The sequence below is a fragment of the Convolutriloba macropyga genome, chromosome 7 (assembly GCF_964194025.1).
Source record: "Convolutriloba macropyga chromosome 7, txConMacr16.3, whole genome shotgun sequence".
NCBI lineage: Eukaryota > Metazoa > Xenacoelomorpha > Acoela > Convolutidae > Convolutriloba > Convolutriloba macropyga.
This window is the reverse complement of record NC_134474.1, coordinates 65,527,135-65,671,313: the sequence shown is the minus strand read 5'-3', so window position 1 is coordinate 65,671,313 and position 144,179 is coordinate 65,527,135. Positions and strand designations below refer to the sequence as shown.

Sequence of the window (144,179 nt, the reverse complement as noted above, 5' to 3'; positions counted from 1 at the left end):
TTCAGAAAACGAAACTTTTAAAAAATTGCTTGAGTCTTGTTCTGTTGAAGAATCGCCGAAAAGTCAATATCAATTGCTTCGTGTTCTTACGAAGGAGTCACGTTTTGTTAGTCCTGAGGATCTTTTTTTTTGGCACACAGTTCGAAATTAAGAATGTTAATGGTGTTCCTCGCTATAAAGAAGTTGAACGTTGCGGTCAGTTTATTTCAATAACAGAGGTGTTAAAAAATGTCGTGCTAGTTCACGATGAAATTTTCAACGTTTGTTTAGCTTACGACCAGTTTCTCCACACTCTCAGTAAGTCTGGCACCCTTTTTGATGGTATGCAAACAAAAGGTAAACTGGAAACAAATAGCACAGCAATAGCAGATGTTGATACGTTTGCCCGCGGTAACGATGGTGAAATAGTTTTCCGTATATCTTTGCAGCTTTACTTTGATGAAATTGAGCCCGTGAACCCCATTGGATCGAGAACTACTATTCATAAAATTGGTTGCTTTTACTAGAATTTGAAAAATTTACCACCCTGGATTTTGTCTGATATGAAATTCACTTTTGTAGTTGCTTTGGTACCCTACCTTGATGTAAAATCTTTCGGTTTTAAAAACGTGCTTAGTAAAATAAGGAATGACCTGAGAAAGTTGGAGACAGGTATTAACGTAACTACAAACGCTGGACATGAACTGAAGCTTATGGGGAAAAACATGAACTTTGTTGCTGATAATCTTGCCTATCATGCTGTTTTTGGATTTGTCGAAAGCTTTTCTAAGGGTTCGTGTTGCGAAAAGTGTACTACGCTGCAGTCTGATTTTGCCTCGGTTTTCGAAGAGAATGTTGCAAAACTTAGAACACCTGAGTCATGCCGAAATGATGTTGCTGTAAAAGGTTCGGGGGTAAAAAATTTATGCAGTCTAGAAACAAGTTTTTTTGACCCCTATAAAAATTTTACGGCCGATTTGCACCATGATATTTTCCAGGGTGGCCTAATGCACACTGTTAAAATTGTTTTACAAAACCTAATTTTTGTTTCCGGTTTCTCCACATTAGAGGAATTAAATGAACGATTAAACAATTTCGACTATGGCCGCGACGTGGACGGTAAACCATCGGAGTTTACCGAAGAGAGGTTAATTGTTTTCTTTTAATAAATGTTAGGTAATCTTTTTCTGAGATTTTTTTGATATTTTTTTAGAATCAAAGAGAAAACAGCAAAGACTCTGAAAGAAAAATACGACCAGATGTTTACACTTTACCGCTTCTTGCCGTTGCTTGTCCACGACCTCGTTCCATGTGGGAATGACATCTGGATTTTTTTGCTTGAATACTTCGACTTGGTTGCGTACCTTCTGAGCCCATCTTTCAGCGAAGCAGACTACAGCATTCTTGCTGTTCTTATCCGTTGGTGTTTTTCATTTCCCCGATTTTTTTTACACTGCTTACCTTACGAACACCCTTCTGTTTTAGATGAACACTTATCGTTGTTCGTGGAGCTGTTTCCTGATTCAAGTGTAGTCTTCAAACAACATCGCCTCATACACTACCCAAATGTTTTACGCGCTTCCGGTCCTTTTGTTTATCAGAGTGTGCTTCGTTATGAGAGAAAACATCAATTTTTTAAAAGATTGACCCATAATATATGTAATTTTAAAAATATATGTAAGAGTTTAAGTTTGCGACATCAAATTTGCCAGTTTAATGATTGGCGTCATTCACCACCTTTCAAAAAACATGATTTTCCAGGCTCTTCAGTAAAACATCTTTCAACTGTTTTTGACTCTGATTTTGATTACAAAAATTTTTTTGGTTGCGACGAAGCGTTAGTTTCGAAACACGCTGTGATAAGGGGGACAAGGTATAGTACGAATGATGTCCTAATAAGTTCTGTATCATCTGATAGCATGCCTATATTCGAGTTGGTAATTTTTATTGTCGTCAATCGAAGTCAAGTTTATTTCATATGTGAGCGGATTGTTGTCAAAAATTTTGACTCAAGTTCAAGATCCTATACTATTAGCAAACAAAATTTGCCAGGTAAAACCGTTGTTCCTTACCGCGACCTCTTTGACTTTCATCCACTTTCTCGACACTCTTGTTTTGTCCCTGGTTGTTCTTTTTTGCATATTTGTTTGCGGCATAAACTGCGTTTCAATAACTTTGCAGAAATGTTTGACTCAATGGTGTCTGAGTAAAACGTTAAATACGTGGTATGTTTTTTTCAGGTCGGACTTTTTTGTTATTTTTCGCTCTTTTCAAAAAAAAATTTTCGTTCTTTTGTTTTTTTATGCGCTTGTTTTTTTTGACATTTTTGGGATGGATTTTGAAATTTCTCAGCTCTTGCTTTTTTTATATACTTTTTATTGATTTTTTTGTTTGTTTCGAGGAATGGACCCGGACTTCAGATGTGGTATCATGAGAACAGACGAAACGACTTTAGACTACAGTATACGTCTTGCGCAACAAATTGACAATGGAATGGAGCTAAACCAGAAAATTTGTTTCATTGGTGACTCAAATATGCGCGATTGTTTCAAAAGCTGCAGTCATTATGAAATTTTGAAACCGTACGCGCATCTTTTTGAGCTTCATGTAAAAGGAGGTGCTAAGATATCTCACCTTAGAGAAATATTCCACAAATTTGCTCATTTTCGTTTCATAATAGTTGGCTTAGGTGGTAATGATCTAAATTCAACTGCAGAAGATGACATGTTAAAAAACTTAAAAAACTTCCTATCGCATTTGCCCGCTAAAAGACCACAGCAAGTTGTGTTCTTTTTGCAGTTGTTCCCCAGGGGTGACCATTTGAAAAAGGATAATGGTGCTAAATTAGTCAAGTTTAATGATATGCTGAGATCTAATTTTCCGAATGAATATCATTCGACTTCATCCTGGGTCTCGAGGTGTCACTTTAGGAGAGACTCTGCAATCTATCATTTTGATAAAAAATATCTTGGTCTGTTCGCTAAAGTGCTGTGTAAGTGTTGTGATCACATCATTCGCAAGGCATGTGTTATTGACTACAGCAGTAATCCTAATGATCCATATTTTAACTTCTAAATTGTTACGTCAAAAGAAAACATCCGAAAAACTTCTCATATTGTTTCTTCAATAAATTTAGCGCTTGAATTAGTATGCTTTTATTTAATTTAAACGGATCTTCTCAACTAGTCTTCCACTATTATTCTATCCGATCAATTGCTTTTGTGCTGTTGTTAAACAACTCTTATTAATCAGATTTTATCTTTTTAGAAAAGTTCTGAAAAAATCAAAAAATATCTTGTATTTAATTTAGCTTATGCATGTCCTCATTGATTTGCTCTTGTGCTATTGCTAAACAACTCTTAGTAATCGGACTTGCTTATCTGCTTTAGAAACAAATGTGTGCTTGTGTCATAATGTGCTTCAATAACAGATGTTTATAGTGTGTTCTCTGATTATGAATTAATAATTTGCTTTAGAAAATAAAAAAGCACAAAAAAATCTTGATTTTATTCAAGCTTATGCCTTTTAGCTCAAACAGCGGTTATAACATGTCTTATCTTCACGTTACGTTCTGTTTAACTAATTAGAAATTAATAATTTGCTTTAGAAAATTAAAAAAAAACAAAAAAAATCTTGTTCACTTTAATTTAGCTTAACTTTATTTCGCTTCTTAGCTTAGACATTTAGTTTTTCATGTCTTTAATTGATGTTGATCATGGTGTTGCGTTGTGTTAACTTTATTTGTGCGTTGTTCATTTTATTTACTGCTAACAATAATACTGTTTCTCTAAATTTAACGCTTGATTTATTATGCTTTTACTTTAACAAAGCTTCTTAACAAATCTTCAGCTTTTAATATTCTCTCCAATCATTTACTTTTGTGCTGTCGCTTAACAAACAATAATAATTGCATCTTTTTATCTATTATAGAAACAGTGGTCTGCTCATCTCATAGTTTGCTTCAATAACAGATGTTTATAGTCTGTTCTCTCACGTTTGTTTTAAACTGTCTCACCCCTAATCTTTGTTTACATTCTTTGTTTACATTCTTTTATATTCTTGTTTACATTCTAGAAGTATTTCTGATTCGCTTTTATATTTTTTCATAATTACTCTCCCTTGCTTTGATTGATAAATCAAAGCAAGTAAGGTCTTTCTGAAAAAAAATTAACTATTTTTAGTTGCTTGATTGCATTTAAATATTTCACTGCAAAGTGGATTTCATTTTTGCCTAATTTAGTTAACAGGTCACAGATCACTTCATCTTTGCGTACTAACCAGATTGCATTATCTTTGTGTTACTTGCTATCCATCCGCAGCTCACCATTTTAAAATAAGCGTCATGTGCATTTTTGTCATCTACATACTGCTTTCCTCCTTTCAATTTACTAAGTAATTGCTTTGATTGTCATTTAACTTAACTCGCTTTACTACTTTTACTACCTGTCCAGTGCTTATCTCATAAAGAACCCTAACGTATTCGAAAATATTTAACGATTAAGTGTCGAGTTTATTCTTTGGTTCTTTGCTACATTTATTGGTGAACATTTATCAAGTATTTTTAATTAATGTTGGTCACCCCTGGGTTTTTTGAGCTGCAGGAATATTGATATCCGGGCCGTTTTGCTGCACAGCATGGTCTTTTAATTAGATTAATCATTGCAAACAGTGTTTTGCTCTACAGCATACTGTTTGTTGTCAATGGGTGTTTTGCTTTTCAGCATACCCGTTATTGGTGAAGTTCCTTTATTCCTGCAACCAAATTAACTATACTCTATCTTTATTAGCATTGTCCTCTCCATGAACCGCTTTGTTCCTTTAACCATACCGCATTTATTACTCACATTCATTTAACTTCATTTTCATTCTTCTGTTTGCTTTGTTCAATAGATGTGCTATATATAAAACATTCGTTATCAAAATGAACTCTATTTGATTATAGTAACATTTGTGTGTCAATTAGTTGTAGGAATTTTAGTTCCTTAAGCCATTATTTTGTTTCATAGTTCGAAAATTCGTCATGTCAAACGGTGTTTTGCTCTACAGCATACCGTTTTATTGCGAATTGGGATTTCATTTTGGGCTTAACCACTTTCGGCTGAATGTTAGTTCCTACAACAATTTGACAATTTGCTCTTCTAAAAACATTTTATTTGTTCATATTACTTCATTTTGATTTTATTTGCTTCAAAAGCTGGGACCACTTTCTCATGCAAACTTCATTTATCATTTAATTTACTTCTATTTCCTACTTGTTCCTGTCAGATTAGGGGTGAGACGAGGTACGAGCTCTCAGACATTTGAATGTGTTCTGGTTTGCTCAAATCCTCAAATAAAATACATTGATTGAATTCAAGACACTATTTTCTTGTTTTTTGTTGTTATTATCTCTTTTTCAATGTTCTTTGGAAGTGCTGCAATGAAAATGAGTTTTTTGTAGCGCTTACAGTGGTTTGTTCATTGTCCTCAGTTCTTTCTGTTGTTCCATAGGAGCGCATTGGTGATCATTGGTTTTTCATAGCTCTTATTGAATTTAAATCTGTCTCGATTTGATTGTTCGGCTTGCTTGATTTGTGTTACTCACATCTTTGTGTCCTAATGAGTCGTTTCTGGTCATTTTTGTTGTTGTTTGTTTGTCGATTTTTTGCTTGTCTTTTAGCCTAAAATAGTTAGGTTCTCCTTTGTTGTTATTCTTTGTCATCCTTTTTTGTATTTTCATAGAAGCGCTGTGATGAAAACATTGAGGTTTTTTGAGCGCGCACAGTTGTGTTTCTTCTCTAAATTCTTTTTCTAACCCAAAGAAGCGCTGTGAAGAAAACATGTCGTTTTTCTGAGCGCTTACAGTGCTTTGTTCTTTGCCCTCAGTTGTCGCTGTTGTTGCATAGAAGCGCATTGATGATCATTGGTTTTTTAGGCCTTTTTGATTTTACATCTGTCTCGATTTGATTGTTCGGCTCGCTTGATTTGTCATTTTTATTGTTGTTTGTCAATTTTGTCTTGTCTTTTAGCCTAAAATAGTAACGTTTCTCTTTGTTGTCGTCATTTGTTCTTTGTCCATAGAAGCGCTGTGATAAAAAACATTGAGGTTTTTTGAGCGCGCACAGTTGTGTTTCTTCTCTAATTTTTTTTTCTAATCCAAAAAAGCGCTGTGAAGAAAATATTGCGTTTTTCTGAGCGCTTACAGTGGTTTGTTCGTTGTCGTCAGTTCTTTCTGTTGTCCCATAGAAGCGCATTGATGATCATGGGTTTTTAGCCCGCATTGATTTTATATCTGTCTCGATATGGTTGTTCCGCTTGCTTGATTTGTCTTTCTCACATTTATTGTGTCCTAATGAGCTTTTGGTCTCATTTTTATTCTTGTTTATTTGTCGATGTTGTCTCGTCTTTTAGACTAAATTAGTTAGGTTTTTCATTTGTTGTTGTTCTTTGTCATCCTTTGTTGTTTGTCCATAGAAGCGCTGTGATGAAAACGTTGACGTTTTTTGAGCGCGCACAGTTATACTTCTTTTCTAAACTTTTTTTCTAATCCATAGAAGCGCTGTGAAGAAAATTTGATGTTTTTCTGAGCGCTTACAGTGGTATGTTGGTTGTCCTCAGTTCTTTTTGATGTACCATAGAAGAGTATTGACGATCATTTGTTTTTTTAGTCCTTATTGAATTTAAATCTGTCTTGATTTGATTGTTCGGCCTGCTTGACTTGTCTTTCTCACAACTTATGTGTCCTTATGAGCTTTTTTCTCAAGTCATTTTTATTGTTTGTCAATTTTGTCTTGTCTTTCAGCCTAAAATAGTAAGGTTCCTCTTTGTTGTTATTCCTTGTCACCCCTTGTTGTTTGTACATAGAAGCGCTGTGATAAAAACATTGAGGTTTTTTGAGCGCGCATAGTTGTGTTTCTTCTTTAATTTTTTTTTCTAATCCAAAAAAGCGCTGTGAAGAAAATATGGCGTTTTTCTGAGCGCTTACAGTGGTTTATTTATTGTCAGTTCTTTCTGTTGTCCCATGGAAGCGCATTGATGATCATGGGTTTTTTAGCCCTCATTGATTTTATATCTGTCTCGATATGGTTGTTCCGCTTGCTTGATTTGTCTTTCTCACATTTATTGTGTCCTAATGAGCTTTTTCTTTTTCTCGTTTTATTCTTGTTTATTTGTCGATTTTGTCTCGTCTTTTAGCCTAAAATAATTAGGTTTTTCGTTTGTTGTTGTTCTTTGTCATCCTTTGTTGTTTGTCCATAGAAGCGCTGTGATGAAAACGTTGACGTTTTTTGAGCGCGCACAGTTATACTTCTTTTCTAATTTTTTTCTAATCCATAGAAGCGCTGTGAAGAAAATATGATGTTTTTCTGAGCGCTTACAGTGGTATGTTTGTTGTCCTCAGTTGTCGCTGTTGTTGCATAGAAGCGCATTGATGATCATTGGTTTTTTTAGGCCTTATTGATTTTACATATGTCTCGATTTGATTGTTCGGCTCGCTTGATTTGTCTTTCTCATATCTTTTGTGTCCCTATGGGCCTTTTTCTAAGGTCATTTTTATTGTCGTTTGTCAATTTTGTCTTGTCTTTCAGCCTAAAATAGTAAGGTTTCTCTTTGTTGTTATTCCTTGTCATCCCTTGTTGTTTGTACATAGAAGCGCTGTGATAAAAACATTGAGGTTTTTTGAGCGCGCATAGTTGTGTTTCTTCTCTAAATTTTTTTTCTAATCCAAGAAAGCGCTGTGAAGAAAATATGGCGTTTTTCTGAGCGCTTACAGTGGTTTATTTATTGTCGTCAGTTCTTTCTGTTGTCCCATAGAAGCGCATTGATGATCATGGGTTTTTTTCTGGCCCTCATTGATTTTATATATGTCTCGATATGGTTGTTCTGCTTGCTTGATTTGTCTTTCTCACATTTATTGTGTCCTAATGAGCTTTTTCTTTTTCTCATTTTTGTTCTGTTTTAATTGTCGATTTTGTCTCGTCTTTTAGCCTAAAATAATTAGGTTTTTCATTTGTTGTTGTTCTTTGTCATCCTTTGTTGTTTGTCCATAGAAGCGCTGTGATGAAAACGTTGACGTTTTTTGAGCGCGCACAGTTATACTTCTTTTCAAATTATTCTTAATCCATAAAAGCGCTGTGAAGAAAATATGATGTTTTTCTGAGCACTTACAGTGGTATGTACGTTGTCCTCAGTTCTTTTTGATGTACCATAGAAGAGTATTGACGATCATTGGTTTTTTAGTCCTTATTGAATTTAAATCTGTCTCGTTTTGGTTGGTCCGCTTGCTTGTTTTGTCTTTCTCACTTCTATTGAGCGCTTACAGTGGTTTGTTCATTCTCCCCAATTCTTTCTGTTGTTCCATACGAACGCATTGGTTCTCTTTTGATTAATTTGGTCCTTGTTTTTGTAAATTTTTTGGCTTGCATTTTCTACTTTGCACGAAGCTAAAACTACAACTTTTCTGTCTCTCGCGCGATTTCAATTTTTTTAACCATATTTTCCCCTCTTTTGCTTTTCTGGCTGGTTTTTGTTTGCTGGGTTTGTCTTCGTTGTTTTTTGTCGCCTCTGCGTTTTTGATTTTGTTTTTGTGCTTTTTTTTTTAACTTTTTTGAGTTTTTATCAGGTATTTTTGTGCTCTGCTCTTTACCGTTTTTTTTCTCTGCGTTTCCCACCCCACCTTGTGCCTCCCCTTTATCTGCCCTTTTCCTCTTGCGCATTACCCCACCCTTTTGTGTACTCACCTTTTGCCCAACCCCGCGCCTTGTTCCCACTTATTCCTATTATTGAGCATTTTGGATGCCCCGTGTCTTAGCAGTTTTCGGGTCTCTGTTTTTTTCCCTGTCTGATAGAGTCTGGTGAACTCCTTCTGGAGATCAATGCACCGTCTCTGTTGGTCAGGGAAGCTCAAGAGGCCCATGCAAAAGCTGAGACAATTTTGCATCCTTCCCTGCTCAAACCCTGTTCCTCCCACGACAAAACGTGCAGGTAAATTTACCTAAAAATGCAGGTAAATTTACCTGCACGTTTTTTAGAGTGTATAATCAATGACGAATATATATATATATATATATATATATATATATATATATATAAAACAATGGTTTTTGTCTCTGTAAACCTTGTGTCCCAGGACGATGGTATAAACTGCGGGGTTAAAAACCCAGCGCAACCTTATCAAAAAAAATTATAATTAATTATAAAATAATAAACTCAGCCGCGCTACTCTAATGCTCAGTTTTCCATCTGTTTGAGACCTAAATTTTTTTTGGTAAGTGTTTGTATGTGGAGATGGGCGTTGACATGCCGCCTCCACGTCAACCTACAGTAAAGAGACAATAACCTCCAGTGACAGGTTGTCACATCCGCAATAAATCATAACCTCAAACGACAGGTTGTAACTATCCAAAAAATATATTTCTCCTTTTTTAAAAAACACAATTGACGATGAGTAGATCCTGCAGCATATTTTTCAGTTTGCATTTTTTGTTATCCTTGAGTTTAGGTGCAGATGAACAACTTCAAGCCAATATGGATGCCAAGGTAGTTTCAGAGAAGTGTTCTAGGTATCTCCGGAACAATCTACCTTGATCCCAGAGCTACGAACTCTTGTGTTCACTCATACAGAAAAGCTACCTTAAATTAACCCTTCATCTCGCTTTAACTCTCTCAAGAGCTGAAAGCTGTTGTTGTTAATTCAGATTTCAATAGTCGTAAAAAAATTCCACTAATAAGCTCGCTAATGACTGGCAGTGTCTGCCGGATTTATTATACATCAACCTTAACTGTATTGTTTCTAACACTGTTCTGTCTTCTAATCCACCTCACAAAAACAAGGAGCCGAACATCTTTAATCATAATTTAACATTTCTTGTGTTTAAGTTCTTTCCTAATGTTTTAAGTGTTAAAGATCGTCATTTTTTGACATCATATTTTTTGTAAAGATGTTGTTCGTTATCATATTATGGTAATCAGTCATTCGCAATATTGTTAAATTTTTCAACCTATACCCTTGCTTCTTTCTAAATTTTCCGGCTTTCCTCCGCAATGTCCTTGGAATACAAGCCTGATACTTGAAGTGAAAAATTCAAAGATCAGACAAAGTGTAGTGCATACCGGACGCAGCTTCGAAACGGCATTATATGAAACTCTTGCCTTCACGTATGCTGTGACAGTCTGAGTCGTGGGGTAGACCACCTTTTGGGGCCGTTTTCCACGTTGTCAATCTCCGCGTCACTCAAACGAGCAAAACGGCCCCATGCACATTTTTTTTCGCTCTCGAACGAAACAGGCGGGGATCGTGTTGAATAACCTGACATTGCAACCAATAACTGTACTGAAGAACCCGACTCAGTCAACAACACGGTTCCACAAAACACCTCGCCGAGCTATGAAGCCTTATATGGAATGTGGAATTTCTTCCCCAACATCGAAGATCAGATAAAACAATTTTGTTCAGAAGTTTGTCATTAAAGAGTAGACATCATTGTGCTCAGAAAAAACTAAGCGATGCACAAATTAGTCTGTTTCCTTGACACAATTTTGAAACCCCTTGGGAAAAAGGCAAAAATTGCAAGACTATTATTTAACAATGCAGCATTCTTTGGCACTGAAGTCTCCCATTTGCAAAAATGTAAACGATGGGCCTGTGACCAAAACTCTAACTATCTAAGTGGCTTCAAGAGTGTAGTATAGAACATCTTGACAAACTTTTGAAGCCAAAGCCATGCTAATCAAATTTTGAGTGAAGCTCAAGAAGAAAAAAGGATGACCAGAAACAATTCAACAAATTCATGGAAACAGCCAAAATATCGATCGTAATAAAAAGATCAACGAAAGAACGCTCTTCTGGGATTCTCTTTATCAAGGATACCATTTTTGGCAAAAATTCTACCTGAGCTACTTCAGAAAAATACCCACAACCCTTTCAAGCCAATCGAAGTTTCTTGCAGATCCTCAAGCATTCAGATATATTCCATAAAAACTCTCTTCATGTGAAAAGATCAGCGCAAGCGCAAATAAAAGACCGGCCATTAAACCCATGGTAGGTAGCCACGGTCCGTCAGTTTTAGATGCAAACAAATGGAAACTAAATTGTATTTTCGTAAAAGTGAACTTGGTTTAAGTTGCGGAAACGCTATCTAAAATGCCATCAGGTTAGCCGGCGACAAAATTCTTGACAAACTTTTGGCAGCAAACAAAGCATGACGTCTCAAACAACTGAAAAAAACTGCACAGATGAATCGAGATTTGAGAAGTTTTGCTCCGTATTAATCAGAAGTGTATCCTAAAGCTGACAGAAAGTTACTGCTGTTTTGCGGAGGCTATAACCCGCTCTGCCTTGGCCTTAAGTTTGGGACTGAATTTGACATATATTCAATTCCGTCTGTTTATTAGGTTTTGAACACAAATCAGTATTAAAAATGAGTTCAACTGCAAAAATCAGCACTTACCTCTTGATATTATAAAAAAAAGTAGTGGCCTGCTTTAAGCAGTGTTTCCCAGCGCTCATACAAGGCCACATCAGACATTATTGTGGTGAACACTAGTCTGCAGTTCCAAGAAGTCATCACCCATGGAGTTCCTATTGCCTTGGAAATTTTCGAGCAGCTATACTCCCATTGACAATCCTTACGCAATACTCGAGTATAACGCAAGAAAATCTATGCAGAAGATGTCAGAGCGGTATGAAGCTCGAACAGCCTGCTGCCTTGTTCAAGGACTTATCCAGTTTTGATCAACATTTTGGATACATAGGGATGCTCCAAAGTGCCAATTAGTGTAATGGAGACCGAAAAATCCAAAGCTCGACAAAATTTTGGAGAAATTGATGTTAAAATTGAAAAAGGTTGCCGTGTCCTGGGATCTGTCTTTGGCGGTGAAGGTTTACGTGAGCATTCTCAGCAGCAAAATCGCAAAAGTTTTCCACCTACTTCAGACAAATGAAAAAAATGCAAGAACATCCCCCCAACCCTCTATTCAAGTAAGTCTCATGATAGGTATTCATAAAAAAGTTTGTTTTCCTGCTCAAACAACTCCTAGCACTCGAACAACTCGTAAATTGAGCGCAGAGAAAAATATTCAAAAATTGTTGTTGCCATCTTCCTTTGACTCACCCGTCACCAACGACGCAGGTCAATTGTATTTGGTACTGACCTGCAAGATGGACTCATCATCAGGTAGCCAATGGAGTAAAGGGCTGTTTTCAAAAAATCGCTTGCTGCTGTCGTGTCTCTGAGAAATAAAGACCACATGAACACTCACCTGAAACAAAATAAAGTTACGAAAGAACGCTTGGAATAAGAAGACTGAAATAAGCAAAAAAGATATTCTCAGCACGTTACTTGAGGACAAACGTCAACCGAACTCAAATTTATCAAAGACTAAGACCAAACAGCCCAGTTTTATGCCATAGCAAAATTACACAAATAAATCACACCTCTTGGAATTTTTCTTTCAATTCCTGGTGAAGTTAAGTAAACTTTATTTTCAAAACCGTTTCTCCAAAAACTAGCAAACGCAAAAAACCAAGAAACAGTTTGCAAGAAAAGTTTTACATACATTATCTTTTGATGATGACCAGCAAATATTATCTCATGACAAAAGAATGTGTATACCAATCTGGCGGTTGCAGAGGCTGGTAAACGTACACTGGCTTCTGAGATCCCATGTTCTTGAACAAAAAATTTGAAACAGCTAGGGGTCAAAAATTCTCATCTTTAAGGTAACTGAGTCTGGTATGCACAATCACATGGTCTAGATACGGATGCATAACTGGCCGCGTTATTAGCAATTGTCTGAATGAATGGTTTTGATGCGTCACTCCAAAAATAAGAGCTCAGTGGGAACTTTTATAAAAGTGATCAAATTGGAATTGTATAGAATGCAACTGGAGAGTGACTTTCCTAGGAATAGGAGCAGAATATGATTTATGCAAAGACTGCTTTCATGCAAATGGCCTACAACTTAAAAAAGAGGAATATGGCAATAACCAAAAGTTGTTTGGACTTGTTTCCACTGCAGCAACCGACAAAGAGTGGCGGACGTTGAAGGAGAACTGTACAAAAAGTTCATATATGACCTTATTTCCAGTGCTGGTGGTGACCAGGACAAGTATTTAACATCTTCAATTTCTAGGTACAAAAAATTGCAAATCACTTTTGAAAAAGTGAACGCAGAAGGAAACTTCGCGTTTTAAATATCAATCTATTCGTGAGCAATGATAAAAACCAATAAATGTTGTAATAACACTAAATTTTTGCAGCTTTGCACCGCTTCAGCTCAAAAATGAAATTCAGGGGGCAGATGACATTGTTTTCAATGCAACAAAAGTTTGACTAGCTTTCGATCAGGTTCTCCAAAAGAAGAAGACATGCTGGACTAATAACCGGTATCCAGATAAACGGTCTTCAAAAACAGTGAAGTAAATTTTAGATCATATAATGACGGGAAAGAAAGATTAATTGACACCAAAACAAAAAACAACATCAAAAAGCAATTAAAGCTCTCACGGAAAACCAAATTTTTTCTGCAATACAGAAAAAATATTACACAAACTTTCTCCAGTAATAAGAAAAAAGCATGTGACTTTCAAATTTTATTGACAACGCAAAAATTAAGATCGTGCCTCCCCAAGATGAAATGATCCTTTGATATAATCTTGAGATCTTACATGTTATATACAAAAAATAAATGATAGATGCGAATCCATCTATAATGGGCAGACAAACCAGCGTGCTTCCACTAGGTAAATAGAACATCAAAAGAAGGACTCAACACCTTGGGTTCAGGGTAGAGAAGGATATCTTGGTTTCAACAACTTTGTTTCAACCCAGTTAATGTCACAAGATTACAACTTCTTAGTTTTAACAAATGGATAAAGAAGGATTGAGAAGTCAACACCCTTCTGAAAGTTGTGCCTTCACTGGTAGCATTGGATGGAAAAAACTGGACGGTTGTTGCACATTGGAAATACTCAGGGCCATCGAAGCTATGTTTATCAAAAAGTTCAAGTCAGTGTTAAACAAACGCGACAAACTTTTCAGGCAGGAGCTCACGCTAAAACGTTTGATAAAACAAAAATATTGACTGAATTATAAAAGAAGAGGAAAAATACTTTTTAGCTGGCAGAAAAAAAATATATATAGAGTACGCACAAGAAGGACGCTTAGGTTTAGGTCATCGTTCTAATTACCCTAAAAATATCGAAAACATGGAAAAACAGAAAGATTTGGAAACGCAAATTTTTAATCGAAAAGATTACAAATGTAAATATGGAGTTGTAAATGAGCTAAAAATTATGAATAGACAATATTTTTCAATGATTGATTAAATTGTGGTCTCAGACAAATGTACACACATTTACTTTTTTTCCCTTAACAATTTGTGTAACAATTTTAACCTGACGATTTACATAAAGTTTGAACTCGTTTGTTTCAGAAATTGTAATTTTAATAACTTGAAAGATCAGTTACCTCTGCAAGCGTCAAATAATAATGTTGGCGAGGCATGGAAAAAAGGAGCCCCGATTACGTTTTCTGCGTTGCCACTAAAAACCTACGGTTTTACGTTGTAAAATTTGGAATTCCGCAAAGGTTCGTCCATTCGGTTCAATTTTGAAGCCAATCAAAAGCCTCTCGACTGTACTTGTGGACGAAAATGCACTCTATCTCATACTCTCCACTGTGCAAATTAGGGTTATACCCACATAGAGCACAAAAAAATTAGAGACACACATTTTTGAAGATAATTAATGGCGTATTTTTGACGTCCAAGTTGCTGTTGTTGCTGTTGTTGCAGTGCACTTGCAACCAACACTACTGGGTGTTGCTCCCAGTTCGTCTTCTAAAACAATATCCACCTGTTTCAGCACCAGCCGTAATCACGTGCTTTATGCAAAGTGCAGTTGTTGTTTTTTCTGAAACCTTCACGTTGACAAACCTCCAAGTGATCAACAACCAAAGTCGGATCTTTAGCTTGGAACCAACCAGGTTGGAGAAATCCACCTGCATGAATGAAAATTCTCATCAAAAATGTCGGTTCCGTTCTTAGGCAATTCAAGTAGTTCGCAACTTCTGCTTTGACCCTCAAATTTTGAAGGCATCAGCGTTCCAAATTGTTCTTATTTCAGGAATTTTGTTGCAAGAAGTACATCAAAAAGCTGTAGAAACTTAGGAAGAGACAAAATGTTAATTATCGGGAGCTAATGTAGATAAGATTTCGTTTTCTTTTCAGTTGTCCACAAGCCACCTTTTTTTTGAAATCTTTCAAGCCATCATTTCAGTTGCTAAGAGTTGAAATCGATCAACACTGAAAGGTAATGAAAGGTATTAGCACTGATGACAACGCTTGACAACGTCAAAGCAAAACGCTTGTGGGGGTATAGATTCAGCTGAACTTTTTTGACTTAGGATTTTTAATCTGTTGGCCAAATCGTCCTCAAGACGCCAATGAAATATACTTTTTTTGCTGCAATTCAAGATCTAAAAGATGGTCAGGCCATATCAGGGATTTTAGTTGTAGGAATAGGGATATTGGTTGTGCACTGAGTTGATCAGGGATATTGGTTGTGCACTGCGTTGCCACTGAAAAACTACGGTTTAACGTTGACAAGTTTGAAATTCCGCGAAGCTTTGTCTTTTCGGTTCAATCATGAAGCCAAAAAAACCTGTCGACTGCACTTGTGGAGGAAAATTCACTCTATCTCAAGCTCTCCCCTGTGCAATTTAGCGTTATACACACATGGAGCACAAAAAAAATAGAGACACATTATCGAAGATAACTAATGGCGTATTTTGTGACCTACAAGTTGTTGTTGTTGCTGTTGTTGCAGTGCAGTTTTAGCCAACACTTCTGGGTGTTGCTCCCAAATTGTCTTCTAAAACAATATCCACCTGTTTCAGCAGCAGCCGGAATCACATGCTTTTTGCAATATGCAATTGTTTTTTCTTAAATCTTCTTGTTAACAAATCTCCAAATCTCCAACTCATCAACAAAAGAAGTCGCCTTTTAGCTTGGAACCAATCAGGTAATAAAAGTCCACCTACTTGCTCAAACACTACAACTTTCCGCTTGTTATGAAATAAAATTGTCCACAAAAATGTCGGTACCATTCTTAGGCAATTCAAGTAGTTCGCAACTTCTGCGCTGACCCTCGGACTCTGAAGGCGTCAGCATTCTAAACTGTTCATCTTTCAGGAAGTGTGGTGCAAGAAGTAGATCAACAAGCTATAGAGACATAGGCAGAGGCATTATGTTAATTATACAGAGTTGATATGCTTAAGAATCTGCTTTTTTTTTCAGTTGTTAACAGACCATCTTTTCTGAAATCATTCGAGCCATCATTTCAGATGGTAAAAGGTGAAAACGATTAGCACTGAAAAGTATTGAAAGGTATTAGCGCTGATAACAACGCTTTACAACCGAAGCAAAACGCTTGTTGGGGTCCAGATTCAGCTGAACTTTATTCGAGGTGAAGGTTTTTAATCTGTTGGCCAAATCGCACACAAGACGCCAGTGAAATCTACATTTTTTTTGCGGCAATTAAAGATCTAAAAGATGGTCAGGCCAGATTGGAATTCCGCGAAGGTTTGTCCATTCGGTTCAATCTTGAAGCGAAAAAATCAACCTTTCGGCTGTACTTGTGGAAGAAAATTCACTCTATCCGTACTCTCCGCTGTGCAAATTAGAGTTATACCCACAAGGAGCACAAAAAAATTAGAGACACATTTTTTAAGATAACTAATGGCGTATGTTGTGACGTTCAAGTTGTTGTTGTTGCTGTTGTGGCAGTGCACTTGCAGTCAACTCTACTGGGTGTTGCTCCCAGTTCGTCTTCTAAAATATTAACCACCTGTTTCAACACCAGCCGTAATCATGGGCTTTATGCAAAGTGCAATTCTTGTTTTTTTCTGAAACCTTCACGTTGACAAACCTCCAAGTCGTCAACAACAGAAGTCGGATCTCTAGCTTGGAACCAACCAGGTTGGAGAAATCCACCTGCTTGCTCAAATTTTTCAAGTTTCCGCTTGTTATGAATGAAAATTCGCCAAAAAAATGTCGGTTCCGTGCTTAGGGAATTGAAGTAGTTCGCAATTTCTGCTCAGACCTTCGTATTCTGAAGGCATGAGCGTTCCAAATTTTTCATATTTTAGGACTTTTGTTGCAGGAAGTAGATCAAAATGCTCTAGAAACATAGACAGAGACAAAATGTTAATTATCCGGAGCTGATGTACATAAGATTTTGTTTTTTTTTCCAGTTGTCCACAGGCCACCTTTTTTGAAACCTTTCCAGACATAATTTCAATTGCTAAGAGGTGAAATCGATTAGCACTGAAAAGTTTTGAAAGGTACTAGCACTGATGACGACAGCGTATTAGCACTGTCGGACATGCGTACAGAATTTTCCATTCAATGTCATTCGTGGCGCCACGACATTCAACCAGCTGCTGACCCACCTGTGAATCCTTCTTTTGATGTTCTGTTATCCGTGTGGTAACGTGGCGGCTTGTTTGCCAACATAGATGGATCCACATCCATTACATTTAATCTCATATGCCACGTGAGATTTCAGGTCTCTATCGAAAGATGATTTCAGGGTGGGGAGGCAGGATCTTAATTTCCGCTATGTAAAAAGCACTTGCATTTCGCATAATTCCTTCAATTTGCTTGCAAAGTGTTGAGTAAGGTTGCCTCTGTATTGTAGAAAAATAGTTGGCTTATCATAAGATCTAGTCTTGCTTCTTTGATGCTCTTTTGGTGTTGTTCTCAGTTGGTCTTTACCGACTTTATTATCTCTTCTAGTAGAGTCTGGTTCACTATTTTTGAAGACCATTCCTCTGAATATTGCTTTTTGGTCCAGCAAGTTTTGTTCTTTTCAAGAGCCTGATCGAAGGCCAACCAATTAGGTGTTGCATTAAAAACCGTATGAACCGTCCCTTGAATCAAATTCTTCTTATGCTGAAACGGTGCACAGCTGCGAAAATTCAGTATTATTCCAGTGTCAGTTGGTTTTTGATACCAATGGCAGGCGATATTACTTTTGCTGCTCACATTTACGTTAATGTCAAGAAAAGCCGAATCCCCTTCCATGTTAACTTTTTCTAAGATAAATTGCAGTTTGTTGTGTAATGAATTTGCAAACTTCAAAAACTCGTCCGGGTCACCACGAACAGTGCATTAATATCATCCACATACCTTTTAAACAATTCCATCTACTCATAACGCCCAACTGTCTGTTGGTTGCTGCAATAAGTACAAATTCAAACAACATCCTGCATGTTGGCGTATTCCTCATTCGATATCTTTTGGCATCTTGCATGAAAACAGTTTTTGCATGACTCACATTCTATTCCGCGGAAGGTCACTCCCCGTTACAGTCTTTGTTTTCCCCGTTTTGGTCGGATCTGAAAATATATTCACCGAGCTATGGTTTTGGCAGTGATGCCTCAAACGATTTCATCCACACGTTTGCTAGTATTACAGCCAGTGATGCACCCATAGCCAGACGATCTGATTGTACATACCAAATCCCATTACATTTGAAATGAACAATCGTAACTGCAAGCTTTAGCAAACTTTTTATGGCGGTTCTTAGGATATCTGGAGCTAAGTTGCTTAAATAGAGTTCTCTTAGAGAAATTTCTATAGCCTCTCCAACGTTGGTGTACAAACTTTTTACGTCAAGAGATACTATCTGCCCGTCATCTTCAAGAATGAGAGACTCTAAGACCTTTCTAGCATCTTGCATGTTGGTTTCAATGTTTGCGCCCGGTAGTTTCTGGAAAAATGGTGTCAGAAATCTGTTTTCGTAGCTGCTACCACGTATCGAAGGAACAGGTCGGAGAGGTGTACCTTTTTTATGTACCTTTGCCAGGCCATAAAGCCCCACTGGTTGTGAACCTGTTGACCTGAGTCTTTGATACATTTTGTCACTAATTTTCCCTTGCCTAAATAATTGTTGCAGGCTGTTATTGATCTGTTTTTCATTTTTTTATCACAATATCATCTGTTTTTAATCTGTTTTTAATCTGTTTTTTTTCTGTTTTTGATGTTTTAATCCGTTCATAATCTGTTTGTAATCTGTTGGCCAAATTGCCCAAAAGACGCCAATGAAACCTACAAATTTCTTGCGTTGATCAAAGATCTAAAATATGGTCTGGCCAGATCTGGGATATTGGTTGTAGGTGACAGCCTCTTTGACCAGCTCGTTGGTAATTTTTTGTTTTCCGTTTACGAATTGTTGGCCTCTTAATGTCTCATTATCCAGAGTTTGACCCAATTTGCTTTGAATACGCTAAATTGCTTGCTCCTCACTACAACATTTGGCAGACTGTTCCGTTCTTTATACAATCTCACAATGAAAGAGTTCCGTCTGATTTCCAGTCTGCTTTTTGGAGGTTTAATTGTCAAATTGTGCGTTCGTTCTCTCTCGGAGACTGCCCACGGCCTATTTTGTTTCACTGCCTGCTTGACAAACCTTATGTGGAATACCTTCTAAAGGTGGAAGGATTTTAGAGACAGGTGTTTTTGTATGAAATGAGATACCACTTAACGAAAACATCAGAAAGTGATACAATAATTACTGGTGACTCACAACTGAAACACCTTGACTTCCCCAACGTAAATATTCTATTGCTCCCGGGTGCAGGTATCAAGGTCGTAGTCAATTTTATCCCAGAGCCAGGTAAATTCAAAACCATTGTTCTATTTATTGGTGGCAACGATCTCTTTGACGGATACCTTCCCTCCTCCACCCCTATCGAAGAAGTTGCCGTGGAGCTCACCTGCCTAGCAGACAGCCTACTCGACGTTGCGAGGAGAGTATTTAAAATTGGCATACCACCACGCATCTTCCCGGAATCGGAGCTTGAACGTCTTAAAATGACTTTGGAGTACCACGAATTAACCAGAGACCGAGCTGTGAACAGAACCCTACAAAGACGGTCGCTTGAATCGTTGTGGGGTTATCGGGGACTGTCGGAACGGACTTTTTCAAGGACACACTTAGCAGATTGAGACAGTGTTCACCTAAACGATTTTGGTCTCAGCCAAATTAAACTTATCCTTCGAACAAAACTCCTGTACAAAAATTACTCAGCTGAACGAACTGTACACCCGAACGTGTTTGAGTGCGCGAAGCAAAGCGGCTGTGATTGTGGTCTTCTCAGAGCATAAACCATACGTTCCTTTCGTCAGGATTCACGGTCTTGAAACATATAACACGATTTATATTTTTATCACAACAATCTCTTGTTTAAGTTAACTAAAAAAAAAACAAAAAGCAAAATCATGAGTGGTGATCAAAAACTAACTAACAAACGCTGTAAAACTTGCTCAACAAATATTGAAGCAAAATCGGCCATTTTCCATTGCGTAGCATGTGTTGAACGCATGCACCTTACAAAAAAGTATACTGGCATGTCCCAAGACGCTATTAATGGCATCAGTGGTATTATGCAAAATGTTCTCTTAATACGACAAAAGTGCCTAGAGCTGAAAAAGAAGGACAAGATACTTGATGTAATTGTTAGCTCAAGGACTGACGAAACCATCAGAGAGCTAAAACAGGAAGTTGTAGAAATAAAAGGGGAAGCAAAATTAATTGGGAACCAACTTAAAGAAAATAAAAGTGATATTGGAATTAAAAGTGTACAACCCTCGCCAGCAGAACCAAAACCCGTAGATGTTCCTCAAACACAAAGAAAAATTTTGAAAAAGGAATACTGTGACGGTATTCGATTCAGAGGCATCCCTGAACTAGTCTCCACTAATAGTAGAGACAGATACGAACACGATTTCAAAGAGGTGAAAGCAGTCGCAAAACATCTCAGAGTCACATGCAATGTCACAGATCTAAAGAGACTAGGCAAATATCAGGAACGAAAAAGTCGAAGCTTGGTCGCTAAAATATACAGTGACTATGCAAAAGGGCTTATTCTACTCTCTCTTGCAAAAATTAAAGATTACGGCAAACCAGTTTTTATAAGTAAAAAACTCAACCCAAGCCAACAAGCAAACAAAAACGAGATTCTCCAGACAAGGAGAGAAATGATCAAAACGGGGAAAAATCCTTAAAAATTTAGAATTCGAAATCTCGTACTCCAGATAGAAGGCAACAGAAAATGGACAAATCTCCAAATAAATGAAAATGTCACAAATTCAAAGGAATGACTATTACACTCAGAATTGAAGATCTTAACCTACAATGTACGAAGCCTAAATGACCTAAAACGGCGAAGTAAGTTTGCAAACTGTGTGTCATATGAAAACGATCTCGACATCATTTGCTTAACAGAAACCTGGCTCACTAGCGATGTCACGGACGACGCCCTTTTCCTTGAAGACTATACGAGTCATAGGAGAGACAGAAAAAGCAAACCGTACAAAACTAAACGGGTTGGAGTCCTCATTGCCGTACGTAACATACCTCATGAGAGGGTTACTTTGAATTCTGAAAATGAATACGTTGTTATCCATGTTAAGCCAAAAGATGTCTCAATGTTGATTTGCTGCTTATACAACCCTCCTAAAACAGTCCATACAGATGGTCGTCAAAATCATTGCTCTCTTTAACAAATGAATTGAGTCAATTTGCTAAAAGAGGAAAACTGCCACTCCATAATCATCACAGGGGACATTTGACAACACAATCTGGGAAACTTTAATTTCAAGAAAATCTTGAGCCAAAAAGTAGAAAATCAAGTATATATTTTCCTCATTAATAATCCCGGCAACATAATTAACCGTTCAGAAGTAAATGAATTTAACAGATCATTCAACTCAGATCTTAAAGGTTGTAAAATAGTTCTACATCTAATACAGGAAAAAATTCTTAGATGTAAAAAACACAAAATATGCCTCCAATAAACTCGGCTGGAACAAGCGAAACGCAATCATAGCTGAGTATCTTTTTAACACTTACTGCTAAAGTAACGTAGACGCACTTGGAAGCAGTGGCACAAATGGCTGGCAACTATTTTGGCAAAAAAAGCGTTCCAAAACAACTAAACACAGGGCAAGTCTCCCGCCCTGTGTTAAAAAAGAAACATCACACTTAATGAAATCAATCGCTACACTAAAGAGGAAATTTTCGAAGAAATCAATTCTGGCGAAACTTTTAAAACTGAAGAGAAAAGAAAATCTACTACGAAAAAACTTAGTCGAAGACGAAGCTGAGTTTGAAGAAAAAATTTTTCAGATCTACAAAAATACTTGCGATCCATCCATTAAAGTAGTAGATTTCCCGAGACAATGAAATACAAAGATGAAAAGTCGAATGACGATGTACAGAAAAGTAAGTTTTTCAGCGACTTATTTGCGAGTGTTTTCCTAAAAAGTAATCAAGTTGACCAAAATCGAACCTTCGCGAAAATGACTTATAACCATGTAAAAGTAAGTGAAACAAAAATTTTGGAAATCCTGTCAAAACTTGAAACTAGTAAAGCTTGTGGCCCGGACATCATAGGTAATCTTGTGCTCAAAAACCTGCCTGCCCTCTCGAAATCCTTACTGATAGTGTTTAAGGCTGCGCTATCAAAAGGTTAATTTCCATCAATTTGGAAAATAAGTAAAGTTATTCCCGTCTTTAAAGACGAAAACATGAGCAGACGTGAAGCAATACAGACCTATAAGCCTTCTCTGCAGCACATCAAATGTTTTCAAAAAGGGTATATTTAACGGACTATATGACATTGTAAAAATGACAATAGACAATGCACAACATGGTTTTCGAAGACACAGGTCGGTGGTAACACAGATGTTGCTATTCCTAAATCATCTTTACAACAATTTTGATGGCAATGAAGAAGAACTTTTGGTTTTGTACCTGGAATTCAAAAAAAAAGCCTTTGATAGCGTTTCACATGACATCCTGCTACAGAAAATTTAATGCTAGGCATTGGCGGTAACTTCTTGAAAATTATTGCCAGCTACTTAAGTAAAAGAAAACAATATTTACAGCTTAATGACTTTAACTCTGAAACAGTGCAAGTAGCAAGTGGTGTTTCAAAAGGATCACTACTAGGTCCACTTCGATTCATCATTTTTGTTAACGACCTTCCTCTACAAGTAACTAAGTGTGAAGCCTTTGCTTATGCGGACGACTTAAAACCTGTAGCAACGAAAAGTGAAAACATGCATAACGATATAAAACAAATAGAAGAATGGTGTTTAAACAAAAAAATGACAATAATTGAAAATAAGTGTTATATCTTGCCAATCGAAAGTCAAGACCAACCCACGTTAAGTTTAAACAACAAAACTTTACTTTACCAGAGCGAGCAAAAACATCTAGGAATTACAATGGCACCAAAGCTGAACTAAAAACCTAATGTCGAAAAAAGGTGCTCAAAGGCACTGAAAGAGCTCTACTTCTTAAAAAGATACAATTCAACGTTGTTGTTGTTGTTGTTGTTGTTGTTGTTGGGGATTTTCTTTACGGATGAAATTTCTCCAGATCAAAACAATTATAGAAAATTAGTCCACAGGTCTGCCACGAAACTAAGCGCAAAACTCAAGGCGTAAGCAGGATATGTCGTACCAATTCTTACATATTCAACTCAAGCCTGGTTCGCTAACAAAACGGAGACGAAAAAGGTTGAGCGCGTTCAGAAGAAAGTTACCAGTTGGATCTTAAACAACTGGGAACTCAATTACAAGAAGAGGCTTGGAAAGATCAATTTTCTTCCTCTCCCTTATACATAGAACTACACGATCTACTTTTCTTTATTGCTTTTCTCTCAGGAAATAACAATATCAAATTTATGATCACTAGAAACCAAAGCTGTGATATTCAACCAAATAGCAGACAATTTGAGCTAATAAACATAAATCAAACAAGAACAAAAAAAGCAGATGAAAATTTCTGGAGGCCTTCTGGTCAACTTTTAGATATTACTTGTAAAATCACAAATTTAGCTATTGAAAGCTTAAGCAAAAAACGATTAACCGAATTATACGAATTATTTCTCTAGACATTACTCTGAAGCCAATTCTTGTACGTGGACCTTTTTGTGCAACTGCAACAACTGCAATACAGTACAGAAGGTCAAATTAGCCAACCAATTAAGGGATGTCAACCCTAGTGCCACGACACTGAAGCCTAAACTACTACTACTACTAATGTCCGGTGTAGCCCTTTTGTCTTAGATGCCGTTTATGATCTTATAAGTGTCTATCATGGCTCCCCTTATGAATAACAAATTTTGGAAATTGAAAAAAGAAGTTTGGTTCCGCTCATGTTTTCCCGCATGGGAGCTGCAGGGCGCTCTGCAAGACGCACTATGAAGCAACTGGCAACAAAAATCTCTGAATAAAAGACCACACATAATCGGACGCAGCAATAACATTCGGACGAAGATCAGTTTCGCACTCAGCGCAATAATCTGTCTCAGAGGCTGCCGTGGCGCTGAACGTGTAACTGAGGTTGATAATACGCATATATCTTTTATGACCCCCGGGCGCACGTGCTATTTTCTTACATAGTAACGTGCTATATAACAACAGATAACTTGTAACGGGGGGTCATAAAAATACCGGGGGGGGGGGGGGTTTGAATAGATCCGATAATACCTATAGTGTTGTGCAGGAGGGAAGGCTAGACTCCTAATTAGTGTAGTGTTATTTCAGTCTTCGGACGTGGCGCCTAGGGCCTCGCATATCGATGTAAGGTTAAAATACAAAATGTTTTGCGGTAAATTTAAATACGCTGCTGTGTTTCATAGAGCGGGCTCATTGTTCCATCCCGTCCATTTTGTGGATCATACCCCCTTTTTAAAGATGGATGAAAGACAGCCTACCCGACTACCTTTCTAGATTGAGGTGCTATCATCCTCATTGACAGTTCAAAAAACACTGGTTCTGTCAATTTTACTACTTGTTCATACCCTTTTACTACTTGTGATTCACCTGAGCCTAAATAGTTACATTTATCTGCCAAACTGTCTCTAAAGTGAAAGAGTCCAACCAGGGATTTTAAAAAATAATTAGTCAGAGCGAATTTTTTTAAATTAACACAAGTGGACAAAAATGCTTGTTTATTATTAGAGAACATTAACGCCAGTTGAACGGCTCGTTCGGTATTTATAACTCCCGCAATCTGCAGCTTAGTGAGTGAATTCTTAATGTTTGCAAACCAATGAATACGTGCCAAAATAACCAGGAACATTTCACTGCTCAATAACTCAAGTTCTGTGTTGCGGCCATAACGAAAAATATGGAGATTTAAAAATCTGGCGGAGGAAAATTTAGGGCTCTTTGTCATTGTACCCCCTCTCCTCCCCCAGATTAGTGTTCAGATAACACATAGACCCCACAATCACGATAATTATACCATAATGGGGGCTATATATTCGTGGGTTTGGGAAAGAACCGAATTTAGATTCTAAAATAAGTTTCAAAAGAATAGAAAAAAATGTTCAAAAGAATAGTAAAAATATTGCTAAAAATGAAGTCTGATCATTTCAGAATGTCGTATGCATATCTCTTCAAGTACATTATCATCGGAGATACAGGTTTGACATCTCGTTCAATTAAAGAGCTATGTTAGAGCAATATCTGAATTCACTCCAACTTCATTTCAGGCGTTGGAAAGTCATGTCTGTTGCTACAGTTCACGGATAAGCGCTTCCAACCAGTTCATGATCTCACAATAGGTTAGTAGGTCTAGAGTGTATAAGTGACTGACTGGTATAAAATGTTTCTGAACTTCATTTTAAAAGTATTATATGCAAGTTAAACGGATCGTTGCCCATTTTATTGCTTTTTCAGTAGTTTGATATGTCCTAAGACATAAATTGATAATTTAACCAAGAGTTTAAATACTCATGAATACGAATTTCATTGAAAGAGTAAAATTTCAGGATTATTTTGGCTGATCACTGTCATGTATAAAATGAACTTGACTGGTAACTACTGTCAGCTTCTGATGTACTCTCAACCTGATGTGGCATAATTTTTTAAACTGGAAGTAGTAATTTCTAACGTGTTTCATAATATCAGAAAACGTTTTTCTCAATTCTATTTTTATATCTGGTGGAGGTTCTGAGTTCTACGTGATAGGCGATGGCTTAGATCTGTATGACTTGGACGTTCTTGTTCATATTTGAGCGCATGGTTTCTGCTTCAACGTAATTTTGTCACCAATGCTTCATCAAAATTAATTGTCAAGTAAAAGTAGTAATCTTGCTCATGAAAGATCATCTTGATAATTATGCTGTTAACCAAATTGATTTGCTAATGTGATTCTTTTTTGTCGATCACTACTTTGAACAACTCGATATCACTGAAAAGTTTTCAAAAATGGTGTGAGATTGATTTTTACGGCTCATAAAAGTTCTAATTAATTCTGCATTTAACAATAATACTGTTCGATTTAAAGAGGTCGGTTCAGATTTTTTAACCACAAAGTCACTGCTTAATTTGATTTTCGATCTTTAGTTTAGACTAATTTTATTGTGCATGATAACCTCAATTAAAGCAAATATAGAAATTTTGAGAATAAAAACATTTTGGGCGCGTTATGTTATGGCTTCAGTTTTTGTTATTGTGGTCGCGTGTCTTAGGCAAAATTTCTAGAATGCGCTTTGTGGTTTGAATTTTTGAGCGACTTCTTGCTTCTTTCTTGTTTGACTTTTGTATAGCCGCTGTCAGCTTCTCAAGGGCGATTATTTAGGCGCTGACTTTTTTTTTTATAAAATTCGAAGAATTCGACTTGTATTTCGGGCTCTGTCTTGGGCTCGTTGATTTTTGAAGTCAAATCGAAATGATGATTTGGGCACGCCGAAACAGGAAATGGAACAAAAATTTTGTATTAATATTTTAAAATAGAGCGAGAAAAGGGCGTTTGAGCAAAAATTCGCTTTCAGGCTCATGGTTTTTGTCCACATGCGGCAATTTGACTTAAGTTTTTACTATTTTTTTTATTTTTATGATCGGATTTTTTTCTAAATGATTTTCCTAATCCATTCATAGTTTTTTTCTTGGTTTAGTTTTTGTCAAGTCAATGAAAATTTTTTGAATTGTAGGTCAGGACTTGTCCTGCTGTTTTTTACTTCGTTGAATAAAAATTTGTGCCACTTGACCTTAGTTCACAGCTTGTTCAACATTTTTCTGTTGATCATTCTGAAAATAGGTTTGACGTCTTTAGCCTATTTTCACTTCTCTCATTCTGCTCAAAGTGGTTTTAAACAGCACTTGAACAGCAGAATAATCTGGAATCAACGGAGTCGGTATCGAAAAACGAAATCTAAAAAACAAACTGGATGAACCCGTAAAGCCCGACCGGTAGCGTAAACAATTCTTCCTTGTGGGATAAACCTTCCAGCCGCTGACTTGCCAACAAGACACAAACTATAAGAAGCAATTAAATTGCAAAGAATTAAAAAAAATGCGCTCAAAAGTATCCACCGACGCACGGTCCATACTCAGTTGAACAAAGACAACAAGCAACTAGGTACACCTCCACCAAAGATCTCAGAAGAACAAACGCTCCCACGAATAGCAAATTTACGACTAGCAGACCTCAGAACTGGATAGTGCCCCCTGGTAAACTCTTACTTGAGTAGGGTCTGCAACAATGTTGATAATCGCTGTCCCAAATGTGAAGTAGCACCACATGACGTAAACCACATTTTCAACTGCAGTAAGAACACCACGGACCTGACAGTGCTTGACCTGTGGAAAGACCAGTTGAGGTAGCCAAGTAGCTGGACTCAGTACAATCAATCCAACACGACCACCTTGCACAGAATAATCCGCCTTACTTGCCCCTTTCCCTGGATGTTGACGATGCCCCTCCTGACCCCCTAACATGGGGGATCGCATGTCAATCACCATTGCGTAGATGCAGAAAGTTTGGCGCACCACAAGCAAGTTGTGGATAGGCAGTCACTCTACTACTAATATATCTATTTTTATTATGATACAAATGCAACTCAGCTACTAGTTAAAAACGGCAGTAAGCGCCGGTATCCCGCCAAAATTACCTGCATGTTGCAGCTCTGTACGACAGCTACAACGACACCACTCCTCCACCATGCTCAAAGCTAGCTACTGACGGGCTTGAAGTTTCTGAGTAGCTTTTGCAGTCTCGATGTGATATCGAAAAACTTGATTCGTTGGCGTTTATACATACTTTTTAATTTGTCTTCTAGATCCTGTTCTCATGCTTATAGATCTAATTGGGAGTGCGAAAAAACTTGATCTTTGGTTTAACTTTATTGGAAAACCGAATTGATTTTTGCTATTTGTACTTGTGCTGTAAATCTATCTACATGAGCCCTTATGTTTGCGAGGACGATATTTGCCTAGAAGAATTGGGCAATGTTTCTCTGCCGTTGTTTCAAGTCATACAGCAGTATTTGGCGGTTAATATACACGGCAATTTAGCTCTGTCGCTGCTGTGGTTATCGCGTGGTTTAGTTTAGCTGAAATTTTTTAGAAATTGACGTTCACGAATAGTCATCTTTCTCATTAACTTGTTTTTTGGGCGAGTTTTCGTTTTCTTTAGCATCATTGAGAGGTTATACTACAGGATGCAAAACCCATGAAAAATGTTCTCATTTTTCCAATAATATTATTAATATTTTAGTGGGCTTCAATTATTGTTTTTGCTTGTTCAGTGTCGCGACATATCTAAGTTCTGAGAATATCTCCAATACCTCTGTCCACTGCTGAAGACATGTCTATTATATTTAATCCGGAGATTTAGTCTTTATGAATACAAACGAAACACTTTCATTTATTGTTTGAATTCTCTTTGACATAACAATTGCTTGAATTATGTGCGCTAGACAGTTACTGTTTTAGAATAATGTGACATGCTTCATTCTATGAGCTATTTCATGACATGTTCTGTCATTGATAGAATTTTGAAACTGGAATTTTTTTAAAAAGAAACAATAGCTTTTGACCTTGTCATGTAACATATTTTGACTTGTTATATGGAAGCTGGAAATTGAAATGATTCTTTTTGCATGAATATTTCAGCGTTCAAGTTTTTAACATTTGAAATATATCATTTTCAACAGAAAAGCATTTACAGAATTTTGCTATGAATTTTCAGCAGAAGCAAACGTTTAGAGCATTCCAAACACTTTTTCAAATCGAAATTTTCCGACATTTTTAGTCTGCGTTTTGGTATGCTTTTTTGTTAAATTGGCTTCCCGACTCTGTAGTTGCCATTCTCATTTATTAGGTGGTCAGTAACTTCATATTTCTCCTCTTTTCCATTAAATCCAGGATTAGATTATCAGTCATTGAACCGTCTGCAATATTAGCTGCTGCTTCGTTGTTGAAAAAGAGCAGTTTACGATAACAAAATTGTGCTAAGTTGTAAAACACATGCGAAAAGGGGTCACAAATGATATTTAGCACGAGAGAGAAAAGAAAATATAGAAAAAGCGAAAACTTTGCTTGAGCAGTAGTGAAAATTTAAAGTTAAAAAGAGTTTTAGTCCGTGTGACGCCAAGCAAATTCGAGTTAAAATTTATTTAACATGTTTTCACTTGCAAATAGTGAACAGCTCAGTCACCTAATTGACTGCTAACAAATTTTGCTTGAATAATTGATTATTAATTTTTCATGGTCAAGAGCATGCTTAGACCATTGAAAGCAAATTGAATGATAAACTTCTACGCCCAAAAAAGTTGCAGAGGACCTGCGTAATGTTTTTTGTTGATTTTTGAAACAGAAAATGGTGCTTGATAAGCGGAAAGATATTATTTGAGAGCTTTTGAAATGTTGCATCTAAAAGTTATTCATAAATTGCTAATGTAACGAAGACGAAAGCAATGAAAATGTATATTCGGTAAAAATGGTTGTGTTTAAAATGGGTAAATGAACAAGCAATAAAAATGCAGTAAAGATGTTTGACCAAATTAGAGCTAATTCTTTGCTTCTTGTTTGATTTAATCCCGCAAAGTTTTCACCCCAAAAGCTTTCCACAAACCCTTCATATCCCTAATTGTGAATGTTATTTGTATCGCTCATGTAAAGAATTATAATCTGGGTTAATTGATAAGGGGTGAAGAGGCCACACATTCCAAAATTAGTGGTTGTGAAAACAGTCAGTTCGAAAGATTGTATCTTTGATCATGCTTTGTTGAGATTTTTCACACTGATCTGTTACTGCTCTACTGTAACCTAATCAGCAGCGACCCGTTCGGGTTCTTCATATCTAAATGGAAGTATCATTAGCATATTCAACATATTAAAATATGTAACTGTTGATTGCGTTTTATGCAATCATGTTATGTTTTTTTCAGGTGTGGAATTTGGTGCTCGAATGATTAGCATCGATGGAAAACAGATCAAGCTCCAAATTTGGGATACTGTGAGTGTTTCTCTGCTATACATTAACCCGGTCCACTCTTTTCAGTATGATTATTTTAATAATATCTGTGAATATCTGATATTTATGCAATATGTAGGTAGAGATGATATAGAGGTATTCACTAAGACGCTAGAGCTTTTGTGCTTCCGCGCAGCTAATTCCGACATCTTTTAGTTAGAGCTGGAACGTTATTGTCAAAAACTGGCATTAAATCCAACAGCTAAATGGACTAATAGTTAAAAATGCTGTCGATCAAGGGCAAGGGATCGAGTCTTTAAAATGCAAAAAATAGGAAAGTCAGCGCGTTTGAAAAATGCATTAAAAAAATCTCCAAAAGTTTTGCTATTTGTTCATAAATTTCATTACTGGAAAAAAAACGAGAAAGAAAATGAAGGTGAACTTGTTCTTGACCTGAAGTTACTTAAAAACTGAAAACAGGAAAATTGTTTTTGAAACATTTTTTCTGAAAAACGATTTTACTAATAGCGGCGAAGCAATAGCTCTAACTATCAAAGATGTTAGAACTTTTATTGCGTCGTCTGCCTCACAAGTTTTGGCAACCTCCCTTTAGCATGGGCTTCTCGGTGACTGTTTTTAATAGGTGCAATAGTGATAGCTGAGCCCTTATTATTGGGCTTCTCTTGGTTTATTTTGTTACGCCAAGATTTTTGTTACGAACATAAGAAGTTACGCTCACTCCAAATCGGCTTTCATCGATGCATTCATGGAATTTCTACTTAATTGTGTTTCTGAAATCACTTTTCACTCTTAATCGAGTGATTTTTTTTTGTTCGACCGCGTGATTAATTCAGTGACTCTCAAAAATAATGGTTTTCATAAACCTTTTGGAGACTTTTTCCCTCTAATTGAAGTAGATAAGGTCAGTTGAGTGTATTTCACTCTAAATGAAGGGTTTTTGATGGCAGCTAATAAAAACAACACTTTTCTTCTTAAACAAAATACGATATCTCAAGAATTAGTTTCAAATTTCTATGCTTAGGTTTTTTCTTTGTATTTTTTGAGTACTAAGCTATTGCAGCCATTTTCTGTTATTAGCCAGCTAGGTTTGAATTTTATTTGAGGGCTCGTTTTCGGAAACAATTAATTAGAAACATATTTCAAGGGACGAATCACACCATTTTTCCTTAGTTATGATTATTTTGATTTTTTTCTCTTATTATTTTGGCCTGATTTCTGCCCTTACAGCTCTAAGCAATCTCAGCTGTTTTTGGGCTGATATTTGGCCTGACTACAGCTCTATTAAGCAGTCTCGGTATGTTATGATTTTTTGACATAATAGCAATTTTGATGTTAATAAGTTCTTTATTCAAAAATGATAGTTAGAAGATGGTAGTTGTAAGCAATAGTAACAGGGGAATTCAGAAAATGTTTTAGATTAATTATCATCAGCAATAAGATCCTACTGATGTAGCAAAGCTGTACAACTCAGTGATTAATTTTTTCCAGATTAAATATTTCAACAGTTTGAGCTATACATTTTTTGGAACGTTTTTTTTGTCTTTTCCCTCGAATGTAAGGGAACGCAGATTGCACTGGAAAGCGCAGTTTTTTGGAAACATAAAACGAGGATCTAAGGAATTACAATTTTGCATTTTAAAGTTTCGTAATCGATCACAAAAAACTTTGTTGTTGAGAAGTTTAGTCAAGCAAGTTAAAAATTTACGGTTACGAAACTCAATACTGGTATAACTTGTGCATTGAAACTGTAATTAAAGTTCACTGTGTTAGCAGAAAGCTCCGTCGATACTTACAACGCAAACCGAGAACCTTTTCTTGAAACGTAATAGATGGCAAATTTTTAACCACGGTGTTTTACGGGGTAATTCAAATGCCAACAATTATTAGATATTATTAGGCAATGCTTTCAAATGAAAGTTTGTTTCACTAATATCTTTGTCCTTTAAAGTTGAATAAATTTCCTTCATTTCCAAGTCATATTTAAAAATTTACGAGAATCTTATTTGGTTTTTTGAAGATGGAAATAGGATTGAAAGTTGATAATTTATCCAAAGTTGTCCTTTTAGCCTTTTTAGTTCATCTTTTGTTTTCTGTTTTTTTTTTTGGTATATTATGAATAGGTAGATAATGCAGGCACTATATAATATACTCAATACAGAAAATACGTGCGTTATGAAAGGGTGTGTACTCCTCAATATTTGGAATGTATACACATGAAATGCTAATTATATTTCATCGTTTCAAAAAGCAGTGCAAAATTTTTTGATGCGCTTAAGGAATAAAGCTAAACTTCTATTGTAAAAAAGTAAGATTTTCGGTCAATTATTTCTCTGCTGTAGCACTAAGACAAGATGAGTTGATTTAATGCTAGGAGAAGGGGGGGAGGGGTTGAGGAGAGTAGAGAGTTTAATGATAACTATCGATTAAATAGATGTAACCGCGGCAGCTGTACTTTTCTTTCATTACATGTTATATTATGTAGCTAACTAAAAATAACCAACTCCCCTCCATATTATTTCCAACTCCCTAAAATTTTTAATCCCTCTTCTGGCGTGGATAAACTGTGTGAAAAAAGGGAGCTATATAATAAGTACTACAAGGCCATACATACATATGTACATGCATTAATATACCACTTGTCGTCTATGTTCAAATGTGTGAAACGAACATACATAAAAAGTAATTTTCAATATAGAATTAATGGATGGATTCATTAAAGCGTTACAACTTACTACTACTAGTACTATATTCTCTCCATATATAGGTCTTTCTATTTCATGGATATGGCTAGCTAAGATATTAGTGACTGACTTGAAGTTGAAAAAACTTAGCAGCAGTGGTTCTTTTCAAAGTGATTGTGAATCACACAAGCATTGGTTGCAACATGTTTTACCATGCAGATAAAAAAGACACTGTAACAATTATGATCGAAAGCAAATTGCATGCTGAAATAAACTAAATTGATAAAGAGGTCGCTAACTATAACTAACGACAAACAAAAAAATAAAATGTATTAACCGAAATGTCTTAAACACTGATATCTAGCTAATCAAAGCTGGTTATGAATGGCCTAAAATGTGCCCATTCGGTTTTAAGGTTTAGCTGCTTAATACTACAAAATGATCAGATTAGTTTCGAGCTCAGCCACAACGAGAATTTGCAAGAATCTTGCGCGATAATTTTCCTGGTTGCAAGATCCTGTGAGACCATTTTGTGCAAGAATATTATAAGATAAAAGTTCTGTTCTCGACTAAGGCAATCTATATTCATAAAGATTTACATTGTACCATAACTCCAATCAATAAATAAGATTAATAAATTATCGTTTCAGAACATTTATTAAGCTTGGAAGTTTTGATTTAGATTTTAAGCATAATAGAAATACGGTTGTAGATTATAAAACCTTTTTAAACGCTCATTTACTTGAGGTTATACACAGAAAAAAGTGAAGCTAATAAAAAAGTTTGTCCAAAAAATGATTTTTCAGGTAAATTAAATTGTTTTTTACTACTTAAGTTCATTTATTGCACTATTAATGCTTACTGTTCAATTTTGCAGGCACTGCTACAGTAAAGAATTAAGAATTCCGCTTTTTCCGTGGCTTTAATGCTTTTAAGTGATCATGTTTTCTTGAAATACAAAAATTTGAGCTAATTTTATGATCATGATCTAACTTGAAGTAAACAAATAATGCTAATTTTGTTGTAAACACTCGGTATATTATACTTTGAGCTCAGTTTATGATAATGACTCAAACTGGCATTTCTCATAATTGATCATGATTCATGGAAATGGGAATTTGTATAATAAATGGCGGAAGTTCACTGGAAGTGTGTTTATTTGTATTGTAGGCTGGCCAAGAGAGCTTTCGCTCCATAACCCGCTCTTACTACCGAGGGGCTGCGGGGGCTCTGCTAGTGTATGATATAACTAGGTAATAGTTATAATAGCATTGTTATAATAAACAGAGAAGGGAACTATCAATCTTGCTTTCTATCTCAAGGGGCTGAAAAGCTGGGATTTGTCACCTTAAATTCTGCTGTACCTTCTTTCAAAACTTTCCCTTCGTGTTTGAACGAACTCATACTGCGTAAATGTGCCATTTATATTAAAAAATGCAAAATTAATATTTTATGACACTGTTACGCAACTATTACGCAATCGAAATAGGAGAATTCGGTAAAGCGTTGACAGAATTTCTTTACGAATCGAAAATGATGAGAGCCGATGAGTCCCTCAAGATGAGTTAGAGATTAATTTATAACTGAGGTATCACTAAAAATTACCCAATAGCAAAGTAGCCAAGAATCAACTGGTTGCAACATCTATTTTTATTTGTATAATCGGATTTTTCAACGCCAAGATAAACGAGGATGGGTTCTACTAATGCCAAAATTGTTATGGGTATTTTATATTGGTTAATTTGATATTGGGTACAATGACGTGTAACCGATGTTCGCCTATTTTCTGTAAATAGACCGACTGAATAACCACTTTTAAATTGTGGATCAAATATAAAGCTCATGAATTGTTGGTTAAGGGTACAGACAATTAATTCTCTGCTTCATGTGAATCCTAGATTGAACAATAGTGGTGTATGTGCTATCTTCCAGGTGATTGTATCTATCTATCTATGATTGTATATTTGTGTACATGTGGGTGTTGTTGTTGTTAATAGGCCGGCCAAGAAGCTTTCCGGTCGATCACCCGTTCCTACTACAGAGGTGCAGCGGGTGCTCTCCTTGTATACGACATCACCAGGTGTGGGAATCTCTCTGTCTCTGTCTTTCTTAACTCCTTTCTCACCTTTTTACTTATCCTTTCATAGACCTTCCTACTTATATCCCCCCATATCATTCATGCTCGGAACTGTTTCTTTTTCCCCGTGAAGACACCTTTTGGCTTCAATGAATGAACTAATAGCGTTTTTGCAATAATAAAGATATGCGCGTTGCATTTCCTAATTTGGGACTATAAATTCAATTGGGACTATGTATGCATGCCAGGGTAAAGGTGGAAAAATATGAATTATGAAGGGGCAAAATCTACCGGGGAGGGAGTGAAAAAAATTGTAATGTTTTTGCATTTGTTCATCTTAATTGATTTATGCCAGTTAATTGGTTCATATTGAGCTTTTTACTCATATTTCAGAAAAGACTTTTAATGGCAAATATTAACTGTACCTTCAGCCTGAAAAAGCTAAAATCGAGAGCGTATTAGTTGGATTGAAGTAATTAAATTAAAAGTCCACCAAATCAAGTTTTTTTGCTAAATTTTAAATCGACTGAATAGCATACCAATTTCCTGAAATCTGTCTCCATTATAAACTTGCATTGGTCTTAGTTTAGGCGAAGGCTTCTTAAAACGAATTTTGTTCACTCGGGGTCAATTTAAGAGCAAAGCGTTTTATAGCAAAGAAATTTTTGTCCGAGTTCGTGACATTTCAAAATTGTTACAACCTGCTCGGTGATAGCTTCCTGATCGAAGCAATGTTCTTTTCTTTCTTTCGAAGGTTTTTAGCTCGCAGATAAACTATTGTCTACCATTTGGTTTTTAATTTTGTAGACATTAACATAAGATAAATTTGTAAAAATGCTTCTCTTGACATGTTCTGTTATCTCCATCGTGTGCTGTCTTTTTTTTGCAGCTACTATTTTTCTAATTGCTCTCAAACGAAGGTTGTGGCATTTATATTAGTCCTGTGGTCCTTTAATGCGATTTTTTTCCTTGACAAATTTTTCGTCTGGCCCTTTTGACTTTTCGTCCTCAAAAACGGGATAAACAGGTGAAACCCGGAGGGCATCAAGTTATTTCAGAGCCTTACATCTTCCTAGTCTCTAAGCATGTGATTCACCAAAACTGTTTTGAGACAATTTCATGGTGCGAAGGGCTGTTCTTAATCTTAAAAGCTTGAACCTCCTTCGGTATTTTTTCATTTGCTGGAAGTATTTGCAAAAGCTTTCAAAGACTATACTAATTAAAATAGTTCTCCAATTTATTAAAATTTATTTTTTAAAGAAATGTTGAATTTGATATTGATATTAGGCTTCTGGAGACAAAAATCATTCTTTTGACTAACCTCCTTTGCTTCCGAATGAATTACAACTTTGTTATTTTGAAGTCAAAATAACCAAAAAAAAATGTTTTTCCGGTACTTTCTTCTTAGGGATCCCCATGTAGTGTCTTCAGTCTGCATTCGGTTCGAATTGGTTTTCTGGAGAAAGGAGGGTTACCTCATTAAAGACAATGCTGAGAAAGGCATTTTAAATGAGATGAATTACTTTAACAACTTGCGCGAGGATTTGACTTTTGCACATGTTCTAGTGTTATTTTCATCTCTCCAGTAGTTCATATCTCCTGCTATGATTTTTTTACTTCATGTAAAAGTTTATTTGTCTTTAACCAATGTTTCCGTGTTGGCAACTTTTTATATAAAATCTTGATGTTGTTTTAGCCTGTCTGGGCTGTTTTAACGCTGTTATTTTTTCAGTCATGTTTGAAACACAAAATCAGAAATGGAAGTGAAATTTGATTTTTAAACGAAAGTTTTTAAATAGCAGGATTACGCTTAACTCGTTGCAACATCGACCGGGGTCATGGAAATCAGTTATGTTGCTTAGAAGTCATATTGCTTTTTACTTTTTTTTCACGAATCTAGGCTTTGCTTTAATGAAGTCCTAGGTCATGTTTAATTGCTCTCGAACGAAATTCGTAGCAATTATTGTAAACAAGTTGGTCTTCTTTTATGCATTTTGTTCGCTTGTCCATTTTGCGCTTTTGTTCTAGAACATTCTTTGACTTCTCAAGTGACTTTTTCGCGCTTTCGTTCTTCATTTTTGAGTGATCTCTAGTGCTCTCACTCCGTAGTAAAGCTTGTTGCTAAAAAAAATCGATTGGAGCAAAGCAACAAGAAGGGCCTGATAGCTGAGGTGGCAGTGCTTCTGGTGAGGGAGAGGGAGGTTCATGGTTCAAATCCCGGCGTGCTCAACAATTTATGCGCCCATAAAGAAAAATTTATCTAGGCTACAGCCCCTGAATAAATTGCATCGCCTGTCGTTCGAGAGCAATTCTTCCGACATTAGTCGGTTTGTTTTTAATGCGATATCTGGCCGATTTGATGTTTCATTGTTCATCAAGCTAGCCTATGACGGTAAACTGTTGTTAATTCCTTCATTAATTCCTACCCGTCATTTGTTATTAATTTTTTCTGACTTAATTGGCGTGTTTTTAAGAATGAAATTAGAAATTTCTGCGTTATATAAAGCTGTAAATACATTGTAGAAATATAACTATAATTTCTTGCCGGCCTGCTTGGTGTATTGGAAGAAATTATTACAGAAAAAGTGTCTGAAATAGCCACTTTAGAACCCTTCCATAAACTTCAAATTTCATCTCAAACAACGACTGAGACCCCGTTCATGTATTTAATTTCAACTTCCCCTTCAAATTTTGAACATCCTTTCTTTTCCTCTTTTCCCAAAAATGATGCCCATGTACTGTAAGCCACATTGTTTGTACACTTTCTTAAATTAATTGCTTCCCCCTTTGCTTCATTTTTTACTCTCGTTTGAAAGTTTAAACAGGAGAAAGGCAGGCCAGTTCTGTTTGTAAAATGGCGAACTATGCAAAAAGCAGAATGATCGCTTCGGCAAACGAGTGAAGGAATATGTTAAACCCAGGCAATCAAATAAGTTTCAAATGACAATCAAATTAATTGATGAATTTAGCTTGATTTTTAACGTGATTGATTTTATAAGGTTTTGGAAAATATTATACAGTTAATTGTTTACCGGCGCACAGCACTGTATTCAAAGTGCTGTGTGGATGATAGCCGACAGGGGGTTAGCCGACAAACGAAAAGAGTAATATTTTAATCAATTAGATTTGTCGACCACTCCAAGTTGTAGGCTAATTTCATATTTTTTCGTTTCGGCTGAACTCACTGTCGGTCTATATTCCTTGCACCGATTGGTGTCAATAAGATAGAAAATTGATGCTGTTCTGCTTAATGGAATCAGAGCGATATTTCGGCTATCTGCAACTTCTAACTTGAAAAAAGGCAATGTACGTCTCATGCTTTGATCAGCTTTATTTGATGCTTGCGTGGCTATACCTAGGCAAATTTGACCATACACCCGAGCTGACATATACTTATACTCGCTCTGTATGGGGTGGATATTTTTATTTTAAATTTTTGATCAACCAGTTTGTTTGTTTGTGTTGTTTGTCTGTTGTAGGAGGGACACATTCAACCATTTGACCCAGTGGCTCGACGACCTCAGACAACACACTAGCTCCAACATGGTCATCATGCTCATCGGCAATAAAAGGTACTCTATCACTTCAAAAAAATGGACACAATTTCATCTAATCAGACCAGGGATTTTGATAGTAGTCACACACACACACACTTAATTTCTTTAGTATTGCGCAGTATGTGTTTTACTTAATGAATGTGTACAAGATTCGGTATTTAAAAACAACCACTATTATCAGTACACAAGATAACAGTGATGGTTTTCGATTAGACTTCATCTTAATAACAAAAAGAGACAATTGCGCAATTTTTATGTAAGCAAAATTTGCGAGATAGTATCCAAAGTAAATCTTTCAATTTTTCTACGGCTTTGTGCTTGAGTGCACCTTTGGTCTGGTACAAAAGTTTGGTCTGACTTTCGTGCCAGAACAAACAATGTCTGTGACTTGGGCATTATAGAGATGATAAATTAAGTTAATGAGGGTGTCCTTGTGATAGAAGCTGAATATCTCATTGCTCTGAGAAGACTTCAGAATAACAAACTCACAAGATTTAACTAGAACAGTCTGTCGTTCTTATGGATAAGCTTATCACATAGCGATGGCGGTAAGTGCATTGCCATGACGGTTCCTCATAGCCAATTCGCTAAGCAGCAGTGAAATAATATAACGCTGTGATAAAAAAATTGGTTCTCAAATTTGAGGACTTATTGAGAAATGAACACATCAATTAGATTTGACAGGTCAGCATTATGATTCAAAAAACCTGGTACGGTCAAAGATCATCCCTTCTATTGGTCTAACCATCGAAATAAATTTGAGCTGTAGTGGAAAGTACTGACCATCTTTTGTATCATTCTTTTCACCTGAAAAAGTATTTACAGTTCGAATTGAACAGTGTTTGTATTTGTAATACCTATTAATCCCGTTCACAACACTCAAAGAATATTTTAAGCTATGCCCAGTATTCAAAATGTCCAGTCATGTAAAGGCACTATTTGTAAAATCCTTTTTATAGCTGCGAAGCTGTAAGCGGAGCGAAGCTATATTGCGGTGCTCTTGGTTTTTTACAATTCAAAAAATTTGAATTGTATTGGGGCGCTGTTTTTTTTTAAGATCCCGTTCTTTCAAAACGGGATAAACAGGTAAAGCCCAGCGGGCATTAAGTTTCATTAGAGCCCCAACGTGGGCTTTAGTAGTCCTTCAAGTGCTTAGAATGGTGAAGCTGCTGGGATGGCCTTAATTGAAGGTTTAAAGGTCGTTTTTAGGAGTTTTTGGACTCAAAATGCTGCAATTTTTCATTTTTTTTTTGCGATTTTTTGAGTTTTTGTTTGATTAGTCTTAGGTTGAAGTTTTTAAAAGTTGACGAAGGCCTTTTTCGAGACAAATTTTCTTTTTATGACTATTTTATGAGCAATATGTTTTGGTACTACAAACACAAACTGGCAAAATGATACTAATTTTTGCAATTTTTTTCAAGTTTTTTGAAAATTTTTGTCATTTTTTGAGTTTTTCGATCTTCAGGGGCCAAGGAATCTCCTTTGAGGTTTGATAATAGGGCACTGCATAGTTTCTAGTAACAACGGATTGGTTTTCAACATTTTAATGTCTCAAATTTTAGCACATTTTTGATAAAATTTGCAATTTTTTTCAATGTTTTCTAAAGTTTTTGTCAGTTTTTCGTATTTGTCCATTCTCAAGTACCAAAAAACCTATTCCACGGTCTGATGAAAGTTACTGCATGGTTGTTAGTTTCAATGGATTTGTTTTCAACAAATTAACCTTTCGAATGTTAGAAATTTCTTGATAAAATTTTCAATTTTTTTAAGTTTTTCCGAAACATTTGTCTTTTAGTCAGTTTTTCTCACCTCAGTAGCCAGCTAACCTCATCCAAATCTTGATAGTATGTTATTAAATAGTTGCTGGGGCAAGTGAATGGTTTTCTATATTTTATTTGAAAGAATTTTTATTTTTTGAAATTTAAAATTTTTTCTGAAAATTTTTGCCTATCGGTCTTTGAACCCATGAATTTTTGAAGGCTTGGAATTGGGTTACCGGATGGCGTCTAATAGCCTCTAGATACACAGAAAAGATTCTGAAGATTTTAATATGATGGTTTTCCGTAACATTTCATTAAAATTTGCAATTGATTTCTTTTTTTTTGAATTTTTCAGTCATTTTCGAGTTAATCGACCTTCAAGTGCCTATGAATTTCTTTCAGTTATTGCAGATATATTAGAGGACCGATTTTTGGTTTTGAACATATTTTAGAAATAGGTATAATTAAAGAGATCAAATTTTGCCTTAGGGGTAAAAGCTTTAGAGAGTTTTAGCAATGAGTGTATTTTTGTTCAGTTTTTTATTGTTTTAATTTCTCAGTGTTTGGGAGATGATTTTGTTTCTGTTTTTGCTGGCATTGTTCACGTGATCGGCTGGTCAGGTAGAGTACTTCTAAGTTCTTCATTCAATTCTTTGAATTGTATTTCAGGACTTGTCCTGCTATGTTTTTTTGTTTCGTCGTCTGACGCTCTTTTTCGTTTTACATTTGTTCACGCAGCAAAGCTGCAAAAGTCAAATTTCCCGAATGACTTCTTCCTCTCACTAACGGCATTTGCGCGCGTGACGTCATTTCTCACCCGCTTTAGCAGAAGTTTTTAGGTTAATTGCGTGATTAGATTTTGATCATACGTGACTTACCTCACTCAATAAAATGACTTTGCACTTTAAAACTTAAGTTTAATTTGAATTTGTTTACGGTCAAAGGAACTCATTTGTGCAGTAAAGGTCCCTAATAAGAGGCTTCTGAGGAATGAATTTTAATAAGCTTTATTAATTTATCGCTGAATGTTTTTTAACTAGTTTTTTTGAGCGGCGTTTTTTTTTTCAATTTAGATCTGTATCCGTTTCTATCTCTATTATATGGCACGCAGGTCTACTCTTTCGCAGCTATTCCGGCAATCTGCCGGCTATGTTTATAGCTACGAAGCCGTAAGCTGAGCAAATTACACTGAAAAGCAACAGTTAGATTAAACGCCCGCTATTTTTACGAAGTAAAAATCTAATTTTGAGGCAGCATTACTCCAACTTTAAATCACATTTTGAATACAATTTTCACATCATTGATCAGATAAGCCGCAATGCTCGCTTTTTTTCTTACATTTGTTTACATAGCAAAGCTGAGAAAGTCAAATTTTCTGAATGGCTCCCTCTAACTAACGGCATTTGAGCGCATGACGTCATTTTTCTCTCTAGCAAAAAATTCTTAGGTCACTTGTTTGAGTCGATTTTGATCATACGTGACTGGCCTCACTCAATAAAAATGACTTTTGTTCTTTTAAACTTAAGTTAATTTGAATTAGTGTAAGGTCAAAGGAACTAATATGAGTAAAAGGTCCACAATAAAAAGGCTTTCGTGGAATGAATTTTAACAAGCTTTATTAATTTATCGCTGATTGTTTTTTAAATAGCTTTCTGAGGGGCACCAATAACTTTTCAACTTGTATCTGTATCTCGTCCTATCTATTTTAGTCTATTTCGCAGCTATTACGGCAATATGGCGGCTATGTTATTAATAGAAGCTAGTTTAAAATTTGCTCGTTTGGTTGAATCTAGATTGTATTGGTAGTAATAAAAAACTTCAATTACTTTTGACGGATTGAAACAAAATAAGCATAAGGCAGTAAATAAATCCTCACTCATAATATAAACGCGATTAATACGGGGAAAACTCCTAATACACTAATGTTAAAAGTGCAGGGGATACTTTGACCATAGTTGCTGTTTCTCAGTGTTATATGCTCAGTTGAAAAGCTCGGCGCGATAGAGAGATTTTTCAATGTATTTCCTCATAGTCCGCGTGAGTTTAATTTCTCCGTCTGCCACTAGTCTTTCGAGAGCAATTCTTTCGACATTTAGTCGCTTATGTTTCTACTAGACCATTTTCCGAGAATATGTGATTGAGGGTGCATGGAATCATTTCTTAATGCCCTTACGCACTTCACCTCTGTGCTATGGAGCTTGAGGAAAGTCTAATGAGCCTGCGAGTTTATCACTGAACCACTGTAAGCTTAAAAAAGTCGGCTGTATTAAGTGAAGCGCAGGACAACGCAGAAAAGAATTGATTAGATTCTAAAGAGAAGCTGAACATAAACGATATTCGGATGACTGAATTTTTTTTTCAGTCAAGGGCTAACCAAATTAAATACCCGATTCGTCGAAGTGGAGCAGGCACTACTATATATTAAATTCCAAGAATGTGCTTTTTAATAAGGTTATCCCAAATTTTTTACTGTAAACCGTGAAATCTACGCCTATCGCTAATTTTTGATACAGCATACTTAAATGCATGAGTTTTTAAAATACGCATTTTCATAAACGCCACCGTGTGCAATCTAAATGAAACGTTGTTCGTTAAAAATAATAAGAAAATTTCTCCATTTTAAGACCTGGACACATAGGATGTCATTACAAAGCTTATCGGACATAATTGCTAAATCTGAATTTAATTAAGGCTCATAATCGAAATGACCTCATAAAGTGTGGCAACGCGTGAATATCTGATCTATAGGTCTTGAATTTCGTAATAGAATATAAGGAATGCAATGGCCAATATACAACTCACTGAACAACGGAAGTAATCTTCAGCATCTATTCAACTGCTCTCGTGCCTTGATCAAAGTAGCATTTTTGTTAGACATTCGTGCTAGAAAGTAGCTGCTTTCTAATAGCCGCGAAGCGATGGCTGAGGCTAATATTGGCTTTTTCTTGGTCTTTAATTAATAGCCGCCCTCATCTTCTCAGCCGGCTATTATTGCGCTCGTATTTTTTTTTTTACAATTCAAAGAATTTGAATTGTATTGGGGCGCTGTCTTTTTTTTTAAGATCTGTTCACACAAACGAAGTTTGTAGCAATTATTAATAGCCGCCCTCATCTTCTCAGCCGGCTATTATAGCGCTCCTATTTTTTTTTTACTTCGTCGAATAAAAAAATGTTTCGCTTTACCTCATTTTGCCGCTTTTTCAACATTTTGCGTGATATCTTTTTGACTTCTCTAGGCTAGTTTCTCTCTTCTCTCATTCTGCTAAAAGTGATTTTGAACATCAGTTGCTCAGCAAAGCAATTCAAAATGAACAGAGTCAGTATAAAAAATTGAAGTCAGAAGTAGAAACGGGATAAACCCATAAAGCCCAATTTTAGATGCCCGCTATTTGAACGTCGTTCCTTTAAGTCTTAGTTACCATCTCTAATGCTTATTGGTATTGATAGTAGCCCCTGTAGCCTCTCTCTAAGAAACAGAAGTACGTTATGTTCAACTACGAAATGCCATCAAAATAAATCGGACTTAAAAAATGTTTTTGTACAAAAATCTTTTTTTTTCAATATCTTCTATTCTTTCAATCCCAATCATGCTTATTGGAATCAATGGCGGCTATTTTCCGGCAATCTGCCGGGTATGTTATTAGTCCTGTCGGTCTTTTTTTATGCGATTTTTCGCTTGACCAATTTTTCGTCTGACGCTTTTGACTTTTCGTCCTCAAAAACGGGATAAACAGGTAGCGCCCAGCGGGCATTATGTGCTCTTAGAGCCTTTCAGGTCTGTTTCAGCTCAAACTGTCTTGGAGACGATACTTATACTTATGGTGTGAGGGGCGGTTCTTAGAGGTTGACCCCCCCCCCCCTTTGTTGACCCCCCACCCCCACTATTGGCTCCACCCCCCCCCCCACCGCGCTTTTGCCCCCCCACCCAGTGCTGCCCCGGTGCACCCCCCGTGGCTAGCTACTGACCAAGCCAACAGCTCGCCGGTCGTTTGAGAGCAATTCGCCCGCCGTTAGTCGGTTATGTTTTTTACTGTTTTGTTTTCGATTATTTGGATAGGATTTTTTTTCTAAATGCTTTTCCCAATCCATTCATAGTCCACTCTGGGTCTAGTGTTTTGTTTGAACTAGTGTTTTTTTCTCGCTAGTGTTTTTTGTTCATTTTAACATTGATTTTCTGTTTTTTTTTCATTTTTTATGATTTTTTAAGAAATTATCTTCCCAATTCACTCATAGTGCGTTCTAGGTCTAGGTTTTCGTTTAATCCATTCATAATTCATTCTAGGTCTTGTTTTTATTTGCTCTTGAACGAAGTTCATAGCAATTATTGTAAACGTGTGTCTTTTTTATGCAAAAGTTTCGCTTTACATTTTTGCGCTTCTCTTCTAGAACATTCTTTGACCTCTCAGGTGACTTTTTCACGTTTTCGATCATCAAATTTGAGTGATCTCTAGTGCTCCGAAGTAAAGCTTGTTGCTAATATAAAATCGGTTGCAGCATAGCTAAATTAAGTGACTCGTAGCGCAGTGGGGTGAAAGTTCTTTGCACCAATAAACAGAAATTGATCTAGACTAAAAGACCATGAATTAAATTGCCTCGCCTGTCGTTTGAGAGCAATTCTTCCGACATCTGTCGGTATGTTTTTTTGAACTAGTGTTTTTTTCTCGCTAGGGTTTTTTGTTCATTTTGACATTGATTTTTATAGCTGCGAAGCTGTAAGCTGAGCGGAGCTATATTGCGGTGCTCTTGGTTTTACAATTCAGAGTTTGAATTGTATTGGGGCGCTGTTTTTTTAAGAACTGTTCACACTTTTTCATGATTTTTGAAGTCAAATTGGAGTAGTGATTTTGGTCACGCCGAAACAGGAAGTGGAGCCAAAAAACGAGGGGTCTTGCGGCGTGAATTTTTTTTGCTCTATTTTTAAAGTAGAGTGAGAAAGCGATGTTTGAACAAAAATTCGCTTTCTCGCTAGTGGTTTTGTTCAAATGCGGCAATTTCACTTTAATTTTTTACTGTTTTTTCGATTTTTTGGATCGAGTTTTTTTGTAAATGGTTTTCCCAATCCATTCTTAGTCCGTTCTAGGTCTAGTTTTCTGTTTAGTCAGTGAAAATGCTTTGAATTGGACGTCAGGACTTGTCCTGCTATGTTTTTTGTTTCGTCGTCTGACGCTCTTTTTTCGTTTTACTTTTGTTCATACCTCAAAGCTGAAAAGTCAAATTTTTTTGAATGACTTCTTCCTCTCACTAACCGCTTTTGCGCGCGTGACGTCTTTTCTCACTCTCTATCAAAAGCTGTTTGCGTGATTAGATTTTGATCATAAGCGACTTACATCACTCAATAAAATGACTTTTGCACTTTATAGTTTAAGTTTATGTTGAATTAGTTTAAGGTCAAAGGAACTCATATGTGTAATAAGGGTTCTTAACCAAAAGGCTTCTGCGCAATGAGTTTTAACAAGCTTTATTAATTTATGGTTTAATTTTTTTATAGCTTTTTGAGCGGCGTCGATAACTTTTTCAATTTATGTCTCTTTTTCTATCTCTATCATACGGCACGCAAGTCTATTCTTTCGCAGCTTTTCCGGCAATCTGCCGGCTTTGTTCTGTTTTTTTTCATATACGATTTTTTAGAAATGATGTTACCAATTCACTCGTGATCCGTTCTAGGTCTAGGTTTTCGTCTAGTCAGTTAAAATTCTGAGCTTTTCCCTTTGTCGCCCCAGTACTTTATGCGCCCCCTATTTACAGAGCACGTGCCATTACATAGTAAATCATTATGCAAAAATATGCATCCACTAAGCTGGGGGGCACTAATGGAATATATCAAAAATTCTTTGAATTGTACGTCAGGACTTGTCCTGCTATGTTTATTTCGTCAAGATTTTTGTTACGACCATATGACGTCACAATCACTTTAAATCTGCTTTTTGTTAATTCATTGTACAATTTCAACTGAGTTGCGTGCGTGACGTCATTTTTCGTGCGTGACGTGGAGCGAGTTTTTTGTTCATTCGCGTGATTAAATTTTTGTTAACGTGACTTACCTCACTCTCAAAAATGACTTCATCATTTTGAAATTGACTTTTATTTACTTTAATTCAAAGAGGTAAAGTCAAGCGAATGTGTGTCACTCTTACTGAAGGTTAGAGAGCAGAAGGTTAGGTTTGAGAGCAGCTAATAGAGGAATCAATAATTTAAACAGCTTCTTAATCAAAATATAACATCTCAGCCCTTAATGAAAACAATAAATTTTTACTAAGCTATTGCGGCTTTTTTCTGGCAATCTCCCAGCTGTGTTCTTAATTGCTCTTCAACGAACATTGAAGTAATAATTTTAAACGTCTGTGTTTTCGTGCGAAAATTTTGCTTGAACGTTTCCTAAAACAGTTTTCTCGGGTGTCTTTTTCGCGCTTATTATCTTAGTGATTTGTGAGTGATTTGAATTGCGCTCATTCAGAAATTAAGTCTTTTTCTAAAAGAGAATCGATTGTGAAAGATGACCGTACATAGCCCGTTTAGTTTAGTGGTAAGTGTTGACGACTCTCATCCGGGAGGTCGCGGGTGTGAACCCCTCCCTAATCAGAAGTTTTTGGATCATAAAAGTTTCTCCCCCTACTAAATTGTTTGCCTGGCTATTCTTTCGAGAGCCGTTCGTCCAAAATTAGTTGGTTTGTTTTTTTGTTAACAGTGGTTTCTTTAGGCCAAGCGTTCGTATGGCTGCTATTCTGCTCGTATTTTCAAAGCTGTCATTTTTTTCGGTGAAGGCACTTTGCAGCTGTTTTATTGCTTTCATAGTATACGTCAAAACTGTTTGTCTTCAGAGTGTTAACTGAAGCAATGCAGTTCGTTCTGATTTTGTTATTTTAAATTATGACTGTTTGCTCGAAATGTACAATTCGGTGATTGGCGATGGATCGAAAGGACCGTAGATTGAAAATAGTAAATTTTTGGGACAGTAGATCGAAAGACTTGATGATATGAAACGATCACGACCAAACATATATCTCGACCGAATATAATGTACGCTGCATTTTGTAAGTGAGTGCTTAAACCCGATTGGCAAAAACGTTGCAACTTGCATAATTTCATTTTCGATCTATTGTCGCAGTTTACGCTTTCGATCTGTTGTCTTGGCACAGTCGAATTCGCCTCTTGTATACAATGCTCTAAAGTTCTGATCTGTTAGATGTGACGTATTCGTAAATCAGACTTCAATTGTGCAGAACTCGCATTCTAAGATAAGCGATGAGTTTTTGTTCTTTTGATAAGTCAACGCAATAATCTATTATTTGAGGCTCCTGTTTGTTAGTTACAAACAATACTGCCTTTTATGGATGTGGTTTACAATATTCGATTATGCAAGCAATGCTGTTGCGTGCTAGCTTCCTCTTTACCAATAGCAGCCTTTTTATTCGAGTGGGCTTTTCTCTTGAAAGGAAAGAATATGGTTATTCTAAAAGCATGCCAAGGAGTAAATTGGTACGATAAATTTGTTCACTGACGGCCCATTAAGTGAGGCGTGCTTTTAAATCTTTTCAATGCATTCAAAGAGAGCTAAGGATGAAGGCTCCTTGTTATAAACCGTGAACAGACAAAACAGACTTTTTCGTCCGGACATATTATAAACATGTTAAAAAAACTAAGCCCTAGAAATTTGATAACGCATTTTTCCACGCTGTTTTGAGTTATGTAACGAATTTTCAACGCTCATAATTTAAATCTTCAACGGAAGATGTCTTAACGTGAAATCGACCTCTATTATGTCTATAATTAGCTCTCCGTTGTCTTTTAATTGCTCTTAAACGAAGTTTGCAGCATTTGTTAGTCTTAGGGTGTTTTTTGCTTGATTGGGATATTTGCTTGACACATAACACCCCAGTTCCCCCCGCACCACACCGCGCCAATACAGCGTTTTTATTGCGCTCTAAAAAACTGGATTGCTAAGAAACGCGATAAAATAAGAATGCGATTCATCGAAACTGTTGAGAAAAATTCATGGTGTGAAGGGCCGTTCTTAAGCTTAGAGTTCGACCCCCCTAAGTCACCCTCTCCCACCTCCAAAACCAGACCTCGTGCACACTCCTCCACCTTGCGATTTGGACCTCCCGCCCTCCCAATTCCACTTACTCTCCCCTCGTCCACCTGCCCTCCCAACTCGTCCCCCCTTCATCCAGTCTCTCTCTTTCTGTCGTCGCCTTGCATGCATGCTTCTTGACCCCCCATTCCGCTAAGCCCCAGCTGGCTACTACCAAAAGCCACCGCTCGTCGGTCTTTTGAAAGCAATTCGCCTGACGTTGGTTGTTTGTATGTATGTTTCTGTGCGTGCGTGTCGAGCTAAAGAAAGGGGGTTTCTTTTTAGCGTGCAGTGTTTCGTTTTTTTTTGTGGTTGCGATGTGGTGCTCTGTGCTTGTGTGGTTTATTTCTATGTGGATTTGTGTGAGTTTGGGACTTTTTTCAAACACATGATAGTTCGCACGAGGTTTTGAACGATAGATTTAATTGAATCTAACTAAAGGCTTTGAAACCAGTGCTTCTCTTTAGTTTAACATTTTGTTGAAAAGTATTGATGAGTTTTTGATTTATCGCTGCATTTTTTATTAAAAGCCGCACAGCGATAGCTGGGGCTATTATTGGCCTGCTCTTGGTTTTTTTACAATTCAAAGAATTTGAATTGTATTGGTGCGCTGTTTTTTTTTAAGATGTGTTCATACATTTTTTTCAATTACTTTGATCTTTCAAAACGGGATAAACAGGTAAAGCCCAGCGGGCATTAAGTTTCATTAGAGGCCCAAAGTGGGCTTTAGTAGTCCTTCAAGTGCTTATAGTGGTGCAGCTGCTGGGATGGCGTTAATTTAAGGTTAAAAGGTCATTTTTAGGAGTTTTTGGCCTCAAAATTGTGCAATTTTTCCTGGTTTTTCTGATTTTTTTGAGTTTTTTTGTTTGATTAGTCTTAGGCTGAAGTTTTTTAAAAATGATCAAGGCATTTTGCAAGACAAAATTGCTTGTTATGACACTTTTATGAGCTATATGTTTTGGTACTACATACAAGCACGCAAAATGATACTAATTTTGGCAATTTTTTTCAGGTTTTTTGAAAAGTTTTGTCTTTTTTGAGGTTTTTAGCCCTAGGTGTCAAGAAAACTCCTCCAGGGTTTGATAAGGGGTTTGATGATAGATTACTGCTTAGTTTCTTGTGGTATTGGAATGGCTTTCAACTTTTTGTCATCAAGAATTTTAGCATTTTTTGACAGAACTTGCAATTTTTTTCATATTTTTTGATATTTATTGTCATTATTCAAGTTGTTTGAGTCCCAGGGGCCAGAAAACCTCATCAGAGGTTGAATAATATGTTACTGAAAAATTTTTAGTTGCCATGGAATAGGCTTCAATTTTTGATTATCACAAGTTTTAGAAATTTTTTTGACTAAATTAGCATTTTTTCAGGTTTTTGAAAATTTTCGTCAGTTTTTTCAGCTTCGGGGACCAGCAAGCTCCTTTGTGGTTTGTTAAAAGGGAATTGCATAACTTCTAGTAACAATGGAATGGTTTTAAACATTTTAATGTTTCGAATTTTAGCATTTTTTTGATAAAATCTGCAATTTTTTTTAATGTTTCCTATAGTTTTTGTCGGTTTTTGATATTCGTCGATTCTCAAGTGCGAGAAAACATATTCCACGTTCTGATAATACGTTACTGCATGGTTTTTAGTTTCAATGGATTTGTTTTAAACAAATTAACCTTTCGGCTTTTGGAAGTTTTTTGATAAAATTTGCAATTTTTTTCAAAACATTTGTATTTGTAATTTTTTCTTGCCTCAGTAGCCAGGTAACCTCATCCAGGGTTTGATAGTATGTTATTAAATAGTTGCTAGGGGCAATTGAATGGCTTTCAAGATTTTAATAGAAAGAATTTCTATTTTTTGAAGTTTGAAATTTTTTCTAAAAATTATTGTCTATCGGTCTGAGCCAATGAGTTTTTTTAATGCTTGGAATTGGGTTACCTGATAGACTCTAGAGAAACAGAAATGATTCTGTAGATATTTATATCACGATTTTCAGCAACATTCCCTTACAATTTGCAATTGATTTCTTTTTTTTCTTAAATTTTGTGGTCATTTTGAGTTAATCGATCTTCAAGGGCCAATGACTATTTTTCAGGTCTTGCAGATAAAAAACTGAAACGATTTCAGAAACAAAATTCGGTTTTAAACAAATTTTTGAAATAGATTTTTTTAAATGGGAAAATTTTGCCTTAGGTTTAAAAGCTTCAAGAGTTTTAGCAATGAGTATATTTTTGTTTAGTTTTGATTCTTCTAGTTTTTCAATTTTTTGATGATTTTGTTTGTGTTCTGGCTGGCATTGTTCAATTGATCTGCTGGTCAGGTAGAGTACGTCTGAGTTTTTCTTTCAGTTCTTTGAATTGTATTTCAGGACTTGTCCTGCTATGTTTTTTTATTTCGTCGTCATGATTTTTGTTACGACCATATGACGTCACAGCACTTTTTTGTTCATTCGTTCATGCAATTTCAACTGAATTGCATGTGTGACGTCATTTTTCGCTCTTAGTGGAGCGAGTTTTTTTGTTCATGCGCTTGATTAAATTTTTGGTCACACTTGACTTACCTCATCTTAAAAATGACTTCCTCAATTTGAAATTGACTTTTATTTAAATTCAAAGAGATAAGGTCAAATGGGTGTGTCACTCTAAATGAAGGTTATTTGAGATCAGCTAATAGAGGCAGCAATAACTTATACAGATTTTTAATCAAAATATAACAGATCAGCCTTCAATGGAAATACGATTTTTTTTGGTCTGTCTTTTTTACTGTTTTTTTAGACTGCCAATTTACGAATCTATTGCGGCTATTTTCTGGCAATCTGCCAGCTATGTTTTAAATGGTTAGTGTTCCCCTGATCTAATCACCTCAGAGCGACAATTTGATCTGGCTGATTTTTTTTTTGGTATGCAGCAAATGAATTTATGAACTTTGACGTCATATTTTTCAAAGAATAGAATGTTTTTATTTTTCTGATTTTTTGGTTTGTTGAATATTTTCTATGCGCGTTATGGAATGGGCGTAGGGTTTTATAGTGATCTTAAATCCAATTCGATTTAAGTAACTATGTAGCTAATAGTTTAACTGACCTCTTCATCATTTGTTCTCAAAAGTCTAAGATTGAATCTTGAGTTTGAGATATTAATAGCCGCAGTTACTCTCACCGGCTATTATTTAGGCGCTCTCCTTTTTTACAATCCAAGGATCTGGATTATATGCGCTGTCAATTAATCATTTGAGTAATGAATTCTTTAAGTATTTTGTAAAAGTGGAGTGAGAAAAGGGTATTTCAACAGATTTTCGGTTTTTGACAGCGATTTTTTTTTCACATTCGGCATTTTGACTCCTATTTTTGCTGTTGTCCTTATATTTTAACTAAGCGTCATGCATGTTGAGGATCATTTATGTGCTCTAATAATGGATAGTTTTTTATATTAATTCGTCAAAGGGTTTATATGACTTAGACGCTCCTTCTTTCAATAAAATATCGGTGATTTTCTGTTTGGCCCTTTTTTGTAGTTCTTTTTGTTGACTGTTTCTTTTTTTTATTCATGACTTTTGGTCTCATTGGCTCTCTTACTCAATAGAATCTATGAAATAGTTTTAATTGATTTCTAAAGGTTTTAACTTTTTTTCACAACTTGTTTTCAAAAATTATCAGTGGTTTTTGAATCTTGCGAAGTTTTGATGTTTTTGTTGTCTTATCACTTAAATCCATTAGTGGCAATTCTCATTCTTTGCTATTGAAGTAATAGTTAATGCTTTGAATTAATAGATAGTGCTTCTCATGAATTATTTTTCGAAAACTCTTATCGGATTTTTGCATTCTGCGTGTTTGTTATATCACTCAATCTGATTAATTAACGTATCAATCATTGGTAGCTGCAAGCTAAATAATCGGATAAAATGTCTCAATTTATAGCTAATGCTTTCTATGACTTTGAATCAATTTGTTTTCAGAATAATTTTAGCGAATTTTTCAGTTTTTGCGCACTTAGTCACATTATTGGCAATCGTCATCGGCTGCGTTTGAGGCGTGGATGATTTAATTAATGTTAGTTATTATGAATTAGACCATCTGTTTTCAAATTTGTTTCGTCCATTTTCGAGTTTTGCCTGCTTTTATTGTGCTCTTGTTGTTTAGTCTAAAGAAACTTCTCATCGGCCTTATGGTGGGGCGCAATTGTCAATTTATTGGCTCAATTTAATTTTCGCTTTTTTTTTTACTTAGGTACCACTTGTATGAAAGGTTTTTAATGAAATTTTGAATCTTGCTTTCATGTGGCGTTCTTTTTGTCTCTTCTTCACCTAACGGGACTGCTAACGATTAATTTATGATTGTATGTTATGTTGTAATTAAGGATTCTTGTTTGTTGTTCGTGTTTTTTCTCTTTGACGCCTCTAATTTTCAATAACTTTTCGATTATGGCTAAATTTCTTAGTTTTAGTCCGTTATGCAGTGTCTATTATCCATTTCCACAAGTTTCTTGTATTGTGTACTCATTTTAAGGACAATTGTTAAGTGTCAATGTTTATCATGTGTAATTTTAAATTTTTTTCTAAAGCTAGCTTTTGAAAAAAAATGTATTTCTAAGATATTTTGTTTTTTTATGCATTTAGAATCATGTGCTTTTGGACTGTCATAGTTGGATGTTGCTAGAAAAATGTTGATTGTCAGATGCCTAGTAAATTTAATGTATTTGATTGTAATTTGCGTTATTTAATTACATTGTTTTACATATTAACGACTCTCACTTTCGACTCTGACTTACCTCACTCCCTTTTTCAACTTAAACGGATTTCAATTTCTTTCACTCATTGAATTAGGCAATGTCGTTAAAAAGGTCAATGTCCAATGTCAAAAGAAAATGGATAAACCAATAATGCCCCATCATTGAATCATAGTGCATTAGGTTTTCAATTATTATCAGAGCGGTGTCTAGCTGGCATTACTATTAAGATTTATAGCCTTGAGTTCAGAAGCAAAGTCTAATACTTTTTAGAGTCTGGTTCAAATTTCACTCGCAATTAGAACACTTTTGGGCACTTACTCTTTTTCTATCTTTTTTTTTCAATCCCGATTTGCGTCAAGGGGGTCAACGTCGGCTATTTTCAAAAACTGTTTCAAAGTTTTTCTGTTTGTTAGGCCAGATTTGGCGGTGTTTTCCAAAAACAATGCTCCGAATTAGCTTGAATGCTGGAATTTTTGGGGGGTTCCCTGACTTGCTCTTTTTGAAATTTTATTGGGGTCAATGCTAATTCGCGTCAATATTAAACATACTTTATTCCAATTTAGAGACTAATTTGTGCATATCTATATTCTAATGGAACGGCGGCCAAATTGGAATACTTTTACAGAAATGAATAGGTTAGAACAATTGTGATAACGCTTGTCTGTACGTGTGTTGTTTATAGTGACCTGGAGTCCCGCCGAGACGTGAAGAAAGAGGAGGGAGAGAGCTTCGCGAGGGAACACGGACTGGTATTCATGGAGACATCGGCCAAGACTGCAGCCAATGTGGAGGAGGCATTCATCAACACAGCCAAGGAGATCTACCAGAAGATTCAGGAGGGCGTGTTCGACATCAACAATGAGGTACACTCCTCAACCCCCCCCCCCCCCAAATCTACCACTCAATCTTGTCAGCGACAGTCTAAAGACGAAATTTTGAGTTCAAAATTTAAAAAATGTATAATTAGCAGCCGTGCACTTCGCGACCCTCTAAACTACGCGACCCTCTATAACTTGATACACAAAAAACGGAAGTTTTATACAACTAAAATTGACGGATCGTTTGGTTCAGCTGCTGTTGTCGAGAGGGCAATTTTGTTGAAATAGCTGAGACCCAAATTTTTTGCTTCTAATGATGGAAGTTTAAGAAAATGTAAGTGATAACTGAACTTTTATAATTTGTGAGCGAGACTTACCTAGCCATGATCTTTGAATAATAGCCACAAAACGATAGCGAGGCTATTATGTCTTCGGGTTTTTTACGATTCGAAGAGGAGTAACGGTGATCTTTTCTTTTAAAAAAATGTCTGTTAGGTGTCTCTGACACAAGATGTTAATTTAACGACGCACGTAAAAACAAGTGTTCAGGTCAACATGCTGAACAAAATTCAAAATAAGAAAAAAAGCGGTTTTTGGATGGATGGATGGAGAGTGTGAATATTACTTCGATCGGTTCCGGTGTTTTTAATTGCTCTCGAACAAAGTTTGAAGCAATTATTATAAACGTGGTGTGGAGGTCTTTTTTTCTTGAACATTTTTGCGATTTGTTCTAGAACATTCTGTGACTTCTCAACTGACTTTTCCAAGCTTCACATCATTTTGAGTAATTTTAGTTGCTCTTATTAGAAAATGGATTTTATTGCTAATATAAAAGTGATTGTTAGCGGTTCAGTAATAACGTGACTGTAGCCTAGTGGTTAAGATGTCTGACTGCTATCCTGGAAGTCGCGGATGCGAACCCCTATCAGAACCGAGTTTTTGCACCTAAAAATTCTAAGCTACACGCCTAAACTAAATTGAGGCCCGCCTGTCGCTCGAGAGCAATTCATCCGACGTTAGTCTGTTGTGTTTGTCTCGTTGTCGTCCTTATTTTTGTTAGGACCATTTGAGAACGCGCCAAGACTTTTTCATTAACTTCTCTCGTTCAGAAGCTGAATTTGTGCTCAGGGCGTTATTTACTAATAGCCGCACAGCGATAGCTGGGGCTATTATTGGCCTTCTCTTGGTTTTTACAATTCAAAGAATTTGAATTGTATTGGGGCGCTGTCTTTTTTTAAGATCTGTTCACACATTTTCATGATTTTTGAAGTCAAATTGGAGTAGTGATTTTGGTCACGCCGAAACAGGAAATGGAGCGAAAAAGCGAGTGGTTTTGCGGCGTGAATTTTTTTTTTGCTCTAATTTTAAAGTAGAGTGAGAAAACGAAGTTTGAACAAAAATTCGGTTTCTCGGTAGTGGTTTTTTGTTCACATGCGGCAGTTTCACTCTGATTTTTACTGTTTTTTTCGATTTTTTGGATCGGATTTTTTTTCTAACTGGTTTTCCCATTCCATTCACAGCTCATTCTAGGCCTAGTTTTTTGTTTGAATTAAATTTTTATTTCTCGCTAGGGTTTTTTTTGTTCACATGTGGCATTTTGATATTGATTTTCTGTTTTTTTTTTAGTTTTTTGTTCTGATTTTTTTAAAATGGTTTTCTGAATTCACTCATAGTCCGTTCTAGGTCTAGTTTTTCTGTTTAGTCAATGAAAAAAATGGGTGTGTGTCAATAGGTCTGAATGAAGGTTATTTGAGATCAGCTAATAGAGGCAGCAATAACTTATACAGATTTTTAATCAAAATATAAGATCAACCTTCAATCAAAAGACGAATTTTTTTGGTCTGTCTTTTTACTGTTTTTTTAGGCTGCCGATCTACGAATCTATTGCGGCTATTTTCTGGCAATCTGCCAGCTACGTTTACTGTTGATAGAAGTTTTTAGATCAAGCGTACAGTAAATTTTGGATCGTACATTATTCACCTTGCTAACGAAAATGATACTAAAATTTAAACTCTATTAAATACTCTTTTTATATACTTTTAAATATAATTTAGAATATAAACTAAGTGAATTTCATTGGTGATCACCCAAACTAGGTTGCCATAAAAGTGTATTGATTGCAGGACAGCCTTAATTCCATTTTTAATTGTTCTCGAACGAAGTTCGCAGCAATTACTGTAAGCGTCCTGGTCTTTTTCAGGCAAATTTTTTGCTTCACCGTTTTGCACTTTTCTTCTAGAACAGTCTTTGATTTCTCAAGCGAGTTTTTCACGCTTTCGTTCTTCATTTTTGAGTAAGCTCTATTGTTCGCACTCTGAATTAAAGCTTGTTGCTAATGTAAAATCGATTGCAGCATAGCAAAAAGAATGACCTGATAGTCTAGTGGGCAGTGCATGTGGTGAGGGATCGGCAGGTCCATTGTTCGAATCGCGGCGTGGTCAACTGTTTTTTACCCACAAGGAAAAGTTTATCTAGGCTACAGCCCCTGAATTAAATTGCCTCGCCTGTCGTTCGATAGCAATTCTTCCGACATTTGTCGGTTTATGTTTAATTCCTCTCAAACAAAGTTTTTCTCAATTATTTTAGTTCTGTGATCCTTTTTGTGCAATTTTTTGCTTGGCCTATTTTTTCTCTAACGCTTTTGTCGTTTCTCCCACAGGTAACGCGCAGAGGTTGTTAAGTTCTCGTTTCAACTTACTAGACTCTAAGTATGTGATTCACCGAAACTGTTTTGGAGACAAATTCTTTGTCTGAAGAGTGATTCATTGTTTGAACCCCGAATCTTCACCCCTTGCACGTCGTTTCACCCGTAACCTAAAGTCGACCCCCCCCCCCCACACACACACACACACGTCGCGCTCACATCACGCCCCTTCAATTAAGCTGAAGCTAGCATCCCTGAACCGTAGCTAGCTACTGACTAAGCCAACCGTTGGGCAGTCGTTTGAGAGCAATTCGCCCGACGTTAGTCGGTTATAAATAATTGTCGCCATCAGCCTCTCAATGGCTATTATTTAGGCGCTCTTTTTTAACGACTCGAAGAGGCGTATTGGAGTCCTTTTTTAGTCAATTTTATTGGAATGAATTTGAAGCGGGAAATGAAACACGTGAAAAAATTTGGAGTGATTTTGTTGCTGAACAAAATGAAGAGTAGAGCGAAAAGAGAGTAGTTTTTTGTTCATATCGCTGGTTTTTAGAGAGCGAGAATTTGAGGTGTGAAAAAAATTATGTGAGCGAGCGAAATTTTTTGTTCACGTGCGGCATTTTAAAGCATTTTTTGGTTTAAAGGTTTGGTTATGATTTTGTTTTAATTTTAGGCTGGTTTTGGTAGTGGGTTGAAGGTTTCTGGGAATTCACCTGAATTTCGCAGGTTTTTCACGTATTTTGCTGATTTTTGGGCTAGTTTTTTATGATTGTTTCGTTTTACTGGCTCAAATGGGTATTGAAAGCAATTTTAAGATAACAATTGGTTAAAGTTTTGTGGATATTAATCATTTTTTGTTGACAAATTTGACAAAAGACGGCGAAAATTAGAACCATTTTTCTTAATTTTTTTCAATTTTCGTTTTTCTGTTTATTAGACAAGTTTCTCAGCCTATTATGACTTGCCTATTGTTTTGCGAGCATCAGGATATCCTTTTGGCTGAAATGAATTTTTCTCTGGATTTATATGCTTTCATAATGTTAAAAAATTTATTAACCAGTTTTTTTTAGTGCAGGTTGTTCGTAAGAGCTTTTTTTCATAATTTAGCTTCAAGTATTTTTTTCAAAACTTCACATAAGTGGTTTTAGTATGTATTAGTTGTTTTGATGAAGTAATTTTGGCTGAGACAGTTATTTCGGAATCTCAATTTATGACAAAGTTTGATCAGATTTTTTATCATATTTTAACAGATTTGATTTTCTTGTTTTTACTTTTTTTGGGTTTGTTTCAAGATAATCACTATTAGTTTGACAAGGCACGTTTTGTCTGGTGTGTAGTTAGATGGCGTTTAAATGGATTTCCACTTCGAGTCGTTTCGGGAATTCTTCCGGCTATGTTTTTTAATTCGCTTCACCTTTTGATCACGTTTTTCGTTTTACATTAGTCACGATTTTCACGCCCGACTTACCTCACTCACTGTTTTAACTGAATGGGTTTTAAATCTGCCGGCTATGTCTTAATATTTGGTTTGAGTTAGCAGTTTTCTGTCTACGGTCGTAGCAGTATTTTTTAGACTAAGGGTCTCAGCGGTCTTTTCGCGGCTGTTTTCCGGCAATATGGTGCCCGGCTATTTTTGTACGTGTTGTTTGTCTAGGGTACTTGTGAAAAGAATTATTCATCAAAAAGAGAGAATGGCTATTAATTTGGAAATTTATATTGTAGCAATCAAACTAGCTTTTATCTTGGAATGCAAGATGTGTGGTGTTAAAATGAAATGTGAGCATTCCGTTTGTCGCCTTTCTAGGCCAATGGAATTAAGATGGGACCCCAATTGAACCCCAACCCAGGCGCCAACCCCAACAGGCCTGCCTCAAGTGGATGCTGCTAGAGATATAGATAGATCAATCAATCAACTCACACTCCAAACAACACCACTTCGTAGCTTAACTGCTAAGCCCAATCCTCATTTTTCAATATAAATCTCCGACCAGTACCACCCAAACCCGCTTCCTCCAAATATACAGTCAAAATTTTGGATGACTCGTCACGAACAATCAATCTGAAAAACGCCGAAGCCAGGAACCCCGAACGTCCACTGCTAAAGGTCAGCCCCAGTGATAACTCAAACAAATGACGTAATAGTAATCGGACCCTCTGGAACCCCCTGAAAATTGCCTGCCCCGCCCCTTCTACAGCCCCACCTCCATTACACTCCAAAATAGATCAAATACTCAATTGTTAACTCACTTATTGCTTTCAATTTCATCAGACTGGGCTTACAATGTTATGGTATATTTTATTATTAATCTTAGCAAGTTCCTTCTCTTCAAACTATTTTCAATTGTTCTCTTGTTAAGTTTTCAATTTTGGTTTTGCTGCACTAATGCTGCTTGAGGTCTTTCAAATGTTACTTAGTCGAAATTTCAAACATCCAAACTCAATTTCAGGGGTTTTTGCCAATTTTTCCCAATTAAACTAAGAAATATGAACTTTGTCAGATTGATGGAAGACCGCAAGTTTGTTATGTAGACCATCAAAAATTTCACGCTTGAATTCAATTCGCAATTTTCTCCTTTTGCTCAAGCCCCCAACATGAAACATACCTAACGGTTACTGCCAACGGGCGTTTGGGGGGTTATACCATCACGGAAAGGCCCAATTTTTACTTTATTTACAATTTTAGCGTGAAGTTGAAAGATTCTTATCAATTTTGATAGTTGCTTGGCTTATTTTCATATCAAGTAGGATGATACAGGATTCTCTTCAACCAAATTATTCAACCAACTGAAAAACATTTGATCGAATAGCTCAGTTTCTTCGAATTGTAGACCGAATTGTAAGCTGTGAATAACTGATTTGTTCTATTTATAAATGTGAACACAAAATGCAGCTCTTACGTCATGAATGAAGGTGGTCAAATCGTTCATGAGGTAATGAAAGTTTGTTTGACAATTAGAAGAAAGAGCGACACATTGTTTCACTACAGAGCGAGAGAACCTTCAGTTATAGAATGAGTGAATTAACGAATGCATGATCACTGTAGCCCAAATTCAGGGTTGTAATTTGATGCTAAAAGGTGCGAGAGAACGTATTTACACTATTTTGTGCAGCTTTATTGACGCTTAATGGGTATGCGGGTTTCTAAATCAGCTGATTGGTTCACGCCAGCTTCACTAAATAAAATTTTCCCTACCGGTTATCAAAATATTTTTCTTGAATGTAGCAAAATGCGATATAGAATTTTCCTACGTTCTACAAGAAATAAAATCTTTTCTTTCTTGGAATGTGGAGAGACGAATGTTCAAAATTACTCTATGGCTTTTCATAGCCTTTATCATTTCGTAGAGATCTCAACGAGTCTTGATAAGAACAGGGGAAAACTATGAAAAAGTTGATTGTTTTTTTTGCTGGCGTGGAATATTTCACCTGACGTATTGGCTGATTTGTTGAAGATGAAATAATTTCGTGAAATGTGACTTTAAAATTTGTGCTGTGATTTTAATTGTTGTCAATAAGCGCTAATGATTTATTTGTCAATAATTCAGGTATTGAATCGCTGTGCCTGCATGTGTAATATATGTAGCTCTAATTGACTATCCATAAATTTATATTGTAAGACAGAAGTGAGAAACAGACAAACGACAGAAAGATTGATTGTTCATTATTATATTATTTTCTAGCGTAACCATCTTAAATTGTTATTATATCGGTGGCATATATGTATATGAAAGTTGATTTTATTTAAATTTCATCTATTTAAAAGTTCTCATTTTTCCTGAGATTTTAACTCGCTCTCTAATCATGCCGAGTACTATGGGCATTTTTCGTGTAACTGTATATAGGACGCGGTGAAAATTTTAATCAGTTTTTTAACATAAAATTGCAATTATTAACCTTAGTGAATTAATTAAGATCCTCCAGGAGAACTGATATCCTATCCAAATCTTCCAGAAATCAACGAACTTTGAACTCACAGCGATTCAATAGAACAAGACGATATTCTCTTCCAAGTCCCGCTCTAATATAGGGTTTGTATCAATTCTTTAAAAAACGTATCTCCTATTCGGACGAAGCGATAGTTAAACTCTTTTCAATCGATTTTTTAAATTCTAAAAATAACATAGGTGCACAGCATAGACAGCTTATTGCAAATTTGTGAGACGGTCTATAATGTCATAGAAATGAAAAGTATTCTAAATGTGGTGTATATTAAAGAGACCGCCTACCCCAAGACGGCATGCGTGCAACAGAGGAACGGAATAATTAAAGGCCAGCAGTTATTGTGGATTATAATACCCTTGTTAGGGCAACCTGACTAAATGGAGGGAAAAGAATTCAATTTCCAGCAGCAATGTATGCGTCTGTTTTCGCCCAACGGTCTGCCATGTATGTACTATGTGATGTGTATAAGATAAAGACACTTGAAGGGGGAATGATCCTTAATGCAACAGATAAAAACTGTTGGAAGCTAGAAAATTTTGTTATTTTTAATAGCCGCCGGCTATTATTAAGCTCCTAAATTTTACGACTCGAAGAGGAGTAATGGTGATCTATATTTACGACTCGAGGAGTTAGGGTTTTCTGTTTTTTGGTAGGTGAGCGTGCAAAGAAACCGCAAGTTCAGGGAGTTGTTATAGTTTGAAAAATGTGTTTTGCTGAACAATTTCGAAGAGTGGAAAAAAGAGTGCTTTTTTGTTCGTGCCTGCTATTGAAACAGAACGAGAAATGTAGGTATGAAAAAAATTTATAAACATTGGCTAGGGGAACAAAATTTTTAGTTATCTTGTGGCTTCTGCTTGCTGTTTTTTGCATTTTAAAGAATTTGAATTGTATTGCGGTGCTGACCAAGATCTGTTCACACATTTTCAATTTTTGAAGTCAAATTTGAGTGATGATTTTGCAAAAAAGGCTTTGTTGAAGAGAAGCGTAGTCAAGCAAGTTAAAAATTTTAAATCGTTACGAGATTCAATACTGATATAACTTGCATAATGAAACTGTAATTAGAAGTTACTGTGCTAGTAGAAAGCTCTGTCGATACTTCCAACGCAAACGAAGAACCTATAAGAAAACGAAACGAAGAACCTATCTTTGAAACCTATAAAAAGTCAAATGTTTACCAACTTTGTTTATGGGGTACTTCAAATGCCAACAATTATTAGACATTAATAAGCAATGCTGTCAAACAAAGGTTGTTTCACTAACATCTTTGTCTTTTAAATTTGAATCAATTTCCTTCATTTCTTTGCAAGTCATATTAAAAAACTTAAGAGCATCTTATTTGTTTCTTTAAGGATGGAAAATAGTATTGAAAGTTGAAAATCTATCCAAAGTGGTCCGCTCAGCCTTTTAGTTCATCATTTGTTAAATAGCCGCACAGCGATAGCTGGGGCTATTATTGGCCTTCTCTTGGTTTTTTACAATTCAAATTATTTGAATTGTATTGGGGCGCCGTCTTAAGGTCTGTTCACACATTTTCATTATTTTTGAAGTCAAATTGGATCACCGATTTTGGTCACGCCGAAACAGGAGATGGACCAAAAAAGCAAGTGGTTTTGCGTAGTGAAATTTTTTCGCTCCAATTTCAAAGTGAAGAGAAAAAAGGGTCTTTGAACAAAAATTGGTTTCTTGCCAGTGGCTTTTTAATCAGTTGTAGCAGTTATATTAGTCGTGTGGTCTTTTACGCAATTTTTTGCTTGACCAGTTTTTTGGGGACTTTTCGTCCCCCAAAACGGGACTTGTGCATCCAAAGACCCCCCCCCTCAATTCCCCCGGTGCAACAGATAAAGCTAGCCTCACTAAACTGTAGCTAGCTAATGACAAAGCCAACCGCTCGCTGGTTGTTTGAGAAAGTTTTTTTTTTTAATCATTGCAGATTCTTTGATTTGTGTCAGGAATTGTCATGTCGTCCAAAAAATTATTGTATACTAAACTATCGATATTCAAGCGGCTCTGAGAGCGTGTTAGAGTTTTTTTTGGTAGTTAAAGGGAATTTTCACGCTAATTTGAATGTCTTCCAATTATTTCAGACTAATTTAGCAACATTTTAGCAAAACAGTTTGTGTTAAACTAAAGGAAGATTTAGTAGTGCAAAGCAGTTTTTTTTTGAAAAAATGTAAAAAGAGAGAAAAACCATTTTTTTGTTTTTCTTTTAATTCAGTTTTTACAAAGTTAGATATTGTCTCGATAACTTTCATAGTTTTAATAACTTGAATCAAATTTTCGTTTGTATGTACTTTTGTTTGTACTATAGGAAAATGTAACTGTGTACTGGCTTTATGTTAAATTAGGTTAATTTAATTTTTGGCTCTTTTAGCTATTTGACAGACGATTTTATTTTCTCTAATTGCAGGCGTTCGGCTAATAAATCTAGGTTTTTGGAAGGCTATATGTTTTGGCGAAGTTGTATTTGAGTAGATTCCAGAATTCTTCCTACAATGTTTATTAATCCGTGACTTCCATAGCTGTTTTATAGTAGCTTCTAACTTTTTCTCCCAAATGTGTTTGTCCGTTTATTTCAATCATCTAAGCTAGTGACTGTACTTTTGGGATCATTTCATTATTTGAAGTGATTATTTGACTTTTAGAAATTTTGCGCTACTTTTGCGTTGTCTCCCTGTGGTCGCTTTTGTAGCTGTTTTTCCAAACTTACTGTTATTTATGGCATCTGTATTTTGGTTGTACATAGTGGTTTTTGTGATTTTGGTTATTTTTCGATGCAACAATTTAAATTTCAGTATTGTTTGTTTAAATAACCCGGGTTAATTTAATCAAATTTTGGCCCATTTTTATTTCTAAGTGTTTTCGCCTATTTCTTCTAAAATAAAATGTTTGCTTTAGCTTTTGTTGTTCACTATTTATTCTAGAGCAGTTTCGTAGATAATGATGTATGCTGACACTTCAAGCATATATGTAAGCATTTCCACCGGAATAAATAAAGTGAAATTGTATTATCGATCCTTTTTTTTGTTGTTGACCTTCTTGGCTTTGATTGGCTCTTCCTTACTGACATTAGGCTGTTCACTGGTAGAGAAATGGTGTGTTTGAAAGGTTTCCCAGCAGAATTGTTTGGAGGTAGCATCCGCTTCTAAGCAATTTTTTAACAGTTTTTTCTTTTTCCTTTCCTCTTCTCTGTTTTCTCAGTTTCTACTGTTTTTTATCACCCGTTCTTCATTTGTTGAATGGTGACTATCTGTATTTGACGCAATACTGCCAATACTTGTTTTGGGGTCGCATCTTGTAAAGATTTTTATCAGATGTTATTTTTGGCTTTGCTCAGATATCTTTCCTCTGTTGATTCTTTGAAATGATTAGAGAATTAATAAACAGGCTCTTCTCTTTTAGCGATGAGTTGACTAGAACCAAAGTGAATCTACACTTGGAATCAACTTCGGAGTTTTTAGGCTATTTTCTTTTTACTCTGTCGAATAAAAATTAGCATTACCTCAATTGCCTTACCTCAATTTGCCATTTTTCGACGTTTTGCACAAAATCTTTGCCTACTAAAGATTAGTTTTATTCTTCCCGTATTCTGCTCAAAATATATTTGATTATCATTTGCTCAGCAAAGCAATCTAAAATGAAGGGAGTCATAAAAAATGAAATCAAAACAAAACCTCAACACACCGAAAAGTAGCCATTCGTCTTAAATTTTTTAACACAGGGAATTGCGGAAACAATTAACTAGATGAGTTTTGGTGCTCAAACTGGAGACAACTGTCTTGATGTTTCGGGAACTGAATTGTTGAAAGGTTATTTTTAGTAATTGAGTTCTGCATTTTTAGTAAATGAGTTCTGCATATTGGAAGTACTGAACGTATCCAGGTAGAACATTGCCTTTTTTATCTTAGATCCAAAAGGATTCCAAGATATTCAGTGTCGAACAAATTCTGCCGTTAATGCAGGTCGTATTTTTTCGGTTTTCCCAAAAAATCCAAAGTGGTCTATCAGAATTTAAAAAGAAGTATATTTATTTTAGGTTTGAGGTCTTGAAACTTATATCGTTTCAAACTTATATCGAAAATATGATGATCTTAGCACCCAATTCAGCTGCATTTTGAAATGGAAATAATTTTTTCAGTTTTACCAATTTACAAGAACTGAGTAGTAACTGTGACTCAACAGTAGGGCGTCTATATTGTCTTAAATTGCGTATGTCATATATTGTTTTAATTCCTTGGCCAATTTCAAAGTATGGGTTTTATTTCGCCTTGCAAACTCAAATTGTCTTCAAAATTACTTAAATTTTTCACGACTGTATTTTCCGAGAGCAAGTTTATAATGTTTTTTCCACCTAGAACTAATTTTCTACAGAAATTTTAACGGTTAGTCGATGTCCAGATTGTCTGCATGGTTTGATTTCACTTTCTTTCATGGCTTCTTCAAATGATGAGAAAAATTCTATCGTCTCCATGTTGATTGGAACTATTCCTTGAGTCCCTTTTTTTGAATTGATAATTCGTCTGATACTATCTCTGAGGATAACAGACTGTCGTCGGTATTCATAACGTTTTCGAGCTTTAATCAAAACCAAGACGATATAGCTTGTTGCTCAAAATAATGTAATTAATTGCATCAAATGCCTCAAATCAAAGTCTAGGGAATTTGATTCCACTAATAAATTTTCTCTCATGCTGTAAGCTCAATTTTTTATAACCTGTAGATGTAACTCTTGTATTAACTGTCTCATTTTTGGAAGTTATTTTAACTTCTCTGGAACAAAATTTGAAGCATAGTTGTTTGAATCAATTTTAAGATTTCAAAAATTTTAATTGGCCGACCCCCCACCCATCAGATTTTTTCCAGATCTCATTTTGGGCTTTGCTCATGTTTTTTTTCTTTGTTAATAATTTGCCAAGATTTATTTACGGTGGTCCACCCGTTGCCTGATGAGGTGAAGAGAAAACCATATCATAGCTACTGCTTAATCTGATTAGTGACGGGTATATAAATTATTCTTACCTTGTGAAACACAAGATCGTAGGTAATGACTAATGTGATCAAGACGCTCTACAAACTGCTTTACTTTAAAATTGAAGTTCCCCCACGTAGTACGTAAGTTGCTGTTTTGGGTCTCTAACGTAACTATTAATTAAATTTTATTATTGATCCGAAACATCATCCAGGATTTTTTTAGAAAAACGGATCGCAAAATTAGATAGATACTATTTCAGAGCTGATATTTTAACCTCGAATTTTTTCCCTACCTACAAATTTACTAATCTGTCGGATCCAAATTTTGACTGACACCAATTTGAAATTTTGGAAAGCATTTTTAATAATAATACGTAACCGTCTGTTAATATATTTAGAGAAAACCAAATACGAAAAAAGTTTTCTTAGGTTATTGAACATTGAATTAGTTATATCTTGGTTAGCTTTAGCAGAGTCGACAAATTATCCACCAACATTGTCAGCTCAGTTTATTAACTAGAAGCTCATTAACTAAACTCCCCTCTTATTGGGTGAGTGCAATCAAGCAAAAGTCACAAGTCATTCCGTAGCTCCCTCTTGTGATTGAGTCTGAGTTAACGACGAAGTATTGTCCTCCCCTCTCATTGGAAGAGGAGAAAAAGCATACAACGCCCACATCTTGTTGAGCGCAGTTTCTCTCAAGTTCAACGGAGATATTCATGGCACACGGACTATAAGCATTACAGGAGATCCACATAACTATTGCGTTCTGGTTAGCACAGTCATTCGCAGTAGTAATGTGGATCTCCTATAATGCTTATAGTCCGTGTGCCATGAATATCTCCGCTGAACTTGAGAGAAACTGCGCTCAACAAGATGTGGGCGTTGTATGCTTTTTCTCCTCTTCCAATGAGAGGGGAGGACAATACTTCGTCGTTAACTCAGACTCAATCACAAGAGGGAGCTACGGAATGACTTGTGACTTTTGCTTGATTGCACTCACCCAATAAGAGGGGAGTTTAGTTAATGAGCTTCTAGTTAATAAACTGAGCTGACAATGTTGGTGGATAATTTGTCGACTCTGCTAAAGCTAACCAAGATATAACTAATTCAATGTTCAATAACCCAAGAAAACTTTGAAACAAAGAAAGCCATACTTTCAGACCGCAGAAGCTATCATTAAGATGGTTTTTCTATTGCGTTCTGGTTAGCACAGTCATTCGCAGTAGAAAATGATAGCTTCTGCGGTCTGAAAGTATGGCTTTCTTTGTTTCAATTGCGTTTTTTTGTAATAATTAAAAACAAATACGTTAAACTGTCACTGCCAAGGGCACGCACGTACTAGCTTGGAAACATCTTTTGCTCATGCACCTTAGACTTTTGATCCTCAGCTGCTTCATTGGCGCAACCTGATTTTTTGGCCGCATTTTCTTTTGCGCAACCTGATTTTTCGGCCGCATTTTGGGCACTGTTTCGTTTCAGAGACCAACAGAGCACTCTGACGTCCTTGATGGCAAGAAAATGCTACCAGGTCGCAAATTGCCTCAACCGATCAGATTTCGTTTTTCGAGTACTGGAGATAAGTTGGCCATTGAATAAGCTGTTAACCCACTCGGGTATTCTATTGTGTTTTTCAGCGAAGTCTCCGTGAGTGGCATACGGTAGAATGGTAACCTAATGTTTCCAAGTTGAATTTTATTAGTAGGGGAGAAAGGAACGATGTGCCGCTCATGATGACTAGAAAATGTCATCAAATTGTCATCAGCGATGATATTTTTTGATGGCTGGGGATCAGTTGGCAGTTGATCAAGCTGCTGCGTTCCGAAGTCCAATATGGACACTTTCTCACATGTCGTATTGCACGAAAATGTTTTTGTCGAAATGCATGCTAAAAATTACTATAGGAATATGAAATATACTTCAAGACTACCGACGAAACTTAGGCGACCGTAAAATTGCGTTCACTAGTTGATCGCAAATAACTGCACTTCAACAATCGGGTTTTACTAGTTTATTTCATTTCACATGGAATTTCTCTTTAAGAACATAAACCGACCAATGTCGGAAGAATTGCTCTCGAACGACAGGCGGAAGGAAAAATATTTGCCCCCACCGGGATTCCAACCATTCACCTCCCGCTTCATAACCACATGCACTGCCGACTGTGCTATTTGGCCCCTACTTTTTCTATGCTGCAACCGACTTCATATTAGCAAAAAGCTTTACTTCGGAGTGAGAGCAATAGAAATCAAGAACGAAAGCGTAAAAAAGTCACTTGAGAAGCCAAAGAATGTTCTAGAAAAGCGCAAAATGGTCAAGCAAAAAATTTGCATATAAAAGACCAACACGATAACAATAATTGCTACGAACTTCACAATTACTGAAAAGTGTTATACAAAAATTCCCTTCTTTCCAAGTTTCTTAGGGAAAACCATCTCTCCAATGCGCTCAGCAATGGCTTTCAAATGAAATTCCTCGTGTTTTGCCGATTAGGTTCATAATAGGTCTAATTATGTTCCTTCGTTCTTATACGTTAGAACAAAAACGATAAAAACGAGCTTCACATTAAGTTATTAGTGATACGCACCAAATATGATGAAATCTTAATTGTCATTGTGCAGTTCAAATGTCAAAATATGAATTTCTCTGAAATGTTCTAATGATTGTTTTTTTTTCAATAGAGTCGTTCAGACGATTGACGCATAGATGATCGCTGAGTCACCGTAGTTACCATTGTCATTGTTAAATGGCTTTGCTGAAAACCATGTTCCTACGTGCAGCGTCTTTTCAACTGTCTTCGTACATTGTTTGTCAAGTATTCTTTCAATAACTATAGAAACTACACAGAGCATTGCAAACAGCCTGTAGTTTTTAGTTTCCAATTTGCTTCCATTTTGGTGGTGAGGACGGACGTGTACGTTACTCCAAACATAGGGAAATTGGCAAGTCTTAATACTGCAGCTAATATATAAGATATTGTTTCTGACGTACGCCGCTGAGGCTTTAAGGAGTGATGGTGTTATCTGATCCTACGAGTTGGCACCAGATTTAATTTGCGATATTTCTTCTAGTATTTCTTTAAAGTGATGTTTCTGGTTGGACTGTTTCAGTCAAAACGATGTCAGAATTATCTTCAATAAAAACTGAAGTGTTTGTTGAAACATTCTAATAATATTCGAAAATTATATCTTGACCTCTAGTAAATATACTATACTAGATTTGCAAACATTTTTAAAGCAAAAGAGAAGTCAAAGTCGACGCTCACTCTATAAACAAAAAACTTGTTTTCAACACTTTTATTGCCACATAGGTTAAATTGATAACAATGAGCTAACATTGATTAATAAAGAGCATGTCATTATGAATAATGAATAGTGTTATCGATATATGATTTGTTCGGACGCGGACATAAGACAAGTGATAGTAGTGGTAAGACTAGCAGTAGTGGTAACAAGAGTAGTATGAAAAGTGGTCATGATATGAAAGGGGAGAAGACAAAATGGATCCATCTGTTTCACTTCCCCTCATCAAAAACAAAAAAATTGATTTCACAAAGTCTGTATGAACAAATTCTTGCTATTTTGACAATAATGTTTTTATAGCCGAATAAACATAAAAAGATAAGACTAAAAACAGAAATTTACCATTATGAAGGTGTAAAAATATTACTTTTTTAAGGTTATCGCGTATCTGGGGAAAAGAAACAGCTCCAAAGAAACTTTGTCCATAATCTGAAAGAGTATGTCTGGTCTGTATATGCGGATAGTAATACGAATAACTCCAACCACCCAGTCACTCCCCCCTCCAACCGCATGAGCAAATAAGTTCTGTTCTTTTCAAGACCGTGGGGCGAAATGTGCAACCCCACTCAATTACAGTAAAATACCAAATGGGGGAGGGGTCACACATCGTGTGTGGGGAACAAATAGATTCCAAAAAATTCGTTTCTCAGCGCTACTTTATCGAATTTAAAAATCTGTTCTGCTTTGATAGCCATGCCATGTTTGTCTCCGCACATGCATACACCTCAGAAGCAGCATTACAGTTATCATGAATAAAGTATTATACATCACTTTGAATTGTTTGATATGGAAGCAACTCAGAATAAAGGAGGACAATTGAAATGAACACACATCCCAACAACCATACCCCCCCTCCTAGCCTCCCATTTGCAACACAAATATCCACTCATCGGGTTTACCATTTACAATATGACTCAGAATTTCTTTCTTTCCCACGAGAACAGTGTGGTTCAATTTTCTATAATTTCAAATGATTGCATTGTTGTGGCAAAATAGAATTGTAGAGTTGCTTGAGATTTGTGAAAATTACATAATAGGTGATGAAATTAAAACATAGCCAGCAGATTGCCGGAAAATAGCCGCCGTTGAAGCGCTGGATGCACATCGGGGTTGAAACAGAAAAAGAAAAGAGATAAATTGATCGAATTTTTTGTGTTTTTTTTTCAGCGTCAAAAAGTGTTCTAATTTGGCGTGCAGTTTCAGTTGGATTCCAAGAATATATTTAATTCAGTTTTTAAACTGAATGCTAATAAGCTTAATAACAATATCATCTAGCAAACACTCTAATGAACTTTGATGAACTAGTTCTCAATGACTTAATGACCGGCCTTTATCGGTTTATCCGGTATTTGATTTTGATTTTTTGACTTTGATAGTATTCGCCAGATTGCGTAATTCAATACGTGCAAGATTTTAAAATCCATTCAGTTGAAACAGAGCGAAGTAAGTCAAACATGAAAATCGTGATTTATGTAAACCGTGATCGAACTGTAAAGCGAATTAATAAAAACATAGCAGGACAAGTCCTGATGTACAATTTAAAGAATTTTCATTGACTAAACAAAAAACTAGACCTACAACGGACTATGAGTGAATTGGGAAAACAATTTCTAAAAACATCAGATGGAAATTTTTCAAGCAAAAAAACTAGGCCTAGGATGAACTATGAAAGGATCGAGAAAACTAATTTAAAAAAATCCGATAAAAAAAACAGTAAAAATCAAAGTGAAATTGCCGCATGTGAACAAAAATCCACTAGCGAGACGACAAATTTTTGTTCAAACACAGTTTTCTCACTCTACTTTCAAATTAGAGCGAAAAAATTTCACGCCGCAAAACCACTCGCTTTTTCGCTCCCCTTCCTGTTTCGGTGTGACCAAAATCGGTGATCCAATTTGACTTCAAAAATAATGAAAATGTGTGAACAGATGTTGTGAAAATGTGTGAACAGAAAATGTGTGAACAAATGAAAAAAAACAGCGCCCCCAATACAATTCAAATTCTTTGAATTGTAAACAGGAGAGCGCCTAAATAATAGCCGTTGAGAGGCTGACGGCGGCTATTGAAAAATATTTTTTAATACGTTTAGCAACTGAAGTGTCTTTTCTCTTTCAATTCAAATTTTCTTAAACTATTCGATAAGGGGGGGGGGTAAATACTTTTTATGGATGCAAAAACTTCCAACTCCTAGGGTTCCGAAGCGTGACCTCCAGGATAGCTGCCTGCTATCTTAACCACCAAACTACAACGTCTTTCCTCCTCAACCGGTCAGAACAGCTTGTATATTGGCAAAAGCGAAATGTTTGCATAAAAAAGACACACGTTTGCAATAATTGCTTCAAATTCGTTCGCGATCAATTAATAACATGGGATAGTAAATAATTTTTTAAAGCCTAGCAAAACTGTTCCCATATTTTGCTAATGGTTGAGGGCTGTTGGGCTGTGAACAAATAAACTCTGTGATTGTCAATATATTCAGGAAAACACCATCAGTAACAATGGACCTTTTATCATAAAAACAAGTACACTAATGATAAGGCACCACTCAAAAGGTAAATTTGAATTACACTTTTACCCACTCAGTTTCATAAATGTGAACTAAATAAGTCCCACCGTAAATTTTCTGCAAATGAAACAATTGTTTGAACAATTTTTCAAGACAAATTGTTTTTTGTCTGATATCGTTTCATTGACAGAAAAAAAGTAGTTGAAAATGCTGCTCAGTATATACAATGGTTTTTCAACCTGATAAATAAACTAATATATGTCACTTTTTATTGATAACGTAAAATATTGTATTTATAGCTGTAATTCCAATTCTGAAAATAATTCTTACTATTTACCCATTTAGAAAATACAAGAAATTATTACATTGTATGGTATGAAATATGTTTTTAGCAGGTGGGGCTGGAGGCGAGTGAAGTTTTTAAAACATTACACTTTAATTTAGTGCACTTTTGGTTTGTCAAATAACAATAGACATTTAACTCTCGCCAATACAACTGCAGTAGTTATCATAAAACAACATCTTAGTATCTCATTTCATAAGCGTGTCATTAACTCAACTGTTTCGTCAACACCATAGTTTCACAGATTGTTCAGTCAATTTACGGAACTTACTCCCCCCCCCCCCCCCGTTGAATATGGCCATCAATAGTTATAGTTATAATGGTATGTACTATTGTAATGGCAGGTTCCATCACCTATCACCTGCTCAGACTATTATTAGCCCGGAAAAGCACATCAGTCTCTGCACACTCGGTTATGAGAACAAAAACAGTTCGTGAGGATCAAGACAGTTCCGAATTTTCGATAAGCAGTAATTGCGAATCAACGTATGAATTTTTTTAGTATGAATTTTTTTCGGGTTGAATCGAAACCAGTTGGGCTAATTTCACAAAGGCAGCCTTAAAGTGGCGAATAATCTGTCCTTTGGCTAACTAATGAGTAATGTTCGCTCCTCTGCTATGACTTGTACTTTTCGAGGAGAGAGGAAAGTTCTTTGGCATTCTCCATATTCCAGCGCTGGAATTGGTTTTCCGGGTCGCATGTCTCCAGTTTGAGTTCCCTGTTGGTGTTGTTGATGGTGGAGAGACACTGATTAGTGACTCTGTGTCTCAACTGTCGAGTTCCACTCTCATCGTAGATCCAGTACTGGTTCCCACCCTGGCTATGACACCTGCAAACAAAACTCTAACCGCATCACCCAGTGCAGCCTCCTCCTCGCGGCTTCGCGGAATTTTGTAGCCCCTCAGTTTACAAAATACAACCATTTTGATTGATGAGTTTCCAAATAGTTGACAAAATTTATTCACGATCAAATTCATGGCCACTGATTGCAAATGGAGTGTAACTAAGAAAAACTATTTCTCCCTAGTCTTTTTCATATAATTGACCAGTTTTGACTTCGTGAATTGACCCCTTATTCTAATTATTAGGAAGTAGGACTATTACCTGTATAAAATGACAAAGTCATCTTTCTTGCTGGCATCTAAACATAAGTCATCAGAGCGAATGTCGTTCATCTTAGACAGTGCAAATGCCTGATGTCCACCCTGTCCATGGCACCCAACTAGACCTGCTTTCTCCTCTTGCTTCCGACCCATTGTGTCCACACACTGCTTCGTTTCCGGATTTTCAATCTGAACAAGCAATAGATGCCAATCAAAATTAATATGAGAAACATTCACCGTTCAGCAAAATTTTTTGATACGAAGCGAAAATTTACAAACCCTATTTCGTTTTTTCAATTTATTATTTCCACATTTTTTTTAGAAATGTGAGCATATGCCAAGCCCAGTTTTTTTCTCTTAGATTAATTTCAATTCCTTCTTAAGTCAACTTAAACCCACATAGGTGATAAAGGAGTCCCATGTTTAAAGGAGTCCGGAGTTCAACTGCAAAATAAAATACTAAGAAATACTTTTTCACGATTTTTCTCACAAACGTTGAGATTCTTAATTTAATGATAGATTCATCATCATTATATCATTATTAGTGTGATTATTCTTTTAAATAAATATTCTGTCTATGAACGGCTATGGCCCATGTTTATGGTATTTATCTCAAATTTTTTTTAACTTACTTGGCCCAAGTATCGGACATCTAGGTTATAACTGGACTCTGGCCAGACATTTTTGATGTACCAGTTGAATGACTTGCACTTGAGGTCCTCTTTGAGCTGCTTCCTCGAACTGACATCTCCAAATTCGACACTTTTCATAGCTGGATTGATAAAGAACCTTCAACAGAACAAATCTTCAATCAGTACATTTTCGTCTGTTTTTTTAAATTAAAACTTAACCGACTATGTCGGGCGAATTGATCTCAAACTGTCGAGCTGTTGGCTTCGGTAGAAACCAGCCGGGGCGTAGGGATGTTAGCATTAGAGGGGTGGTGTTCAGGCGATGGGGGTAGGGTGGGGTGGTCAGGCTATGGGGGTAGGGTTGGGAGGGCTGAAGAAGTAAGGTGTCCAAATCGCCAGGTGGAGGAGCGTGGACGGAGAGTTCGGTGGGGGGGGGGGGGGGGGGTTGACTGAGAGGGCTCAAATATTTAAGGTTCAGAACAGCCCTTCACACAAAAAACAGTTCCTGAAAACAATTTCGGTGAATCTGAGACTAGTAAAGGGTAAAGGCTCTAAGAGAGCTGCTCAGCCACTTTGTGCCCTCCACGGGCGACCAGTTTATCCCGTTTTTGAAGACAAAAAAAGTCAAAGCGCCAGACAAAAAATCGGTCAAGCGAAAAATCGCCAAAAATATTACAGATTAAAATAATTGCCTCGTTCGAGAGAAATCGATAAATACCGCTGTAAATTAAACAGATAAAACTATCCAAAGAAGTCAAAACATAAACCGACTAACGTCGGACGAATTGATCTCGAACGACAGGCCGGGTAATTTAATTTAATGGGGGTGTTGATTAGAAGTTCTTTAAGGTTGCAAAAAACCACCCCAAGAGGTGTTTGAACCCACAACCTCTAGGACAACTGTCTGACACAAGCACTACGCTACAATGACTTTACTTCTCTTTCTCTCACAATCAGTTTTAAATTAGCAACAAACCTTATTTCAGAATGAGAGCAACTTAGATCATTCAAAAATGAAGAAGTCAAGCGTGAAAAGGACACTCAAGAAGTCAAAAAATGTATTCGAAAAGAGGCGCAAAAATGGTCAGGCAACAAATTTTAAATCAAAAAAGACCCACGCGTTTACAATAATTACCTCAAGCTTCGCTCGAGAGCAATTAAAAAGTTCCACATAAAAAGTTAAGTTACAGATGCGCGTCATTTTTGTAACCGTTAATATAGCAGTACTACGAGCAGAACTGGTCCTTAACACTGAATGTTACGCTAACAATCCAATAATCTTGCCTGTTACGTTCTGAATATTACGTAAACCGCCCGATAATAAGTAATCTTATTTCAAATTACAGTTTTGTTTGTCGGACAGCTTTATTAACGCATGCAAGAAGCACGAACACCTGTAAATTCAGCACAATACAATAAGCTACTGGTTTCGAATTTTGTTATTAATGGTTTCACTCGGACTGCGGCCTCGTTTCAATCAATTTTAACGTCGAAAATTTCTAGGTTTTGCCACTGACTCGGATCTGAGGGGAGCTCAGGGGTTACGGGTGGAACGATGGGCAGGGGTGGGGATAGGGGGCGGCGGTGAAGGGGGCTGATATGGGGGAGGGGGCGAAGTACGGGGAGGGCGGTCAAACGTTGGTAGCCACCCTTCACACCAAGTTATGTTCTCCAAAACAGTTCCAGTGAATTGCATACTTAAGAGTCTAGCAAGCCGCAATGTTTATCTAGCCTGTTTATGTAGAAAGCCGCAAGGTATAGTAAACCTGTTCATCCCGGTTTGGAGGACAAAAAGTCAAAAGGGCCAGACGATAAATCGGTCAAGCGAAAAATCGCAAAGACCACAATACTAATATAATTGCAACAAAATTACTTTAGCTGTAATTTTTTAGGGCAAATATTTGTTTCGAGAGCATTACCAGAATTGAATATAGTCGTCCAACCACACTTCTGCCAGTCTCCGGTTGTTCTTGCCCAGAATTTTGGACACTCCCCCCGGCCAACCGTAGGGAGACTGTTTCCGGAACACATGACCCACTTTGGAACAGGGCAGAATCCAGATACTACCACCACATTGCCATATCTAAACATCAAATTTGACGGGGATTTTTCACCCTCGAAGAGACAGTAAGAAAGAATAATTGATGCAATGAACAGCACCATCAACTCACCTCGTTTAAATACAAAAATGATTTGAACGGTCAGCAAAACATTTTTTATGCAAAACAATTCCTACAGATTTTTGTTATAATTCGGGTAATTTTAGAATCTTACTTCCCAGCTGAAACAGAACACATGAAGGAAAAAGTTTTCCAAAACTGCTTTTGAGACTCTTGCAAAACTTGGAAATCTCTCAACCAACAGATCTCGATGGATAATTTTTCTTTCCAAGTTAAAAATCAATCAAAAAATCAAAGGAATTCTGTCTTGACTTGTACCTACGCTTGCTTTATAATTTCAGTTATCTTGAGAACGCCAGAAATCTTTTTGCAGAGAAACATGTAGTTAACACCATTTCAGTTACTTAAAAGTTGACCTGGAGATTGTGATAACATTAGCTAACCCTGAGAGACATTTCGACATTTTCACCACCCCATATCTCCATTTCTGCATCGTAGCTGCCAACCTCGTAGAAGTAGCTGCGATCTATTGCAAACAAGCCTCCGGCCATTGCAGGACTCCTAAACAAAACATAAACCGTCAAATGTCGGAAGAATTGCCCTTGAACGACAGGCGAGGCAATTTAATTCAGGGTCTGTAGCCTAAATCTATTTTTCTTTATGCGTGCAAAAAATTCCTTACCGCCAACGGGATTCGAACCTCCCCCTCTATAGCCACCCGCACTAACCACTACGCTATGATTCACTTATTGTTGCAATACTGCAACCGATTATATATTAGCAACAACCTTCACTTCGGAGTGAGAGCAATAGAGATCACTCAAAAATGAAGAACGAAAGCGTGAAAAGTCACTTGAGAAGTCAAAGATTGTTCTAGAAGAACAGCGCGAAATTGTCAAGCCAAAAATTTGCATTAAAAAGACCAACACGTTTACAATAATTGCTATGAACTTCGTTCAAGTGCAATTAAACACAATAAAGCACGACTTAAGAGTTTATCAGTGCACCGAAAGTGCAGTTTAGATCCAATAGTTTTTAGCTTGCAAAAAGATAGCCACAATAAACTTTAATCTTCGCTGGGGAAAACCAGTAAGCAAAAAAGTAAATTGACAGTTTGATAATCCTGAAAACTCGACAGATCAGCTTTGGAAAGAGTTTAGTTTTCAGATGACAACTTGGAGAAAGACTCGCAAATAAAAGCCCTCTTTTGAAATTTAGATGTTTCAGATAAAAATTTCAGAACTCATTTACAAAACGAATCCCGTTTGAATGACTGCCGGGGGCATAAGTCTATAGTAGACAACTTAGGTAGTTGTTAGCAGATGCGGGTAATAAATTGCCTTGGGTGCTTCCAATATTAGAGCTTGCAGTAGGCAACCACATAATTTTCAAAGAAAAGACTGAACCAATTTTAGCGCAAGCGAAATTGTAGACAAAATGTAGCTTACTATGATGAGCAATGAATTTGTTAACTCCAATAGAGTAATTTGCTAGCTTCATATAGAGTATTGACAACTACTAAGATTTAAAGTGATAACAAAGGCTATTTAGGCACACATTTGATTTTTAGTTGTAAACTTCCGCCAATTGAGATCAGTTGCTTAAAATTGTGAATTTAAAAGCAACATAACTCACGCAAAACTTAAAATTTCAAGGACGTAAAAGATAAACATAACCGACTAACGTCGGACAAATAGCTCTCAAATCCACAGTGATCTGAAACTCCACAGATTGACCTTCACATCATTAAATTAAGTCTTCTTAACAGTTTCAGTGAGTCACACTTAAAGAACTAGTAAACCTCTTAAAGAAGTGCTCAGCAAATTAGAATTCTCGGAATTCACCAGTTTATCCCGTTTCTTAAGACAAAAGGTCAGAAAATTCGATAGTCCGACAAAAGCGGCCGGACCGAAATCGGTAGTGGAAAAAAAGAGGACCAATAGAATTGCTAGAAACTTTGTTCGAGGGCAATAAAAAGTACAATTAATTACGTCAAACTTCATTCAAGATTAATCAAAACTACAGATCAATGATAGCTCTCGCTTTTCCTACCCAGATAAAAAAATTGTTCACAAGAATCGTGACTTTATAAATTATCCGTAACTTTCTATGAGTTTTCTGATATGCCGCTATTTGATTGTTGTGCGATTTTTTTCTTCTAAAAAGGGTGAGCTGGATAAAGCATGAAGAAAAGCAGATTTTTAATTCTTTTCTTTAAAACTTTTTTTCATCAACCAATTTCATTTACAGTTGTTTGAGCTTTACCCATTCGCTTCATTTCCAGAGATTTGAGCTTAAAGGTTTTTTAGTTTTAGTATGTTTAAATAATAAACGGAATACGAATTTTTTGTCCAGAGTCAATTAGGACAATTTGCTTTATTTGACTTTCAGATATTCATTTGAGAAAGCTCTAGTTTTTATTTTTTATGTTCTATGTTTTCTTCATTTTTCTTGTTGTTAGACAAAAAATAACATAACCGACTAACGTCCGGCGAATTGCTCTCAAACGACCGGCGAGCAGTTGGCTTCGTCAGTAGCTAGCCACGGTTTATTGAGGCTATTTTTATCTTGATTCGACTCTGCAACTTGGTTTTATAGCCTAGTTATTAAATAAATCAAAAAAATCTTATGTTTTAAAAATTTGCAAAATACTGCAAAATTTAAAAATGTTCCAAATTTCGCAGTGCAAATACTCAAAACAATTTTTTGTCTCTGGAGTTATTTTAGGTAACCCATCTGCAAGACTTGAAAAAGCTTCGTTGGCCAGTAATGATCGTTAAACTCAGAAAACGAAAAAAAAAATTCAACAAATAAATTAACAAAATCTGGCTAAAATATGAGATAATAATATCTTCAGAACATTTCCATAGTCTCAAGGGACTATCCGGTATCTGTATTTCAGGCCCTCAATAGTTTCACTGGCTCATAAGGATCCATAAACTTGGAACAAGATAATAATTTTCTGAAAATTTGAAAAATTATATTTTATGAAAAAATTGCTTAAACTCGTGACAAAAAAACGACAACATTCATTGTCAGAAAAGATTATCCAGTATCACTATTTCAAGCTTTAAATAATTTCGCTGGCTCATAAAGATCTATAACTTGGAACATGATAATAAGTTTCCAAAAATTTGAAAAAAATAAATTTCTATCGAAAAATTGCTAAAGCTGGAGTCATTTAAATATTGATAACCATTCCAATAATATGCGAAAGCTTAATATCAAACCTTGGAGGAGGTCCCTAGGACCATGCTGCAGGAAAAATTTAAAAAGATTCAAAAACCTTGAAACAATTGCAAATATTTTGCAAAAATTGCTGATATTAAAATCTTAAAACGTTCTCCTACATCTAGAAGCTATGCGGTAACCTATAATCAAACCCTAGAGAAGGTTCCTCAGCAATTGAGGCCAAAATGGAAAAACCCAAAAACCGAAAAAAAATTCAAAAAACTGAAAAGTTTTATCAAAAAAAAATCGCTAAAATTTTTCATATTAAAACGGGGGGGGGGGGGGGGGGGGGGGGCTATTGGCGAGGGAGGGGGCAACAGTGGGGTGGGGGCAACAGCGCGGTGGGGGGGTCAACAGTGGGGGTGCTCTTCAACCTCTAAGAACCGCCCTTCACACCATAAGTATAAGTCTCCAAAACAGTGAACTGAAACAGAGTTGAAAGGCTCTAAGAGCACTTAATGCCCGCTGGGCGCTACCTGTTTATCCCGTTTTTGAGGACGAAAAGCGTCAGACGAAAATTCGGTCAAGCGAAAAATCGCATAAAAAAGGCCAACAGGACTAATATAATTGATACAAACTTCGTTTGAGAGCAATTAAAAACAATTATTCTGACCTCTATTGCTCAGCTATTTCATTAAGCAACGGCATAACTATGTCTAAAGCATAATTGAAGATATGCATCTGTGATAAAAAGTGTGGACTTTTGAAATTTTATTTGATTTACGATTTTGAACATGGTGTGAACGCAAATTACCGATCCGCGTTGAATTACATTCAAACTCAGTTCAGTTCGCCTATGATTATGGTTTCTGTAAAGTGTTTCTCGGAACTCTTTAACATTCGTCCTGAATAAGATTATTTTCCAACCTGACAGGTAGACTGAAGTCACCGTCCACTCTCTTCCTCTCGGAAGCAGTCATCCCATACCAGTAGTAAGTGAGAGACCACGTAAACCCACCCACCTGAGGTGCCCCGTCCACAATCCCGTACTGGAACGTGTCCAAATTTATGTTGTCTATTGTAGGCACTGGAACTCTCGTTCTGTCCTCCCTAATAAATAACACAAACCAGGTCAAAAAATAAAGCGCAAATTATGCAACACAGTATAACTCAATATACTTGCGAAAATATTAACTACACGAAACATCTATTTCTGGAAAAATCTCAAGAGTAACTCTGTCAGTTGAACCAAACCTCTTGCGGCAATCAGAAATATAAATGAAATGAATTAAAATTGTCTTTATTCTAATCAAGATTCTACATCAAGGCATTAATGTTGTCTCTTTGGGCGGAGACCTATCTATTACTGTTACGTCTAATCTCCAAGTATTCCTGTTTAACATACCCGGCAGATTGCAGCGAAATAGCCGCCGTTGATTCCAATAAGCATGATTGGGATTGAAAGAATAGAAGATATTGAAAAACATAGCTGGCAGATTGCCAGAAAATAGCCGCAATAGATTCGGAGATAGGCAGTCTAAAAAAAAACAGTAAAAAAGACAGACCAAAAAAATTTGTCCTTTCATTGAAGGCTGATCTGGTATATTTTGATTAAAAATCTGTATAAGTTATTGCTGCCTCTATTAGCTGATCTCAAATAACCTTCATTTAGAGTGACACACACCCATTTGACCTTATCTCTTTGAATTTAAGTAAATAAAAGTCAATTTCAAGTGAGGAAGTCACTTTTGAGAGTGAGGTAAGTCAAGTGTGACCAAAAATTTAATCACGCGAATGAACAAAAAAGCTCGCTCCACTAAGAGCGAAAAATGACGTCACAAATGCAATTCAGTTGAAATTGCATGAACGAATGAACAAAAAGTGGCTGTGACGTCATATGGTCGTAACAAAAATCATGACGACGAAATAAAAAAAACATAGCAGGACAAGTCCTGACGTACAATTCAAAGAATTTTCATTGACTAAACAGAAAACTAGACCTAGAACGGATTATGAATCGATTGGGAAAACCATTTAGAAAAAAGTCCGATACAAAAAATTGAAAAAACAGAAATAATCAAAGTGAAATTGCCGCCATGTGAACAAAAAACCACTATCGATAAAGCGAATTTTTGTTCAAACACCGTATTCTCACTCTACTTTAAAACTAGAGCGAAGAAATTTCACGCCGCAAAACCACTCGCTTTTACGCTCCATTTACTGTTTCGGCGTGACCAAAATCACTACTCCAATTTGACTTCAAAAGTCATGAAAATGTGTGAACAGATCTTAAAAAAAAAGACAGCGCCCCAATACAATTCAAATTCTTTGAATTGTAAAAAACCAAGAGAAGGCCAATAATAGCCCCAGCTATCGCTGTGCGGCTATTAAAAAAGATTGTTGTACAAAAACCATTTTTTAAGTCCGATTTATTTAGATGGCATTTCGTAGTTGAACATACTTCTGTTTCTTAAAGAGAGGCTACAGGGGCTACTATCAATACCAATAAGAATTAGAGATGGTAACCAAGACTTATAGGAACGACGTTCAAATAGCGGGCATCTAAAATTGGGCTTTATCCCGTTTCTATTTCTGACTTCAATTTTTTATACTGACTCTGTTCATTTTGAATTGCTTTGCTGAGCAACTGATGTTCAAAATCACTTTTAGCAGAATGAGAGAAGAGATAAACTAGCCTAGAGAAGTCAAAAAGATATCACGCAAAATGTTGAAAAAGCGGCAAAATGAGGTAAAGCGAAACATTTTTTTGTTCGACGAAGTAAAAAAACATAGCAGGACAAGTCCTGACGTACAATTCAAAGAATTTTCATTGACTAAACAAGAACTAGACCTAGAAGGACTATGAGTGAATTGGGAAAACCATTTCTCAAAAATCAGATGGAAATTTTTTTCAAACAAAAAACTAGGCCTAGAATGCACTATGAAAGGATCGGGAAAACTAATTAAACTAATTAACTAAACGCGGCTAAGGGCCTCTAAGAAAATTGCCTGCTGAGCTTTACCTATTTATCCCGTTTTGATGGATCGAAGTCAAGAAAAAAGGTGTGATCTTACAAAAAAAACATAGCAGGACAAGTCCTAACGTACAATTCAAAGAATTTTCATTGACGAAACAAAAAAACTAGACCTAGAACGTACTATTAGTGAATTGCTAAAAACAGTTCTAAAAAAATTTAAAAAAAAACAGAAAATCAATGTCAAAATGCCGCAGGTGAACAAAAAAACCACTAACGAGAAATGAAAATTTGGTTCAAACAATAAAGTAGGCCTAGAATGAACTATCAATGGACTGGAAAAACCATTTAGAAAAAATCCAATCCAAAAAATTGAAAAAACAGTAAAAACCAACGTGAAACTGCCGCATGTGAACAAAAAACCACTATCGATAAAGCGAATTTTTGTTCAAACACCGTATTCTCACTCTACTTTAAAACTAGAGCGAAGAAATTTCACGCCGCAAAACCACTCGCTTTTACGCTCCATTTACTGTTTCGGCGTGACCAAAATCACTACTCCAATTTGACTTCAAAAGTCATGAAAATGTGTGAACAGATCTTAAAAAAAAAGACAGCGCCCCAATACAATTCAAATTCTTTGAATTGTAAAAAAACAAGAGAAGGCCAATAATAGCCCCAGCTATCGCTGTGCGGCTATTAAAAAAGATTGTTGTACAAAAACCATTTTTTAAGTCCGATTTATTTAGATGGCATTTCGTAGTTGAACATACTTCTGTTTCTTAAAGAGAGGCTACAGGGGCTACTATCAATACCAATAAGAATTAGAGATGGTAACCAAGACTTATAGGAACGACGTTCAAATAGCGGGCATCTAAAATTGGGCTTTATCCCGTTTCTATTTCTGACTTCAATTTTTTATACTGACTCTGTTCATTTTGAATTGCTTTGCTGAGCAACTGATGTTCAAAATCACTTTTAGCAGAATGAGAGAAGAGATAAACTAGCCTAGAGAAGTCAAAAAGATATCACGCAAAATGTTGAAAAAGCGGCAAAATGAGGTAAAGCGAAACATTTTTTTGTTCGACGAAGTAAAAAAACATAGCAGGACAAGTCCTGACGTACAATTCAAAGAATTTTCATTGACTAAACAAGAACTAGACCTAGAAGGACTATGAGTGAATTGGGAAAACCATTTCTCAAAAATCTGATGGAAATTTTTTTCAAACAAAAAACTAGGCCTAGAATGCACTATGAAAGGATCGGGAAAACTAATTAAACTAATTAACTAAACGCGGCTAAGGGCCTCTAAGAAAATTGCCTGCTGAGCTTTACCTATTTATCCCGTTTTGATGGATCGAAGTCAAGAAAAAAGGTGTGATCTTACAAAAAAAACATAGCAGGACAAGTCCTAACGTACAATTCAAAGAATTTTCATTGACGAAACAAAAAAACTAGACCTAGAACGTACTATTAGTGAATTGCTAAAAACAGTTCTAAAAAAATTAAAAAAAAAAAAACAGAAAATCAATGTCAAAATGCCGCAGGTGAACAAAAAAACCACTAACGAGAAATGAAAATTTGGTTCAAACAATAAAGTAGGCCTAGAATGAACTATCAATGGACTGGAAAAACCATTTAGAAAAAATCCAATCCAAAAAATTGAAAAAACAGTAAAAACCAACGTGAAACTGCCGCATGTGAACAAAAAACCACTATCGATAAAGCGAATTTTTGTTCAAACACCGTATTCTCACTCTACTTTAAAACTAGAGCGAAGAAATTTCACGCCGCAAAACCACTCGCTTTTACGCTCCATTTACTGTTTCGGCGTGACCAAAATCACTACTCCAATTTGACTTCAAAAGTCATGAAAATGTGTGAACAGATCTTAAAAAAAAAGACAGCGCCCCAATACAATTCAAATTCTTTGAATTGTAAAAAACCAAGAGAAGGCCAATAATAGCCCCAGCTATCGCTGTGCGGCTATTAAAAAAGATTGTTGTACAAAAACCATTTTTTAAGTCCGATTTATTTAGATGGCATTTCGTAGTTGAACATACTTCTGTTTCTTAAAGAGAGGCTACAGGGGCTACTATCAATACCAATAAGAATTAGAGATGGTAACCAAGACTTATAGGAACGACGTTCAAATAGCGGGCATCTAAAATTGGGCTTTATCCCGTTTCTATTTCTGACTTCAATTTTTTATACTGACTCTGTTCATTTTGAATTGCTTTGCTGAGCAACTGATGTTCAAAATCACTTTTAGCAGAATGAGAGAAGAGATAAACTAGCCTAGAGAAGTCAAAAAGATATCACGCAAAATGTTGAAAAAGCGGCAAAATGAGGTAAAGCGAAACATTTTTTTGTTCGACGAAGTAAAAAAACATAGCAGGACAAGTCCTGACGTACAATTCAAAGAATTTTCATTGACTAAACAAGAACTAGACCTAGAAGGACTATGAGTGAATTGGGAAAACCATTTCTCAAAAATCAGATGGAAATTTTTTTCAAACAAAAAACTAGGCCTAGAATGCACTATGAAAGGATCGGGAAAACTAATTAAACTAATTAACTAAACGCGGCTAAGGGCCTCTAAGAAAATTGCCTGCTGAGCTTTACCTATTTATCCCGTTTTGATGGATCGAAGTCAAGAAAAAAGGTGTGATCTTACAAAAAAAACATAGCAGGACAAGTCCTAACGTACAATTCAAAGAATTTTCATTGACGAAACAAAAAAACTAGACCTAGAACGTACTATTAGTGAATTGCTAAAAACAGTTCTAAAAAAATTTAAAAAAAAACAGAAAATCAATGTCAAAATGCCGCAGGTGAACAAAAAAACCACTAACGAGAAATGAAAATTTGGTTCAAACAATAAAGTAGGCCTAGAATGAACTATCAATGGACTGGAAAAACCATTTAGAAAAAATCCAATCCAAAAAATTGAAAAAACAGTAAAAACCAACGTGAAACTGCCGCATGTGAACAAAAAACCACTATCGATAAAGCGAATTTTTGTTCAAACACCGTATTCTCACTCTACTTTAAAACTAGAGCGAAGAAATTTCACGCCGCAAAACCACTCGCTTTTACGCTCCATTTACTGTTTCGGCGTGACCAAAATCACTACTCCAATTTGACTTCAAAAGTCATGAAAATGTGTGAACAGATCTTAAAAAAAAAGACAGCGCCCCAATACAATTCAAATTCTTTGAATTGTAAAAAACCAAGAGAAGGCCAATAATAGCCCCAGCTATCGCTGTGCGGCTATTAAAAAAGATTGTTGTACAAAAACCATTTTTTAAGTCCGATTTATTTAGATGGCATTTCGTAGTTGAACATACTTCTGTTTCTTAAAGAGAGGCTACAGGGGCTACTATCAATACCAATAAGAATTAGAGATGGTAACCAAGACTTATAGGAACGACGTTCAAATAGCGGGCATCTAAAATTGGGCTTTATCCCGTTTCTATTTCTGACTTCAATTTTTTATACTGACTCTGTTCATTTTGAATTGCTTTGCTGAGCAACTGATGTTCAAAATCACTTTTAGCAGAATGAGAGAAGAGATAAACTAGCCTAGAGAAGTCAAAAAGATATCACGCAAAATGTTGAAAAAGCGGCAAAATGAGGTAAAGCGAAACATTTTTTTGTTCGACGAAGTAAAAAAACATAGCAGGACAAGTCCTGACGTACAATTCAAAGAATTTTCATTGACTAAACAAGAACTAGACCTAGAAGGACTATGAGTGAATTGGGAAAACCATTTCTCAAAAATCAGATGGAAATTTTTTTCAAACAAAAAACTAGGCCTAGAATGCACTATGAAAGGATCGGGAAAACTAATTAAACTAATTAACTAAACGCGGCTAAGGGCCTCTAAGAAAATTGCCTGCTGAGCTTTACCTATTTATCCCGTTTTGATGGATCGAAGTCAAGAAAAAAGGTGTGATCTTACAAAAAAAACATAGCAGGACAAGTCCTAACGTACAATTCAAAGAATTTTCATTGACGAAACAAAAAAACTAGACCTAGAACGTACTATTAGTGAATTGCTAAAAACAGTTCTAAAAAAATTAAAAAAAAAAACAGAAAATCAATGTCAAAATGCCGCAGGTGAACAAAAAAACCACTAACGAGAAATGAAAATTTGGTTCAAACAATAAAGTAGGCCTAGAATGAACTATCAATGGACTGGAAAAACCATTTAGAAAAAATCCAATCCAAAAAATTGAAAAAACAGTAAAAACCAACGTGAAACTGCCGCATGTGAACAAAAAACCACTAGCGAGAAAGCGAATTTTTGTTCAAACACCGTTTTCTCACTCTACTTTAAAATTAGAGCGAAAAAATTTCACTCCGCAAAACCACTCGCTTTTTCGCTCCATTTCCTGTTTCGGCATGACCAAAATCACTACTCCAATTTGATTCAAAAATCATGAAAATGTGTGAACAGATCTTAAAAAAAGACAGCGCCCCAATACAATTCAAATTCTTTGAATTGTAAAAAAAATTAGGAGCGCTATAATAGCCGGCTGAGAAGATGAGGGCGGCTCTTAATAAATATCACTTTACTATTGTGTAATAAAGAAACTCGGAGAAATGCATACAATACATTATTTTTCTTCGTAGTCCATTACCGAGTTCAAGGACTAAAAATTGGAAAAAAATGTTCCCTACTTGATCTCGTGTAGAAGAGGTTCCAACCACCCATGAGATGCTTCAATGTGACTGTCTAGGAATACGAGCACTTCTCCGGTGGCTGCCTCTGCTCCTGCCAGTCTGGCCCTGATCAGACCAGATCTGCTGTTCAGACGGACTATCTTTAGCTTGTCTATTTGTGATGCGAAGTTGGTCAGCTTATCTTTCAGATGTTCTGAAATACATCACTAGGATATTATTCACAATTTTAAAATTTGTTCACGTAAGACTTCTATGAACAAAATTGTTCAGGGAGGGAAAATCAAAAAGATCCCCAGGGTTCATAGTTCGATTATAGTCCTACCCCTCCTCTTTTCCTCTTTTAGAGGGGTCCACCCCCCCCCCCCCCCCCAAATGCACGTGCAATTTATCACGGTAGGGTGCTATATAACTCATAATTTATGACTAGGTCATCGAAAGGCACTGAGGGTGGGAAACCCAAAAACGATGCCAGTGTTTTTTAAGGAAACCTACCTTTGGAACTAGCATCGTCGACTAGGATGATTTCCTTGATGAGGTGAGAGGGTGATCTGTTGAGGAGAGAGTAGACTGATCTGATAAGAGTACACCAAGCCTCTTCATGGAATACTATCACCACACTCGCAGTCGGCAAATCGCGTCTGTAAGGCCGAGTCTTGCACCTGTTAAAAACAATTCTTTCCATTTTAGTTTACATTGTACAGTATAACGCATAGTAGCAATGGAGTCTGACGGTTTCCGAGACACATTAGAACGGATCATTGGCCTAATAGCAATCTCCCTATAGTCTTGTTTATGTATTTTGTAAATGAATGTCGTCATCATTGTGTGATTTTGCCTACTACACAAAACTTATTAATAATATTATTTGAGCGATCGCAAAATCTTGGCGCGGAGATGATCCAAAAAGCACATAGCCTAGGAATAACATTAGTTGTAAGATTTTGTGTGAATTCTGTCGTTAATTTTATGTGCTGGTAATTTTAAACAAGCTTCAAGTCCACATAAAAAAACATAATACACAAAGTTGAGGTCAATAACGGGGCCTATAAATCATTCATAGCATTCAAATTTCATCACGTTTTGGTAAATCGACTTTCAAAGGATGAAGTCTATTTCGGAAACTTGCGTCAACCGAAATTCTCGTGGACAATATCTGGTGATTTCCATCTAGGTATATCTGATCTGCGTTATAAAAAGACGTTTCTTTGAGCTAGGCAGAAATTAGTAAAAAAAAAAAATTCAATGTGCTTATTCGTATAACCACTGAGAAGGCAGGCCCAGCAGATGGATCCTTCCCATTATAGCCCCTCCTCTCCCCCCCCCCCCCAGCGTGGTAATTATAACATAATGGGGGGTATAATTTCATGGGAGGGGGGCTGTAATGGGAAAGACCCGAAGTTTTAATAAATTGGTCATCTCAGGTTAAAATTTTGCACCACGTCGGTTCCGTGGTGTTTTTTTCAACTCAGTCAGTTTAACTCAATTATGATACTCTCAGCCGATTGTGCGAATGTCAAAGAGAGCTCAACAGTCATGTTATGATAATATCAGACCAGTTCCTATCACGTCGCCCAATTATAACTCATTCTACCCTGCACCAGTTCAATTCAATTCAATTCAAGCGGCTTCTTCCGATAATTATTGGGATAAAACAGTTAAGAAATCAGTACAATACAAGAAAGCAACAGACAAACAGGCAGCATTTTCGGGTCTTTCCCATCATTGTGATATGATAACGTATACCCCCCCTCTCCCCCAATCATGATAAACATATCATAATGGGGGCTAAAATTTCACGGTGGACTGTTGTGGGAAAGACCCGGATTTTCTACAACTAGCTACCCCAAACAACATTATTAACTTACTGGTTCCGAAAACAAATAGTTACAAATCAATTTTTTTGTAATTTAATGACAGGAAATGAGCTGTTCATGATCCAACGGTTTTTGACCCTCTACTTTTTGCTCACACTAGAGACAGTGCAGTTAGAATGCATTCCCTCTGTCATTTTATGAACAGCTGAGGTTGCCGAAAAGAACCAGATTCAACCCTTCTAACTTCAATTGGAATTGATACAAGGAAAGAAACAGACCACGCGCTTTTGCTACCAAAATTTTCGAAAACATGCAGATTTCTATTTTGCTGTTGTTATTAATAAGAAAAAATAGAAAAATAAATAAAAAAATGTTTACCATTCGATGTTCTGGTCGACTTGTGTTGTATTAGAGCACGACAGTTTAGGGTTTGGTTCGAGGCAGACAACTTAGTTAGAAAGATTGAGAACAGAAGTTCTAAGACATGGTCCTAATTTAGGACACTAAGTTATGGGTAAAAAATTAGACTTGTTTAGAAAATTAAATTTTGACAATTGAATCAAACCGCTATGAATAATCGGCTGCTTCGCCATCGGAGACGGAGAGGTTTTGCTCATCTCAACTCCTAAATAGTTTAGGAATAGAACTATTTTTTCAATCTACAAAATTGTACGTGTGTGTGGTCATCCCAGTGAGTTGTAACTTGACAAACTTTGACAAGTTAAGATTAATCTTTGCCCTCTTCACCAAATTAACTTCGATTTCAAATGAAATTCAACATTTTCGCACCCTTTGGTTTTCTAAATAAGTTAGAACAAAAATTTAGTACCCTTCGGGACTCGTACGCAGCACTCGGGCGCAAGCTCCCTCGTGTCAGGACACTAAGTTAATCGTACGACTACGACTTTAGTCATTAATTTCCAACAAGCACAAAAACTTCGCGGAAAAAAATTCGGATGAAGTCTATTTTCGGAAACTTGCGTCAACCGAAATTCTCGTGGACAATATCTGGTGATTTCCATCTAGGTATATCTGATCTGCGTTATAAAAAGACGTTTCTTTGAGCTAGGCAGAAATTAGTAAAAAAATAATTCAATGTGCTTATTCGTATGACCATTGAGAAGGCAGGCCGAGCAGATGGATCCTTCCTATTATAGCCCCTCCTCTCCCCCCAAGTTAGTGGTCAGATAAGGTATAGCCCCCACAAGCGTGGTAATTATAACATAATGGGGGGTATAATTTCATGGGAGGCGGGCTGTAATGGGAAAGACCCGAAGTTTTAATTAATTGGTCATCTCAGGTTAAAATTTTGCACCACGTCACTTCCGGGGTTTTTTTCAACTCAGTCAGTTTAACTCAATTATGATACTCTCAGCCGATTGTGCGAATGTCAAAGAGAGCTCAACAGTCATGTTATGATATTATGATATTGTGATATGTTATGATATTATCAGAAAAAATAGAAAAATAAATAAAAAAATGTTTACCATTCGATGTTCTGGTCGACTTGTGTTGTATTAGAGCACGACAGTTTAGGGTTTGGTTCGAGGCAGACAACTTAGTTAGAAAGATTGAGAACAGAAGTTCTAAGACATGGTCCTAATTTAGGACACTAAGTTATGCGTAAAAAATTAGACTTGTTTAGAAAATTAAATTTTGACAATTGAATCAAACCGCTATGAAAGATCGGCTGCTTCGCCATAAGAGACGGAGACGTTTTGCTTATCTCAACTCCTGAATAGTTTAAGAATAGAACTTTTTTTTCAATCTACAAAAATTGTACGTGTGTGTGGCCATCCCAGTGAGTTGTAACTTGACAAACTTTGACAAGATTAATCTTTGCCCTCTTCACAAATTAACTTCGATTTCAAATGAAATTCAACACTTTCGCACCCTTTGGTTTTCTAAAAAAGTTAGAACAAAATCTTAGTCCCCTTCGGGACTCGTTTGCAGCACTCGCGCGCAAGCTCCCTCGTGTCAGGACACTAAGTTAATCGTACGACTACGACTTTAGTCATTAATTTCTAACATGCACAAAAACTTCGCGGAAAAAAATTCGGATGAAGTCTATTTTCGGAAACTTGCGTCAACCGAAATTCTCGTGGACAATATCTGGTGATTGCCATCTAGGTATATCTGGTCTGCGTTTCTTAAGACGTTTCTTTGAGCTAGGCAGAAAATAGTAAAAAAAATAATTCAATGTGTTTAATCGTATGACGATTGAGAAGGCAGGCCGAGCAGATGGATCCTTCCTATTATAGCCCCTCCTATTCCCCCAAGCTTAGTGGTCAGATAACGTATAGCCCCCCAAGCGTGGTAATTATAACATAATGGGGGGTATAATTTCATGGGAGGGGGGCTGTAATGGGAAAGACCCGAAGTTTTAATTAATTGGTCATCTCAGGTTAAAATTTTGCACCACGTCGGTTTCGTGGTGTTTTTTTTTTTCAACTCGGTCAGTTTAACTCAATTATGATACTCTCAGCCGATTGTGCGAATGTCAAAGAGAGCTCAACAGTCATGTTATGATAATATCAGACCAGTTCCTATCACGTCGCCCAATTATAACTCATTCTACCCTGTACCAGTTCATTTCAATTCAATTCAAGCGGCTTCTTCCGATAATTATTGGGATAAAACAGTTAAGAAATCAGTACAATACAAGAAAGCAACCGTCAAACAGGCAGCATTTTCGGGTCTTCCTCATCATAGTGATCTGATAACGTATACCCCCTCCCCCAATCATGATAAATATATCATAATGAGGGGCTAAAATTTCACGGTGGACTGTTGTGGGAAAGACCCGGATTTTCTACAACTAGCTACCCCAAACAACATTATTAACTTACTGGTTCCGAAAACAAATAGTTACAAATCAATTTTTTTTTGTAATTTAATGACAGGAAATGAGCTGTTCATGATCCAACGGTTTTTGACCCTCTACTTTTTGCTCACATTAGAGACAGTGCAGTTAGAATACATTCTCTCTGTCATTTTATGAACAGCTGAGGTTGCCGAAAAGAACCAGATACTTCAATTGGAATTGATACAAGGAAAGAAACAGACCACGCGCTTTTGCTACCAAAATTTTCGAGAACATGCAGATTTATATTTTGCTGTTGTTATTAATAAGGATAAAAATAGAAAAATAAATTAAAAAATGTTTAATATTCGATGTTCTGCTCACTGAGAACATCAACTTGTGTTGTATTAGAGCACGACAGTTTAGGGTTTGGTTCGAGGCAGACAGCCTAGTTAGAAAGATTGAGAACAGAAGTTCTAATACATGGTCCTAATTTAGGACACTAAGTTATGGGTAAAAAATTAGACTTGTTTAGAAAATTAAATTTTGACAATTGAATCAAACCGCCATGAATAATCGGCTGCTTCGCCATCAGAGACGGAGACGTTTTTTTTTCAATCTACAAAATTGTACGTGTGTGTGGTCATCCCAGTGAGTTGTAACTTGACAAACTTTGACAAGTTAAGATTAATCTTTGCCCTCTTCACAAATTAACTTCGATTTCAAATGAAATTCAACACTTTCGCACCCTTTGGTTTTCTAAATAAGTTAGAACAAAATCTTAGTCCCCTTCGGGACTCGTACGCAGCACTCGGGCGCAAGCTCCCTCGTGTCAGGAGACTAAGTTAATCGTACGACTACGACTTTAGTCATTAATTTCCAACATGCACAAAAACTTCGCGGACAAGAATTCAGTCGCGTCGCAAGATGAAGTCGAATGGCCACAAGACCCATCGATGCAAAATCGATTTAGAACAGCAGGAGGCGATGTGATACACAATCTAAAATATTGAAATCTAAGGAATTCTGAGCTGTTCATTAGATCAAATGCAACGTCTTACCTCCAAACAAAGAATAGAGTTAATAGTGAAAACAGAAACCCGCCTTGTAGAAATATCATATTCGAAGATTGAAAAAAGGAAGATAGTAAAAAATTCGTTTCTAATGACTAAATAGATAATAACAGCAATAAATAAAACATGCAAACTATAAGCACAAAAGTCTTTTGGATACCAAAAGCAAAATAGAAACAGAGAAACTCAAAGTTGAGATCAATAATTTTCAAAAAAGTGATCTTCAGCACAAGCAGCGAAATGACACATCTGCAACCAGAATACCGACCGCAGCTACCAGAAATTATCTTTAGCCCTTCAGGACCAAAGGGACAAGAACTTTAACAGCTTCTTATTTAAATATGTGATAGCAATCGAAATCAAGAAATCAAAAATAAACGACACAAACTTACAACAAACATCTTAAAAAGAGCAATTTTAACTACCCAGCATTGTTTTCATTAAAAATCTATACCTCAATCTCAAAAAATTTGAACAGAAAGAAAATAGAAATAGCAGCAGACCTATATAGACCGAAAAACAATTTCCCAATAGATTCGAAAAAACAAACAATATTTTAAACGCCATTCCACCAATCTCAGCACCTATAAGACTGCTATTGCTAGCCTGGGAACTCTACTGCAACCTAGTGCACTTGAGTTTTTTAAACAGTTTTGTGATGAATCTCAATTTTTAGATACAGTAGTTCAATTGCTATACTCTGCGCGCTCAGCTCAATTGAACAGAAAAGGAAGTTAAACTAGTTAAGGGGATTCCATTGTTTGCAGCTTTTTTGCTATTGTTTTCATTAGCTCTTATCTAATTTTCTCTCATAGCTCACAATCAAAATTCAATGTCAGAGGTTAAAAATCCAAGGAAGGATTCATTGCTTTTGATAAAAATTTACGTTTCAACTAAAAGTTCCTTAATTCATCGTATGAAGTTTGAAGTTCATACTGCAGAAACAGGCAAACTTTTTTTTAGACAGCTTTACTCAAACGATAGGTAAGGGGAAAATGTATGGAATAGTTTGTTTTTAAGGATTCCAGCGTTTTTACGCATTTTGCGGCACTTGTCAGCTTCTTACTCTCTTCTCCAAGTGATCCTAATAACATGCACAAAAATAGTATTTTAGAAGAAATTTAACCTTCTGAAGAGAAGTGATTAGATGAAATCTAGTTTTCTGAAGTGAAGTGACCAGCTTTGATATCCCTTTCACAGCTGATTTGGAATTTCCATGGTTTTTTAAATATGTGGTTTGTCTGCCACTGAATCCAAGACCCTAATTGGGATTTAAAAGAGAACCAAAAGATGATCACTATAAAAAGAATGAAAAAGTACGCGCTATATCGATTGGAGTTCGTAATTAGGCTGATTCTTAGTGATACAATCATGAGATCATAAGATAAACCCATGAGTATCATTTACAAAAACATCAGACTTCGCAAATAAGACAAATAAGAACAAGTCCAGATACCGGTATCTAAAACAGGGTTTCATGGTTTTATCCCGTTTCTAATTTTCATTTCATTTATTTTGAATCTGTTCAATTCAGATTGCTTCATGTAGAAAGAGTGAAGAATTAAACCAGCCTCGAGAAGTGAAAAACATAAATCTGGATAATGCGAAACAAATTTATCTTTGACAAACTACAAAAAAAAGAACAGGACAAGTCCTTATTACAATTCAAAGAATTTAATCAACTAATGACCTGATTACCAACAACTTTTGATATTCAGTGGGCCAAAACATAACAAACTTGAGGAAAAACAGATAAATGACAGTGACACAAAATAAACATTGAGAAATAAAGCAAATCGAAATGTTTTCAAAAGTAAATAACCTGAAAGGCAAAAAACACAAAACTATAGATTATAACACAAACGAATAAAATCGGGCGAATTGCTCTCAAACAACCGGCTAGCAGCTAGGGCTCCAAGATGCTTGCATGGAGAGGGGGAGAGTGGGGGTAGAGGAATGGGGGGTCAAGCAATTGGAGGGGGCGGTAAAGCGATTGGGGGACTGACTGTGGGGAGGGCGGAGAGATGAGGATCAAAACCTCCAGGTAGAGGGGTAGAGGAGGGAGGTATATGGCGTGTGTGTTGAGGATGAGGGGTGATTGAGGACGAGGCCTTTATTTTTGCTATTCTACAACCGACTTTACATCAGAACCAGCTTTACTTCGGAGTGAGAGCAAGAGATGAGACATATACGCTCAATAAGTAAACGCCTTCTAATAGAGCTTTTTCAAATTAATATTCGAAACCGAAAACTCAAGACCCTAAAACTCAAGAATTAGGGATATACGTTTGGCACTACTATTGATCTTTAAATAGTAAATGCTCCAAAAATTAGTTCACTGACGCTTTTACCCTGAAGGCCAAATATGACACAATTCAATATACTCATTAACTCACGCACAAGCCTTGAAAGAGATTTACCATCCAGTAAAGGTAGATAAACGAGAAATATGACAAAAAAATTTACAAATTTTAACAAAATGTCGCCAGAGACAACAATTTTCAGAAAATTTAAAAAAATTGCTGAAACTCGTGTTATTAAAACATTGAAAGCCAATATATTACCTCTAGGAACTATTCATCAACCTATTATCAAACCCTAGAGGACGTTCCTGGGCCCTTGAGGCCGGAGAAACCTTAAAAATGACAAACATTTTCAAAAAGTTTGAAACGTCAAGTTTAAAAAAATTGCTAAAATATGAGATATTAAAATGATAAAATCCATTCTATGGCCATTTTAAAATTATTCAGTAACCTGTTATCAAAACCTATAGGAGTTTCCATAACACTTAAGGCTAAACATTCTCAATAATTGAAAAATTTTCAAAAACTTAAAAAAAAAATGAAAAAAACTTGCGTGTTCATGTTTTGAGTTCCAAAACATATAGCTCTTAATATTGTCATAAAAAGTAATCACAGCTTGCAAAAGACGTCCATTAACTTTTGCAAACCTCAATTGAAGACCAGAACAACACACAGTTTGAAAAATGACAGAAAAAAGCAAAAATTGCAACATTTTGGGCTCAAAAACGCCTTACAATGACCTTTTAAACTTTAACTACAGCCGTCCCAGTAGCTTCACTACTCTAGTCATTTGAAGGACTACGGAACGCGGCTAACAGCCTCTAATGCAACTTGATGAACGCTGAGCTTTACCTGTTTATCCCGTTTTGAAAGCTCGAAGCCATAAAAAAAGGTGTGAAAACATCTTACAAAAAAAGACAGAGCACCAATACAATCCAATTCTTGGATTGTAAAAAAAAACACGATTTCCGCAATAATAGCCACCATTGCTTCGCGGCTATTATTTACTCTTCATTCATCTTCTAAACTGAACGCTATTAAGCATAATACTAATGCCAGCTAGCAACCGCTTTAATGAACTCTGACAACCTAATGCATTATGACATAATGATCGGGCTTTATACATTTATCCCCTTTTCTTTTCACTTTGCTTTTTTGACTTTGACCGCATTCACTACATTGCGTAATTCAATGCGTTAAAGAATTTGAAATCCATTCAGTTGCGACAGTGAGTGAGGTAAGTCAGAAGTCAAAAGGTACAACAAATTTTAAAAAGGATACCGCCTAAATAATAGCCGTTGAGAGGCTGACGGCGGCTTTTAATGAGACAGTGCAAAGATAACAACAAAAAACAAAAGCCATTGCAACATTCATGAGACAAATTCATAAAATAGCAAAAACAAAAAACTCGAAAATTCACGTATCTTTATTAAAAATACAGTGACATCTTATAAGTGATAACAATCAGAATTTTTCAACTGAAGAGCATTTAACAGGCAAAATGATGCCTCAGTAAAATTCACTGCGAGGTGCCATCAATGAGATTGAGATATAACAGCACGCACAACAAAAACGTGCATAACTCAAACATAAACCGATCCAACGTCGGATTAATTGCTCTCGGATCACAGATGGCGCAATTTAATTTAGATCTGGTGTAGCTCGGAAATGTTTTAACGCAAAAAGTCAAGGGCGTAAAAGTCACTCGAAAAGTCAAAACCGTCAAGCGAAAATTTTGCATAAAAAGACACACGTTTACAATAATTGCTGTGAACTTCGTTCAAGAGCAATTAAACACGCGTGTACAATAATTGCCACAAACTTTGTTCGGGAGCAATTAAAAATTCAGTAATATTTTATGAAACTACGCAGTGATAAAGTTATCAAAAGCATACACTCATTAAATAGGTTAACAAACATTAAATAGGTTAATCTAAGGCCCCGGGGAGTCAAAACCACCAAAACGCACATTGTCACACATCCTCACGCCATTAATTCATATTTTCTCAGCAGTTTCGGTGATAAAGCTCTTTGTCTAGTGGTGACTTGTAAGAGGGCCGAAGTGAAAAGAGCCGATTGAAAGAGAGCCGAAAATTTATTTAAATTATTAGTCGATAAATTTTGCAGCCAATTAAATTGCCTTCTGAAATGAGACTACCAAATTCTCAGCCAATCATAACGGGATACTTGAGAAATGAAATTTTAATATTTTCTAGTAAAAGAAACTGAAAGCGAAGTAATAAATAATTATCTTCAAATTATAGCGGGCCATGGCCATGCCTTAGCGGCTTATGGGACTTGATATGAAACTATCACAACCGAAAATAAGACCAATTAACCCACTTAAGTACTTTCTTGGTAATCAACTAACAATTTAGGTTAATTAAAGGCAACGCTTTGCTTTCGGCTCTTTTTTAATAAAGTCAGGTTTCGGCGCTTTCTAACGTCGGTTCTTTATAACGTCGGCTCTCTTGCACGTATCCTTGTCTAGTAGAGCTCTAAGAGACCTGCTAAGCGACTTAATGCCCAGAACGAATATCAAGGCAAATAGTCCGACGACAAAAAAATATCAGAAAAATTTATTTTGGTAGTACGAAAAATCACACAAGACAAACAGGACTAATACAATTGCTATTAACTTCATTTGAGAGCAATCGATAAGCCACTATCAATACGTGAAAACGTACATTCCACTTTCTTGTTCACAGTCATATGAGTACAAATATTTTGTTCATAAAATGGAGAGGAACAGATCCGACTGACCTTTCGGGTCTGTTGTCCGGGAGAGACCGATTGAGGCTGATTTTCTCACAAATGAAAAGGTTGAACTGATTGATACTATAAGTCTTCTTAGACAATTCCTTCTCCTCCTCATTCAACTCTACTCCCATGCCCCTCTCTCCGGGCAAATCGGGCGGATTACTGTCTCGTTCTGAGAGAGGGTTAATTGCACCAACTGAAACATTTGAATTCAAATAATCACTCGGGACAAAACCGAATGATTAAAGATACCATTGTTAAAACTCAGAAAAAGGAAAATATTATGGTATTGAAAATTCAAACTTTGTAGCAATGTTTCTGTTTCTATTGTGGGTGCATTCATCACCACTTCTAGTGAATTAGTAGCTGTTTTAGAAGCTAAAAACCTTCGTATTTTGAGATATTTCAATTTGCAAGAATCTTACAAGATAATTCCATCTCGCCCCTTGTCTTGCAATAGAAAATCACAAGAATGGAGCAAAAATAACTTTGACATTAGCTAGGGAGCCTATTCATTTGGCCCAGACAATTTGCGGGTTGAATGGATATGGTTATAAGATCTGCGGGGTAAAATGAATCCGGGTGCAAAGAAGTAGAAACATTTAAATCTTTCCTAAGCGCGAGAAGCAGCAACTCTTGTTCCCCCCCCCCCCAAGCTTAGTGGGTGTATATTATTTGCACTCCCGGCGCACGTGCCATATTTTTACATAATGATTTGCCATGTAAGGACGTGCTCTGCAACTCGGGGTGCATACCCGACTGGGGTGGGGGGCAGAAACGGAAAAGATCCCAATCCTTTTTCGCAGCCAACTGAATTGCATTTAATGAAATTCGAATTGTCAATGTTTCCCCTACCCTGTGTTATCATTGCGCAAATGAAATGGAAGACGCTTCTTAATACCTAAATTTTCAAAATAAGAATTCGATAAAACTCAGAAATAAAAGAATCAGCGCGTTTAGTTTAATCTTGCTACTTATTTTAAATTTAAGTGAATGTACGAAGGCAGAAGCCGATTTCGGGATCTATTCTGTTTGCCCCTCCCCAGTGTTTTTACACCCCTAGTTACAAATTATGTGTTGTTATATGGCACGTTACTATGTAAAAATAGCACGTGCGCCTGGGGGGCGTAAAAAATATAAGCCCTTTAAGCTTGGGGGGGGGGGGGGGCAAAACAGAAAAGATCCCGATTCCGAATAGAATGTCGGGAATTAAGGGGGGGGGGGTTAAATTTACTACAGTTGTTCTTAATTTCTCAAATTTAAGTCCCAGAAGTTTTGGTGAACCGTTACACGAATAGCTACTTACTGATTGTACCGAATTTCGGGTTGGGCACGGGCACCACCTGGTTCCCACCCTCTCCATCTCCCTTTTCACTAACAGACTTCTTAGCCAACTGTACCACCGCAGGAGCACCCAATTCGGGAATCGCTTGTTTATTATTATTAGTGTCTGCCACCAACTCGGGATTATTTGTAGAATTTATGTAGAATAGCACCAGAGCATCGATGAACAGCCAGAATAATGATGTGATTAGAACTATATGACAGTACGGGGGAATCCGGCGACATATTAGTCGTGTACCTTTGGACCCTCTGGGCGATCCAGACCCAAATAGTAAGCAGTTAACCAAAGCCATTGGGTGTCCAGACTTTGGTATGAATTAAGTTCTTCAAGCCAGTAATTCAAGTAATCTAATCCAAATATTTGACAAATATTGCTGAGAAAAGGCGGTTGGTAAAACCCAGAGAGGTGTTGCCCAAATTGCAATTGTTGATATCTCTAAGTTCGGTTAGGCAAAACAATAAGAAGACGAAGAATACCGGAGGCACTGTGAGTAATAGTTAAGAAGCACTGGTGGTGGTGGTGGTAACGTCAGAAGACGAATAATGGTCGGAAGAAGTAATTATAATAAGCCCAAAAATCGGGTGAAAGTAACAGTAGTAGGCATTGATTAACAGAGAAGAGGTGAAATAAACAGTGATATCTAAATCAAAACGTAACAGAATATCCACAGGAGGTTAGGTTCGTTAATAAAGCTGACCAGCCTCGATAAATATAATATTACTAGTATCTCTATCTACAAGTAATACTTGGCTATTATTACCACTAACGGGTACTCCGCCTTTCCTCCTATTACTAACCACTACTAATGCCTAACCAACCCACCACTGGACTAACTAAACTAACTATAACTAGACTACGTGTATAAAGTGTCATTAATCATTATTAGATCTGAAAATGGTCACATTACACATCATTAAATCTCATTAAATTTTTTCCTACTCTACAATGATCATTTATCTCCATAACTATTGGTTGTTCACCTATAAAGCCTACCCACAGCCCATAAATCCCTAGTGAAGGGTGATAGGCAGCAGAAGGGGGGGGGGGTAAATAGCTGGAAATATTTTTTTACAGTAACCGATAAAGGGGCTTCAGAGCTTTGAAAATTGTTTTTACTGTAACTGTTCGCCTTTTTAATTGATATGATCTAATCATGAAATGACCCCTGTTAGAAAACAAACATAAGTGGTGAACCGATAAAAACGGAAGTCACACACAACTCAATCCAGCTAATCAAACACTTGCTAAAAGTCACTCCTCAAGAACTCGACATTTCAAACTGGATTTCAAGGTGCCAATAAACACCACTTGACTCCAAATAAATACAGGCTTCAACATTTTCCCTACTGCATAGACAGGGAGGATCGATCAAACATAAAAAAACTGATAGTAAAATGACCTTCGTACATCTGTGGTTACAGCCGGCTTTGTAATAATTATTTACGGATCTTTTCCGTTTCTGCCCCCCCCCCCCCCCCCAGCTTAGTGCGTGCATATTATTTGCACCCCCAGATGCACGCGCCATGACTTTACAATGATTTACAATGTAATGACAAGTGCTCTGTAACTGGGGGGCGCATAACGTACTGGGGGGGGGGGGGCACAAACGGAAAAGATCCTTATTTACTGAAACTCGTATAAGGAACACGGATATATTGAAGATCACAGGCAAAAAATGAACAAAGCTGTAGCCACACGCTACTGTTCTGCCGTTGACCCCCATCCCACCTCTCCCCCGATGATACCCTGATAGAAATCATCCCCACGTTGGACACCTTACGTTGGAAACGAACGTTTCAAAAAAGTTGCGTGCATTCTTATCTTACGTCATTTACGAACAAAAGAAGAAGTATGTTGCGCCTCTATATGCTGTATACGTAAAACATTTAAAGATTACAGAAGACAGAAGTTTCACACAAAACTTTCAGATAGCGTTACATCTCTGATAAAAAACAACGTAATATCGTGAGGATACAAGACCAAAAAAAAGATAGCTAGCAGATTGCCAGAAAATAGCCGCAACAGCCTTGTAGATCTGCAGTCTCAAAAAGATACTAAACGAAACAGACCAGAAAAGGACCCTCTTTTTATTAAATGGTGATATGTTATATTTTGATAAAGAATCTGTTTAACTTATTGGTGCTTCTATTTTAGCTCCTCTCAAATAACCTACAATTATAGTGACGCATACTCACTTGACCTTATCTTTTTGAATTAAGGCAAAGAAAAGTCGGGTCTTTCCCATTATAGCCCCCCCCACGAAAATAAGCCCCCCATTATGTTATATTTACAATTATTGGAGGGGGGGGCTATAGGTTATCTGGCCACTAAGCTGGGGGGGGGGCTATAATGGGAAAGACCCGAAAAGTCAATTCCAGGGTCATGAAGTCATTTTTGAGAGTGAGTAAGTCACGTGTGACCAAAAATTTAATCACGCAAATGAACAAAAAATCTCGCTCCACTAACATTTAAAAATGACGTCACGCACGCAAATCAGTTGAAATCGGATGAACGAGTGAACAAAAAGAAGATTTGAAGTGACGTCATGTGGTCGTGGCAAAAATCTCGACGACATAAAAACATAGCCGGAAGAATTCCGGTAGCGACTCAAGCTCAAGGCTTCAAAAAACGTAATTGCAGCTAAAACCATAACAGGTTGCATTTAACTTTCAACTCTTTACCTCGCCTGGTTTGATTCAAAAAAGATTGCTGAAATTTATACCAAATTCACAAAGAGAAAAATGCAGCAAAATTTCGTTATGTTAAAAACATTTGGTAACATTCAAAATATCCAATATTGTTAAGGATGGTCAAAACACTGATAGGCAGCACTATAAATTGGCAAGAAATAACTCATGATGCTGGTCTTGAAAAAACAGAACTCCACAATCAACTTTAATACTAAAAAAAAAATTGAAAACATGAGGCAGATAAAGATCTAAGAAACTCAATTAAATTATTCAACAGAAAAAGAATAAAAAGACTCACAAAACCTCTTCATTGAATTTTCAAATCAAGATCATCTCAATATCAAGAACTTTAAAAATCCTAAGAAAAATCTAAAATCGTTGAAAGTTTTTAACTGAAAAAAGCAAAACGAAAAAATTTATAGGTCCTAGGTGAATGGTAAAACGTACAGAATATGGGCACAAAGTAAAAGGACAAACAAAAGGACTACTGACTAGATTCTTGAAAGTTAAAAATCAAATTCAAAGGAAAACAACATACATTTCAAAATTTAGCATTCTAGACTGAGAATAAACCAAGAGCCATCATTCCTGTAAAGATAAAAACTTCAAAATTCAAAAATTGTAAACAAAATACTTTGCAAAAAAGGTCAAAAAATTTTCAAAACTGCATTTATAAAAAACTTTTGACTGTATTTTAAAAAACTTAACGGATTAATTAAGTTAACTTAATTGGATTAGAATGTTCACAATTTTTTGATAAAAATGATTTTTGATAAAAAAAAAGACGGCTGAAAGGTACAAAAAGGAAGGAAAAATACAGAAATATGCGCTAATTTTGAACTTGAAACTCATTATTAGGCTCTGCAAATCACTGTGGTATCAATTTCCGAGGGCTAAATTTCAAAATGACGTCAAATAAAAAACAAAAAAAACATTACAAGCCAAAAAACGACCAATTAGACGAAAAAACGGCTAAAAACCGTTATCCCGTTATCTATACGGGCCATTCTGTCAAAACCACTTTTCAAAGTCAAAAAGTCATTGACTGGACGCATCGCACGATCAAAAAAACTTTTCTCGCTCAGAAAAAATTAGTTCACACGGCAATTTTACTCACTTTCGCAAAACGCCGACTGAACGAATATTACTTCCGGTAAAAAAAACCTTAGAAAACCAATACTCCTCTTCCAGTCGTAAAAAAATCTAAGAGAAGGCCAAGAATAGCCTAAGCTATCGCTGTGCGGCTATTAACCAATGATTAAACATACGTCCCCAAATCTTTCAACATTCTATTCCAACATATTTTTTATCACGAAATCTGTTCACTCCAATTTTTGTTTAATTTAAGCAGCAAGTTACTCCTGAACCTATGGAGACAACTCACAGCAGTAATCTAGTATTGCTACCTCGGGTGAAATTAGCTCCAAAAACCCACGGCAAATAGAAGACTTATGAAAAAAATCTCATGTTTGAGTGCCGAAAAAACGAAAAATCAAGAAACTTGATAGCCAACAAGAAGAAATTGGTAAGAAGTTAATAAACACTAAGTAAAATGTTAAAAGATTACTTCTTGCTTTCTAGGCTTTTGATATCCATAGCTCTGAACGCAATTACTCTCAAGTTAATAATTTTCATTATTTCCTTTAATAAAATCAATTTTTCATTAAGTAAAACAGGGTAAACGTATAAAAATCGGATATCACGAATTCCATTGATCCAATGAACAGACGCAACAGAATACTTTCTTTGAGACTGCAAGGCGTCGGAAAACTCACACAGAGAACACTAGAAGCTGCATTGATATCTACAATCTATGGTTTTCAAACTTTTTAAATTGAAAAAAAACCTATTAGTTCGGATTCGCGAAAAGTCTCAAGGATAAGAATTAATTTTGACCCTGAATTTACATCTCAACATTTTCTGTGAATCGCCATCTTCGAGACCGAGCCAGAACTCGAAAAATGTTACAGTTGAAAATTATTAGTTGAAAAATTGAACATTTGAAATTTGACTCACCTTATTCTCAATAATTTTTTTAATTGTGACATTCTCATATATACATTTAATTTCTTCATGTCCGGCGAAATTTATTCCTCATTTTTTATACAGAATTAAGAAAGCAAAAGCAACATTTCTGACAATCTAAAACAAAATAAATGATGTTTACGAGAGTTCGTAGTACAAAAAACAAAAAAAGCGTGTAGCATCATTTTATGCTTATAACCGAAAAGAACACAATAATAATCTACATAGGCCATCTATTGACGTCTGATTAAAACATTGTCATGAATGATCTTGTTACTGTATTAATTCAGACTTAAAAAGTGAAGCACGTTAAAATATCATTGAAACTTAATAAAGACTCACTTACTACATGTTTGCTATTTTGTTAATAATCCTTTGATTTGGTGCTTGAGTAACTTACTTCTTCATCAGTCTAGATTTGTTGTGACTCGCTCTATTTGAAACAACAATGATCACATGCCCATACGTTTTATTCTTCTTCGAGTCAAAAATTTGTCTCATTTTAATAAAATCAAAACATCAAAAAGATAAGCCAAATGAGATTTCCTAGACCTGCTTTAAAAAAATAAAAATAAAGCAATCGAAGATTTTACTATTTGCAACACAATAGCTGAAAATGAAAACATTAAAAAGAACAATATCTCTAGTGCAACCAACTTTCACGTAACATCCTTTTTAATGCATTAAACGACATACTAATAGAAAAAACCCCCTCAATTATTCTTTGGTAATTGCTCCCATTCTGATTTATTTTAGGGCTATCAATATTAAGTCGGCCTGGCTTTTTGGTAAGGCCAATAATGCGAGGTTGATACATTGTCCGGAGAGTTACGAAAGTGGTAGTAGTATCATCAATTTGAACCTCAAGATTTTTAACCTCAAAAATTTATTTTTTTTTTCAATTTTAAAGAGAAAAATTTCCGCTTGCCACTTATGAAATATTCAATTATAAAGTTCGAATAGAAGCTTAATTTTTATATCTCACTTAAGTGTTCCTACAAAAAATCTAAGTGTTAACGTATCGTTAATGGACTAGAAGTGAAGGATTTGCTGAAGAAATTATGGCTGTGTCTTCATTAACTGGGATTTTTTCACTTTCCGGGATACCCAAGGCTTACTTCAAATACAAAAAATTTAAACAATTTAAAACTTATTGTCCCTCATTTAAATTATACCAGCCCCGCTTTTTCTTGTTAAGGCACTTGTCGACTTTCTTGCGGGCATTTCTGACTAACAAATGTAGTTAAAATAGGGTATGGAGGTAAAAATATTTAGCAGAACATTCGGCCGATTTTCTGCCAATTTGATAACTTTTTTTATTTGATCATAATTTTTCTTCCTTGTTCGAATTTCTGGGAATGTAGAAAAACATGAATTCATTTGAGATATATCATACTTAGTTAATTGTTCACGAATTGAAAAACACGAAAAATATCAAAATACCTTATAAAACATCAAACTCGGTGTTTTAGATATAGCTTAGTCTGGAGGCGACATTGAGTGTCAGCAACCAGAATACTGGCAGCGCGTCAAACAAATACGTCTGCATCACTGGGATTCAAAAATCCAGATAAAAAACAGTTTTGAGAAATTTTCAAGCTATAAATTTTGAGTACTGAATTTGTTTTTCATCAAAATTAGTTCTTGTTCAATCAGTGATAAAGCACAAATATGGTTTTCCATGAGCACCTTTATCTAGTTAGTTAACCATAATAAAGATCCTAATTTTGCGATAGAATTTTGACTGGTTTGGATTTGTTAGAATTTTGAGTTATTAGAGCGTCGTTTTTTGCTCATGAGGTTTCACTATTTTTTATTTCAAATAGAGTCAACCACGTCATATCAGTACTGTTATCAAGAAATGAGTAGCTTTAGGGTGCCAAAAGTGAGAGAAAATTCTAAAAGTTTTGCTATGATTTTTGTTTACGTGCGGTGTTTTGTTAACTGCTTTTGCTGTTTTCATTTCTACTGTCTGAATTACTCAAAACTTTATCACAAACATTTTCTAACTGCATCTGCGCGAATCAGTAAATGAGAATCTAACAACATTTTTGACTACGAGGCACTTTGTTTGGGTTAATAAATTGGCGAAGTTTTTACGTGAGCACATCAATAGATTTTTGGACGTTTTATTGGCGGAGTATTATTATTATGGATACATCTTACATAACTGGTAGTGAGGAAATCTTCATAGGTATGGTTGTAGTCCAGGACTTGAGCTGCTACTCTTTCGTTTTGCGAAAACAATATTCAATTCGCATAACGTACTTTTACCGCTTTTCAGCCTCTTTTATGTGATATCTTTTGTGTGTGTATCACTATTACAGGTTAATTTTATTTCTTCATTTTAATCAAATGCCGTTAAGATAGCGCTCCACAAACAATTGGCAAGCAGCAAAACAATTTTTTCAATTAAAATCGAAATTCTTGAAACAAACAAAGCTACTGCAGTTACTTCAGCGCAGATTAATGCTTCGACAAAATCATCTAGCTTCAAATATGCTACAGTTGTTACGGCACAGTGAACAAACCTAGGGGAAATTGTTTCACCCACACTTTCTTTTGCAATTTTTGTTTCCTGATTATCAAAATAAAGCATTTTGATTAACAAGAGAGTAAAAATAGGGATTCTATTAAAATTGACGACCCTCCTGCAGCCAATTTATAATCTATTCAAGAAAAAAATACTGTCTCTGGAAAACAAATAATGCCAGGAACATTCAGATTCAATTCAGGTTTCACTCTAAGTATGGCCACTTTACTTAACATAAACTTTTTCCAGCCTACAACCGTTCATAACTTTGATACCAACTTTTACTAAAATTTTGAAAAAAAACTAATAAATGGTGTCATATTTGCAACTTTTTCAAGATTGAAACAAACAAATTATTTTGACCTTTTTACTTTTATTGACAATTTGTTCTCTTGCGCCAAATTTAAATGTAGCTAGTTGTTAAAAAATTGACAATAATCATTTTCAAAAATCAATTGATCTTGCTGTTTTTGTCCTCATTTCATGTCATGACATTTACTATTCCACTTAATATTTCAAATGCACTTTCACGTATAACATCCTTTTTTATACATTAAACGACACAATAATAGAAAAAAACACCGAATTATACTTGGTTTATTGCTCCCATTCTGGTTTATTTTTAGGGCTAGCAAAATTCAGTCGGCCTGGCTTTTTGTTAAGGCCAATAATGCGAGGTTGATACATTGTCCGGAGAGTTACAAAAGTGGTAGTAGTATCATAAAAAAAACCTCAAGGCGTCTAAGATATAGCTTAGTCTGGAGGCGATTTTGAGTGGCAGCAACCAAACTACTGGTAGCGTGTCAAACAGTTACGTCTGCGGCACTGAGGTATTAAAAAATCCAGATAACAGTTTTGAGAAATTTTCACGCTATAAATTTTGAGTACTAAATTTGTTTTTCATCAAAATTAGTTCTTGTTCAATCAGTGAAAAAGCGCAAATTTGGTTTTCCATGAGGAACTTTATCTAGTTAGTTAACCATTACAAAGATCCTAATTTTGCAATAGAAATTTGACTCGTTTTGATTTGTTAGACAATTTTGAGTTATTAGAGCGTCGTTTTTTGCTCATGAGGTTTCACTATTTTTTATTTCAAATAGAAGTAACATTCACTGCATGATTTCAACCACGTCATATCAGTACTGTTATCAAGAAATGAGTAGCTTTAGGGTGCCAAAAATGAGAGAATTTCTAAAAGTTTTGCTATGATTTTTGTTTATGTGCGGTGTTTTGTTAACTGCTTTTGCTGTTTTCATTTCTTCTGTCTGAATTACTCAAAACATTATCACAAACATTTTCTAACTGCATCTGCGCGAATCAGTAAATGAGAATCTAACAACATTTTTGACTACGAGGCACTTTGTTTGGGTTAATAAATTGGCGAAGTTTTTACGTGATCACATCAATAGATTTTTGGATGTTTTATTGGCGGAGTATTATTATGGATACATCTTACATAACTGGTAGTGAGGAAATCTTCATAGGTATGGTTGTAGTCCAGGACTTGAGCTGCTACTCTTTTGTTTTGCAAAAACAATATTCATTTCGCATGTTTACCGCTTTTCAGCCTCTGTGATATCTTTTGTGTGTGTATCACTATTACAGGTTAATTTTACTTCTTCATTTTAATCAAATTTCGTTAAAATGGCGCTCCACAAGTAATTGGAAGCAGCAAAACAATTTTTCAATTAAAACCGAAATTCTTGAAACAAACAAAGCTACTGCAGTTACTTCAGCGCAGATTAATGCGTTTGACAAAATCATCTAGCTTCAAATATGCTACAGTTGTTACGGCACAGTGAGAAACCGAGGGGAAATTGTTTCACCCACACTTTCTTTTGCAATTTTTGTTTCCTGATTATCAAAATAAAGCATTTTGATTAACAAGAGAGTAAAAATAGGGAGTCTATTAAAATTGACGACCCTTCTGCAGCCAATTTATAATCTATTCAAGAAAAAAATACTGTCTCTGGAAAACAAATAATGCCAGGAACATTCAGATTCAATTCAGGTTTCACTCTAAGTATGGCCACTTTACTTAACATAAACTTTTTCCAGCCTACAACCGTTCATAACTTTGATACCAACTTTTACTAAAATTTTGAAAAAAAACTAATAAATGGTGTCATATTTGCAACTTTTTCAAGATTGAAACAAACAAATTATTTTGACCTTTTTACTTTTATTGACAATTTGTTCTCCTGCGCCAAATTTAAATGTAGCTAGTTGTTAAAAAATTGACAATAATCATTTTCAAAAATCAATTGATCTTGCTGTTTTTGTCCTCATTTCATGTCATGACATTTACTATTCCACTTAATATTTCAAATGCACTTTCACGTATAACATCCTTTTTTATACATTAAACGACACAATAATAGAAAAAAACACCGAATTATACTTGGTTTATTGCTCCCATTCTGGTTTATTTTTAGGGCTAGCAAAATTCAGTCGGCCTGGCTTTTTGTTAAGGCCAATAATGCGAGGTTGATACATTGTCCGGAGAGTTACAAAAGTGGTAGTAGTATCATAAAAAAAACCTCAAGGCGTTTAAGATATAGCTTAGTCTGGAGGCGATTTTGAGTGGCAGCAACCAAACTACTGGTAGCGTGTCAAACAGTTACGTCTGCGGCACTGAGGTATTAAAAAATCCAGATAACAGTTTTGAGAAATTTTCACGCTATAAATTTTGAGTACTAAATTTGTTTTTCATCAAAATTAGTTCTTGTTCAATCAGTGAAAAAGCGCAAATTTGGTTTTCCATGAGGAACTTTATCTAGTTAGTTAACCATTACAAAGATCCTAATTTTGCAATAGAAATTTGACTCGTTTTGATTTGTTAGACAATTTTGAGTTATTAGAGCGTCGTTTTTTGCTCATGAGGTTTCACTATTTTTTATTTCAAATAGAAGTAACATTCACTGCATGATTTCAACCACGTCATATCAGTACTGTTATCAAGAAATGAGTAGCTTTAGGGTGCCAAAAATGAGAGAATTTCTAAAAGTTTTGCTATGATTTTTGTTTATGTGCGGTGTTTTGTTAACTGCTTTTGCTGTTTTCATTTCTTCTGTCTGAATTACTCAAAACATTATCACAAACATTTTCTAACTGCATCTGCGCGAATCAGTAAATGAGAATCTAACAACATTTTTGACTACGAGGCACTTTGTTTGGGTTAATAAATTGGCGAAGTTTTTACGTGATCACATCAATAGATTTTTGGATGTTTTATTGGCGGAGTATTATTATGGATACATCTTACATAACTGGTAGTGAGGAAATCTTCATAGGTATGGTTGTAGTCCAGGACTTGAGCTGCTACTCTTTTGTTTTGCAAAAACAATATTCATTTCGCATGTTTACCGCTTTTCAGCCTCTGTGATATCTTTTGTGTGTGTATCACTATTACAGGTTAATTTTACTTCTTCATTTTAATCAAATTTCGTTAAAATGGCGCTCCACAAGTAATTGGAAGCAGCAAAACAATTTTTCAATTAAAACCGAAATTCTTGAAACAAACAAAGCTACTGCAGTTACTTCAGCGCAGATTAATGCGTTTGACAAAATCATCTAGCTTCAAATATGCTACAGTTGTTACGGCACAGTGAACAAACCGAGGCACAGTGCTACTCTTTTGTTTTGCAAAAACAATATTCATTTCGCATGTTTACCGCTTTTCAGCCTCTGTGATATCTTTTGTGTGTGTATCACTATTACAGGTTAATTTTACTTCTTCATTTTAATCAAATTTCGTTAATATGGCGCTCCACAAGTAATTGGAAGCAGCAAAACAATTTTTCAATTAAAATCGAAATTCTTGAAACAAACAAAGCTATTGCAGTTACTTCAGAGCAGATTAATGCGTTTGACAAAATCATCTAGCTTCAAATATGCTACAGTTGTTAGGAGGTAAAAATATTTAGCAGAACATTCGGCCGATTTTCTGCCAATTTGATAACTTTTTTTATTTGATCATAATTTTTCTTCCTTGTTCGAATTTCTGGGAATGTAGAAAAACATGAATTCATTTGAGATATATCATACTTAGTTAATTGTTCACGAATTGAAAAACACGAAAAATATCAAAATACCTTATAAAACATCAAACTCGGTGTTTTAGATATAGCTTAGTCTGGAGGCGACATTGAGTGTCAGCAACCAGAATACTGGCAGCGCGTCAAACAAATACGTCTGCATCACTGGGATTCAAAAATCCAGATAAAAAACAGTTTTGAGAAATTTTCAAGCTATAAATTTTGAGTACTGAATTTGTTTTTCATCAAAATTAGTTCTTGTTCAATCAGTGATAAAGCACAAATATGGTTTTCCATGAGCAACTTTATCTAGTTAGTTAACCATAATAAAGATCCTAATTTTGCGATAGAATTTTGACTGGTTTGGATTTGTTAGAATTTTGAGTTATTAGAGCGTCGTTTTTTGCTCATGAGGTTTCACTATTTTTTATTTCAAATAGAGTCAACCACGTCATATCAGTACTGTTATCAAGAAATGAGTAGCTTTAGGGTGCCAAAAGTGAGAGAAAATTCTAAAAGTTTTGCTATGATTTTTGTTTACGTGCGGTGTTTTGTTAACTGCTTTTGCTGTTTTCATTTCTACTGTCTGAATTACTCAAAACTTTATCACAAACATTTTCTAACTGCATCTGCGCGAATCAGTAAATGAGAATCTAACAACATTTTTGACTACGAGGCACTTTGTTTGGGTTAATAAATTGGCGAAGTTTTTACGTGAGCACATCAATAGATTTTTGGATGTTTTATTGGCGGAGTATTATTATGGATACATCTTACATAACTGGTAGTGAGGAAATCTTCATAGGTATGGTTGTAGTCCAGGACTTGAGCTGCTACTCTTTCGTTTTGCGAAAACAATATTCAATTCGCATAACGTACTTTTACCGCTTTTCAGCCTCTTTTATGTGATATCTTTTGTGTGTGTATCACTATTACAGGTTAATTTTATTTCTTCATTTTAATCAAATGCCGTTAAGATAGCGCTCCACAAACAATTGGCAAGCAGCAAAACAATTTTTTCAATTAAAATCGAGATTCTTGAAACAAACAAAGCTACTGCAGTTACTTCAGCGCAGATTAATGCTTCGACAAAATCATCTAGCTTCAAATATGCTACAGTTGTTACGGCACAGTGAACAAACCTAGGGGAAATTGTTTCACCCACACTTTCTTTTGCAATTTTTGTTTCCTGATTATCAAAATAAAGCATTTTGATTAACAAGAGAGTAAAAATAGGGATTCTATTAAAATTGACGACCCTCCTGCAGCCAATTTATAATCTATTCAAGAAAAAAATACTGTCTCTGGAAAACAAATAATGCCAGGAACATTCAGATTCAATTCAGGTTTCACTCTAAGTATGGCCACTTTACTTAACATAAACTTTTTCCAGCCTACAACTGTTCATAACTTTGATACCAACTTTTACTAAAATTTTGAAAAAAAACTAATAAATGGTGTCATATTTGCAACTTTTTCAAGATTGAAACAAACAAATTATTTTGACCTTTTTACTTTTATTGACAATTTGTTCTGTTGCGCCAAATTTAAATGTAGCTAGTTGTTAAAAAATTGACAATAATCATTTTCAAAAATCAATTGATCTTGCTGTTTTTGTCCTCATTTCATGTCATGACATTTACTATTCCACTTAATATTTCAAATGCACTTTCACGTATAACATCCTTTTTTATACATTAAACGACACAATAATAGAAAAAACCACCGAATTATACTTGGTTTATTGCTCCCATTCTGGTTTATTTTTAGGGCTAGCAAAATTCAGTCGGCCTGGCTTTTTGTTAAGGCCAATAATGCGAGGTTGATACATTGTCCGGAGAGTTACAAAAGTGGTAGTAGTATCATAAAAAAAACCTCAAGGCGTTTAAGATATAGCTTAGTCTGGAGGCGATTTTGAGTGGCAGCAACCAAACTACTGGTAGCGTGTCAAACAGTTACGTCTGCGGCACTGAGGTATTAAAAAATCCAGATAACAGTTTTGAGAAATTTTCACGCTATAAATTTTGAGTACTAAATTTGTTTTTCATCAAAATTAGTTCTTGTTCAATCAGTGAAAAAGCGCAAATTTGGTTTTCCATGAGGAACTTTATCTAGTTAGTTAACCATTACAAAGATCCTAATTTTGCAATAGAAATTTGACTCGTTTTGATTTGTTAGACAATTTTGAGTTATTAGAGCGTCGTTTTTTGCTCATGAGGTTTCACTATTTTTTATTTCAAATAGAAGTAACATTCACTGCATGATTTCAACCACGTCATATCAGTACTGTTATCAAGAAATGAGTAGCTTTAGGGTGCCAAAAATGAGAGAATTTCTAAAAGTTTTGCTATGATTTTTGTTTATGTGCGGTGTTTTGTTAACTGCTTTTGCTGTTTTCATTTCTTCTGTCTGAATTACTCAAAACATTATCACAAACATTTTCTAACTGCATCTGCGCGAATCAGTAAAAGAGAATCTAACCCCATTTTTGACTACGAGGCACTTTGTTTGGGTGAATAAATCAGCGAAGTTTTTACGTGAGCACATCAATAGATTTTTGGATGTTTTATTGGCGGAGTATTATTATGGATACATCTTACATAACTGGTAGTGAGGAAATCTTCATAGGTATGGTTGTAGTCCAGGACTTGAGCTGCTACTCTTTTGTTTTGCAAAAACAATATTCATTTCGCATGTTTACCGCTTTTCAGCCTCTGTGATATCTTTTGTGTGTGTATCACTATTACAGGTTAATTTTACTTCTTCATTTTAATCAAATTTCGTTAAAATGGCGCTCCACAAGTAATTGGAAGCAGCAAAACAATTTTTCAATTAAAACCGAAATTCTTGAAACAAACAAAGCTACTGCAGTTACTTCAGCGCAGATTAATGCGTTTGACAAAATCATCTAGCTTCAAATATGCTACAGTTGTTACGGCACAGTGAACAAACCGAGGCACAGTGCTACTCTTTTGTTTTGCAAAAACAATATTCATTTCGCATGTTTACCGCTTTTCAGCCTCTGTGATATCTTTTGTGTGTGTATCACTATTACAGGTTAATTTTACTTCTTCATTTTAATCAAATTTCGTTAATATGGCGCTCCACAAGTAATTGGAAGCAGCAAAACAATTTTTCAATTAAAATCGAAATTCTTGAAAAAAACAAAGCTATTGCAGTTACTTCAGAGCAGATTAATGCGTTTGACAAAATCATCTAGCTTCAAATATGCTACAGTTGTTACGGCACAGTGAACAAACCGAGGGGAAATTGTTTCACCCACACTTTCTTTTGCAATTTTTGTTTCCTGATTATCAAAATAAAGCATTTTGATTAACAAGAGAGTAAAAATAGGGATTCTATTAAAATTGAGGACCCTTCTTCAGCCAATTTATAATCTATTCAAGAAAAAAATACTGTCTCTGGAAAACAAATAATGCCAGGAACATTCAGATTCAATTCAGGTGTCACTCTAAGTATGGCCACTTTACTTAACATAAACTTTTTCCAGCCTACAACCGTTCATAACTTTGATACCAACTTTTACTAAAATTTTGAACAAAACTAATGAATGGTGTCATATTTGCTACTTTTTCAAGATTGAAACAAACAATCTATTTTGACCTTTTTACTTTTATTGACAATTTGTTCTGTTGCGCCAAATTTAAATGTAGGTAGTTGTTAAAAAATTGACAATAATCGTTTTCAAAAATCAATTGATCTTGCTGTTTTTGTCCTCATTTCATGTCATGACATTTACTATTCCATTTATTATTTCAAATGCACTTTCACGTATAACATCCCTTTTTATACATTAAACGACACAATTATAGAAAAAACCCCGAATTATTCTTGGTTTATTGCTCCCATTCTGATTTATTTTTAGGGCTATCAAAATTCAGTCGGCCTGGCTTTTTGTTAAGGCCAATAATGCGAGGTTGATACATTGACCGGAGAGTTACAAAAGTGGTAGTAGTATCATAAAAAAACCTCAAGGCGTTTAAGATATAGCTTAGTCTGGAGGCGATATTGAGTGGCAGCAACCAACCTACTGGTAGCGCGTCAAACAGTTACGTCTGCGGCACTCAGGTATTAAAAAATCCAGATAACAGTTTTGAGAAATTTTCACGCTATAAATTTTGAGTACTAAACTTGTTTTTCATCAAAATTAGTTCTTGTTCAATCAGTGAAAAAGCGCAAATATGGTTTTCCATGAAGAACTTTATCTAGTTAGTTAACCATTACAAAGATCCTAATTTGCAATAGAATTTTGACTCGTTTTGATTTGTTAGACAATTTTGAGTTATTAGAGCGTCGTTTTTTGCTCATGAGGTTTCACTATTTTTTATTTTAGATAGAAGTAACATTCACTGCATGATTTCAACCACGTCATATCAGTACTGTTATCAAGAAATGAGTAGCTTTAGGGTGCCAAAAGTGAGAGAATTTCTAAAAGTTTTGCTATAGTTTTTGCTTACGTGCGGTGTTTGTTAACTGCTTCTGCTGTTTTCATTTCATCTGTCTGAATTACTCAAAACATTATCACAAACATTTTCTAGCTGCATCTGCGCGAATCAATAAATGAGAATCTAGCAACAATTTTGACTACGATGCACTTTGTTTGGGTGAATAAATTGGTGAAAATTTTACGTGAGCACATCCATAGGTTTTTTGGATGTTTTATTGGCTGAGTATTATTATGGATACATCTTACATAACTGGTAGTGAGGAAATCTTCATAGGTATGGTTGTAGTTGAGGACTTGAGCTGCTACTCTTTTGTTTTGCAAAAACAATATTCATTTCGCATGTTTACCGCTTTTCAGCCTCTTGTAATATCTTTTGTGTGTGTATCACTATTACAGGTTAATTTTATTTCTTCATTTTAATCAAATGCCGTTAATGTGGCGCTCCACAAACAATTGGAAGCAGCAAAACAGTTTTTCAATTAAAATCGAAATTCTTGAAACAAACAAAGCTATTGCAGTTACTTCAGCGCAGATTAATGCGTTTGACAAAATCATATAGCTTCAAATATGCTACAGTTGTTACGGCACAGTGAACAAACCGAGGGGAAATTGTTTCACCCACACTTTCTTTTGCAATTTTTGTTTCCTGATTATCAAAATAAAGCATTTTGATTAACAAGAGAGTAAAAATAGGGATTCTATTAAAATTGACGACCCTTCTGCAGCCAATTTATAATCTATTCAAGAAAAAAATACTGTCTCTGGAAAACAAATAATGCCAGGAACATTCAGATTCAATTCAGGTTTCACTCTAAGTATGGCCACTTTACTTAACATAAACTTTTTCCAGCCTACAACCGTTCATAACTTTGATACCAACTTTTACTAAAATTTTGAAAAAAAAACTAATAAATGGTGTCATATTTGCTACTTTTTCAAGGTTGAAACAAACAAATTATTTTGACCTTTTTACTTTTATTGACAATTTGTTCTGTTGAGCCAAATTTAAATGTAGGTAGTTGTTAAAAATTTGACAATAATCGTTTTCAAAAATCAATTGATCTTGCTGTTTTTGTCCTCATTTCATGTCATGACATTTACTATTCCATTTATTATTTCAAATGCACTTTCACGTATAACATCCCTTTTTATACATTAAACGACACAATTATAGAAAAAACCCCGAATTATTCTTGGTTTATTGCTCCCATTCTGATTTATTTTTAGGGCTATCAAAATTCAGTCGGCCTGGCTTTTTGTTAAGGCCAATAATGCGAGGTTGATACATTGTTAAGGCCAATAATGCGAGGTTGATACATTGACCGGAGAGTTACAAAAGTGGTAGTAGTATCATAAAAAAACCTCAAGGCGTTTAAGATATAGCTTAGTCTGGAGGCGATATTGAGTAGCAGCAACCAAACTACTGGTAGCGCGTCAAACAGTTACGTCTGCGGCACTCAGGTATTAAAAAATCCAGATAACAGTTTTGAGAAATTTTCACGCTATAAATTTTGAGTACTAAATTTGTTTTTCATCAAAATTAGTTCTTGTTCAATCAGTGAAAAAGCGCAAATTTGGTTTTCCATGAGGAACTTTATATAGTTAGTTAACCATTACAAAGATCCTAATTTTGCAATAGAAATTTGACTCGTTTTGATTTGTTAGACAATTTTGAGTTATTAGAGCGTCGTTTTTTGCTCATGAGGTTTCACTATTTTTTATTTTAGATAGAAGTAACATTCACTGCATGATTTCAACCACGTCATATCAGTACTGTTATCAAGAAATGAGTAGCTTTAGGGTGCCAAAAGTGAGAGAATTTCTAAAAGTTTTGCTATAGTTTTTGCTTACGTGCGGTGTTTGTTAACTGCTTCTGCTGTTTTCATTTCATCTGTCTGAATTACTCAAAACATTATAACAAACATTTTCTAGCTGCATCTGCGCGAATCAATAAATGAGAATCTAGCAACAATTTTGACTACGATGCACTTTGTTTGGGTGAATAAATTGGTGAAAATTTTACGTGAGCACATCCATAGGTTTTTTGGATGTTTTATTGGCTGAGTATTATTATGGATACATCTTACATAACTGGTAGTGAGGAAATCTTCATAGGTATGGTTGTAGTCGAGGACTTGAGCTGCTACTCTTTTGTTTTGCAAAAACAATATTCATTTCGCATGTTTACCGCTTTTCAGCCTCTTGTGATATCTTTTGTGTGTGTATCACTATTACAGGTTAATTTTATTTCTTCATTTTAATCAAATGCCGTTAATATGGCGCTCCACAAACAATTGGAAGCAGCAAAACAGTTTTTCAATTAAAATCGAAATTCTTGAAACAAACAAAGCTATTGCAGTTACTTCAGCGCAGATTAATGCGTTTGACAAAATCATATAGCTTCAAATATGCTACAGTTGTTACGGCACAGTGAACAAACCGAGGGGAAATTGTTTCACCCACACTTTCTTTTGCAATTTTTGTTTCCTGATTATCAAAATAAAGCATTTTGATTAACAAGAGAGTAAAAATAGGGAGTCTATTAAAATTGACGACCCTTCTGCAGCCAATTTATAATTTATTCAAGAAATACTGTCTCTGGAAAACAAATAATGCCAGGAACATTCAGATTCAATTCAGGTTTCACTCTAAGTATGGCCACTTTACTTAACATAAACTTTTTCCAGCCTACAACCGTTCATAACTTTGATACCAACTTTTACTAAAATTTTGAAAAAAAACTAATAAATGGTGTCAAATTTGCTACTTTTTCAAGGTTGAAACAAACAAATTATTTTGACCTTTTTACTTTTATTGACAATTTGTTCTGTTGAGCCAAATTTAAATGTAGGTAGTTGTTAAAAAATTGACAATAATCGTTTTCAAAAATCAATTGATCTTGCTGTTTTTGTCCTCATTTCATGTCATGACATTTACTATTCCATTTATTATTTCAAATGCACTTTCACGTTTAACATCCCTTTTTATACATTAAACGACACAATTATAGAAAAAACCCCGAATTATTCTTGGTTTATTGCTCCCATTCTGATTTATTTTTAGGGCTATCAAAATTCAGTCGGCCTGGCTTTTTGTTAAGGCCAATAATGCGAGGTTGATACATTGTCCGGAGAGTTACAAAAGTGGTAGTAGTATCATAAAAAAAACCTCAAGGCGTTTAAGTAAGATATAGCTTAGTCTGGAGGCGATATTGAGTGGCAGCAACCAAACTACTGGTAGCGCGTCAAACAGTTACGTCTGCAGCACTCAGGTATTAAAAAATCCAGATAACAGTTTTGAGAAATTTTCACGCTATAAATTTTGAGTACTAAATTTGTTTTTCATCAAAATTAGTTCTTGTTCAATCAGTTAAAAAGCAAAAATATGGTTTTCCATGAGGAACTTTATCTAGTTAGTTAACCATTACAAAGATCCTAATTTTGCAATAGAATTTTGACTCGTTTTGATTTGTTAGACAATTTTGAGTTAGAGCGTCGTTTTTTGCTCATGAGGTTTCACTATTTTTTATTTCAAATAGAAGTAACATTCACTGCATGATTTCAACCACGTCATATCAGTACTGTTATCAAGAAATGAGTAGCTTTAGGGTGCCAAAAGTGAGAGAATTTCTAAAAGTTTTGCTATAATTTTTGCTTACGTGCGGTGTTTCATTAACTGCTTCTGCTGTTTTCATTTCATCTGTCTGAATTACTCAAAACATTATCACGAACATTTTTTAACTGCAGCTGCGCGAATCAGTAAATGAGAATCTAACAACATTTTTGACTACGAGGCACTTTGTTTGGGTGAATAAATCGGTAAAATTTTTACGTGAGCACGTCCATAGATTTTTTGGATGTTTTATTGGCGGATGTATTATTATGGATACATCTTATATAACTGGTAGTGAGGAAATCTTCATAGTCCAGGACTTGAGCTGCTACTTTTTCGTTTTGCGAAAACAATATTCATTTCGCATAACGTACTTTCACCGCTTTTTCAGCTTCTTTTGTGTGAAATCTTTTGTATGTGTATCACTTTTACAGGTTAATATTATTTCTTCACTCTAATCAAATGCCGTTAAGATGGCCTTCCACGCACAATTGGAAGCAGCAAAACAATTTTTTTAGGTTTTAAGTTGAATTAAATTCGAAATTCTTGGAACAAACAAAGCGCAAGCAGTTACGTCAGCGCAGATTAATGCTTCGACAAAATCATCTAGCTTCAAATATGCTACAGTTGTTACGGCACAGTGAGAAACCGAGGGGAAATTGTTTCACCCACACTTTCTTTTGCAATTTTTGTTTCCTGATTATCAAAACAAAGCAATTTCATTATCAAGAGAGTAAAAACAAGAATTCTATTAAAATTGAGGCTCCTTCTTCAGCCAATTTATGACCTATTCAAGAAAAAATACTGTCTTTGGAAAAAAATGTGCGGAACATTCAAATTCAATTCAGTTTTCACTAAAAGTATGACCACTTCACTTTAAATCAACTTTTTCCACCCTACAACCACTAACAACTTGGATGCTAATTTTATCAATTTTGAACAAAACTAAAAATCGTGTCATAATTGTCACTTTTTCAAGATTGAAATAAACAAACTATTTTGACGTTTTCAATTTTTTGACAATTCGTTCTGTTGCGCCAAATTAAAATGTAGTTAATTGTTAAAAAAGTGAAAATACTCGTTTTCAAAAAACAATTGATTTTGCTGTTTTTGTCCTCATTTCATGTCATGACATTTACTATTCCATTTATTATTTCAATAGTATCTTCTTCTTTAGGAGCCTAAAGTTTCATTTGTTTCCTCAAATTTATTTTCCTACAGAAGTCGAGATCACTAGAGAATAAAAGATCAATTTTTGTAAACAATTTCAATATATTGTTAAAACTTTTATTCGTTGTTTTACTGAAAACCTCTTCTTGTGATCAAATTGATCAAGTAATGAGGCCATTTAGTTCTTCAGCAATTCATACTCTAATTGAGTTTTTATTCACTAGTCAAAAATTTTTTCACTTTATATGTATTGCCTTTTTTCATTAAATCATTTTTTCTTCTAGTTCAACATTTTTTCTACATTCTAGTGTCCTTGATTTATTCCATTTAGAAACAATCAGACGTTGATTAGCATACAGTTTACAACAATTTGGACGAAAATTCCTTTCGCCTTAAATTTTAGCCTCAAACAAATATATAAGTGCAAATGAAACGAAAAACAATCTGCCTCAGAGTACAGTGATGCTGCGCTTGTGAAACAGAATCCAATGCCTAAAAATATGTCATTCTGAGAAGTTCCCTGAATAAAAGGTGATGTGAACATTTTGCTTAGTTTAATCATGTTTTATTGGCTTGTTTTCAATAATAGCCAGTCATATGCCCTAGTTCTTTCGACCAAAGTGAACTGCCTGTAAAAAGCTCTTCGTGACAAAATAGTTATTTTGTTTTGGCAATTGATCAAACTGCAGCTCACAGATTGTGTTTGAAAATTTTAAAGAAAAACTGATTAACAGTTGAAGTAAAATCAAAATAGCCTATAACACAAAAAATAGAATTCACGAGGGTTCCATAGCAACACCTTTCTGTGAACAATTTTAAAATACCCAAATAAAAAATTCTTTGTAATTGTAGGTAACTTAGGCATTTCCGATTCCATTGAAGACTAGAAAAGTGTTTCCCTAATACTATGATTCAAACGCACGTTTAAAAAGTTTGTAATTCTCGCAGCAGCTTGCTAAACCACAATAATAATTAGTGATAGGACACGCCATTCTGCGGTATTATTTCAAATATGGCAATGATGCAACATATACCTTCAAATTTGAATGCGGGAACATTCTGTGCCAGCCACAAAAACATGCAAGCCTTCTTGTTTATATATACCATCCTCTAACCGAATCATATATGACTGATTAGAATTTTTTCAAAATCAAGAGAGAGGAAGCAGCTGCAAAAAAAAAAACAAAAATCTATATTGAATCAGTAATAGAAAAAATTGTCAGCCAGGGCAATTCGTAGGCCTCTTCTTGGCTAGAAATATTGAAACAATACAACTTTAAGGGCCCTTGAGAGCCAGAATTAAAAACCGTTTTAATCCTCTGATCATGTTTTTCAATTTTTACTATTATTCTGCATGCCACCTTAGTTAATGTGACATTAAACTTTGCTGTCCAACTAATTAGTAGTTGGCATCTGTGGGTTGGGAACGATTGAACTTATCTTTCCCATCACGCAATTTGTCAAATGAAATCTAAATTATTTCAAGAAGTTTTCGTCATTAGTCTACGCTTTCGTCGACAAAGGAATGTTCAAATACGCACAACTCTTTTCGTGAATGCTTTTAAACCATCGGCCGGTTAATGCTTTCAAAAGTCTGGCTGTTTGTTCAAAAAAATAAAACCGTCTGTTTGTTTTTTTTTAAAATTTGATCTTTTTAAATGTTCAATTTTGACCTCCAGAAGAATTGTCGAAATAAATTGATTTAAGAAGATTTTTGATTTCAAATGAGTAAAGAATTCTCTCCATCCGTCTTTTCAAAGTAGGACTTAAAGTAAAACTAAAATTATTCCTTTTCAAAAAATTATAATATAGCCACTTATACCCTGTTCATATCTGAGGCGCGTAAAAAACAATTCAGTTGTAAATGCGCGAAAAATTTCAACTAAGTCTTAACTAGCTATCATTTTTGAAACTATACCAGTACTTGCAATGTAGATGAAAAAATTTGGGTTCACGTGGACAGTGAAATCTAGTAAAATAATGAGAAAGCATCGCACTTAACAAGGTTCAGGTAAAAAACTAGACTAGTAAAAATTACTACAGAAAATAATAGGCAGCACTAAGAGCTCGAATAGTTGATAATGCACTTATTGAAATTTGCATATTAGGCCGACTAATCTGATCCAACTTATTTACAAAACAGCCCGCGAAAAACTCCATCAGCTTAGATTATTATCAAAATGTTAAGACGGACAACATTGATACTCTTTGTTTGAATCATAAAACAGACTAATGTAACAAGAATAATTTTTGTTTGTCATACTGAACATTAAAATAGGTCTTCACTTTTTGTTCTTTTAAAATCCAACTGAAAAATTTTACGTGCAACTCAAGTCAATTTCAGCTCACAAATAAATTGAATTTTTAGGTGGCCAATAGCGAATTTATAAACGACCTTGTAAAACGGCCAACTTTTTACCTGAAAGGGGGGAAATTCTTAAAATTAACGAAAAATTTTTTCTTGAAATTGGGTCAGCTCCATATACAGCCATAGACAATTGACTGATTAAAAGATAAGCCCTACCAAGCTGTTAGCTAACTAATCGCTCTCTGATTTCTTGACAAATCATACGACCAAGTACTTACCGAAACCAGACAACTGCACCTTGTACTCTGCTTAGAACCAGAACTCAACCAGTAGTTAAAATTAAAGACACTCTCATCGATAATTTAAGAATGGTACAGTAGTTAGTAGCTAGCAAGTAAAACTATCACTAATGCGAAAAACTCACCGTTTAATGATAACAGACACAAAGTTTAGTTAACAAGATGTGATCTATAAATTTTACGACTCGAAAATTAAACTTTTAATGACAGTGTTATAAGACTGTGATACCATTAAAAAGAGCAAACTAATTTGAACAGTCTTCGAAAATTGAACAACAGTTGCGTTAAGCGAAGTAACTTTTCCTACAGACATCACAAACCAATCGTTAACCTAGTTAAATGACAGAGCGGCAGTTCTTTGTTGAGTTACAATTTCATTTTCCCTTTTCAAAAAGCTCAGTCGTAAATATATAGCACAGAAAATTGTTTTCTGGTAAGAAAAAACGCTTTTTGTTCGCCAACTCATTTTAATTTATATTGAAAACAAATATCAGAATAAATTACCATCAGAAGAAATAAATTATTCCAAATCAAAGATCAACAAGAATTTATATGACCAATTTAAGCACGAAACTGAACGGCTATTTTCATGTTTCGCAATCACGCTGTATTGAGATATATCGATTACACGGTTTTGATTCCAAGTAAAACAGGGTCGGCGTGACGTCGCGTAAAAAGCACGAAAAATTTGAAGAATTTTCTCTAAGATAGGCAATTTAACTCAGGAGCTATTAAACAGGTCTAAATATAAGATCTAGGAACCCCCATGGAAAAAAACACCGGTCTGATTCTAACAATAAATAAAGCCAAGTGGGGGGAAAGTCATGTGGAGGTTTATAAAGGTTGGGGCGCTTTTGTTTTTGAGTTTTTTTCCCTATTTTTCTATCTAAAATTGGCTGCGGCCTTTTCCGTGCGGGTTATTTTCCGAAATCGGTAAACGTTGAATGAAAATAATGATAGGTTTTGAAACCTGTTATTATTAATTTCTACATTCTGCTATTCCAACACTCGCAAGGAGGGTCAAAATTTTCATCACATTTAAAATATACAACAAGTGGGCGTTTGTCAAAACTTGTCGTCGATTCTGCGCTTCTGTTGAGCACCATCGAATATCGGAATCCTATATCCTTTAAATACTGATCAAAATCTTTTGGCAGAAACTGAATATTTTGGAATGTTTGTGATATTTCTGGCGTTAACTTTCGCTTCTTCTTATAGCTTTCAAAAGGTTGAGGCTCAAAGAGGAAAATTCCTGGCGATTTCAACTGTTTGAAAACCCGATTGAAACATCGTTTCAAACCATCGTCCGCAAAATTGAGATGAATCCATTTTGAAACAGACAGCATCAAAATAACATCATACTCATGCTTACACATATTAAGCATCGAATCATCGCTTAGAACGTAATTCGAACACGAAAAATTGACAATATCGGAAACCTTGGGACCTTTAGGCGCCTCGATCGTCGCTTTTGAGCACTGAAAAAGGGTTTTAAAATTTGATTTTTCAGGCACTGGCTTGTCAGGAACTGTTTCATTGTTGTTAATATTTGTTACACCGTTGTGGTTCCTGGCACCCTCATAGTGTGAAATATTTCTGCGGGCGATTCCGATTAGATCTTTATCAATGTCAATAGCGTCAACTCTTTTAGGAAGAAATTTTCGAGCCAGTGAAAGGGTCAAATGTCCCGTGTTACATCCAATATCTAGCACCGTCTTCTCTTTGAACCAGCAGGGAGACATAAAAGCCAATCTGCCATCGTCACATTTTGAAGGATTCCGATAGCCATAGTACTGATTATAATTTCCGAATTGAAAGACTTTCTTTGGGGGTTTATCTGTTTTCCAAGAGCTGGGAGTATTCTCTGAAGTAATTGTTGATGTCTTGTTTTGTTTACCGTCGTTTGCACCTTGCTCATCAATAGTGATTCGGCGCTTCATTTAACCTTAAATCAGAGCAAAAATGTTGTTACAAAACTTGATATAAGGAATCTTAGAGGACTTGATGCGGCATTATTCATCCTTAAAAATTGGAATAAATGGTCAATGGTATTAAAAAGCCGCAATTGGCATAACCTAGATAATCCAATTATAAGAGAAAAACTCGAAAAGCATCTCAGATATCAATTTGAGGTCCACGAAAGCAGTTTAGAACTCTTACCAATAGACAACGCCTTCAAAAAATTTCACGAAATGCTCACTGAAGCATTAAACAGTCACCTCCCTGAAAAACATCGTAAACGAAAAAGCAACAAAAATTGGATTGACAATGAGGTTAAAAACTTAGCGACGAAAAAACGTAGTCTTAAGAAACTGGCAGATGCAACTGGAAGTCCAGAAATCAACGAAAATTTTCAAAAAAACTTGTAAAAACCTTAAATCGCTCATCAAATTTAAAAAACAAACTTTTTATCAAAACCTACTTAAAACCGATTCAGTAAAAAACAGAAAAACTTTTTTTCAGCTTTATAGTTCTTCAACCGGCAATTTAGAACCCTCTGAAATTTTTTGCTCACAAAATAAATTAGAAGAATTCAACGAGTTCTCCTCAAACATTGGGAAAAAATTAAATGCGGAATTTTTAACAAGAAGTGCCCTTACAATAGAAAACAAGAGTCAAAGTATGTTTCTAAAATCGATATCTGAAAATGACGTAAAGTACGCTATCAACAACTGTAAAAACAAATTTAGCCTTGATTGCTATAATTTTCATTATTGAACTATTTTTTCATTAAAAAAGTTTGACTGTTTAACAGCTCCTTTACAACTAATGTTTAACAGACGCATAGAACTTGGACAATACCCACAGAGTTTGAAAATTGCAAAAGTTATACCGTTCTTCAAAAATGGAAATAAAGATGACCCATCAAATTTCAGGCCCATTTCGTTGCTACCAAATATAGGGAAAGTATTTGAGCGGATTATATTTGATCGAACTCAAAACTACCTAAACGTTTTTGAAATTCTCTCAGATTCACAATTTGGCTTCAGGCACGGGAAGAGCACAGTTGATTCCATTGCAACCTTAATAGAGGAAATAAGATCAAATCTCCACAACAACAGCGAAAAAACCAAATGCACCTTTCTAGACCTAAAGAAAGTTTTTGATGATGTCGATCACAACATTCTACTGCAAAAATGTTATAGATATGGTAAATACAACATAAATACAACATATTAAAATCATATTTGTCCAATCGAATGCAATATACCTTAATTGGAGAAAAAAGTCCAAACTGAAGCTCATAGAACTAGGCGTGCCACAGGGTTCAATTCTCGGCCCTCTTTTGTTTATTATTTACATGAATGACTTGAGTTTGTCCCAGAAAAAATCGAATGTTATTTTATACGCCGATAACACTGCTGTGAAGAGCAGAAGTTCTGCATCGAAAATTGACGATGATCACGACAAAGCACTAGATAACAAGGAAAAAACAAAAAGCATGCTTTTTGTAAAGAAAAATCAAAAAAATGTTGTGTCGAGAACATTCATAAAAACACAAAAATTGAAGAAAAACAAAGTTTCAAATACCTGGGCATCACGATAGATAATCAACTACGTTTCTCAAAGCACTCAAAGCATGTGGTCACAAAACTTTTGTCGAATTGTTCTATCTTTTATAAACTGAGAAAAGTTTTGAGAGAATCAAAGATGATAAAAGCATTTAGAACATACATACAACCAATAGTACAATACGGAGTCTTGATATACGGGTCAACAACAATCACAACAATTAGGGAAATAGACAAAGTTGTCAAACGTATCGTGCGGCTAATTTTTCATCGAAAAAAGTTTGAAAGCACTTACGAAGAAAGAGTAAAACATAGGATCTATTTAGCATCAGAGTTACATGCCTATGAGGTACTTAAGCAAACACTAAAAAACATAAGGGGACAATGTAAAATTTCACCACTTTCAAAGGGTTTCAATGCAAAACTGCCTTAAAAAAGCAAGCGGTTGATTAAAAACAAAATAACTCTAGGTAAAAATCTATTTCACAGTTTGTCAATAATTGTTCGGATAAGGCGTGTATTAAGAATGCTTCTAGGTTACGATAATGAAATAATCGAAAAGATCGAAAACATGTCTAATACCGAAACAAAAAATTTCTGTCATCAATTTCTAGATAATTATATTTTGGGTAATGAGGACATAGTCAGACTGTTGTATAAGTTTTAATATCACTACTCAAAGGCCTTCCAAAATTAGAATAATGTTTTTACTGCTAGGTTTAGTGGTACCTTGAAAAACAATGCTTCCTCTTTTTTTCATTTTGAATCACTTTCATCCAGATAAACTGAATGAGACACTTGAGAACGGGCCATCGGCCCAATAGTGCTCTCCCACAGTCAAATATGTGATTGTATTTGTACAGGTAAATTTGAAGCTACTTAATGACTGAAGGAAACAATTTATTTTTATTATTATTATTATTATTATTATTATTATTATTAAATGTATTCACTCTTATATGACCGTTTCCGATTGCCGAATAATAGAAGCGAATAAGGTAGCTGAAATTAAAGACATGCTAAAAAAACGAATTACGATTTTAAATTAAATCCTTTCAATTAATCTTTGAAAAATCTCGTTTTAAACCTTGTATCCATGAAAATTAGCCCTAGGATAATCTAGTTTGAATGATCTCGTTTTGATCGCCGATTATAATATAAATTTAAATTCATCAATCAATTACAGAATTCCTTTTTCGAGAGATTTAAGTCGGAGAGAAAAACAAATGCCAGCTGCCACTGGAGAACTTGCTGTTTGGTCTCTTGTAAGGCAATAGAATGAAAGACGCAAAAATTATGCTGATTCAGTCAAAAAAAATATTGAAAAATTTTAAGTTTAGTGTTGGCAATTTCACTGAAACTATTACCTAAATAACTACTAGCTTCAAACTTAGCTTCCTGAGCCAGCACAAAGCACCTGTCTAAAACCACTGGGACAAATGGGACAATTAATGAGGGACAAAAAGCAGATTTCGAAGAGTGATGTGACATTAGGACAGAAAAAACAACCTACTGACGTCAGAAGAATTGCTCTCGAACGACTAGTTGGAGCTCTAATCTACATTCAGTCGGGAGGGGGGGGGGGGGGGGGTAAATAACCTCCAAAAAAGTATTATACATCAAATGATATCATTAGAGGCTATTATAAACTGATAAAATTTAAAGTAAAAAAAATAACACCAAATTTGGTGCACTTTTCAATTGGCTTTACATAGTGAACTGTCACCACTTGAGTTCAGCTGCTGAAACTTGTGAAGGAGCGAGAAATTTAGATCAAGTAAAACTTTAGAAATTGAAGGGCATAAAATTCCCTCGGGAAAAGACTTTTGCATCCCCATACTTTTGCATTAAAAAGACCAGCATGTTAACAATAATTGCTTTGAACTTCGCTCAAAAGCAATTGAAAACGTAACAGCTTAACAATACACGAATTTCAAAAGACTCGAGAAGAGTTAGCTTGTTCGGTAGCCGAACGATTAAGCTTATTGAGTACTTTACTTGGTGATGGGGGGACGTACCACATGCTCAATTGAACGTTACTCATCTAAATCAGCCCTAAAAAGCATGATATCCAAACGAAAGAACAGATACTGCCACAGATATTAGGAGATTGAACGACAGCTACCAATAGTAGTAGTTTAAGAGTGAGCACTTTAGTGCATGAGCACTTCTCAAACTCTTTCAGTTTATAAATCAGTTGGTTTTGATATTGGGTTAGTTTTGGCACAATTCTTTAGCTGCGTGTTTTTTCGTCATAGTTGCCGAGGAAGCGTTGCCAATAGATGTCGCTTACTCGTGATTTTAAATGAGCTGGATCTAAAAGATTTGTTGATTATGTTGAAAAGTAGCAAACTTCTTGACCAAACGTTTTCATCAGTCTTGCTTAATCGTTTCGCGGAAATCTTGATTTTGCTGTTTTGCCCTTGCCTAGTACGTTCATTGTTATTAAAACTAATAAAGTTATCGATGTTCAGGTCGTATCTGCCCTTTATGTCACAAAGTAAGAGCAACAAAAGTAGGTCATAATAAAGAGAAAGTGGTAATATCTTTAATTTGATCAGTCTCTTCTTGTAATGATGATCTCGATATCCATCTTGTAGCATTGTTCTGTAATTTCGCAATGTCGTGTAGGTATGTTTTGGTCGCGTACCAAACCTGGCAACCATAATCTACAAATGGGACTTCATAGCCTACGTTTGAGGGACCCTATAGCTTTAGATTTTTATCTTTTAATTTTTTTTAGCCAATTCAGGCCATTTGCGACCATTATTCCTAGATCTTTCTGTGTTGTGACAGATGACTTTTTGGTCGAAGCTATTCTCGACGCTCAGAATTTGAAACTTGCTTTTATGAAGCTGCATACCGTTTATGTCACACCAATAAGTTAGTGCGTCAAGATCTTCTTGCAGTAATATGGAACTTTCCGACAGCAATTTATAGTCATCGGCATAACCAAACGTTTGACTATATGTCCTATGTTAGTTGGCTGATCATTTATAAATACCAGGAAGATAAGTGGCTCCATTATTGACCCTTGGGGGACTCCACTTGTTTCATGTCTAAATTCAGATTTGAACTCTCGTGTTTTTAAACATTGTTGTCCATTTTCACAATAGTCAGGAATCAATCAAGCCCATGTATGCAAGTTATTCGATAATTGAGTGTCCTAGTGTATCAAAGGCTTTTTTAGTCTAGTTACATTAATTCTATATAAGAGAAGCGATGACCAAAAATTTTTCATCATCAATTTTCGTCTTTTATTCAATTCGACCACTACAAGTTCTTGCCGACGAAACAACAAACACTAAACTTCGTTTGTCACTAACAACTGATATGTATGTGGATGACCTACTTACGGGATGCGAAGATTCAGAAGCCGCAGAGAAGCTTCAGGACGCCATTATTACGCTTCTTGCTTCAGCAGGTTTTGATATACGAAAATGGGTATCTAGCGACTCAAAACTTGTATCAAGACTAGCTGCCACTTTCAGAGAAACGGAAGACGAGAAGATAATTGAAAGCGAAGACTATGCCATTAAGACGCTTGGGATAAGGTGGAATCCAAATCCTGATCAATTTGGTTTCACAGTAAAACTTGACAAGGGAACTCCATTTACAAAACGGCACATCCTCTCAGAAGTTTCACGTTTATTTGACCCACTGGGATGGCTATCACCAACGACTATTCAACATAAATCCTTTGTTCAACTGTTGTGGATGGACAAACTTAGCTGGGATCAACCTTTATCGGACCCAATTCTAGAGCAGTACCTGCGACTTCGAGCACAACTGAAGGATCTTGAAAAAATTAGTCTGCAACGGAAGGTTCTCAAGCCAACCACGAAATCAGATTTGCAGTTGCACGTCTTTTGCGACGCTTCTACTACAGCTTATGCTGCTGTCGTTTTCATCAGACAAGAGACAGACAATTTCATTGAAACAAATGCTTACAGCAAAGACGAGAGTTGCACCAATTAAATCAGTTTGTGTGCCAAGGTTGGAACTTTGTGCTGCTCTGCTAGGAGCTAAGCTTGTTGAGGCAGTGACAAATGCTATTAGCGATGAACGGTTTCCAACTCCGAAGGTTTTTGCGTGGTCAGATTCTACAGTTACAATTGCTTGGCTACAAGATTATCCGAGGAAATGGAAAACATTTGTCGCCAACCGAGTAGCGAAAATACAAGAAATTATTCCAGCCAGTAGTTGGAAATATGTCCCAACAGAAGATAATCCAGCGGATTGTGCTTCCAGAGGATTAGCAGCAGCTGATTTGATGAACCATAAGCTTTGGTGGGATGGACCAGAGTGGTTGCGGCAACCTGAAAACGCCTGGCCTTCACTTGACATTTTGTCACCTACAGGAGAAGAGACCAAAAAAGAAGTAAAGGTGCAATCTGAAAACGTGACAATGATTTCATCAAAAGAAGATAACGCAATTTTTTTGATGATAAATCGGCATTCGTCAATACATAAAGTTACAAGGATATTTACCTATGTCCAAAAGTTCATCTGCAGTATCAGGAGAAGAATTCAATGTTCAAAACCGAAACAACGGACAACAAAAATGTCGAACAGCATAAAAGCATGCTCTTCAACGCCAAACGAAAGGTCTGATAGTAATGAGTCTACGTCTCAACCAATGATCTGGACTTATAATTCAGTCTCTTTACAAGGGAAAGATTTATACGAAGGACGACTTCAACTGTACAGCTTCATACAGCGAAACTTTCTTCATGAATACAAGATCATCATGAATCAGCCCACTGAAGATGCAAACAACAGCAGCAGAGATGCGACAAAACAATACGGTCAGCAACGTATCAAATCCACTGGACCAGAGGGGGTCGGTGGTATAGGTAGGGCCGGGGGCCCAGGTGCTTACATCAACACCAGGATTGGCAAGGGCACGGGGATCTCTTTAGTTACCAATGGTCCTGAACACTTAGGTAGGACCGGAGGCCCGGGATGTCTTGTCAACGCCAAGGGCCCGGACGAAAATTGGAGCTCAAGTTCAGCCGGTACTCCTGAGGTTATAGGTAGGGCCGGGGGCCCAGGTAGTCTTAGTCTTGTCAGCGCTGGGAGCGCAGATGAAAGTTTGAGCTCTTTTTCTACTAGTTCACTAGGTATAGGTAGGGCCGGGGGCCCAGATAGTCTTGTCAGCGCCGGGGGCGCAGGTGAAAATGCGAGCTCCGTTTCTACTAATTCCTTAGGTACAGGTAGGGCCGGGGGCCCTGGTAATCTTTTCAGCGCCGGGGGCGCAGATGATAATGTTTCTACTACCAATTCCTTAGGTATAGGTAGGGCCGGGGGCCCAGGTAGTCTTGTCAGCGCCGGGGACGCAGGTGAAAATGCCAACTCAGTTTCTATTACCAATTCCTTAGGTATAGGGAGGGCCGGGGGCCCAGGATGTCTTGACAGCGTAGAAGCTGTCGGGGTCTCAAGGGATGATGTCAGACATGGTATAGGTTGGGCCGGGGGCCCTGGGGATCAACTGTACATCGTGTCTACCGGGAATACAGAAAATTCTAGCGAAACAGTACATCAATTCAACAAAGATGACACCAGAGAAATAAAATGTTTCGTTAACGCCTATGCAGCAGCCACTAAAGGGAGACACAAAAGACAAAAATTTCCTAGAAGCAGCAGTCTCAACAGCCTTTCACCATTTTTTGATGAAGAAAATAAGGTGATTCGAGTTGGAGGACGCCTAGCCAATTCACCCTACACAATAGACCGAAAATTTCCAGTTCTTATTCCAAGAAAATCGCCAATCACTGAAATGCTTATTCGAGAAGCACACGAGAAAAATCTTCACGGAGGACCTCAACTGACGTTATACACGCTTCGACGAAATATTTGGATACCTGGAGGGCTTTCTGTAGTGAAAGGTGTCTTATACAGATGCAAGCCATGTATCCGTTTTGATGCCAAATTGTTACAGCCTCAGATGGGAGATCTACCTCGAGAGCGAGTAGTGCCGTCCTTTGCGTTCAGTCACTGCGGACTCGACTTTTGTGGACCGTTCTACACGAAAAATGGAACTCGAACGCTTTTGAAAACATACGTTGCAATTTTCATTTGCTTCAGTACGAAGGCAGTTCACATAGAGCCAGTTTTGTCTCTGACCAAGGACGACTGTCTTGCAGCCATTAAACGATTTGTGTCTCGTCGAGGTATTCCTGATGCAATATACAGCGACAACTCAACAACTTTCATTGGGACCAAGGGAGAGTTGGAGTTTCGACAAGCCTTAGCTACGCACGAGTTTGAAGATTTGATATCAACGTTCGGCAAGGAGAACAATATTACTTGGCTTACTATACCGCCGAGAACACCAAATTTTGGAGGACTATGGGAGGCCGCTGTCAAATCTTTGAAACGCCACATGTACCGCAGCATTGGAAGAACAAAATTGTTTTTTGAAGACTTCACAACACTGTTGACACAAATTGAAGCAATCTTAAATTCAAGGCCTATTACGTCCGTTTCAAATGATCCCAATGATGCCTTAGCACTTACACCAGGACACTTTTTGATAGGACGTCCAATCACAGCATTGCCTGAACCAAAAACAACAGGAAAAGAAACAATTTCATTGACACGACAGAAGAAGAGGATGGACAATCTTATCAGAGACTTTTGGAAGAAGTGGTCAACAGAATATTTGTCAAATTTACAACAACGTAAAAAATGGCAAACGGGACAACCAAATATTGACATCAATGATGTAGTAATAATCAAGGAAGAGAACACACCACCCACTCTGTGGCCAATGGGACGAATAACAAAGGTCTTTGATGGAAATGATAAAATAGTTCGAGTTGTTGAACTGAAGACATCATCTGGACTATTTATACGACCAGTCAACAAGCTTGTCTTGTTAATGAAAGAGGATATTGACATGCCGTCATTAGGATCTGACAAAGAAAATGACACAGATGAAGAATGAACAACAGAGGATGCAGACGAGGAATGACATCAAGGAAATGTAAATTACAACTGTACAAAACTGACAAACAAGAACTGATTGAATTAAAGAAAGTATCAACAAACTTGTAATGGGTTGCCGAGAAAAACTATTTACAGCAATTGACCACTTAACCAGAAAGCCAGTTTCAATGATATATTAATAAGGTTGAACCAGTTCAAGGAGGCCGGTATGTTACGATTTACAATAGCCTTTGATACAATGACCTTCAATGCAATCCGAGCAAGATGAGGAAAACAATGATAATTAACCACGTGCTGAAACCAAATATTCATAATTTCAAACGATATTATCACATCCACTTGGTCTTTTCGAGCTTGAGATTCTTAAGCATAAAGCGTTATAATAAAGCATTTCTAAGCAAGTGATTCAATTAATGTTGCACCGCAACACCATGTATGCAAGTTATTCGATAATTGAGTGTCCTAGTGTATCAAAGGCTTTTTTAGTCTAGTTACATTAATTCTATATAAGAGAAGCGATGACCAAAAATTTTTCATCATCAATTTTGCGCCCAATTTGACTTAAACACTTTTTCACTTTACGCACTTTCGGTTTTAAATACGTTTTTATCAAAATTACCGATAATATGGTCCACTAACAAGAGGTCAGTAATAGCCCCGGCAATCGATTCGCAGTTATGGAACAAAAACAGCGTTTGCTTCCTTACATATAAAAATACTAAATACTTAAATACTTCCATAAAAACTTAAAATACATATTTTAAGTCTCATCTTTTCACAGCAGATCTTTCCGCACAAAAACATAGCCGAAAAGAATTTAATTAAAATTATAACAAACTTTCAATGCAGCCAGGGATCAGGGCGGTATGCTCGTTTGATGAAATCTAACTTCTCATGCAGTCCTTGATTATACAAGGTGGTGCATTTTTCAATAGCCAAACGTTTCCTTCGTTGCGCAGGCCTCTCAAAATACCTCTGTCTTTGAGCCTCTTTTAGAATTCCCTCCTTCTGACACCGCCTAAACAACAGGATTAATACTGTTTCAGCACTTTAGCCAATGGCAAAATTTGGGCAAAATGATTGAAGCTGTCATTTAACATTAATCCATTAATCCGTTGTTTATGAGGTCATTTGATGCGTATGTACCCCAGTTTTTTCATGCTGTTGTTGTAATATAATCATGTAATTACAAATTATGTAACTTTAAATTGCTGCTAATTTTGCAAAAACTAACATCTGAAGTTTTCTGTATGCATTGATGACATCTGCCGGGTTTCTGAGCATTACAGTGCGAGCAGCAAAATTGAACTCTCTCGATAAACGAGGCGGCATTCTCAGATCTTAAACATCTATCAATATTGTTTGTCAGATGTATCGCTCATTACGTAAAATTAATTACAATATCCGCATATGTTTTATCGATCTTATTTTATAGAAGTCAAGTATGGCACGCTGATAATTCATTGATGATGAAGCTCCACAGATTTTCAAGCACGTTGCTTTATTGCACGATGCCTATGAAAAATTGCGAGGACTTACTTCGAAAAGATTTCATTGCAAACAAAGTTCCAAATGAACATTTGTCCAACGATGTTGAACAATGAAGTACAGAGGAAAGTACTGCGAGATGTAGAACCTAAAAGAACTCTCAAGGACATATGAAACGGTACATATGAAAACGAGACAACGAAATTGACAATAACGTCCAACCAGCATAAACACTGGTGGGCCAGCATAAACATACCCGGCAGATTGCCGGAAAACAGCCGCCGTTGATTCCCATAACCAAGATTTGATTGAAAGAAGTGAAAAAACTAATGAAAAACTTATTTTGATACACAAACAATTTTAAAGTGCGAACTATTTTGATGTCATTTTGGAGCTAAACATACTCCTGTTTCATAGTGAGAGGACATAGGGGCTAGTATCAATACCAATAAGCATTATAGATGGTAACTAAGAACAAAGTTTGAGCAACGGGAATCTTAATTTGGGCTTAATGGGTTTATCCCGTTTCTATTTCTGATTTCATTATTGATACAGACTCTATTCACATTCAATTTCTTTGCTGCGCAACTGCTGTCTAAAAACAATTTTAGCAGAAAGAGAGAAGATTGAAACTAGCCAAGAGAAGTCAAAAAGATTTCACGCAAAATGTTGAAACAACCTATGACCTAAGGTAAAGAGAAAAAATTTGTATTCGACGAAGTAAAAACATTGCCTGGAGAATTCCGGTTCGTAATAAAGGTACTTAATAATAACTTAATTATAGGGACTAAAAATTACCTAAAAATTACATTACTCCTATATATAAAACAAGTCAAACTTTTGTACGCAATTGAAAAAGTCAAATTACGCTCGCAGCAAAAGTCAAGTCATGTTAGGCTCCCAAAACTTCATTTTGAAAATTTAGAAAACTGCAAGAAATGGCCAAAAAAATGTTCTCTTAATCGAAACATTATTTTACAATATAAGAACAGTAATCGATTGGTAACCAAATAAACTTGTTCGCTCTATTGATAAATATTGGTCGTCGCTTTAAATCACAAGGAACGCGATAAAACTCAAAAAAGACTAAAAAATTTAATGAAAATAAACATGAAAAACACTAAAGAGACAACAATATTCAAACGCAAGAAATCGAATGTTACCAAAACCAAGCCCTACGATTATTAGCAGAAACGCAGCTTTGTTCAAAATTTGACGAAATGAAGCTACCAAAACCCCAATACCAAATGTTAAAAAAGGAATTGCAAACAAAAAAACTTCAAAAAATGAAAGGAAAAACACCAAAATTGGTAGTTCAAATCCATTATTTTTAATTTAGTAAAGGCAGGGCGAATAAAACCATAGGCCTAAGAAGAATTCGGAGAAAATCATTCTTGATTTGTAGGAACCCTTGGCTTCCGGGTCCAATAATAACAAAACCATTTTACATATTCAAAAGGACAAGAGCCGTAAAACATAGGGGCTTTTATCAATACCAATAAGCATCGTAGATGGTAACTAAGAACAAAGTTTGAGTAACGGGAATCTTAATTTGGGCTTAATGGGATTACCCCGCTTCTATTTCTGATTTCATTTTTGATACAGACTCTGTTCACTTTGAATGTCTATGCTGCGCAACTGCTGTCTAAAAACAATTTTAGCAGAAAGAGAGAAGAGTGAAACTAGCCAAGAGACGTCAAAAAGATTTCACGCAAAATAATGAACAAGCTGTGACCTAAGGTAAAGCAAAAAAATTTGTATTCAACGAAGTAAAAACATAGCCTGGAAAATTCGGGTTCGTAATAACGGGACTTAATAATAACTTAATTATAGGGTCAAATAATAACAAAAAATATGAAGTCAAAAACTGAAGAAGCCCAGCGGAACTAAAAATTACGTTACTCCTATATATAAAATAAGCCAAACTTTTGTACGCAATTGAAAAACTCAAAATACGCGAGCACCAAAAGTCAAGTAATGTTAGACTCCCAAAACTTCATTTCGAAAACTTTGAAAACTGCAAGAAATGGCCAAAAAATCAAAAAATGTTCTCTCAATCGAAACATTATTTTACAATCTAAAAAGAGAATTCAATTGGTAACCAAATAAACTTGTTCGCTCTAATGATAAATATTAGTTGTCGCTTTCAATCACAAGGAACACGATAAAACTCAAAAAAGACCACAAAATTTAATAAAATTAAGCATGAAAAACACTAAAGAGACAACAATGATCAAACGCAAGAAATCGAATGTTTCCAAAACCAACCCTACGATTTTTAGCAGAAACGCAGCTTTGTTCAAAATTTGATGAAATGAAGCTACCAAAACCCAACGCCAAATGTTAAAAAATGAAATGCAAACAGAAAAAATCAAAAAAAGAAAGGAAAAACACCATAATTAGCAGTTCAAATCCATTATTTTTAATTTAGTAAAGGCTGGGCGAATAAAACCATAGGCCTTAGAATAATTTTGGAGAAAAGCATTTTTGATTTGTAAGAACCCTTGGCTTGCGGGTCCAATAAAAACAAAACCATTTTTACATATTCAAAAGGACAAGAACCGTAAAACATAGGGGCTAGTATCAATACCAATAAGCCTTGTAGATGGTAATTAAGAACAAAGTTTGAGTAGCGGGAATCTTAATTTGGGCTTAATGCGTTTACCCCGCTTCTATTTCTGATTTCATTTTTGATACAGACTCTGTTCACTTTGAATGTCTATGCTGCGCAACTGCTGTCTAAAAAACTTTTAGCAGAAAGAGAGAAGAGTGAAACTAGCCAAGGGACGTCAAAAAGATTTCACGCAAAATAATGAACAAGCTGTGACCTAAGGTAAAGCAAAAAAATTTGTATTCAACGAAGTAAAAACATAGCCTGGAAAATTCCGGTTCGTAATAAAGGGACTTAATAATAACTTAATCATAGGGTCAAATAATAACAACAAATATGAAGTCAAAAACTGAGGAAGCCCAACTGAACTAAAAATTACGTTACTCCTATATATAAAATAAGCCAAATTTTGTACGCAATTGAAAAACTCAAAATACGCGAACACCAAAAGTCAAGTAATGTTAGACTCCCAAAACTTCATTTCGAAAACTTTGAAAACTGCAAGAAATGGCCAAAAAATCAAAAAATGTTCTCTCAATCGAAACATTATTTTACAATCTAAAAACAGAATTCAATTGGTAACCAAATAAACTTGTTCGCTCTAATGATAAATATTAGTTGTCGCTTTCAATCACAAGGAACACGATAAAACTCAAAAAAGACCAAAAAATTTAATAAAATTAAACATGAAAAACACAAAAGAGACAACAATATTCAAACGCAAGGAATCGAATGTTACCAAAACCAAGCCCTACGATTTTTAGCAGAAACGCAGCTTTGTTCAAAATTTGATGAAATGAAGCTACCAAACCCCAACGCCAAATGTTAAAAAATGAAATGCAAACAGAAAAAATCAAAAAAAGAAAGGAAAAACACCATAATTGGCAGTTCAAATCCATTATTTTTTAATTTAGTAAAGGCTGGGCGAATAAAACCATAGGCCTTAGAATAATTTTGGAGAAAAGCATTTTTGATTTGTAAGAACCCTTGGCTTGCGGGTCCAATAATAACAAAACCATTTTTACATATTCAAAAGGACAAGAGCCGTAAAACATAGGGGCTAGTATCAATACCAATAAGCATTATAGATGGTAACTAAGAACAGAGTTTGAGTAACGGGAATCTTAATTTGGGCTTAATGGGTTTATCCCGTTTCTATTTCTGATTTCATTATTGATACAGACTCTGTTCACTTTCAATTTCTTTGCTGCGCAACTGCTGTCTAAAAACAATTTTAGCAGAAAGAGAGAAGAGTGAAACTAGCCAAGAGAAGTCAAAAAGATTTCACGCAAAATGTTGAAAAAGCTATGACCTAATATAAAGAGAAAAAATTTGTATTCGACGAAGTAAAAACATTGCCTGGAGAATTCCGGTTTGTAATAAAGGGACTTAACAATAACTTAATTATAGGGTCTAATAACAAAAAATATGAAGTCAAAAACTGAAGAAGCCCAACTGAACTAAAAATTACATTACGCCTATATATAAAATAAGCCAAACTTTTGTACGCATTTGAAAAACTCAAAATACGCGAGCACCAAAAGTCATGTCATGTTAGACTCCCAAAACTTCATTTCGAAAAGTTTGAAAACTGCAAGAAATGGCCAAAAAATCAAAAAATGTTCTCTCAATCGAAACATTATTTTACAATCCAAAAACAGTAATCAATTGGTAACCAAATAAACTTGTTCGCTCTAATGATAAATATTAATTGTCGCTTTCAATCACAAGGAACACGATAAAACTCAAAAAAGACCAAAAAATTTGATAAAACTAAACATGAAAAACACTAAAGAGACAACGACATTCAAACGCAAGAAATCGAGTGTTACCAAAACCAAGCCCCGCGTTTTTTAGCAGCAACTCAGCTTTGTTCAGAATTTGATGAAATGAAGCTACCAAAACCCCAACGCCAAATGTTAAAAAATGAATTGCAAACAAAAAAATTCAAAAAATGAAAGGAAAAACACAATAATTGGCAGTTCAAATCCATTATTTCTAATTTAGTAAAGGCTGGGCGAACAAAACAATAGGCCTTAGAAGATTTTTGAAGAAAAACATTCTTGATTTGTAAGAACCCTTGGCTTGCGGGTCCAATAATAACAAAACCATTTTTAAATATTCAAAAGGACAAGAGCCGTAAAACATAGGGTCTAGTATCAATACCAATAAGCATTATAGATGGTAACTAAGAACAAAGTTTGAGTAACGGGAATCTTAATTTGGGCTTAATGGGTTTACCCCGCTTCTATTTGTGATTTCATTTTTGATAAGTTTCTGTTCACTTTGAATGTCAATGCTGCGCAACTGCTGTCTAAAAACACTTTTAGCAGAAAGAGAGAAGAGTGAATCTAGCCAAAAGAAGTCAAAAAGATTTCACGCAAAATTTTGAACAAGCTGTGACCTAAGGTAAAGCGAAAAAATTTGTATTCAACGAAGTAAAAACATAGCCTGGGGAATTCCGGTTCGTAATAAAGGGACTTAATAATAATTTAATTGTAGGGTCTAATAATTACAAAAAATATGAAGTCAAAAACTGAAGAAGCCCAGCGGAACTAAAAATTATATTACTCCTATATATAAACCAAGCCAAACTTTTGTACGCATTTGAAAAACTCAAAATACGCGAGCACCAAAAGTCATGTCATGTTAGACTCCCAAAACTTCATTTCGAAAAGTTTGAAAACTGCAAGAAATGGCCAAAAAATCAAAAAATTTTCTCTCAATCAAAACATTATTTTACAATCCAAAAACAGTAATCAATTGGTAACCAAATAAACTTGTTCGCTCTAATGATAAATATTAGTTGTCGCTTTCAATCACAAGGAACACGATAAAACTCAAAAAAGACCAAAAAATTTAATAAAACTAAACATGAAAAACACTAAAGAGACAACGACATTCAAACGCAAGAAATCGAATGTTACCAAAACCAAGCCCCACGATTTTTAGCAGCAACTCAGCTTTGTTCAGAATTTGATGAAATGAAGCTACCAAAACCCCAACGCCAAATGTTAAAAAATGAATTGCAAACAAAAAAAATTCAAAAAATGAAAGGAAAAACACAATAATTGGCAGTTCAAATCCATTATTTTTAATTTAGTAAAGGCTGGGCGAATAAAACCATAGGCCTTAGAATAATTTTGGAGAAAAGCATTTTTGATTTGTAAGAACCCTTGGCTTGCGGGTCCAATAATAACAAAACCATTTTTACATATTCAAAAGGACAAGAGCCGTAAAACATAGGGGCTAGTATCAATACCAATAAGCATTATAGATGGTAACTAAGAACAGAGTTTGAGTAACGGGAATCTTAATTTGGGCTTAATGGGTTTATCCCGTTTCTATTTCTGATTTCATTATTGATACAGACTCTGTTCACTTTCAATTTCTTTGCTGCGCAACTGCTGTCTAAAAACAATTTTAGCAGAAAGAGAGAAGAGTGAAACTAGCCAAGAGAAGTCAAAAAGATTTCACGCAAAATGTTGAAAAAGCTATGACCTAATATAAAGAGAAAAAATTTGTATTCGACGAAGTAAAAACATTGCCTGGAGAATTCCGGTTTGTAATAAAGGGACTTAACAATAACTTAATTATAGGGTCTAATAACAAAAAATATGAAGTCAAAAACTGAAGAAGCCCAACTGAACTAAAAATTACATTACTCCTATATATAAAATAAGCCAAACTTTTGTACGCATTTGAAAAACTCAAAATACGCGAGCACCAAAAGTCATGTCATGTTAGACTCCCAAAACTTCATTTCGAAAAGTTTGAAAACTGCAAGAAATGGCCAAAAAATCAAAAAATGTTCTCTCAATCGAAACATTATTTTACAATCCAAAAACAGTAATCAATTGGTAACCAAATAAACTTGTTCGCTCTAATGATAAATATTAATTGTCGCTTTCAATCACAAGGAACACGATAAAACTCAAAAAAGACCAAAAAATTTGATAAAACTAAACATGAAAAACACTAAAGAGACAACGACATTCAAACGCAAGAAATCGAGTGTTACCAAAACCAAGCCCCGCGTTTTTTAGCAGCAACTCAGCTTTGTTCAGAATTTGATGAAATGAAGCTACCAAAACCCCAACGCCAAATGTTAAAAAATGAATTGCAAACAAAAAAATTCAAAAAATGAAAGGAAAAACACAATAATTGGCAGTTCAAATCCATTATTTCTAATTTAGTAAAGGCTGGGCGAACAAAACAATAGGCCTTAGAAGATTTTTGAAGAAAAACATTCTTGATTTGTAAGAACCCTTGGCTTGCGGGTCCAATAATAACAAAACCATTTTTAAATATTCAAAAGGACAAGAGCCGTAAAACATAGGGTCTAGTATCAATACCAATAAGCATTATAGATGGTAACTAAGAACAAAGTTTGAGTAACGGGAATCTTAATTTGGGCTTAATGGGTTTACCCCGCTTCTATTTGTGATTTCATTTTTGATAAGTTTCTGTTCACTTTGAATGTCAATGCTGCGCAACTGCTGTCTAAAAACACTTTTAGCAGAAAGAGAGAAGAGTGAATCTAGCCAAAAGAAGTCAAAAAGATTTCACGCAAAATTTTGAACAAGCTGTGACCTAAGGTAAAGCGAAAAAATTTGTATTCAACGAAGTAAAAACATAGCCTGGGGAATTCCGGTTCGTAATAAAGGGACTTAATAATAATTTAATTGTAGGGTCTAATAATTACAAAAAATATGAAGTCAAAAACTGAAGAAGCCCAGCGGAACTAAAAATTATATTACTCCTATATATAAACCAAGCCAAACTTTTGTACGCATTTGAAAAACTCAAAATACGCGAGCACCAAAAGTCATGTCATGTTAGACTCCCAAAACTTCATTTCGAAAAGTTTGAAAACTGCAAGAAATGGCCAAAAAATCAAAAAATTTTCTCTCAATCAAAACATTATTTTACAATCCAAAAACAGTAATCAATTGGTAACCAAATAAACTTGTTCGCTCTAATGATAAATATTAGTTGTCGCTTTCAATCACAAGGAACACGATAAAACTCAAAAAAGACCAAAAAATTTAATAAAACTAAACATGAAAAACACTAAAGAGACAACGACATTCAAACGCAAGAAATCGAATGTTACCAAAACCAAGCCCCACGATTTTTAGCAGCAACTCAGCTTTGTTCAGAATTTGATGAAATGAAGCTACCAAAACCCCAACGCCAAATGTTAAAAAATGAATTGCAAACAAAAAAAATTCAAAAAATGAAAGGAAAAACACAATAATTGGCAGTTCAAATCCATTATTTTTAATTTAGTAAAGGCTGGGCGAACAAAACAATAGGCCTTAGAATAATTTTGAAGAAAAACATTCTTGATTTGTAAGAACCCTTGGCTTGCGGGTCCAATAATAACAAAACCATTTTTACATATTCAAAAGGACAAGAGCCGTAAAACATAGGGTATAGTATCAATACCAATAAGCATTATAGATGGTAACTAAGAACAAAGTTTGAGAAACGGGAATCTTAATTTGGGCTTAATGTGTTTACCCCGCTTCTTTTTCTGATTTCATTTTTGATACAGACTCTGTTCACTTTGAATGTCTATGCTGCGCAACTGCTGTCTAAAAACACTTTTAGCAGAAAGAGAGAAGAGTGAATCTAGCCAAAGGAAGTCAAAAAGATTTCACGCAAAATTTTGAACAAGCTGTGACCTAAGGTAAAGCGAAAAAATTTGTATTCAACGAAGTAAAAACATAGCCTGGGGAATTCCGGTTCGTAATAAAGGGACTTAATAATAATTTAATTATAGGGTCTAATAATAACAAAAAATATGAAGTCAAAAATTGAAGAAGCCCAACTGAACTGAAAATTACATTTACGCTATATATAAAATAAGCTAAACTTTTGTACGCAATTGAAAAACTCAAAATACGCGAGCACCAAAAGTCATGTCATGTTAGATTCCCAAAACTTCATTTCGAAAATTTTGAAAACTGCAAGAAATTGCCAAGAAATGTTCTCTCAATCGAAACATTATTTTACAATCTAAAAACAGTAATCGACTGGTAACCATATAAAATTGTTCGCTCTAATGATAAATATTAGTTGTCGCTTTAAATCACAAGGAACACGATAGAACACAACAAAGACCAAAAAAGTTTTTTGAAAAATTAAACACGAAAAACACTAAAGAGACAACAATTTTCAAGAGCAAGAAATCGAATGATAGCAAAAACAGGCCCTAAGATTATTAGCAGAAACGCAGCTTTGTTCAAAATTTGATGAAATGAAGCTACCAAAACCCTATGCCAAATGTTAAAAAGTGAATACCAAACAAAAAAACTTCAAAAATTGAAAGGAAAAAAACCAAATTTGGTAGTTCAAATCCATTATTTTCAAAATAATATAGGCAGGGCGAATAAAACTATAGGCCTTAGTTATTATTAAGCCTAAGCCTTAGTTGTTATTAAGCCTTAGTTATAATTATTAGGCCTAAGAATTATGGAGAGAAACATTCTTGATTTGTAAGAATCCTTGGCCTGCGGGTCCAATAATAACAAAACCATTTTTAAATTTCAAAAGGACAAGAGCCGTAAAACATAGGGGCTAGTATCAATACCAATAAGCATCATAGATGGTAACTAAGAATAAAGTTTGAGTAACGAGAATCTTAATTTGGGCTTAATGGGTCTATCCCGTTTCTATTTCTGATTTCATTTTTGACACAGACTCTGTTCACTTTGAATGTCTATGCTGCGCAACTGCTGTCTAAGAACACTTTTAGCAGAAAGAGAGAAGAGTGAAACTAGCCAAGAGAAGTCAAAAAAGTTTCACGCAATGTTGAACAAGCTATGACCTAAGGTAAAGCGAAAAAATTTGTATTCAACGAAGTAAAAACATAGCCTGGAGAATTCCAATTCGTAATAAAGGGACCTAATATTAACTTAATCATAGGGTCTAATAATAACAACAAATATGAAGTCAAAAACTGAAGAAGCCCAACTGAACTAAAAATTACATTACTCCTATATATAAAATAAGCCAAACTTTTGTACGCAATTGAAATAATCAAAATACGCGAGCACCAAAAGTCATGTCATGTTAAATTCCCAAAACTTCATTTCGAAAATTTTGAAAACTGCAAGAAATGGCCAAAATATGTTCTTTGAATCGAAACATTATTTTGCAATCTAAAAACAGTAATCGATTGGTAACCAAATAAACTTGTTCGCTCTAATGATAATTATTAGTTGTCGCTTTAAATCACAAGGAACACGATAAAACTCAAAAAGACCAAAAAATTTAATAAAATTAAACATGAAAAACACTAAAGAGACAACAATATTCAAACGCAAGAAATCGAATGTTACCAAAACCAAGCCCTACGATTATTAGCAGAAACCCAGCTTTGTTCAAAATTTGATGAACTGAAGCTACCAAAACCCCAATACCAAATGTTAAAAAGTGAATTGCAAACAAAAAAACTTCAAAAAAAGAAAGAAAAAACACAAAAATTGGTGGTTCAAATCCATTATTTTTAATTTAGTAAAGGCAGGGCGAATAAATCCATAGGCCTTAGAAGAATTTTGGAGAAACACATTCCTGATTTGTAAGAACCCTTGGCTTCCGGGTCAAATAATAACAAAACCATTTTTACATATTCAAAAGGACAAGAGCCGTAAAACATAGGGGCTAGTATCAATACCAATAAGCCTTTTAGATGGTAACTAAGAGCAATGTTTGAGTAACTGGAATCTTAATTTGGGCTTAATGGGTTCATCCCGTTTCTATTTCTGATATCATTTTTGATACAGACTCTGTTCACTTTGAATGTCTATGCTGCGCAATTGCTGTCTAAAAACAATTTTAGCAGAAAGAGAGAAGAATGAAACTAGCCAAGAGAAGTCAAAAAGATTTCACGCAAAATGTTGAACAAGCTATGACCAACGGAAAAGAGAAAAAAATTGTATTCGACGATGTAAAAACATAGCCTGGAGAATTCCGCATCGTAATAAAGGGACTTAATAATAACTTAATTATAGGGTCTAATAATAACAACAA

General features: G+C 35.6%; 3 protein-coding genes across 7 annotated transcripts in view; 1 reads left to right on the top strand and 2 right to left on the bottom strand.

The window, feature by feature from the left end:
* Positions 1–25,406: 25,406 nt before the first annotated feature.
* Positions 25,407–60,351, top strand: LOC142343254 (ras-related protein Rab-2A). Of its 2 annotated transcripts, none has more exons than XM_075395037.1 (7): positions 25,407–25,463; positions 25,533–25,604; positions 30,216–30,283; positions 34,941–35,023; positions 38,500–38,592; positions 53,806–53,986; positions 58,390–60,351. In XM_075395037.1, exons 1-7 carry the CDS (start codon positions 25,418–25,420, stop codon positions 58,471–58,473), a joined length of 627 nt encoding a protein of 208 aa, XP_075251152.1. In that variant the 5' UTR covers positions 25,407–25,417; the 3' UTR covers positions 58,474–60,351. The 2 variants fall into 2 exon arrangements, with proteins under 2 accessions (XP_075251152.1, XP_075251153.1); XM_075395038.1 differs by lacking the exon at positions 34,941–35,023 and adding an exon at positions 34,114–34,196.
* Positions 60,352–72,140: 11,789 nt separating this feature from the next.
* On the bottom strand, positions 72,141–103,267 carry LOC142343253 (polypeptide N-acetylgalactosaminyltransferase 13-like). 3 transcript variants are annotated; one of them, XM_075395034.1, is made up of 11 exons: positions 103,142–103,267; positions 98,397–99,075; positions 97,094–97,286; positions 86,830–86,996; positions 86,335–86,530; positions 79,601–79,783; positions 75,946–76,063; positions 75,302–75,465; positions 73,383–73,539; positions 72,752–72,939; positions 72,141–72,476 (listed from the first exon to the last, which is right to left on the bottom strand). In XM_075395034.1, exons 2-11 carry the CDS (start codon positions 98,725–98,727, stop codon positions 72,263–72,265), a joined length of 1,911 nt encoding a protein of 636 aa, XP_075251149.1. In that variant the 5' UTR covers positions 98,728–99,075; positions 103,142–103,267; the 3' UTR covers positions 72,141–72,262. The 3 variants fall into 3 exon arrangements, with proteins under 3 accessions (XP_075251149.1, XP_075251151.1, XP_075251148.1); XM_075395036.1 differs by lacking the exon at positions 103,142–103,267 and adding an exon at positions 99,514–99,532; XM_075395033.1 differs by lacking the exon at positions 103,142–103,267 and having other exon boundaries at positions 98,397–99,350.
* An 18,757-nt stretch (positions 103,268–122,024) lies between these two features.
* The window catches only part of LOC142342459 (small ribosomal subunit protein bS21m-like), a 215,764-nt gene continuing 193,609 nt past the window's right edge, over positions 122,025–144,179 (bottom strand). Inside the window, exons 2-4 of one of the 2 annotated variants that reach the window (XM_075393797.1) lie at positions 133,275–133,382; positions 132,879–133,058; positions 123,382–123,522 (exon numbers count right to left, since the gene is read on the bottom strand). In XM_075393797.1, coding sequence (XP_075249912.1) covers positions 132,881–133,058; positions 133,275–133,372 — 276 coding nt within the window. In that variant the 5' untranslated portion in view covers positions 133,373–133,382 and the 3' untranslated portion in view covers positions 123,382–123,522; positions 132,879–132,880. Of the gene's footprint in view, positions 123,523–132,878; positions 133,059–133,274; positions 133,383–144,179 lie in introns of those variants that run through there. The other variant, XM_075393796.1, reaches the window with a different exon arrangement.

Excerpts from the sequence above, each read along its gene's own strand:
- LOC142343254 (XM_075395037.1), top strand. The coding sequence starts at position 25,418 with ATGTCGTATGCATATCTCTTCAAGTACATTATCATCGGAGATACAG. Across the intron at positions 25,464-25,532 it reads CATTATCATCGGAGATACAG|GCGTTGGAAAGTCATGTCTG; the intron begins GTTTGACATCTC and ends ACTTCATTTCAG. Across the intron at positions 38,593-53,805 it reads ATGCTCATCGGCAATAAAAG|TGACCTGGAGTCCCGCCGAG; the intron begins GTACTCTATCAC and ends TGTTGTTTATAG.
- LOC142343253 (XM_075395034.1), bottom strand. The coding sequence starts at position 98,727 with ATGGCTTTGGTTAACTGCTTACTATTTGGGTCTGGATCGCCCAGAGGG. Across the intron at positions 86,531-86,829 it reads CGACGATGCTAGTTCCAAAG|AACATCTGAAAGATAAGCTG; the intron begins GTAGGTTTCCTT and ends GATGTATTTCAG. Across the intron at positions 76,064-79,600 it reads GACTTCAGTCTACCTGTCAG|GAGTCCTGCAATGGCCGGAG; the intron begins GTTGGAAAATAA and ends TGTTTTGTTTAG.